General features: G+C 40.6%; 2 protein-coding genes across 5 annotated transcripts in view; one reads left to right on the forward strand and one right to left on the reverse strand.

The window, feature by feature from the left end:
• Positions 1-11,481: 11,481 nt before the first annotated feature.
• Positions 11,482-81,783, forward strand: LOC134218120 (uncharacterized). 4 transcript variants are annotated; one of them, XM_062696987.1, is made up of 17 exons: positions 35,579-35,711; positions 35,772-36,029; positions 36,090-36,283; positions 36,339-36,616; positions 36,677-36,882; positions 73,810-73,999; positions 74,077-74,259; positions 74,315-74,515; positions 74,784-74,972; positions 75,167-75,379; positions 77,069-77,275; positions 77,336-77,539; positions 77,707-77,868; positions 77,930-78,142; positions 78,932-79,150; positions 79,214-79,339; positions 80,743-81,783. In XM_062696987.1, the coding sequence occupies exons 5-17, from the start codon at positions 36,849-36,851 to the stop codon at positions 81,047-81,049; spliced, it is 2,448 nt and encodes an 815-aa protein (XP_062552971.1). In that variant the 5' UTR covers positions 35,579-35,711; positions 35,772-36,029; positions 36,090-36,283; positions 36,339-36,616; positions 36,677-36,848; the 3' UTR covers positions 81,050-81,783. The 4 variants fall into 4 exon arrangements, with proteins under 4 accessions (XP_062552970.1, XP_062552972.1, XP_062552971.1 ...); XM_062696988.1 differs by lacking the exons at positions 35,579-35,711; positions 35,772-36,029; positions 36,090-36,283; positions 36,339-36,616; positions 36,677-36,882 and adding an exon at positions 11,500-11,628 and having other exon boundaries at positions 73,815-73,999; XM_062696989.1 differs by lacking the exons at positions 35,579-35,711; positions 35,772-36,029; positions 36,090-36,283; positions 36,339-36,616; positions 36,677-36,882 and adding an exon at positions 38,997-39,176.
• Positions 81,784-106,623: 24,840 nt separating this feature from the next.
• Positions 106,624-144,179, reverse strand: part of LOC134218133 (potassium channel subfamily T member 2) — a 651,711-nt gene continuing 614,155 nt past the window's right edge. Inside the window, exons 22-27 of the mRNA XM_062697009.1 lie at positions 136,342-136,518; positions 112,537-112,742; positions 112,300-112,475; positions 112,187-112,236; positions 111,914-112,099; positions 106,624-107,712 (exon numbers count right to left, since the gene is read on the reverse strand). Of these exons, the coding sequence (XP_062552993.1) occupies positions 107,437-107,712; positions 111,914-112,099; positions 112,187-112,236; positions 112,300-112,475; positions 112,537-112,742; positions 136,342-136,518 (1,071 nt within the window). The 3' untranslated portion in view covers positions 106,624-107,436. The remainder of the gene's footprint in view (positions 107,713-111,913; positions 112,100-112,186; positions 112,237-112,299; positions 112,476-112,536; positions 112,743-136,341; positions 136,519-144,179) is intronic.

A 144,179-nucleotide genomic window follows, 5' to 3' on the forward strand; every position in this document is an offset into this window, starting at 1 on the left:
CCCGGTCTCAGCGAGAATTACCTACTCGCTGAAGAGATGTGATTTTTTATTTGTTATAAATAATCAGATGACTAATCATATTCATTCACTTCAATAATATGTACTGCAAAGCAAAAAAAAAGTCAATCCCGAGCAACGCGGGATCCGATCTGCTTGCTGACGATGATGTTTCAACAAAGTTGACTCATCGGTTCCATAGAACTGCCGCCACAGAACACACACTTCAGTTCTAATCTGCGGGGAATTCTTTCTGCTATCTGCGGTACATCTGCCATACGCGGTACATTTGCTATCTACCCCACATCGTTTTTGGTACTGGTGTTTATGGTACCCAGTTTCTGGATGGTGTACCCTAATTCAGCTGCTCGTTTTGCGCGAATGGCCCGTGCGTACCTGGTGCTAATTATCGGCAATTCAATTAGTGGATGATTTTCGAAGCATTTGTGTTTGTATAGCTATTTTATGCCGAAAAATAACAAGATGATACCTCTGAAGCATTGTAATCATTAATTAAACGATGTAAAAAGATAAAAACAAACCCTTTTGGACGCCATATTGAATGAATGATGGGTAGGCAAATTGGCTATCTCCTCCTCAGTCACCTGATACAATAAGTGTCAAAATCCATGGAAATTTGTGCCCGCGGTGGCAACAATCTTGGCAGAGGAAAATAAATAGTGTCTGTATCCAAATGTATCAAAAACGGGTAGCTTAATTTATGAAATTAGTAAATTCGGCATGTTGAAGCACACAGAAAGTTTGTTTCTATTTGTCCAGCAAATCATGCGATTCACGAACAATTCCATCCATCATTTTTTAGAAAACTTATAGAAACAAAAGAAGAAAGGATGACGTGCACGAGCTTGCTAACTCAATATCATTGTAAATATTTTAAAATCCTGTGTCTGTGTTAAGAGGCCAGCTTTCTGTAAATGTTTACTTAGAGAAATGTGGACTTGAGAACGCTTCTCGCGAATGTCTTATTCATTGCCATAGGCGTAGAAGAAATTCAAAACGGATGATGCAGACGCAGACGTGTTTTTGAATTAAAAATAATGGGGATTCATAACATCTTCTTCTTATTGGCATTACATCCCCACACTGGGATGGTCCCCAGCATGGTCTTGCTTTGAAGTAGTGCGTCTTACCGCACGCCATAACATAAATCTTCAAATTCCTAGGAAGCTCTGGCCTGGATCATGCAGAGCGCCGTGAGGTATTAATAAACACTCACAACTAAGGGAGCGTCCACAAATTACGTAACGCTTAGAGGGGGGAGGGGGGGTTTAGTGAAGTGTGACGATCCATACAAAATTTTCAGAAGCTTCATACAAAAAGTGTGACATAGGGGGGAGGGGGGTTGAAAAATACCAATTTTTGCGTTACGTAATTAATGAATCTTCCCTAAATCTTAATTTCCGAAGAGAGAACTTTTTGTTTCAGTAAATTTCTGGAATTGAATGGAATAAGAGTGATATGCTCGATTTCGTTTTAATGGCCTGTGATTCGCAATGAATCCCGGTATTCAGGAACTCTTTCGATAATCATTCTCGCTGAACTTTTTCGAATTCTTCGGATACATTGGAACTCCTTACAAAACGTTGGATCTTCGAAATAGTCTTGGAAAAAAACAGTATCCAGTATACTTTGTTACATTTTTAGTATTTTCACTACTTTTCATGTAACATATCGAGTTATTTTTTGTTCAATTAAAAACATATTTAAAGTAAAGTTTATTATTGTGGGAAATAAGAGAGTAATAGGTAGAATAAGGGGCCCTCCTTAGCCGTGCGGTAAGACGCGCGGCTACAAAGCAAGACCATGCTGAGGGTGGCTGGGTTCGATTCCCGGTGCCGGTCTAGGCAATTTTTGGATTGGAAATTGTCTCGACTTCCCTGGGCATAAAAGTATCATCGTGTTAGCCTCATGATATACGAATGCAAAAATGGTAACTTGGCTTAGAAACCTCGCAGTTAATAACTGTGGAAGTGCTTAGTGAACACTAAGCTGTGAGGCGGAAATATCCCAGTGGGGGATGTAATGCCAATAGATGCCAATGAAGAAGAAGAAGGTAGAATATAATTAAAAAAAACCCTGAATAATCCACCTAGCGGTGTTGGTGCCTTTCTCGTGCAAAAAATAAACTAAAAAATATGAGTGAGTGTTTTTTAGCGTGTTTTGCGCATAGAAAATAGTATTTTGGCCATAACTTCTGATCCCATAGTCCAATTTGGCCAATTTTCAATAGCAAACAATGGGACAGAATTCTCAGTCGAATGGAACTTGTTGCGAGCAATTCGGCCATTGCTAAGTTCCAAAAAGTGTGTCTACAAAATTTTGTACACATACACACATACACACACACACATTCACACGGGGGCAGTGGTACTTTGGTCCAAGGGCTTGACGACCCCTCCCCATGGCCACTGCGAGTTAGACTGTGGACCATCGTCCCTAACCCCTCGAATCCTAAGGCGTCAAGCGACCCGTGTCGAGGGAGGCCATTTTATTGTGGGGGTGAAATAATGTTTTAGGCCTTTGAAGGGAGCCTTGTGGGTACCTGGGCACCTCCACGTAATTGTCCTTCTTACTGCAAGAAAGTTGGCCTTATGCGTGGTGGACTTTTCCTGTTGAGCAACTCAGATTCCAAAATGGAAAAACCAAGGCCACCCTTCAATTAGTGGTAGTAGTGTAGGCGACAAACCCTTCGCAAGAGGTGGGTTGTTCAGGTCTCCGCCTAGGAGGCCAGAGGCAATAGTCGGTGCTCAGTGCTCAGCGCCAGCGTGGGTCACCTTAACCTTCCTCTCGGCTATAAAACGCCGGAAGGGGTTGGCTGACGGCCCATGGTTTGTGAAGGCGATGAACCGCAAACGCGATGGGCTTCTTTGGCCTTCGAGGTGGCGACGGAACAGCTGGACGCCATCATCGACGTTGCGTCATCGAAGCATAATATCAGCAAGGACCTCAAGAGGAGCTTGCAGAAACTTCGATGCTGGACGCCAAGCTGGGAGAGGGCGGTCGGGACGGCCAAGTGTAAACCCGTGAAATCGGTGGAGTCGAGGTCTAGCAACAGACTGAGACCCAAGGATTCGCGGGACTGGGCAAGGTCGAGTCGACCGAAGGCGTGCCAGCTGAAGACGTTTGTGGTGCCAAGTCTACCCCAGGTGACTGAGGCTCAAGGTGATTTAGGTATTGCTGACAAGTCGGGGTGACTCATCTAACGGAGCAGACACAAAAACGGGGAGATAGGTCTCCAGGGGATGAGCTCCCTGGGGCCGCTCCAAACGTGGAGGGTTACTACCCCGAACAAGGGTAGGGCTGGGGCTGAACCCCATCAGGTACCTCCAAAAACTGGGGGAGGAAGGACCTGGAAAGGTCCGTCCACTCAGGCAAGACGGTGGTAGGGTTTATGGCAGGCTGAAAGTTCTCAGCTGCACCAGACCAGGAAATAGAGGGAATGACGCCTCCTGACCATGGGCCAAGAACAAGAGGAAAAAACCGAAGACGCCAAGGGCCGAAAAGAAGGCTCCAGGTGGCGAATGAGGGTAGCAAGAAGTTCAGGGTAGGCGCCAATGCTCCAGGGCGATGCCCTAGTCATCACGGCGGACGAGGCTAAGTACTCGGATGTTTTGAAGACGATGAGGAGTGACGTCAAGCTCGGTGAACTCAAGGCGCGACGTACGTCGAATAAGACGTAGCCGACGGGCGAGATGATACCGGAGCTGAAGCAAGGGGCGCGTCGCAGGGCGCCGCTTACAAGAAGTTGGCGGAGGAGGTCCAGGCGAGACGGTCAAGGTGAGGGCACTCACGACGGAGGTGGAATTCCATGGTTAAAGACCTGGTCGAGATCACCGAAGTCAAGAGCTCGTCACGGCACTGCGGTGCGACAGTGAAGCGGAGACGCCCACCACAGCTGTTCGGCTACGGAAAGGTCCGGCAGGGACGCAGGTAGCATTGGTTTGGTTTATCTGCAGCGACGCATCTGCTGCTGCAGGTAGTTGCTAGGGAGCGTCAAGGTGGGATGGTCGGCATGCCCTGTGCGCATATTCGAGCAACCTGAAGTTTGCTTCATGCCTGGAACCGGGGCACAAGCAATGGGACCGCAAAGGTTCTGACAGAAGCAATCTCCGCCGACGCTGTGATTGAGGGACATAAGGCACAATGCTGCACGAACCTCCCAATTGTTTGACGAGTTCCAGCAAAGCTGTGAACAGCAAGACCCTCATGGGGGCCTCGATGAGCCCGGCGTTTAAGCGTGCTGCAAAATCAAATTGCAGGTAAAGCAGTTGGCTTTGCTCGGCTTCGCCTGAGTGTTTGGTGTGCACAGGTTTAGAGGAAACGAGTGAAACACGTGTTGTTCGTGTAAGCCTACCGTTTCGCGGCAGTATCGCGTGACCAGCCGCTTGCCGCTACATGTGGTCTGGACACCATACCCCGGCCAACCTTAGTTCGGAGGATGTGTAAAGACGAAGTTGGCTGAAACGTTGTTTTATCGGCTATCGCCCAATCGTCTCGGAGCTACATACAGAAGGTGGCGCGTGGACCTCAAGGATGGCTAGTTCAGGCGCAAATAAGAGGTGGTCCAAGCTGGATCGGAGTCGGCTTCATGCGGGTCATACCGGTGGTCAGCGGTTCTGTGGTCGAACTCGATCCTTTATCGAACAAGTGGGCGCCGCGCGAAGAACAACATGGTATCGTCGCTTTCGCGGCGTCGGTCAACCGGCGGGTTCTGGAGCCGCGAGGACGGAAAGGTCCTCGTCATATTAGTGGGCAGGCGTAGGCCTCGCGTCGGCAAGTCCTCCGTGTGCTGGGCGAATAGGCCCCTATCGCAGAAAGCGTCAATTTGGGGTGCACGCGGCATCATCATTCTTGATACCAGTCGTGCAGAGGGAAGCAAGCGCGAAGTCGACCCCGCCCACCTTCCGAGGACATAGGGCGTGTAAGGCCACCTTGAAAGCCGGCAATGCGCTGGCATCGATACCATGGTGTTCTTCTAAAAAACGAGTCACGATGTTCGATGCTGCAAGGACACGCAGCTAACCTCGAGGGTGCGTCTGCTGCACTGGCCCCCCTTTGAAGCATTACTTTCTGGGTTGTACCGAAGGGACGATGGGCTTGGCGGCAATAGAAACGGTTTAGCTGAATGGGATGCAGCCCTGCCTCCTCATTGGAGGTGGTCCCCAATCCCAGCACTTCCTGGTCAACCCAGGATGTCTGTTGAGCAGATTCTCCCTCCATTGTTTAGGAAGAAAAAAAAAAAATACACACAAACAGACATCACCTCAATTCGTCGAGCTGAGTCGATTGATATATAACACTATGGGTCTCCGGGCCTTCTATAAAAAGTTTATTTTTGGAGCGATCATATAGCCTTTACGTAAACTTAGTATACGAGAAAGGCAAAAATACATTCACAAAAGTAGAATAAAATATAAAATGATGAATTTCTATTTCAACAGTTTAAATAAAACATATCGCGTGATATGTCGAATTTGTTAGATAAAGTATCAGAGTGTCAGCTAGACATATTGAACTGTGACGACCTGCGTGAGAGAGAAAAAGAGTCAAGACGAGCGTCGAAATAGACCCGCTGAGTATGAGCCTAGAGCAAGATTTTTTGATGTACAGGGTATCCGACTTCGTCAGTAGATGGGAATAACCAGCGCGAGGGGGAAACATACATTTTCAGTGCAAAACGTAAACAAACGAGCATAAATTCCATACAAAAATCCAAGATGGCTGAGTTGGGGATATTGACAAGTCGGATAACCTGTACATAAAAAACGAACAGTGGGTAATGTCTGTGACATAACCGCTAAGTGGACGTAGGACTTTACTTGACCATGCCTTTAAGATACATAATATGTCCAAATTTCTCACATCAACTATTTTGGATAAATAATCGGCGTTGCATACCATTCCTTGGCAAAATCTTTCTCATCAAACCGAAACAGAAATCAACCTGCATTTGAACAAGAATCATCAAAAAAAGTAAAATTCAGGTAAGTATCTGTCCGGTCACGAAATATTAGTCTCTGAGCAGTGGCAACCTTCCCACTCAAAGGACTGCCTGAATAAAAACCACAAGTTGGCTCAGCAGGGGATGTAGACTGTATCTCAGCCCTTCCACTTTCGAAGAGCCTTCTAATCTCAAAAGAGGATAGCGACTGAATAGAGAAACATTTATTTTTAACTCTAGATCCTTGAAAAGGCTGTTTCGCTCGGCTAAGTGCAAAAAGTAAAAAACGATCTTTTCAAATAACCTTTTCTTTATACCTTATTTTGAATCTTCTCTGCTTCCCAATTCAGGCCAATCAGCTAGTGTCTGTATCCCGGCTTGTCAGCCAAAGCGTCATCATCATCAACGCGTGTCTGAGAAGGGTTTCTTCTTCTTTTTTTACGCTTGTTGCTCGCTTGGCGTCTATTTCCTAACGGGACTTTTTCGCCATAGATACAGGCCATTAATAAGCCGGGCAAGGCGAGCTAGAAATTGCAGTTCAGGTGGAAGTACATGTTCTTTCTTGAGACAACATTGTTAGTAGTAGAAGGAAGGAAACACCCGGACATGGGATTTCGGGTGATAAGATTTAGAATTGGTAACATGGGATTTAATTCATTCAGTCAATGTTCGCTTTGAAAAGGTCAGTAGTAGCAACAATGTTTATCTAGATATTTCTTGATCAATGCCAAAAAATCCAACATTTGATGTAAAAATCGATTGATAGTTTATTAATGTTTTAGCCAGTAATCGGTGTTTTTCTTTATCCAAATAAGATCATGAGAGAAGATTTGGACATCTTATGAATCTTTAAAGGCATGGTCAAGCAAAAGTCCTTCGTCCACTTCGCGGTTAAATCAGAAAACTCCATATCTACTGTTAGTTTTGGATGCATTTAATGGTAAAAAATCACGCATAAAAATTTTATCTTCCTAGAATATTGATTTGGCAATCTATGTACAATTTCATCCTGAAGGGTATTGAAAGTATCGATATTGATCTCTATTATTGGCTCTCGAAATCTGTTTGTTTTTGACATACATGCTGCATCATGTGGCTTTTTCTTCAGCTCAGTTCCCGGCTCAGCACCGATGCCGGCCGGTCTCGGCTCCGAAGTCTCTGCTGCTGCTGCCGGTATCTGCTCGCCAGCATTGCTGCTTTGTCGGGTCTGTAGGTGGACTGCTGATGTGCTGGCTAGGTTTCGATGATGATGGTCGCTTGATGGTGACGAGCCGAAAAGCGGCTCTGCGCAGACTTCATTCCTATTAAAAGTGCTGTTCAATCGATGATGCAGTTGCGTTTCGCTTTGTCCCGGTCAGAATGAAAGGAAAAGAAGCGTTGGGTGCTATTTTTATGGCTTTTCGGCAAAGACCCAGCGGCTAACATTCGCTGGTGTCTGCACCAATCAGAACGTGGTAATGGAATGATGCAAGAATTATGCGGTACCCATATTTATAGGTTTTCGTGAATTCAATGTTTCGCTTTGAAAACAGTTTAGCCTATTGAAACAAGTTTTGATATTATCGCTAATCAATATGAAAGCGCATACTTGAAAGCTGTCGATTGAGGGGTTAACTGCAGAAATCTGTTCAATTAGGGTAAAAGCCACGGACCGTTTGAAAATCTTCAACACAATAGCGTAACGCGGGCCGATTTAGAAATTTTGAAATGACAATTCGGTATAGTAAAGAGAGACGTAAGTCCTACGTCAAAATTAAAGGGGTTGTATACAAGACACGACTGCTCGACGTAAACTACGTAAACCAAGTACACTGATCCCATTATCTGATCTATAAAAGAAGAGAAGGAACCATCACACTGATGACATCTACTTACCCAGCTTTAGCAGCATGTCCCACTCTGTGAGGGGAATTTGGACCCCACTGTCTAGTTCAGCAGCTGGGCTTATCTATCATATACCCCCAGTTCAACAATTGATAATACCCTAAAAGTAGGCAATTACTAAGGATTGAATGCGCTTTGCATAGAGATGCAAGGATGCAATGAAAGAACTAAAATTTTCAATAGTTTAGCGTTGATGCTAAAAATTTCAATACTACTGGCAACTTGGTGGAGAGTTTGCGAATTGATTGATATATAAATCTTTAAAATCCATTGAAAGATAAAGGACCTATTTATGCTACAAATCTTACATGATTTCGTGACGGTCCCCAATTTTGAAATTTTCATTTTACACCCTGTATCCGAGTCTTCCCCTTAGACGTAGTTTACGTCAAAAATCTTGGTCTAGAGTGTTACCCTTCAGCTATCTTCGCTTGTTCGGAAGGTCGAAAACTTCGTATTGGAAATTAGTTTGATTCTGAATTCAGCCACTTGGTGGCGCTAGAGTATATGGAAACACAAATTGAGAACAAGGGTGTTAACGATCATTCAGTAATTTGCGTTAGATCATTTAGTAGTTTGTCAATATCAATTATTTAGAAAGTTGAATTAAACTATGCATGAGTGGATTCTATGCGCGAAGGTTTTCAGAATTTTGCCTAATGGCTCGTTATTGAATTAATTCAATAACGGAGTTAAGCAAGAAGTTGCAGTAACTCAAACTAAATGATTGGAATTTTGTTATCATTTAGTCTAAGTTACTGAAACTATAGCTATAACTCCGTTATCAGTGGAATTCAAACAACAAGCCATTAGGCAGAGTTGTAGAAAAACCTTCGCACTAGAAGTCCATCATACAACATGTTTTGAAATTCAGCTTCTAGAATGTGTTATTGATATCTTGACTGATATATTTGAACCTGTGGTAGCAAATAACAAGATTAGCTATTGTTGTAGTGTAGGGATAGAAAATGTAAAATATGATGAAAAGTTTTTTGCAAATGTTTTGATTTTCATGCTTGATCAGTTGTTGTAGTAAAGAGATAGAAAATGTAAAATATGATGAAAAGAAAAGATTTTTGCATATGTTTTGATTTTGATGCCTGATCAGTTGTTGTTATAGTGAAGAGGTAGAAAATGTAAAATATGATGAAAAGGAAAGGATTTTGCAAATGTTTTGATGTTATTGAGCCTGGAGAAATCAACTCGTGATAGCAAAAAACAAGATTTGCTATTGTTGTAGTGTAGACATAGAAAATGTAAAATATGAGGAAAGGAAAAGATTTTTGCATATGTTTTGATTTTGATGCTTGGATGTTCTTTAAAAAAAAAGTTGAATATTGTTTGGAATAAATGTAATAGAAGTACGTTATACAAAGTATATGAATAATAGGCTTTAAAATTAGTGTTGGTATGCTGTTCATTTCTTTTCAGGAAAATGCCAGTACAACAGTCGTATCAGTCGTTTGAGTAATAACCTTTTTTTGGGAAATATTAAAAACAAGTAGGTAGTATATGTTTCCACAATAATTCCAATAATTTGGAGAGAGATACATGATGGGAAATGAGGAGAGTAAGGAGTAAAGGAGGAGGGAGGAGTGGAGGAGGGAGGGAGGAGGAGGAGGAGGGAGGAGGAGGAGGAGGAGGGGTAGGAGGAGGAGGAGTAGGAGGAGTAGGAGGAGGAGGAGGAGGAGTGAGTGAGGAGGGAGGAGGAGGGAGGAGGAGGAGTGAGTGAGGAGTGAGGAGATTGAGGGAGGGAGGAGGAGGAGTGAGTGAGCAGGAGGAGGAGGAGGAGGGAGTGAGGAGGAGTGGAGGAGGTGAGGTGAGTGAGAGGAGGAGGGAGTGAGGAGTGGAGGAGTGGAGGAGGAGGAGTGGGAGGAGGGAGGAGGAGAGGAGTGAGGAGGAGTGAGTAGAGGAGTGAGTGAGGAGGGAGGGAGTGAGTGAGTGAGTGAGGAGGAGGAGGAGTGTGAGGAGAGGGAGGAGGAGTGAGAGGAGGGAGGAGGAGGAGGGAGGAGTGAGGAGTGAGTGGGAGGAGGAGGAGGGAGTGAGTGGAGTGAGCAGTGAGTTAGTGAGTGAGGGAGGAGGAGGTGGAGGAGTGAGGGAGTGAGTGGAGGAGGAGAGGAGTGGAGTGAGTGAGTGAGGAGTAGAGGAGAGTGGGAGTGGGTGGAGTTAGTGAGGTGAGTGAGTGAGGAGGAGGAGGAGTGAGTGAGTGAGTGAGTGAGTGAGTGAGTGAGTGAGTGAGTGAGTGAGTGAGTGAGTGAGTGAGTGAGTGAGTGAGAGAAACTCGAGACATAGTAGGGTATCTGTCTCATATCAATAAACAGCCATGGCAATGCGCCCATAAATGCAAATGACTGGCACACCCAATAATCAAGAAACATTTGCATAATTATGCTCGGCTCACGTAATTTTTTATTGAAAACAATTTGGAAACTTCAAAAATGGAATTATTATCACATTATTGTATTAGGCTAAAAAACATGTACCTATTTCAATAACATTCAAAAACAGTTAATCCTATGCTTGTACCTATATCAATAATACTGTTTCCAACATAAAATACGCACACTATTACTTATACACACACGTTACGATATGATTGCAGTGATGCCGAATTCTTCAATAATGTATTTGAGTTGAAATATAATTACAAAATTTCAGTTTTTTTTTTGTAGTTTTTTAACTTATCAGTTTAATTTTATGATTGTCATCGATTAGCTTTTCGATATACCTTATTTTACAAACGTAAGAGCTGAATTTCACAATGAAAGTTTTAGTTCATTCAAGCATTTTTTGAATAAAAATCTAGGTCGGCAACCCTTGAGGGTACTGCAAGCCATGTAAACAGTTTGGAATATGGACAAGGATAATTTAGACGTTGTTCGAAATAAACCTATATCAAACTATAGGAAATCGCGTTGGTTTTTTAAATATAATTATACTTATAGTGAAAATGTGATGTGCTTTATATGTTGTGAAGTGAATTTTAAAAGGATACATTTGTATTAGCTTGAAATCGGTGTGAAAACAAATGAATCTGCTAGTAGCAATCGAGCAGTGCATCAAACCATCAGTTCAGAGGTAGGGAAATGAAAATAAAAGTGTTTTATAATTTTGTTTGTAATAATTTCAGTCTTGTGAATTAAAACATTACTTAACGAAAATCTTGAATAATATTCGAAACATTCAAGAATGTGTTCCATCCATTATTGTGTACATACGATGTGAGAAATTGTAATTAAATTAATTTTTTATTTGGATAATCGACGATTGGGATTAATATACGGGCTATTATCAATATGGGAACAGATACCCTAATTAATTACCACTCCGGGTGGCTTAATGAGCTTAAGGGTGATTTTATTCAAAATGTATTTTTAAGTTTTCGTCAAAAGTTTAGCATATCAGTTAACTGTATGACAAAAAAAGCAATAATAATATGACAAGAAAATGATTTAATTCCAAAATTGCGTATTTTCATCTGGAATCGATGCGACATCCGAAAAAGATGAACAAAATAAGTCAACATTTTTCACTCCAAATTAATGGTAGATTCCTTTCGGAACTGTGTCACCACCCTAACTGCACGCACCGGATACGCCCTTGTTCATCGTAAAGTGTGATAACCATGACTGCGCAGTATGCGATTTCTTGGAGATAGTTCTCTCTGTTCCAGTGGTTTGTCGCGAGAGCACTGTTTTTTAGTCTAGCGATCGTCGTTAATGAAAGTAAGTGCGATTTTCTGGAACGGTCGATTGGATTTAAAAGTAGTAGCAGCAATTTAACAGGTATGTGCATGTATGAAATTATTATTAAGTTATAATTCGAGCACTCGCACTGTGGAAATGCATATCGTTTTTGGTTCGCATAACGATCACTCTTTTTTTGAAGACGACTTCTACTTTAATCACGTATGGATTGCAAACAATTGTCCATTGAACCACTTGTTTGGGAAACTGCAAATCACAATTATTGTGATTGTTGTGTGATAAACCGCCAGTGATCAGAAAATGCGTAATTTCCGTGATTTGAGAAACGGAGCAAAGGTTATAATATAATTTTCAAGTAACGAACTGACTGATAGAAGCAATTTCTGGCATAGTTGGTTATTCCTGCTGGTGAAAACTAATTTGATACCAAAATTTTCTTAGCTTAGAACGCAATGGTCAGGTTAAGTTATGATCAAAGTTTACGGATACTCGTCGCAATCCATTTGTTATTGGTACTATAATGGTGATTAATGATTTCTATAAATTTCGATATTCATTTGACTATATTGACATAACTATCAAAACGATGTTGGGTAGATAGCAAAAGTACCGCGTATGACAGCCGCAAACCAGTCTCCTGATTTGTATGCACGACACGAGTCTGTAGATAGCAGAAAGAATTCCCCGCAGATTAGAACTGAAGTGTGTGTTCTGTGGCGGCAGTTCTGTGGAACCGATGAGTCAACTTTGTTGAAATATTATCGTCACTGCAAGCAGATCAGACGCCGGCTCGGGATTGATTTTTTTTTGCTTTGCAGCACATATTATTGTAGTGAATGAATATGATTAGTCGTCTGATTGTTTATAACAATAAAAAAACACATCTCTTCAGTGAGTAATTCTCGCTGAGAATGGGCCACTATTTTCACGAGCTTCTCAATAAGGGTATGCGATAACACACTTTTTCCTAACGAAACGAAACGAAATTTAAAATGTTTATGTTGATTCGAATCGAAACGAAATAAAGATTTCTTTCGAGACTTCGAAACGATACCAAATATAAGTTCATTTAATTCGAAATTTTTCGAAACGAAACGAAATTTTAATTTTTTTTCCGCGGAATTTTTATTAAATTGGTTTTACATTATATAGGGGAACGGTTCGCCACTTCATCTCATAGCTCCTATTTCCATCTCATCAAAAACAAAGTAATGGAAAGCAATTTGGCTTGTTTATTATTTTTGTGATTTTTTTCAGCAGTGAGCACGCATGTTGACAAAAAGAAGCGACGAATTTGGTGCCGTATTTCTTTGTTTAGCGATGAGATGGATATATGTACAGTGAGATGGAGATCGGAACAGTTCCCCTACGCAATTCTGATTTCACTTTTTCGAAGTCGAATAACTGTTTTGCGACCAAAAGAGTTACAATAACAGAAAAGGCAATCTGTGATAAATCGCCACATTCTCGCCGCATATACCATTGGCGATAAGACAACACCCCAGCATTTGTGCCATTTTCAAAGGAATTCATCGTGGAGCGTGTACTCCCGAATCTGATCAATTTTATATCAGTTTTATATCAGTAAGAAATTGTGGGATTTTTCATATACGGATTCAAATTTCGTTTGAAACCTTAGTTCACTTAAGAATTATGTAATTATGCTGAAGCATACTTCATATTGTCTTGTGAGCGTGGACACTGACTGACTTAGTCAAAATTAGAACATGAATGCTTAAATTTATTTTTTATTTAGTGGGATACTCAATTATGTATCCACATCTACCAGGCGTATACGCAGATAGAGAATTGATATTACTAGACCAACATTTGAAAAGTGCCTATCAGCCAAAATGTATTCCTTATTATTCTTCGTCTACATATATGTATAGCGTACATTTGCTCACTAGAAGAATCCTGTGCACCTTTCTAAAATGCACGAAGATATGTATTTCCGATTGAATTTCACAGACCTATAGCCTTATATACAATCAGCTCGACAAACTGAGCTATTGTCTGTGTGTCTTTGGCATATGAGAACAGCTGTTATGGTCAGTATGAGCTGAAAGCAATCATAAGTAAAGAACTTTCAGCAATTTTAATGATCTTTCAACCCGTTCTGGATTTTTTTTGCAAATTCCATGCGAAGATCTAGAAATGCCCACAAATCTGCAATGTTCCTTACATATTGTGAAAATAGTAAAAAAAAAACATAGCTTGATTAACTGTACACATCGTAGTTGCTAATCATGATTGGCCGAAAAACAGAAAATATGCACAGCTCACCAATTAAATAATATTCTTGGGATACAAAAAAGTTATTCTTATTGTATACTTGCTTCGGAGTTTCCAATTCATTACCAATAAGGATGCTGGTCACGTGCTTATAGTCAATTTAGGATTAGGAGAGGAGAATTAGTTTAACACTCATTGTTATAAGAGACCGAGGAATGCTCTGCATCTCCGTGAGCGCTACGGGAAAGGAATCGTTGGTTAGTTGAGAAGGTAATTCATGTGAAACCCCTTGGTAAGCGACAAAATATTTATTGTAAACGAAGTTATTTTGAAAACAAGAAGACGAAAACTGTGTTTCAAATCAAACTAACGCAAGATCAATGTGTTTCGTTTAATAATCTTCTACAACACGATCGATTCTGCACTAAATAATTTTGTGCTCTTCGATGCAGACATTAGTTTTATCACTTCACGTTCTCCCACACTATTTGGCGTGATCAGCATCAACACGATCGATTGTACTTTGGTTAAACAAATCTCTGCTACGCGAGGTAGATTTTTTTCACTTCGCGTTCTCCCGGGCTAGCTGCCGTCCCATGACCAGCATCCACACGATCGTTTCCGCATTCATATGGAAGAAAGCTATAAGGTACACTGGGGGAAGTGGAAAAGGAAAAATCGATAGTGCATGTTTAAATTAGTGTAAAACCAGTTTAAATGATTCAAATGCGTTCAATCAAAATGGGCACCATTTGTGCGGTAATTCATGCCATTTTGGTCGGTTGAAATTTATGGAAATGGATTTAAAAATTAGGACTTGTTTTTCCACTTACCCTAGTGGGATGGGGTAAGTGGAAAACCCATGTTACCTCCCGCATAATGAAAAACGACATGCCATGCAGTCAAAATTACATATGTGTTATAAGATATATTGTCACTATTCACTTCATTGTTAGCATACAATTTTAAGCTTGATTCACCATACCAAGCCTACATCAACACTTACTGTTAATACATAACATGCTGTCGATGTGTGATTATATAGTTCTTGAATTGTACATCTACCAACTGATGTATGGTACATCGAAAATTTTGTTCGAAAAAACCACCAAATTTAAATGTTAATTATACTTAACCGCCCATTACTCATATGGTCGTTTTGGCCGTTTACCATCTGAGCTACTGTTGAAACAGTATATGAGACTGTCCATTTATAGTTGACTACTATTAGTGACACCATCGCAACAATACCACTTATTCTCTTCAATTATAACAGATGCGGTCTACGTATGGTCCATGATTATGCGGGCTTGACCTTCAATAGTTTTTTTTTGACGTAGAACTACGTCTGTCTTTTCTATATTGGGGTACACTTTACGATTGCAAAAAATGAAAATCGTCACGAAAATATGATAGACTTTGATCGTTAATATCTCAGCCGTTTCTCGATGGATTTTCAATTTTCTTGGACCATTCGATCAAGGAAGAGTCAACGCTTCATACTCGATGTACACTGAAGTCGTTTGTTACGCGGTTTTTTTTACAGGAATCGTTTTTTATGCGATTTTTCATTCACGCAAGTTTTCGGATTTCCGCGGTTCCTTCATACATACTTTGGGATTTACGCGGTTGTTTACGTTGTTTTAATTTACGCGGCCCATATCTTCCGCGGCCAGATCCGCCGAAGATGGGACACGGATGAAAATGATGTGCTGCTGTTTCCACGACCGCCACCACCACCGACCGAAAAAATTTTATCCGCACCACCACACCGCTGATACAGCCGTTGTCACTGGGACCGTTTCTGGACGCCCTGGTCCGCTCGCCGTGATATCCAGAATGAAAATGACGCGCGCACGCGAAACACGGAGCTTTTTATACACAGGGAAAACGAAGCAGTGGATCAAAAGGCCCGTACCTTATTGCAATCTGATGTCCGTGTTGGGGATTTATGAACGGAATTGAATTTTTCACCCGGTTTGTAAAGAAACAACATTTTCAATAGTTTAACGTTGATAATCAATAGTATCAATAGAATTGGCAAATTGCTGGAGAGTTTCTGAATCGATTGATAAGCAAATGTCGAAAATCCATCGAAAGATAAGAACGCTATTAGCGTTTGAAATCTATCCTAATGTCGTGACGGTCTCGAATTTGGAAATTTCGGTTTTACACCCTTCCCCTTAGACGTAGTTTACGTCAAAATGAATCTAGAACAGCTTCTGGGAAAATGAATGTTCCAGATCCATATTCAAACTGACAGCCCCGAACGATTTGAATCCCTGCTGATTTTACTCAAGTAAGACAAGTAAGACAAATAAGACAAATGGGTCTGTTCACAAATTACGTAACGCTTCTGGGGGAAGGGGGAAGTCCAACTTGCGTTATACTTTGATACAATAAAAGGTGAGGGAGGGGGTGGGTACTATCAAATGTTACGCATAACGCGAATAAAAATTTATTTGAGTGTCGTTTTTTTAAATCATTGATTGAACTAATTGCTGTTTATAGTTATTGTATATTGGTCATTATCGAAATCGCGTAAAAATACCAAGCGAATATTGTATTTCTCGACACCACAGTTTCGCAAAACTATGTAAATGGTTATGATCGCAAATTCTATTTTCGTTTCTATTAGCTGCATTCTTGATATCCTTGATTTTTGCGAGGATTTGAGAAATGATTCAGAGAAGGGAAAAAAAATCTGCATTTTAAATTTTCGCAGTTACGCGTTACATGCGGGAGGAAGGGGGTCAAAAACTCGGATTTTTGCGTTACGTAATTTGTGAACAGACCCTAAGACAAATAAGACAAATAAGGCAAATGAGACAAATTAGATAAATAAGACAAATAAGAACGTCATAAATTGCTCTGGATATTCTCTCAGGAATTTCTCCGGATATTCCTTCCTGAATTCTACTCAAGGAAAAACTTAGAAAATCCTCCGGATGTTATTTCAGAAATTTGTAAGGATGTTCCCTCAGAAATTCCTCCGGATATTTCTTCAGGAATTCTTCCGAATATTTTTTCAAGAATTACCCCGGATATTTCTCCAGGAATTTATCCGAATATTTCCTTAAGAATGCCACCAGACATTCCTTCAGGAATTCCTCGGTATTTTCATTCAGGAAATTCTCTCTAAATATTTCTTCTGGATACAGGATTCCTCCCGGATATTTATTTAGAAGTTATCCCGGATTTTCCTCCAGGAATTTCTCTAAATATTTCTCCAGGAATTTCTCCAAACATTCCTCCAGGAATTCCTGAAAGTATTTCTGTAGGAAGTCCTTGAAATATTCCTTCCGGATATCTTTTGAATACTCCTCCAGGAATTCATCCGTATATTTCTTCCGGAATTGATCTGGATGTTCCTCCAGGAATTCATTCAAAACAATAAAATTCTGGACGAGTATCTGGAGAATATTTGGAGAAATTTTTGGAGAAATTCCTGGAGAAATATCCGGAGGACTTTTTTGAGCTACACTTTTTGAGCTTTTTACGGCAGTTTTTTATACGTCACTTCGTTTTACGGCCCCCTTTTTACACTACACTATTGACATCCAAACGTAAGCCTAAGCCTCTTAGAAACTCAAAGAACAAAGTAGATGCTTTATATATTCATCATTTGCCTTCAACAATCTTTCCATTCCAGGTTATCCAAGAATTTCCTGGAGTCTACACGCATAACCAAGGACCTAAGGTCTACAAGCGTAACGAAAGGGCTGTTATCTCTATTTTAAAATGGTTCATGCCCTATATGATCTATTCAACCAAACTCAATATGCCTTAAGCAGCCGTTTCTATCCAGGTCATCCAAGAATTCCCTAGACTCCTCAGCCGGGGTTCCATCCCAAATATGTCCTCCGAGTATTTGTTTTCACTTGCGTCTCAAATGTAGGCATATGAGTTTTTCTAAGATCTCCAAATTGCCTTGGAGTTTGAATCAAATGGTCTACCGAATCAACAAAGTCTTTCCTGATGTCCCCAGCCGTGATAACAACCCAATTATGTCCTCCAAGTATTTGTCTTTTATTTGCGTCTCAAATCCAGACATATGGGATGTTGTAAGGTCTCCAAATTGTTCTGTAGTTTGAATCAAATGGTCTACCGAATCAACTGAGGCTTGCGTAATGTCCCTAGCCGCGGTATCAATCCAATTATGTCCTCCAAGTATTTGTATTGCGCTCGCGACTCAAATTCAGACATATGAGTTGTTCTAAGATCTTCAAATTGCTCTTGAGTTTGAATCAAATGGTCTACCGAATCATCCAAAGTTTCCATGATGTCTCCAGCCATTGTATTAAACCAATTATGTCCTCCTAATATTTGTCTTACATTTGCGTGTCAAATCCATACATATGAGATGTTGCAAGATCTCCACATTGTCCTGAAGTTTGAATTAAATGTTTTGCCGAATCAACCAAGGATTGCAGGATATCCCCAGCCGCGCTATCAACCCAATTATGTCCTCCGCTTATTTTTCTTTCAATTGCGTCTCAAATCCAGACATATGAGATGTTGTAAGATCTCCAAATCGTCCTGGAGTTTAAATCAAAAGGTCTTCCGAATCAACCAAGGGTTCCAGGATGTTACCAGCCGCGGTAACAATCAACATAAGTCCTCCGAGTATTTGTCTTTCACTTGCGTCTCGAATGGAGGCATATAAGTTGTTTCAAGATATCCAAGTTGTCCTGGAGATTGAATCAAGTGGTATACTGAATCAACCAAAGCTTCTATGATGTCAACGGCCGCGGTATCAACCCAATTATGTTCTCCGAGCATGAGTCTTTTACTTGCGTCTCTAATCTGGACATATAATATGTTGTAAGATCTCCAAATTGTTCTGGAGTTTTAATCAAATGAACTGCCGAATCAATCAAGGCCTTCATGATGTCCCCAGTCGCGGTAACGACTCGAGCAGCACAAGTTAGACAAAAATGGTTATAGCGAAGCTATTGAGGCTGTTGGATTCAAACTTCATGACGATGAACTTCGTTTCGCCTAAAATTGATTTATTCTCTGATTAGTTCTCGAGTTCAAGGATGTTACCGATCATTTAGTAATCTGCGTTCGATCATTTAGTAGTTTGTCAATAACTCATTCCAGAGGCTAAATTTCAAAATGTGTTGTATGGTGGACTTAGTGCGAAGGTTTTTCTACAACTCTCCTGAACTGGTCGATGTTCGAATTCCATTGCTAAAGGAGTTACGGTGCTAGTTGCTATACTTATACTAAATGATAACAAAATATGCATTCATTTAGTCTAAGTTACTGCAACTAGCGCAATAGCTCCGTTATTAATGAAATGGGTCTGGGTCATTTGGCATAAAGTCATTTGGCATAACGCCATTTGGCATAAGGTCATTTGGCATAAAGGCAATTTGGCATAATGGTCATTTGGCATAACGGACATTTGGCATAATTTTGAACTGTAAGAAAAGAGTGGGTCATTTGGCATAACGGACATTTGGCTTAATTTCGAGCTGTAAAAGCGAAAGGGATATTTCATGTAATGTTTAGCGCAGATAAAGTAGGTCGAGGCTGTTTTCTGATAAATTTAGATTGATGGTAGACCTTTTCCGGAAGAACGAAATAACAAAACGGCAGAATTACTTCCGAGAGAGGAATCACATCCATCAATGACTTATTCCGGCCACATGCCTACTTTTAAAAGCAGGGATTCGCCCACCATTGCTTCAATCCGAGCATGCGCCGTAAGACCAGATCAAATCCACCATTCCCTCAATCCGGGTAAGCGCCTAACTTTAAAACCTCAAGCAACATACTTGTCGTAGACGAGTTACTAAAACCAATCAAGTCACATATGAGTTATTGCAACCAAATCAATCTGAATTGTGCATTTCGGGGAAGAGATCACATCTACCATTGATTTATTCCCGACAAGCGGCTACTTATAAAGAAGGAGTCACATCTATCATTGCCATAATCCGGGCAGGGCCTACTTTTAAAGAAGGGATCACATCCACCATTGCATTGTCACAATTCAGGCCACACACCTACTTTCAAAGAAGGGATTACATCCACTATTGCTTCAATCCGGACAAGCGCCTATTTTTAAAGAACAAATCAAATCCTCCATTGCCATAATCCGTGCAAGCGCCTATTTTTAAAGAAGGGATCACATCCACCATTGCCTCAATCCGGGCAAGCACCTTCTTTTAAAGAAGGAATCACATCCACCATTGCCTCAATCCGGGCAAGCGCCTACTTTTAAAGAAGAGATCACATCCACCATTGCCTCAATCCGGGCAAGCACCTTCTTTTAAAGAAGGAATCACATCCACAATTGCCTCAATCCGGGCAAGCGCCTTCTTTTAAAGAAGGGATGTCATAATCCGGACAAGCGTCTTCTTTTAAAGAAGGGATCACATCAACCATTGTCATAATCCGGGCAAGTGCCTACTTTTAAAGAAGGGATCACATCCACCATTGCCTCAATCCGGGCAAGCACCTTCTTTTAAAGAAGGAATCACATCCACCATTGCCTCAATCCGGGCAAGCGCCTACTTTTAAAGAAGAGATCACATACACCATTGCCTCAATCCGGGCAAGCACCTTCTTTTAAAGAAGGAATCACATCCACAATTGCCTCAATCCGGGCAAGCGCCTTCTTTTAAAGAAGGGATCACATCAACCATTGTCATAATCCGGGCAAGTGCCTACTTTTAAAGAAGGGATCACATCCACCATTGCCTCAATCCGGACAAGCGCCTTCTTTTAAAGAAAAGATTACATCCACCAATGCTTCAATCCGGACAAGCGCCTATTTTCAAAGAATAAATCAAATCCTCAATTGCCATAATCCGTGCAAGCGCCTATTTGTAAAGAAGGGATCACATCCACCATTGCCTCAATCCGGGCAAGCACCTTCTTTTAAAGAAGGAATCACGTCCACCATTGTCATAATCCGGGCAAGCGCCTTCTTTTAAAGAAGGAATCACATCAACCATTGTCATAATCCGGGCAAGTGCCTACTTTTAAAGAAGGAATCACATCCACCATTGCCTCAATTTGGGAAGCGCCTTCTTTTAAAGAAGGCATCACATCCACCATTGCCTCAATTTGGGAAGCGCCTTCTTTTAAAGAAGGCATCACATCCACCATTGTCATAATCCGGGAAAGTGCCTACTTTTAAGGAAGGGATCACATCCTCCATTGCCTTAGTCAATGCAAGCGCCTACTTTTAAAGAAGGGATCACATCCACCATGGCCTTAATCCGGGCATGCGCCTACTTTTAAAGAAGGGATCACTTCAACCATTGCCTCAATCCGGACAAGCGCCTAATTTTAAAGAAGGGATCACATCATCCATTGCCATAATCCATGCAAGCGCCTACCTTTAAAGAATGGATCGGATCCACCATGACCTTAATCCGGGCAAGCACCTACTTTTAAAGAAGGGATCTCATCATTCATTGCCATAATCCGGCAACACGCCTTCTTTTAAAGAGGGGATTATATCCACCACTGCTCTAGTCCGGGCATGCGCCTACTTTTGCATTGCATTGCAAATGCATTCTTTCCACGAGAGGACAATGTCTTTTTAATATTGTTATTGATGGGTATTATATTTACTATTCCGGGGTGTTTCCCGCACCACTTAGTCACCATTTAGCAAATGCAAAGAAAAATTATGCCAAATGTCTGTTATGCCAAAAGACCCTCACTTTTGACGTTGGTTACAATTATGCCAAATGTCCGTTATGCCAAATGACCATTATGCCAAATGGCCTTTATGCCAAATGACCTTATGCCAAATGGCGTTATGCCAAATGACTTTATGCCAAATGGCCCGCTCCCTAATGAAATTCAAACAACGAACTGTTAGGCAGAGCTGTAGATAAATCTTTACACTAGAAGTCCACCATACAACACATTTTGAAATTTAGCCTCTGAAATAAGTTATTGAAAAACTACTAAATGATCTAAGGCAGATTACTAAATGATCGATAACGTCCTTGCTCGAATTATGCTGAATTTTTTTGAATCATCACAGAAACATATCTTCCCTTCCAAAACCTCCACATGCCAGATTACTTTACGCTTTCCACATTCGCTACTGTTCATCTAAACGACATTTCCGGCCATATGACCCGATTAGGAAATATTGGCAAAACCACGAATTATTTCATATTGTACTAATATTGTAAAATTGTGATCCTGTTGTGCCGAAAAACTCATATCCACTACTCTATTGCAGGACTTCATTGATGATGTCAGCACATCTTCTCGGTCGGACGCCCGTTCCACTTGGACAGCAGGAGCATCAAGTGGAACGTACTGTTCCCCCAACTTTGCGACAGTGCAAGAAATTCGTGGATGATGCACATCAGCAATACATCGAAATTCGTGGCGCAGATGCGAGTGGTTTGCCATATTCGGCAAAGTTTTGGCACGGCCATTTGTTCTGGAAACTGCACGGGGAGGAACACCTGGTGACAATCGGGTCAGATTATGTGGCCCAGGTGTCGATCGAAACCAGTGCTGAGCTGGAAAATTCAACTAATATTGGGCAAGCGCGAGCAATATTGATGAAACGATTGAAGGTCAATAGGGTTCTGCTGGACCAAACGCAAAATCAGATTGCACATTTTGCTGATTTAATAAAAACGCAGCTGAAAGATATTGGTGCTGCATGCGCAACAGAATCCAAAAGTGTAAAGTGTCTGCTGGATGTTATGAGAATAGCTGAGAAGCACTCGCATAAAATCGGATTTACATTTTGCAAGGATTTGACATCGAGTAAATTAGTTTACAGCACTAGTTTGAAGGTAGCCTTCATAATGTATGCGGCAGCGAAAAATAAACTGCGAAGTAGAAGTACTTTTCAACGAATGGCAAAGTGGTTTACTGAATGGAGCAAAAATAATAGCTTTTTGCGTGAGACGTTGGACGAAGTATTGAATCAACACAAAAATGTACTTTTGGGGCGCTGCTTGCCTTCAATCAAAAGCTTATTGGAAAATCTCGAGCCACGACGGTGCTTGTTGTTCAGAATAGCTGATATAAAGCTTTTCAGCGATTTGGAATGTACACTGGATGATACCATATGCAGTACAGTATTGCCAGTAATTGTGAATAATTTTATTGGACGGGTAGCTGCTCTTAAACCAGCTGAATTTGGTGTATCGTTACCACTGGCAAACGAGATCTTTTTTTATATATGTAAAAGCTTAACGGAGGTGGTATCGAGCCTTCAGATAGCTCTTGGCATTGAAGAAGTGGTTCAATATTCAGAAAATCGATGGGAAATTGCAGCATCAATTAAGCCTCAAAGTGTGTCTGTGATGGTGAGATGTTTAGTAAAACAACTCGAATATCTGGTTGAGGTTGCAAATCATTTCGAGCCAGGAAAACCCACTTCAAGAACTAACTACCCTTATCAGTTCCAAAACAAGGTGCTTGAAGGCACAGAATCCGACAACAGTGGGCAGCATTTGTGGCTTTGCTTAATGGATATAACAGTTATGCACATTTTTGAAAGCGATGTCAAACATATCGAACATTTTACAGAAATGTTCAACATGTTTTATAAATGTTTGACATCATCAGACTCACAGTCTGAGTCACAGGAGTCCTTCCGCATGATAACACATAACACGCTGGAATTTGTAGCCCAGGCTGAGCAATCCGGATTTAGATGCAGTGAGATCGATGGGGAGATTCTCAAAAGGCAGATTAGCTTTATGAATCAATCCTTCTCTTGTGGTAGATTCAGCTTCAATCAATATCGGGATGCAATAGATGTTTTTAAGGATTATCGAAAACTGAGTAACCAGTTATTATCTGAGCTTCCGAACAAATTAAGAGCAATATTTTTGGAGGACCAAATTGCCGAACTGCAGAAAATGATTTTAGACATCCCATTCCAAGTACTTCAAAAAAAGGTTGATCTCAAAGATGCCACGAAATTCTTCAGAGTGTATAATGAGCTGCTTCTAGGATTGGGTGATTTGTCCTTTGAGTGGTATGTGCGAATCAGTAATGCAGATATTAAAACCAAACTAATTGAGCGGAATGATATTCAATGCGTTCAAAACCGACTAAAAGAGACTGATAATGAATGTTATTTGGTTCTAAATTATGACAATTTTGCTCAAACCTGTGAAGCTGAGGGAGTACCACAGCACTATCAATTAAACATTGTATCTTCGCTATTACAAGTTGTGATCAACACATTAGAGAAGCGTAGATGGAAACGAGGAACAAATATGTTGACCGATGCAGACCAGGTAAACGTTTCGATCCATCTAATCAACTCTGTAAGAAGCTCTTTGGGATATCTAAAGGAGCAACCCGAATACATCGACTTTGATAAATATTCCGAAGAATCCATAAAACCCTTCAGCAGCGTTCTTGAAGAAAGCATTTCACCTGACAATTTTGCAAAACGAGCTGCACTGATCAAGAAATCTTTTTGGTACATTCGCAATCAGAGAGCTATTGGAATAAACGAGGCGCTGGAGTTGTTCAAACAGAAAAATTTCAATTTCAATGAAGGAATGTTACGGACGAGCTTCAAACTTTACAGTGATCACTATGAAAAACTCATGCGTGATTTCGGTGACTTGGATGATGACGCTAAAATCGAAAAAATCGTAATGGAAACTAGGGCAAGGATTAGTTCTCAGCCATGCTGGGAGTGGAGAGCAGATTTCAAAACAAAGACCATACCACACATGCTGGCCGGCTTAGCAGCGGCCTGGTCCATCTTGGTGTCAGAGGATGTCTCCAGCTCAGGACATTTCCTAAAACCACACACTATTCAAGTTATTAGCATTTTAAGATTGCTCTCCGTTGACTCCTACTCAGTCGGTGTCGAAAATCATCTGGCGGAAATTCTCACTGGCCAGGGGAAGTCGGTTGTTCTGGGCCTCATGGCGGCTGTTCTGGCGTTACTTGGCCATGATGTTGTGGTTGTTTGCTACAGCAAATATTTGGTCAGCCGCGATTCGAAAGATTTTCAGGAACTATTTGAACGATTTTCCATCGACTCGAAAATATCGTACAAAACTTTCGAAAGTATGCCATTCGAACAAATCGAGCCGCTTTCTAGAAAAGTAAAACAATATATAAGCCAATGCATAGGCATTCCATATGCAGGAAAAGGAGATGCTGTTAATAATAAGGATTTGAGTAATACAGTGCTGTTGATAGATGAAGTTGATGTTTTCTTTTCGGATACTTTCTTCGGAAACACATACGACCTTGGATTTTTCCCTCCGATTACAGGGCTCGGGATGGTACAGCAAAAGATTTGGGAACTTGCTGAAAAGAGAACAGAAAACATTGAAGATGTAATAAAGAATTATATCAACACGTCGGATCACCCTGATGTCATGCAGCTTAAAATGCTCTTAGACCGTCCGGATTCGTTTAAACTTATTCATAAGGAATTGGATGTTTGCGATGTTTTGGATTACACGAATGAGTCTTTATTTTCACTTCATTTTCAACGAATGATAGAAACAGCTCAAGATATCTATGCTAGAAAATTGGATGACGATTGGATCGCCGAGTTCAGACTCAACGCTAATGGCATAATAACGTTCAAGGACGATTTGGGCGAGTACCGTGGAAACTATTACAACGGATATAACAACATCTTCATCTATTTCAAACTTCAAAATACCAATTTTGTACAAACCATCAATGGGTTCCACAACTTTGGCTACTTGAACTTACATTTAGCATCTTTTTCTGCTGCAAAAATACCGGAAAAGTATCCTCTGATCCTTGGGGTGACGGGCACGCTGACAGGTTTGATCGCATATGAAAAGGAGATCATTGAAAATCACTACAAAATCCTGCGAACATCGATAATGCCATCGTTCTTCGGCACATCCAACCTGAAGTATAATCGACAAACTGACTTTCAATGTCTTCCGGATGAAGACAATTGGAGACTGGCCATATTTATCAAAATCAATGAAATTGTCAGTGCACAACGCTCTGTAATCGTCTTCTTTGACGAGGTATCGAATATAAACGCATTCAAAAAGGTATTTGAATCGAAGTTGGATCGATTAAACGAACTAACCATCAATACGGAGACCGGCTCCAGAGAGCGCTGTATCGCCGAGTCAGGCTTCGCCCGGACCATTACTTTGGCAACCAGTGAAATGGGGCGTGGCGTAGACTACAAGTCCTCGCTGCCGGTGGAGCAAAATGGCGGAGTCCATGTTATTCAAACCTTCTTTTTGCTAGATGAGAAAGAAGAGACGCAGATCAGAGGACGCACTGCTCGCAAAGATAACCATGGGAGCTTCGAATTGATTGTTTGTTATCCACATCTAAATGAATTAAAACTAGTTGATAAGGATGTGGGAATAGATGCCATCAACTACAATTATTTGGACAGCTCCAGAAAGAAATTGACTGCAGAGTTAGGTCAGGAAAAGGCAGCCAAGCTTGAGAAGGCAAATGCGCTACATGAGATGTCGATTCAGTTTTGCGATGGTATTTGAATATATTTGATTTGATCTTTGTATTACAATTTATAAAAACAGTTATATGATATTCCTTCAATAAAATAAATATTTCAAGACTATGCTCCACTTACTTTCAATTCACTGTGCAGAATATTCGGATCCTTATTAAAACACTCACTCTTATTTTCAACACTTAATTTATTTCCTTAAAATAATCGCACTTTTATTCCGGTACACTTCCCACGTCCGGTCAATACCGATCACAAGCACACACTCCCCGAGCATTTCTATCCTTCCACTCTCATTCTCTTTCATTCCGTTAAACGCCGCTCGTTGTCGACCGATAACCGAGGGGTTTTTCACTACATCCCCCTCAACATTTCTTGATGAAGTGCGGCACATAGTTATCGAACCATGATGGTTCCTTGCGTTTTCGACAGCCTGTCTGTTCAATTTGTCTTTCGATGATTCGCCATTCTCTGCTGCGCTAAGTTCGCCTGCACTTCCTAGTCCATGTTCTGGATCAGTCTCACCAGTGGTTGTACCTGTCTTATTATGCTGAATCCGTTTCAAATGTGCTGAATTTCTCCGAAACTCTTTTCCCGAAGCCAAAGATTTTATCGTAACGTCCGCTTCATGTTTACTTGAGACAACGAACTCTTTATTCATGAACTCCGTGCAAAGCTTATTGTCTTTCTTCATTCGTTTTGCCAATACGTACAATACGTGCCAATACGTCCTACCGTAATATTGCTTTCTTTAGCGTGTCTCCTGGTATTGCTGTACTCCCTACCTTTTTCTTTCGAAATGTGGTTGCGGTCTCTCATTTCTTCATCTTCTTTGAAAAATAATGAGATTTGGGGTAACTTGGACCGGATTCTATGTTCGAACATGAGTTCTGCCGGCGAGCGGCCTGTAGTTGCATGAGGTGTTGCACGATATGTTAATAAAAACTTTTGGAGCTAATTCCGCCAGTCCTGACCAAGTTCCTGTCCAATTTGAAGCCGTTTGAGAATCGTCCTGTTTTGCCTTTCTACTTCGGTGTTCATTTGAGGCCAATATGGTATTGCACTGACCAGTTTTATGCCCTGTGTTCTGCCGAATGTTGAGAATTATTCACATTCTTTGCTAAGTTGTGGAGCGTTTTCAGCTGTCAGACTAAGAGGTATTCCAAAACGACTGAAGATAGTAGTTAATTCCTATGCAGTAGCTTCTGCCGTTATGCTACCCATTTCACAAATCTCGAAAAATCTACTGTAATAATCTATAACTACTAATAAAAACTGACCTTCTGGCAATGGTCCCTGGAAATCAATAGCGACATCTTCCCAAGAACCTGAAGGCAAGTCTCGGCGGTTCATAGGCTTTGGAACTTTGACGTGGTGATGGTGGACATGATAGTTTGTTTGCCTCTGTGCGGTATTAAAAAGTTAATTATTTCGTGTGAAATTGTGCTTGTGCCACGGGAAAAATCTATTTAACGTGTGCCTATAGTGTTTTTAATCAGGATAAGTAGGAGATATAATATCTCTGTGACTCATTTCCATATAATTTCGTAATTTATTACTCAACACAGCATCCCGCGAAGCCATAGTACAACCTATAGTTTCGTGCGGCAAGCTGTCGTTGTCGTTTTTGCACCTTTTATTTTTGCTTGTCTCTGTGTGCTGTGTAGTGTATCGTTGCATGTTTGCATCCACTGCGGTGTGGCGACGATATGAAATGTGAAAAGTGTAAAGTGGGGATCGCTATCAACGATAACGCAGGAAGCGAAAAGTAAACGTAAGGCTCGCCCGGTTATTGTGATTAAACCTAAAGAGTCCAACCAGAGTAGTGATGCTACTCGGAAATTTTTGAACGATAAACTAGATCCAAAAACACACAAAATCAGTAACTTTAGGAACGGGAAAGACGGCTCTATTATTGCTGAGTGTGCAACAGGATACAATGTAAATGTTGTGAAAGATGGAATTCAAAGCGATCTGGGTGAAAGCTACAATGCTGTTGTTCCCACATCGGTGCCAAGGCTTAAAGTGATGGGCATGTGCGATAAATTATCCTCCGATGACTTCATCGAGATTTTAAAAAATCAAAATGAAGACATCGCTATAAATGAAGTAAAGGTTATCAGGACGTACGAAAATCCACGTTTCAAGTACAACAAATACAATGTTGTGATTGAAGTCGATAATGATACTCATAGTTGCTTGCTGACCGCGAAGAAAGTGAATATAAGGTTTGATCGGTGCCTTGTAGTTCCCGAAGTTAGTGTTCTAAGATGCTTCCAATGTGGAGAATTTGGGCACATGAGTACGGAATGCAAGAATAGTATTGCGTGTTCTAAGTGCAGTGATGGTCACAAAACATCTGATTGCACGTCAACTGCTTTGAAATGTATCAATTGTTTGAAAATGAATAAAGAACGTAAAATGAATCTGGACGTAAACCACGGAGCATTTAGTACTGAGTGTAAAGTTTATAAAAGGTTATTTGATCGTAAAAAGAGCAGCTTACGTTTCAATGAATAGCAACCAAGTTCCAGTAGAAATATGAATAATTTAGATATTTTGTATTTGAATATTGCTGGTTTGTCTACAAACTACGTTGCACTACGTAAGATTGTAGAAGATAAACGTCCACTTTTAGTATTTCTATCTGAAACTCATATTGTTAACTTAGAAGCATTTGATCAATATAGTATTCCGGGATATAGTGTTGCTGCTTGTCTATCACATTCGAGACACACCGGCGGAGTTGCTATTTATGTCAAAGAATCAGTTCAGTTCAAGCTTCAATTGAACGAAGTTTGCGATGGCAATTGGTTCTTAGGCATTGCAGTTGTACGTGGCATGAAGTTGGGTAATTACGGTATTTTATATCACTCTCCCAGTGCTAATGACCAGCATTTTTTGGAAATTTTTGAAAACTGGTTAGAGTCGTTTATGGATCCTAGTAAATTAAATGTTATTGCTGTCGATTTTAATATCAATTGGTGTGACGATTCAAATTCGAATCATTTGAAGCGATTAGTTGACTTTTTTAATTTAAAACAAAAAGTAGGGGAAAATACCTATTCTTGGCAGTCTAAGACATTCGCCAAATTGAATGATAAAAATAATGAATAATTACACTAAAACACAGGTACAGTTTAACTGGTATACATTTGTATGCTCTTTCTGTTATGATTGGTATTCACTAAATATAGCAGCTTTTACCACAAACTCAGTAAATTTAATATAAAGTAACAGGTCAACGTTTCTTCTATTGGCATAGCAATTTCTATTATCAGCAATGAGTTTGCTCCCTTTAGCAACTAGACATGGAAGTAGAAAACTGGTAATGTATTGGTGCCAAATGCTGGTTGTTTATATCCTCCAGTAGACAAATTCATTCATATTAATCGGCCGCACGCTCATCTCGCTTCACTCAATTTTGGAACAAACTTTATTGTTTATCAAAACTGGCTTAAAACAAAACATGAATTTTTAGCCTTGGCATCAATTTTATGTCATGTAGACAGATAGGCAAAAGCATTTAAACACATTGTAAAACAAATTTAACCCTTATGCGGCCAACAAAAAACAGACGTGAATGGCAGATAGGGTACCCGTGTACCCAGATATTGACATTTTCATAACTTTTACCATTTTCAACCTATTTGAATAATGTTGGCCATTTTGGAGAAGGGAACTTATATGCTTTTTGTCCGCTGCCAAGATTTACATCTTTTGTCTTTTGTAATGCCTTAGAGTCTACACGCGTAAGCAAAAGTCTATCAACCAGTTTCAAATATACAACTTGCTCTTTGCGGTCCTTACATGATATGTTTGTTTCATCAAAAAAAATCATGGTGGTTGTGTACAAGACACGACCGCTCGACGTAAACTACGTAAAACCAAATCTATACACATAAGAATTAATTTTTGTCTGTCTGCCCTTATAGATTAGGAAACGGCATGAACATTTGTATGTAGAGGTTTTTGGGAACGATAAAGATTCTTATGATGGTATTAGACCCCTCCTCTTCTGGAGGGGGGATTCCCATACAAATAAAGTACAAATTTCTGCTTTAATCGAAAATTAATCTAAAAAATAGAATCTAAATCTGCAAATTTCGAATACATCTTTTAAATATTGTAAAAAATATATAATTAATCAATTTTAGGTGAAACAAAGCTCGTCAGTTCTGGTAGTTTAGTATATTAACAATATATTCCACCTCGTAAGTCTTCATATGTTGAATAATGGGCAGCACTGTCCTATCCAGCCGCTGGAGCCACCCCATTCTTACACTACGTTTCACAGTTGAATAATAGATAATACCCTAAAAGTAGGCAATTATTTATGGTTGAAATGGGCTATGTGGGAAAGGGAATGGTTATGATTTTTTTGATGAGCTTGGAAAGTACTGAAGTTGCAAAAGGAAAACGGTCCTGTCAGCCACATAAGGGTTAAAATACTACGGTGTTACTATCACTTTTGATATAATGCATGGTCTGCGTAAAAAATATGAAGCATTTGTATTTTAACACTTTTTGCCTTTCTCGTACAACAAAGTTGTACCGAAAGGCTATCATTTCACTCCGAAAACGCACTTTTTATAGAAGCCTCTGAGACCCATAGTGTTATATACCAATCGACTCAGCTCGATGAACTGAGCAAATGTCTGTCTGTCCGTGTGTGTGTCCGTGTGTGTGTGTGCGTATGTGTGTGCACACTAAAACATTAGACAACTTTTCTAGTACTAAACGTTAACCGATTTTACCGCAGCAAGTTGCATTCGATGGAGAATGTTTTCTTTTTGTTCACTATTGAATTTCAAAACGGTTGAACTTCGCAAAAAATTGTAAATATTCAAATAGTTATCATATATGATTATTTCGGTATGAAATGCTCTCGGATGACAAGGTTATGTTCTCCCAAGACACAATTCGAAACTGACAGCATTCAGTTTTATAACAAGTTCAGTCTCAGCATCATGATGTCACATGAAAAGGCCTTTTCCATCGTACACCGGAAGAAAAAGTAGCTACACAGAAAAAAATAAACCCATAATGAGATAAAAAATACCCAATTTCAAGGTTTTATACACGGTAAAATTGGAATACTTATTTTCGGAGTACTTTTAAATCAATTTGGAGAATATTGCTCATACTTAAAAAATACGATCCTTTAAATTTATTATTACCGAGGGGCTCAAAATTTGAGTAGTTCCTCTTTTTACGAAAAATGAGTAAGATTTCCGTGAGAAAAAAAGAGATGTCAATACAATTTCACTCAGTCTCTGAGCGATTTGAAACGGGCGTGTAGTGTCATTGCCAAAATGGGATTTCACAGTTGTTCTTAATTTAATGGGATTAAAATGTCTACACTGCCAAAAATATCTATATAAGATATATGTGTCGCCGTTATAAATTTTTGCAATAGCTTCACCCTAATATAATCGATATAGAACCACACATACATTAAATAATTGCTAATTCGAGACCACACATAAAGTTTATTTGGATATATATTTTATTAGTAGTTCGCGTGAAGAATGGTTATGTGTGCGCTGATATACTACTAAAAATCCACACATATTTATTGGCAAAAATCCATATGGAAAATCTAACAGCAGTATCCACATGAAAAGAACAAAAAACAAAATTAGCATTTGTAAGGTTCCCACGCAAAGTAATGGGAGCTGTCACTTTACTTTCGGAAAAATATTCTGCTCGATTATTCCGTAAGTAAGTGACAATTTGCTCCATGCAGATCAGTTGTCAAAATTCCTCTTGGTAATGTTGAACAAAATTCCGTAACCTCTCTACTTTTTAAGTCGATACTGGCCTTAACGTATGGATTGTGAGAAGAATCCAACTTTGTTAGCGGCTATTATTCGGTTTTCTACTGAATTGATAATGATGTACGTAATGTCACTTGTTTGGAGAAATAAACTTAAAAGTAACGGTTCAATAATTAACAAAAAACCCTGCTTGCAGAACAAGATTACTTTTGACAGATATCAAATTATTTTTGATCGATGTCTTATTGGTATTGCTGGGTAGCACCAGCCATTCTTATTGGTGTGTTTCCACATATATGCTATGCGAATTCACATTGCCGTCATGTGGGAAATGCTATAATCAAAATTTATGTGTGCCACACATAATGGATATGATTGGATTTTTGTCAGTGTATGTATTAAGTGTAATATCACAAAATACAATTTCGAATTGAAATATTGTGTTTATTATACAGTAGAAGAAAAGTACAACCCCGCAATGCTTACCGTTTTTAAATAAATTGCTTTTAGAATTTTTGAGAAGAGTTCTAAAAATTTCTTCGTATGGTTTCCCGTGGAGATTTTTTCGTTTATCATCTTTCTGCTTCTTCTTCATCTTCATGCAATATCAAAGCACCAATTAGGTTTTTTAGGGGTATTGATATTATTACATATCTTGAATCTATTATAAAATCTAAGCCTAAATCCAAAATCGGGACCACTTTGCGATATGGGCGTAACTTATTTTGTAAACAAACATTGTTTTGTGGATTCCGTAGAATGCAAGCATTTTTCTCTAAAACTTATTCCCTCACTTGCTAGAGAAAAGCCTATTCTATCGGATACATACCGTGGTTTTCTCAGGAAATACTTGCTGTAGCTGGAATTCGACTTCCAGTGTTTGTTTACGCCCAAATCGCAAATCAGTCCCCAAATTTCATTAATTTTGGTGCACGGGAACTATTTTAAAATCAATTTCGAAATACCTATTAATTTCGCATATTGAACACCCCTAATTTGATTTTACTATGGGCCGAGCTGTCAACCTGTGAGATAACTGCCAAGCAGTCAAATTTTCAAAAACTTTTAAAATTGATTTTTAACATCAAATTTAGGGTTTTTGAGTGTGAAAAAAAATACTGTGGCTCAGGTAAAGGTGTTCTATCGAATGCATGTAAAAAATCAACATGATTTTCAAAATTAAAAAACCCAAATTGGTATTTTTCACCCATCTAGCTACATTTTTGTTTCTAAGAAGATGGGTGAAAAGTATACATCACTTTTGATGTATAGACTCCCTACTCACTTATGGGTAAACCACAGATAACAGATATCTCACGACGCTTAAGCGGGGCGAAGATGAATGCAACGATGCCTGTGAAAGACGCGAATGATCAGTTATTGACCGACCCAACTGACCAGCTGAAACGCTGGTTCGAGCACTTCGAACAACTTTTTCAAGTGCCAACCAGGCTATCACCACCTCGGCATGATCTGCCTAGGATCCGACGTATAACACGTGTCAATACCGAAGCTCCATCACTGCTAGAGATTCAAACAGCCATCCAAAGCATGAAATCGAATAAAGCCCCAGGGGTCGACCGCATATCAGCCGAGATGCTCAAAGCTGACCCCATGACATCCGCTCAACTACTGCATCGTTTATTTCGTAATATCTGGGACACCGCAACTTTCCCGGTCGACTGGATGCAAGGTATCTTAGTGAAGGTGCCCAAAAGGGTGACCTGACTGTATGCGATAACTGGCGAGGCATTATGTTGCTGTGTACCGTTCTCAAAGTTCTGTGCAAAATTATCCTAGCCCGGATTCAGGAGAAGATCGATGCGACTCTCCGGCGGCAGCAAGCCGGATTCCGTGCCGGAAGATCCTGTGTGGACCATATTGTCACGCTCCGCATAATTTTGGAGCAGGTTAACGAATTCCAAGAGTCCCTTTACTTGGTATTCATTGACTACGAAAAAGCTTTCGACCGTCTCAATCACGAGAATATGTGGGCGCCCTGAGACGCAAGGGGTTCCTGAGAAAATCATCGGCCTCATCGAAGCACAGTACGAGGCCTTTTCGTGTAGAGTGCTGCACAATGGTCCTGTCCGACCCTATCCGGGTCGTAGCTGGTGTGAGGCAAGGATGTATTCTATCACTGTTACTGTTCCTCATCGTAATCGATGAGATTCTGGTAGATGCGATTGACCGTGAACCAAACCGCGGGCTGTTATGGCAGCCTATAACCATGGAGCACCTAAACGACTTCGAATTGGCGGATGACGTTGCACCTCGCGCAACGGCGCTCTGATATGCAGAGTAAGCTCAACGACCTTGCCGATCGCTCCTCCTCGGCAGGTTTAGTCATCAACGTCAACAAAAACCAAATCGTTGGATGTAAACACGGTGACTCCTTCCAGTTTCACAGTAGCCGGGCAACCAGTGGAGAATGTTGAAAGCTTCCAATATCTTGGTAGCCAAATGGCGTCAGACGGCGGTACCAAGATCGACATAGGCGCACGGATCAAGAAAGCAAGGGCTGCCTTTGCGAGTTTAAGAAATATCTGGAAAACAGGCAGATAAGTGAACGCACCAAAATACGAATTTTCAACTCTAACGTGAAATCTGTGCTGTTATACGCCAGCGAAACATGGTGTGTATCAGTGGAGAACACTCAACGGCTGCAGGTGTTCATTAACAGATGCCTGCGGTATATAATTCGGGCCTGGTGGCCTCACAACTGGATCTCAAACAACGAGCTCCATCGTCGTTGTCACCAGAGGCCGATAACAACAGAAATTCGGGATCGGAAGTGGGGCTGGGTCGGCCACACTCTACGTAGGGGCGGAAACGAAATCTGTAAGCAAGCATTAGACTGGAACCCAGCGGGACATCGCAGCAGAGGCAGACCCAGAGGCTCATGGCGGCGAAGCCTCAATAAAGAAATAAAAGAAGTCGACCGAAATCTAACCTGGCAACAGGTTAAAGCGATAGCCGGGCATCGCTCAGGATGGAGATCTTTCAAGTCGGCCCTTTGCACCACCGGAGGTGTACAGGATCCATAAGTAAGTAACAGATAACAGATATTTAGGCTAGAACAAATTTTATTGAAAATCCTGTGTAAATTTTTGGATTGATATACGTTGGCCCACTACTGCCATCTACTCAACTGATTGCGGCAGTACACGCGGACGCAGCTGGTTAACAACCGTCGAACGCAGCCAATGCATTTGACAGCCGCATTTGGGCTGCGTTTTCAATAACAATGATCCTTGCGCCATCTCCAATCGATTGCCAAACGCGGTCCCAATTTAAAATACATTTGAATTAACGGTTGCGGATATTTACACACGTATCGGATACCAGCCTCAATATCTGTTATCTGTGGGTAAACGTACTTTACCCACCTTATGGGTTAGTCCACTTATTTCCAAGATGGGTGAAAAACCCACTGCACAGCAGTGTCGAATGAAAAGGCCTATTTTCATAAGTAATTAAAAAGTACTCATAAAATGAGTATTCCGATATTACCGTGTAAACAACTGGCAGCATTGATGTTTTTGTTTTTCTGCGGAGATCTGTCATCGCGTTCCGCTGGTTCCGTATCGTCAATGCAGTGCACTACCGGTGGATTCCCGTTTTATCAACACGGACAACCTAGGTGGACAACCCAAAGTCAACTTTCAACTTTACTCTGGCCTGAGGTATGAAATCCATTATTTTTATGTTTATTATAGCTAATATTTAGTATTTTTTATGACCAGAAATAACCTGAAGGAAGCTAACAATCGCACTGAATCGGCGTCAAAAGGACTGTGGATTATCCGTGCTGTGGAAGAAATTTTCAGCAAGAAAGTCATCCTCGGCCGAAAAAGCATCAGCTGCGTCATAGCCTCCTGCACGAAAAGCCTCGCCAGTCCGTAGCAACTGCTTCGAAAGTGATTTCACCTCCAGGAAGGTTGGTCGTTCTTTCGAACGCTAGACGAGCCCCAACAATTTGCGCAAATGAGAATCCGAGCAACGTGAGAGGAGCCCCGTGTTAAAAAAGTCAGTGTGAGATAAGCCGTTATCTAATATTTTAGGCGACAAGGCTACCTTCAAGGCTTTTAGCTTTTTATACGACGAGGCTGCCCGAAGAACACCGCGCCGAACACGAGCCAAAGATCAATCGTGACAATAACGGGTCGGAGCCGTATATCAGTAGGTCACTGTTACTGTGTCAAATGAGGCCTTTCTACACCGAGTCTACGTACTTCAATTTTATTTGCAAAGAAAGGTACGGTACATTATTTATTTAGCCGCGACATTTATACATTCATTCTAAACTACAGCTACGGAAAAGCCCTCCCCACCTATTATAAAAATGCGTGATGTTGCGGAAAGTAGGACTGACCTGGCCGATCGGAAGTTTCACTGCTCATCGAGAGACTCAAACCGTGAGCATGATTGCATTGTTTCCAAATGGCAAATAATATGGTCATCGGAACGGTGGATCTGATCATCAGACTGTGGTGCGTTACCGGTATAAAACTTCAGAATCTCCACCGACTGTTGACAGCCAATTCATATAGTTTTTCAGTTCGGATGGAAGAAAATGTTTATACTGCTGGTAAATTTTTGTTAAACATGTTTGTCTTCGAACGCCGTCACAAGTTTCCATTTTTTTCAGGTGATCCGGATCTTGACCTCTCTGTGGGTCTTAAGCTCAATGAATAAGTGGCCACACATCTGGCGTAACCCATGCCACTAATAGATTCGTATAGTCTGATTAGGATGGAGCAAACCGCATCTGGATTCTAAAATGCCGTCAACATAGTTTCCTTCTTTCCGTCGGCATCGTAATGCAGTACCAGCGCTCACGTCAATCAGCATCCGGTAGGGGCAGTATCACTCAAAAGTTATAGCCAATATACAATATCTTAAAATAATTTACGAGAAAGTAAGATGGGTGAATCAGTGTTGTTCTATCATTCGCTGCATGTAACTTTTTGCCTTTCTCGTATACTAAGTAGGTATACGTAAAGGCTATATGATCACTCTAAAACCAAACTTTTGATAGAAGGCTCGGAGACCCATAGTGTTATATACCAATCGATTCAGCTCGACGAATTGAGATGATGTCTGTTTGTGTGTATGTATACACAATTTTGTAGACACACTTTTTGGAACTTAGCATTGACCGAATTACTTGCAACAAGTTCCATGCGACTGAGAATCCTCCTATTGTTTGCTATTGAAAATTGGCCAGATTGAACTATGGGATCAGAAGTTATGGCCAAAATACTATTTTCTATGCGCAGAACACGCTAAAAAGCACTCACTCATATTTTTGCCTTTCTCGTATACAAAGTATATTGCCTGATTTTCTCAAAATTGCACGCGGCGAACCCTTCATGAAAGGAATCGCCGCGCTTTCTTCACCCCTTTTACTTGATTCTTATGGGTGAATAGCATTGCGGGGTATCGTTTGGCGCGACCGTACCTTTCGACAGTCATTCCCCGCGTGAAGTTTTGTGCAAGTACCCATTTGGGAATATTACAAACGCCGCGCAGTGTATCATATCCAGAAAATCTGATAATACGTAAAAGCTATATCGGCACCAACATTTCCAAAGGGCGCAACTGCTTTTGTAAACAAGAGCTTCTCACGTCGCTGGTGGGCTAATTTGAGGCCACCCACGCAATCCATCGCCATGTACCCAGTTAACACAAGATAGTATATGATGTCACATAAGATGCTAAAGTGGTGGCCATATAGGTACTCCCGTATACAATATGAACGTACATTGCCTTCACTTGAGGATCATATATTGCATCATATACGATTTTGTGTTGACTGGGTAACGAAAGAAGAGGATTCGCTGCTTCCATCAGTGGTGTTGGATCGCGTGGGTGGGCTCAGATTAACCCACCAGCGACGTGAGAAGCTCTTGTTTACAAAAGCAGTTTCGCCCTTTTGAAATGTTGATGCCGATATGTTCCATCCAAAAACGAACTTTTTATAGGAGCCTCGGAGACCCATAGTGTTATATACCGATCAATTCAGCTCGACGAATTGAGATGATGTCTGTGTGTGCGTGTGTGTGTATCTGTGTGCGCAATATAATCTCACTCATTTTTCAGGCACTTGTCCTTAACCGATTTGCTCGCAACAAGCATTCGACGCGGAAGCTTGTCCCATTGTTTCGTATTGAAAATTGGCCCAATCAGACTATTGGCTTCGGTGTTATGGCCAAAATATATTTTTTGGAATTCCTGATCATAATATCTGGTTTACAGTTCGTCTTTGAGTGATACCAACGAAATGGGTGCTTTAATGAACATCATGAAACTCAAATGGGTTGCATAATATTCATTATAGCACTCATTTGGGTGCTATAATGAAAAACCAACGTCGGAACATGACTATATTTTGCGAAATAAGCTGGTAAGTGTTCAAATAGCGTATTCTCTGCGTCGCGTAATAATTTAAATAGTTTGATGGACATGACGTCAAAAATTTTCAAAGGCAAGTACATCTATCGTTTCACGGTCTATCGAACTATACAATGTGGCGCGGTAACATGGAATCTGATTGTTCTCAGCAGCAACATAATTTATTACCAAAAATGATCATGTGGATTAAATTAGACTGTACAATTTTGGTACAGATTTATCAAATTAAAGTCCATTTTTCGACATTGCAAAAAATAGCGTGTGCAACTCGTTGCAAAACTCGATTTTTTCAGTACTCGATCGGACCTTGGGCTCAGAAGTTATGGCCAAAATACTTTTTTTCAATACCAAAAGTGCGTAGAAATTACTCACTGAAAAAACGAGAAAGGCATCATCACCGCTAGGTGGATTAATCTGGGTTTTTTTAAATAAATGCCATCGCCGGATATTTTGTTCGTATTTTTGCTAAAATCAACTCACATAGAATTGTGCGTGGTATCTCCTTAGCGTGTGTTTGATATGCTCACAAACACATTCTCTCGCTCTATTCCGAAGTGTGCTGCTGTCAAAGAAAACGAACAGTCCCAATTTTATTTAGTGAAATATAGAGCAAATATTGCTTAAATTTGCTCTTTGTGGTGATAATCAAGTGGTGATAAAGTGTAAAAAGTAGTTTACGTACTTAATTTGTCGTGTCATACGCAATTAAGAGGAGAAACAGGCGATCCAAAAAAGTAAGTAACAGTTTGCTTTTCGTGCGCTGCTTTCATTGGCAATGCAATAATGGCAAGGATTTCGTAGGTGCAAATTTGTTTCGGTGATTAACACATCAAATCTTGCTACTTTTACACAAACAACTTATTCAAATGAAAGCTTAGACTTGAAATTGTGTGATTGAATCAAAATTATGTTCATAAATAGTGTATGTTTGCTGGAAAACGCAAATATTTTTGAGGGTGCCAACAACTGTCGCACCCTGCCAATGCCGTATTCTACCCTAAATGAGTATACGCGTATTTCTCGGCACAGTAGAACTTTGATTGATCATGTTTACTCTAACTTTGATTCTGTCACTAGTGTTACGAATTGTGATTTAAAAGTAACCGATCATGAAACACTAGTCATTAGCATTACAGATGACAGTAGTAATAATAACGATTTGGTAAAACTTAAGTGCTGGAGAAAATATTCAAAACAAGCAATTACGAGCCTTATCGAAACAAACGTGGATTTTCAAGAAAATACTGGTAATTTAGATCAAAGAGCAGCTGTTATCACGAGCGTCTTAAAATCCTGTACCAATCAATTAGTTGAACAGAAATTAGTAACTTTGAATAATTCAAACAGCTGGTACAATCTAGATCTTTTACGTCTTAAACGTAAAAGAGATAAGTTGTACAAAAAATGTCGTAAAAGTAATAATGAAAATCATTGGAATAGGTACCAGGTTGCGCGGAATAAATATTCGCAATGTTAAAGCATACTCGATGCGAATATATTCAGAGGAAAATTTATCAGCATCAAAACAACAGCAAAGAGTTATGGAAAATATTAAAATCATTGTTAAAACCTAGTTCTTGTAAACCGCGATCCATAACTTTTAATGGCACATTAGAAGAGTCGGAAGAAGTAATCGCGTCTAAATTTAATGATTATTTTGTCGACAGTGTTTCAACCATTAACCGATCTATAGAGTTAGTGGATGAACCTGACGAAATAAAACAGCCAGTTAACAGTAACTTGAGATTCGAATGTTTTCACCCCATAACATTTCAAGAACTTGAAACGATTTGTTTTAATCTAGGAAAAACGGCTGGTATTGATAATGTTAATGCTAAAATTATACAAGATTGCTTTCATGTCATCGGACACAACCTGCTGGACCTGATAAATGAATCATTGCAAACTGGGCACGTGCCGCAAGTTTGGAAGGAATCCTTAGTTATTCCAATTCAAAAAGTTGCTGGAACGATTAAAGCCGAAGAGTTTCGTCCCATCAACATGTTGCACACAGTAGAGAAAATTTTAGAACTTGTTGTTAAAGGCCAGCTACTTATGTATTTAAATAGTAATAACTTGTTAATACCGGAACCCTCGGGATACCGGGAGGGTCACTCCTGCGAAACCGCTTTGAACTTGGTATTAGCTAAATGGAAAGAAAGCATAGAGCATAAAGATACGATTGTTGCTGTGTTCTTGGATCTTAAACGCGCTTTTGAGACAATTTCTAGGCCCTTATTGTTGAAAACTTTGGAGCGCTTTGGAATTTCAGGTTCTGCATACAATTGGTTTAAAAGCTATTTGTCTGACAGAACTCAACGGACTGCTTTTAATGATTCTGTATCTCGTCCCATGGAGAACACCCTAGGAGTGCCACAGGGAAGTGTATTGGGGCCCCTTTTGTTTATTATGTATATAAATGACATGCGACGGGTTTTACGTTTTTGTGATATAAACTTATTTGCAGACGATACTGTGTTATTCATTGCAGCTAGAGACTTAGAAGATGCGATTGAACGCTTGAACGACGATTTGCATTCTTTAAGTAGATGGTTGAAGTACAAACAGTTGAAATTGAATATTAGTAAAACAAAGTACATGATTATTTCGCGAAATCGTTCAATTGATAATGTCGCGGTGAAAATTGATGAAGAGACACTTGATCGCGTACGGGAAATTAAATATCTTGGCGTGATTATTGATGATAAATTGAAATTTGACCAACATATTGACAATGTCATCAAGAAAATAGCCAAGAAGTATGGAATCCTCTGTCGACTGAAAAACGAATTAAATATTGCTAGCAAAATACAGTTGTACAAATCAATCATCTCTCCTCACTTGGACTTTTGTCCTTCCATTTTGTTTTTAGCAAATCCGACACAAATATCGAGATTGCAGCGTTTGCAGAATAAGATTATGCGTTTGATTTTGAGATGTAGCAGATTCACTTCCACAACTTTTTTGTTGGATGCTTTGCAGTGGCTCTCGGTGAAGCAAAGAATTGTGTATTTGACAATGGTGTTCATTTTTAAAGTAATTAACGGATTGCTGCCTCGATATTTGTGTGATCGAAGTGAAAGAGGAAGTGACATTCATAGATATAACACTAGAAACGCGGAAGATATAAGAACACCATACTTTTTGCATGGAGCTTCACAAAATTCTTTGTTTTTTAAAGGTATCAATTATTTCAATTCGATGCCTACACATATCAAACGTGCAACGACATTATCACAGTTTAAGAGACTTTGTGTTTCACACGTAAAAGCTGCCTTTTAAGCAGCTACTTAGTTGACTTTTTATAATTCAATAAATTTTGTATCTTGACGAAGTTTGACCTACGGATTGTTTGTTTGGACAATTGTATTTTTTATTTATTGAGGCACTGATAAACTGTTTTGTTCGCCTCGATGATGATGATGGATTTTATATATATTGACGTAATTGTAATCTGACCTTTTTTTGTGTAGTCTACAAAAGTTTGAGTCTCGCGCGCGCAAAGCAGATATGGATGATTTTTAAAATTTATGTACAGACTTGCGCATTTTCAACTGTTTGAATAACTCTTCGGATTAGTAATTGGCTATCTGGTAGAGTTTTGTTCCCGTGGTTGATACCGAAACTTTTGATATCGACGGAGCGGTAACACAAGTTTTAGTTTTGTTGACGACTTAGATTATTAATTTTATTGATGCTTACGAGTGATAAACGTGGTCTTGTATAAACATGAAACGCGATTCTTGGTGGAACTTTTGAAATCTGTGCGAGAGGTATCACAAGTTTTGCATTTTAGTATAAACTCGAAGTATCACTACCGACGCTTATGAGAATCTGTAGATGAAAACAACAGTTTTTTTCTTAATTTACCTTTTTGCTGGATAGTAATGAAAAGTTATGTAATTCATATCTGTGATGGTAATCAGATCGTTTTTGTTTTTTGCAAATCTGATTAAATTGTTATTATATCATTCAATTAATTATCTTAAAGATAAATCGTCTAGCTCAAACCTTTGTAGGGGTATGTGGCGGGACCATCATCATCATCATCATCATCATCATCAACTTCAGGTATGTAGAAGATAAAAGATATAGGATAAAAAAATAATCCATTTTGGAGAGTTACCCTAAAGTAACACTAATTTGAGAAATAAAAATTAGAGTGTAAGCGAGAGTGCTATCAGTAAAAAAATCAGTTTTGAAACGGATTTAGCTGTGAACGGATGTAAGTGCGTTTCGTGGGTTCACGACAATGGCAGCAGTCGGTGGGATTTCCCCTGTTGTTTTTGTTTTGTTTTGACGGAAATTCGGTCACGATGTGCTTGCCTCATAGGAAGATGAGGCAATTGAGAAAAGTTTGTGATATACGTGTGTTTTGTGTATAGATCGGATAACTGATGTAGTTTGGTATAAATAATAAATATTGTGCACTTCCCACCTTGATCGGCTCCGCACTTCAGAAAAGAGCGAGGTCGTAAGATGCGTAAGTAGTTAGATTCCTTTGTTCTTCCGGCAAACTGATGAATCAGTGAAACGGTTTTGCGCCATCGAAAATGGTTGACGTTTTCAAATACACTGAAACCCAAAACTACCCAAAAGTGGGTTGTTTTCACTCAAAACCGCACTTTGGGCTAATAATTCAATTTTAAAGGCCAGTATAGACTTAAAAAGTAGAGGGGTTACGGAATTTTGTTCAATATTACCAAGAGGAATTTTTACTTACGGAATAATCGAGCAGAATATTTTTCCGAATGTAATGTGACAGCTCCCATTACTTTGCGTGGGAACCTTACAAATGCCAATTTTGTTTTTTGTTCTGTTCATGTGGATACTGTTGTAAGAATTTTGTTTCGATTCTTTACTTTTCCGATTCAGTGAACGGAATTCATCATGTGCTTGAGATAGAAAAAGAAATTTCTTGAATACGATACCAACCTTAAGTAAAAAGTCTTCTAGCACTGGCAGTTTATCTTATCACATACAAAAATTTGCTCAAAGCTGAGTTTAGTTTACGCAAAGTGGTTCAACTCAAAGTTGAGAATATTGAATATACTCAAATGTGGGCTGAGCGGGTCTGGTGAAGTGCGTTGCCAGTTTATTTGTTTCAACAAGGCATAGAAAAATATTTAATGATTTATACTTTAATTCCATTTTTATCGGCTTTTATATAAAAAAGTTATACAATAGAGCAAACTGAAATTTATTACTAATGATTTGAGCAGTGATTTAATTGACAAATTGGCAGAGATAAACTTGAAATAATATTAAATTAAGTAAAACATTGACATAACTGCTCGAATTACGATTTATAAAATCCGATACGATAGAAAGCTGGAATCGGCAAAACCTGAGAGTACAAATAACGGCAGCCCTGTATATGTAATATTATGCAACTCGCATCACAAGTTTCCACTATCGGAGTTCGGTTTGGTAGCGGCCTGATGACATTACTATGTGAGAAGTGGTGATACGATTGATCTTAGAGTATTTCATAGCAGCAGTCGATGCTCTTAATTGACCTTAAATAAAATAGAGAATCGACTGAGCGAATAAAAAAAAATGACGGAAAAGATCAATTGTTCCATTAATTTATTGATGTTATGAAACTCAAACGCAAAATATCAGAGAGATGATAGTGTAAATTTGTTACACAAGTTCTATAATCTACATAACGATCCAGTATCTTATTCATGAATTGAATCATTGTGATATGTTTGACTTAATAGTTTGAGCCTATGAATGAATTGGCAGTTGGTTAGCTAAAATTATACTTTTGATTTATTGCGTATAAGCCCCTTTGGGTTTCCGCGCCGGGCACTCAGCGCCAGACTCGGCGACAAGGAGATAGTGGTCAAGTTGGTACTCCTGATTTTTTGACAACTGATGTCGATTGGTTGTGTGAGTGCACCGGTGTCAAAAAATAGAGCTTTTAGCTAAGAATTTAGTTGTCAAATGCACATTTTGACAGCAATATAGATGTATGAGTGAATGAAATGTGCAAATGCTCTATCGCGGAAGCAGTCGCTGAAGACAAGTGTCAATGGTTTCAGTGACGAAAAGAAAACTTTCAATGCAAAAAGCAATATTAGAAGTGGATGCATTCGGCACAAATTCAATTCTATTGGACTTTGCTGTAGTGTCTTTAGTTTTATAATATTGTAATGATTTGATTTGATATTATGTAAAGTGTTAATGTTAGAAGAAAGGCTCAAAGCTTCAACAATTAACGAGATATGCTCTCGGACCTAGTTGGATCAAGAAAATCCAACTCTGGAGTGGGTTGGTCGGTGGCTGGATATGCCATCGGACCTAGTGGGGTCAAGAAAATCCAACTCTGGAGTGGGTTGATCAGTGGCTGGATATGCCATCGAACCTTGTTGGGTCAAGAAAATCCAACTCTGGAGTGGGTTGATCAGTGGCTGGATATGCCATCGAACCTTGTTGGGTCAAGAAAATCCAACTATGGAGTGGGTTGGTCGGTGGCTGGATATGCTATCGGACCTGGTTGCGTCAAGAAAATCCAACTCTGGAGTGGGTTGGTCGGTGACTGCCCAAGTAACCAGAAGTTCAGATTTTACTTAAATTTACTCTTAACCGAACTAATTGGTTCACTATGGTTCACATCAAGTTCCAAACATCCTTAACGGAACTTCAAAGTTCACTTTTACGCTCCCACCATACAAGAAATTACTTAAAATGAGAGCTGATTAAGCCAAAATAGCCCTTCTTATCCGAACTTCTTGTTGCTTGGGTGGATATGCCATCGAACCTGGTTGACACTAACGAAGTTAGATTAATAACAAAGAGATTCAGTGTCAAAATTAGATCAACGCGTTTGATGCCATATCGGTTGTTTCAATCGAACACAAAGTGCTTAAAACTAGGGATATTTCGTTACTTGTATGATACAGGCACTTAATTTGTCACGATTGCAAAACCAAGATCAGTACTTGAAGGTTAGAACATGTAACATCGTAGTGCAGAAAAGTAATTTGTATGTTTTCTGATTTTGATGCTTGACTGATTTTAGAGCCTAGAAAACTCTACCCACGATTGCAAAACCAAGAACAGTTCCTGAGGTTTAGAACATGTAACAACGTTGTGTAGAAAAGTTATTTGTATGTTTTCTGATTTTGATGCTTTAGTTTAGATTCTCGAAAACTCTACCCATGATTGCATAAGACGAGAGGAACATAACTATTCATCCAAAAAATTTAAAATATATATTTTTAGAGTAAAGGAGAAGGTGAATGTAGAAGATAAAAGATATAGGATAAAAAAATAATCCATTTTGGAGAGTTTCACTAAAGTAACACTAATTTGAGAAATAAAAATTAGAGTGTAAGCGAGAGTGCTGTCAGTAAAAAAATCAGTTTTGAAACGGATTTAGCTGTGAACGGATGTAAGTGCGTTTCGTGGGTTCACGACAAGGTATAACCACGACATTTCTTCACAAATCCATCAACGTCCATATCCAATTTTGGCCACCATACTGATACGTGTAAATGACTTTTCATCATTCGTGTTCCGGGGTGACCTTCATGAGCTGAAGATAGCACTTTTTCGCGCAATGAATGGTGGACAACGATACGCAGCTTCATTTATGAATAGTTCTTCTGATACATCGAAAGGGATAGGTTTCAAAGTAGATATCCTGGAAAATACATCGGCAACATTCTTTTCTCGAACATGTTTTACTGTAAACATTGAAAGCCTGCATGCGGAGGACCCACCTTTCGATTCTGGCACATGGTTTGGAACGAGATGTGAAAAGAAATTGCAAAGCTCTGCAATCCGTAATTAGATTGAAATGTTTGCCAAGGTGTCAGGCCATTAGGCCGAAAACCATTTAGCCGAAGGTCATTAGGCCAAACGATAATTAGGCCGAATTAGCAAAAATAAGCAAAAAGTGAAAAATTTCAAGTTCTTTCTCCACCATACCCCTTCTTCCCTCTTTTTTCTTGCATCTTCCTTTTTCTATCTGTCTTCTTCCTTCTTCTTTATTCCATTTCTTTCATCTTTTTTTCTTCTTCCTTCTTCCTTCTTCCTTCTTTCTTCTTCATTCTTCCTCCTTCCTTCTTTCTTCTTCCTTCTTCCTTCTTCTTCGGAGGGCCGTCGTGTCAGGGCTGTTTAACGTCCCACCTATAGATAGTGGAATGGGCTAGGAGAACCGGATGAATGCTGTCATCAGAGAAAAAGTAGAATCACTAAAATTTACCACGGCAAAGTATAGCCAACGGAATTCAAAATAATTTTAAAAATTACAAATTGATTTTTTTTTTGGAAATGGAGATTAGAAATTCAATAAACATCAAAAATAGTACCTTTTCCGGGATCAATTCGAGGAAAAAAAAAATTATCATGAACAATCAAATAAATATATGTACAATGTAGATAATAAAAAGTCTAACCCGGTGCTCAAAATTAATTTAAAATACATATGGGTCATTCCATATGAAGTGACCGAGAAAAAATGCAAACGTGCAATCGACTTTCTTAGAATTGAATGAAATTTTGACCAATTGTTTATGTATGGGTTATACCCCAAAAACCAAATTTTTTCAAGTAAAAATATACTCATTGCCAGAAAAATACGATTTTATACTTAAAACGCAAAAACAATAGAGTTGGCAACACTTCTACTCAAAACCGATATTTTTCTCAAAAAGTTTGAAGAATTCTCTTCAAAATGCATAAAAAGAAGTTATTTGTAGCTTAAAAACTGTCCAAGATATGAGTTGTTCAAAAATATGGTTTTTACAAATCGTCAAAAACGGGGGGTGCTCCCATTTGCCGAGGGGTTGTCCAATCATCAAATAAATTTGGATTTTTACATATAATCGATAGATAAACAAATCCACGAAATTTGATTAAAATCTGTGAAAGTCGATTACAAGTGGTTCGGTCACTTGGTATGGAATGACCCATATTATTTTGAAATTTTAAAATTATTTAAAGAATTGCATCCCATATCTCGCTGTGGAATTTTTGTCGTGATTCAATTTTTCCTTTTTGACATTTCTCCTAGCGTATATATAGATGAGCGAAGATAAATCCTCTGTCTCCAAACAAACTGTCAAACGTGTCTCCAAACGAGCATGACGCCAAGATTTCAATGGAAATGTTATTAATAAAGGCTGTGTCGTCATATGCGCATGTGCACGGTCAAAAAAAGCGACTCAGCCATGCTTTCGCTCATCTATAGATTCTACTATCTATAGTCCCACCTAACACCAGTACTTGGGCTTGAGCGCTTTGGGCGGCACACGGTCGCTTTGGCGGGGCCTACTTGCGGATACATGCAGCTTTTAATAGGGGTTGAACAGGGCCCACTGTCAAACCCCACCACATCCTAGGCAGGCAACACAACTCGCAGATGGCCTGGGAAGGGATCGTCAAACTCTTGTACATAGTCCCTGCTGCCCACAATACGTATTTAAGGTAAACCAAATGAAGTATAGACGTGGTGTTAGCAAACAAATAATGGTTGAACGAGCTTAGTTCCTCCACTATTGCTTCTTCTACCCTAACACATTAAAACTTTAAATTGAAACATTAAATCATTGTCCGTGCAGTATAGACGCCTGGTTATAGTGCATTGGTCACGTGCTCGGATCGTCCAGAGCGATGCGATGTATTACGTTGACTGAGCTTGAGAGTAATTCTCTCCGCTCTAATCGGTGTTGAACGGTTCTCCTCATCACTCCAGAAGGCGGTTATGACGATGATGATCGTTCGTTGAGCGTAGTTATGGTGGAGATGAGCGGTCAGTTCGTAAATACTCCCCGCATTCGGAAAACTGCGATGTCTGGTTACACGAGCTGGATCATCCTGCTGATAATCCGCCTGGAGATCGTTACCTATGGTGCAGCGATGAATGACGGAGACGGTCTTTGTATTAGATTGTAGCTTGTATTAGAGTTGCAGTTAGATTTTGCTTAGTCCTCAACAGTCATCTGTAAACAACAGGACCAGTACCTGTCAAAAGTCATAGAGACGTCACTGCGCAATGGAGTACGGTAGTAGGGATCCTATATGTATCAAGAGATTTGCGAATACTTTTCCAGACGATTTGGCAGCGCTGCTACTTTCGTAAACAAACGTTGCCAGCACTTGCCGCGGCACCAAATATTGGAGCTCGAACATCACTTTGCGTATGATATCACTGTAGTATATAAGATCAGGTTTATGAAATATTGGAAATAAAATAACCACCTGTGTTATGTTGAAATCAAACAAAGCTGCCACTTGATTAAAAATCCTTTGCAATCCTGTTATAGCACCATGCATACTATAATTCTTACTCCGGAACGGTAAACGCAGCAGAAGATTGCTGCGCAACGCTCATGGAACCGCATTTTTTTTTTTTTTAGCTAATTTTATTTGGTAATTATCTAATACATGCATTCATCTCTTAGACTAGGTGTTCCGTGTTTTAACACTATCATCCTTATTTGCTATGTTATATTTTTACTTATTATTAATACATTTCAATTGCCTCTGGCAGTTAGAATTTTTCCTCTGGTTGAATTGAACCATTTAGGAATTATGTACAATGTTTTCAACTTAAACTAATCTTAACCTATTTTATACTAAGGGTACAAGGAGTTAATCGTTGCAATAGATTGCAACGATTTTTGTCTAAAATTGGAAATTATTTTGTTGGACATTTGTTGCAATGTCTCAATATTAGAAATTCTATGAAGTTCATTGGTACTATACCACGGAGGCAACTTCAGAATCATTTTCAGAATTTTATTTTGAATCCTCTGAAGTGCCTTCTTTCTGGTATTGCAGCAACTAGTCCATATTGGCACAGCATACAACATGGCAGGTCTAAAATTTGTTTGTAAATCAAAAGTTTGTTCTTAAGACAAAGTTTTGATTTTCTGTTTATAAGTGGATATAGACACTTAATATATTTGTTACATTTGGCTTGAAGGCCTTCAATGTGATTTTTAAAAGTTAATTTTTGATCTAGCAGAAGTCCTAAATATTTAGCTTCGCTAGACCAATTAATTGGAACCCCATTCATAGTGACAATATGTCTGCTAGAAGGTTTCAAATAAGAAGCTCTCGGCTTATGTGGGAAAAATATAAGCTGAGTTTTGGAAGCATTCGGGGAAATTTTCCATTTTTGCAAGTAAGTGGAGAAAATATCCAAACTTTTTTGCAATCTACTACAAATGACACGTAGGCTTCGCCCTTTGGCTGAGAGACCTGTGTCATCTGCAAACAAAGATTTTTGACACCCTGGTGGTAAATCAGGTAAGTCAGAAGTAAAAATTTGAAAGGATGCTTTCGACTGTTGTGCTCAATTTTGTTTGACTATTATCGGCTCTTTCAGTCTTATAAAGCAGCTAAAACGTTATTGCATCTATTTTCCGACGTTTCGGTGTATATTTCACCTTCTTCAGGGATTTCTATGATTTTGATGAAAATTGAAATTAGTTGTTAACAAATATTCTTAATAATTTTAGGCTTATTGTTGTGTTTAACTTACAGAGGCTACGTTTTGTTGTGTATGTGTGTGTCCTGTCTGACATAACGTTGTCAAATAACAATGGCGTCTCACTACGGCTAATTATGAATTTGAAAATACATTAATTACAACATTATTAATTTTCAAACTACACTCACTTCATACGTCTCATTATTTTTGCACTGCACTGTGGTTTTTGAAATATTTCTTGTGGTATTTGAGCTTTATCTCATTTATCACTGTGATAAAGCTTCTTCTGATTTGATGCTCCGCGCATTCAGTGATGGCGTATCTGCTTTACAGTATTTGTGAAGTTGTTCCTCCATTGCAGGCCTTGGGAACAGCGTCCGCTCAGTTTCGTTTGTAGCCAGGTCTCAGCTTAATCGCCGCAGATACATCTGTTTCTGTTCCTTCAACGAGATCACCTTCGTCCTGTTCTCATCACAAATGACGTTCGCCTGCGATACTCAGTCTCTTGTCTGTTGAAATCCAACGATTTGAACCTGTCAACGTTCAGCCTCACAGCTGCTATGTCGGATCTGCCCGAAACGGCAGTTATCAATCCTGTCCCGCAAATTCCGCATTTGGAACAACTGCTGTTCAGTACTGTTCGATTCGATGGTTTTGTCGGCGCCGGAGTAGCATTGCTTCAAGTAGTAGTCTTTGTTATTCATTTTAAAGCTTTCATGTGAATCCGACATGATGGCGAAATGTCATAGCTGTGCTGCAATGCGTCGAGTAATTGTTTTAGTTTTTCTAGAATTCTGGAATGCGTTTTACAGACGAGATCATCTACGTATTTACGGATGAACGGTAAACGTATGGGTTTATGGGGAAAATATGGGTTTCCGTTTACCGTTCATTCGTAAATACGTAGATGATCTCGTCACAGCAATTCCCCTAGAAAAACTAAAACAATTACTCGACGCATTCAACAGCTATGACATTCATATCCAGTTCACGCATGAGCTGGAAATGAATAACAGACTACCCTACTTGGACATGCTACTCATCAGACAACAAAACCAAAGGGTAACAACTGAATGGTATTCAAAACCAATTGCGAGCGGCAGATTCCTTTGATTTCTACTCATTCCACCCTATGAGTATGAAGCTAAATGTTGCCAAAATTTCATCTGTCGAGTAAACAATCTTTCAACAAGCTTATCAGATACGGAGAAACACAAAATAATCGACGATCATCTGAAGCTGAATCACTATCCGTCAAACCTCCGGCGCCGACTGGAAAACCGCATGAATGAACGACGTCATCAAACACAGTCTAATGTCACAGAAGAGGAACGGTTGAAATATACCTACCGATCGCTGGCATACATACCGGGCCTATCGAGCAGAATCGACAAGCTGCTGAAAAAGGACTACACGAATATCAAACTCGCAAACTACAACATAAAAACAGTAAGACAAATATTCAGCAACATCAAAGATCCGACACCTCCCGGTCAACAAACAAACGTCATTTACAACATTCCATGCAAAAACTGCCCAGCCTGCTACATAGGTATGACGACAAATAAGTTAAGCACAAGGATAAGTGGACACAAAACACACTACAATACACTAGATCGTCTCACTGCAACAAACATAAACATTACAGATCCACAAATAACACTTCTGAGCCAAAAAACAGCACTACTTGAACATAGTATAGTAAACAACCACCGTTTTGACCTAACAAACGTAAAAATCATAGACCAGCACAACAAGCAATACAAACTACCGCTATTAGAGATGTGTCACATTGTAAACAACGACCACAGCATAAACAGAAGAACAGATACAGAAGGATTGAGTGCTATCTATGCAGGCATTCTCCATGCAATTAAAAACAGAACGAATAAAGCAAAACAAAATAGGCAAGATACATCACAAACACTGTCTCAAAATTGTACACAACCACCTACAATAGAAGAAGAATAACTTCACAAATACCGTAAAACAGATAGATACGCCATCACTAGTGCGCGGGCGATAAATCCAGAGAAGCTTTTATCGCGAGCAGTGTTGTAAAATGTCATTTGCATTCTTTTTCATAATTTTCCCAGAACTTTTTTCAGTTGTTAGCTATCAACTATCAAGTATGGCGAACTTATAGCGCTTAAATGTGGCTACAACTTTGTCTAACAAGAAATTGATGTAAATATGTGATCGGGGGCGTGGGAGGCAAAATGTCATTCAAATGACATTATGTCAAATGACACGTGACATTTTGGAGAGATTTCACTCTCTAGCCTCAGATGTTATATTTAGAGCTGGGTGCTGCGGATAGAGCAGCTTTTCTGCGCTCAAGCGAGTAGAGGGATATTTTGAAATCACTCCCATAAACAAAATTATTTTGCAGTTACTTGGCTGTCAAACATTTCCCGCTCTTCGAATTTCTCTTTCCACGCTGCATGAGGGCGCACAAAGGCGCTAGACTCTACATGACTTTACGATTGTTTACATACATTCATGCTCCAATAAGCTGCTGAATCTCGTGAAATTTCGTAACGAGTGCTTTTTAGTTGCATTCCTACTAATTTTCCACTCGAAATATAATGTGGGAATATTTGTTACAAAGAATAAAAAACTCAAACAAAGTTTATTTTTATTTTCTCCCCAAATAATAACAATACTTCTCAATATTAGATCAGAAACGAACATAACCACAATCTTCAATGTTTGGCTCCGGCACAATAGTAAATTTTGGCTTCAGTTTGACAACCAAATCGATTCTATCCGCACCACCCAGATATTTTCAAATGGATATAATAGAAAAACGACGCATCCCACAAAAAAGTGTTGTATGGGTGACCATCGCAAAATCAGTCAAACTTTCTAGTGAAAATATCGGAAACAATCCAAATTGAGCCCTACACTGAAAAAAATCAGTTTAAAAATTTTAAAGTCGATTTGCGAAAAAACGCCCTTTTTTATTTAAATGAAATTTTGTCTCAAGATAGGTGATTATGTTCCCTACCAACCGTCCATACATCGCAAGCTGGAAAGGAAAAAAAGTTTTTCTAACAAAAACTTTTTCTTGTCGGAATTATTTTCAGTGTATTTTCATCTGAAATTAAACCAATGAAAGCCATCGTTATAGAACCCCAAGCAAATCTATTTTTATGATACATTGTCTAATTTAGTCACTAAATATAGTTTGTTTTTAAATTAAGAGTAATATCACAGATAACAGATATTGATGCTAGAACAAATTTTATTGAAAATCCTGTGTAAACTTTTGAATTGATATACGTTGGCCCACTACTGCCATCTACTCAACTGATTGCGGCAGTACCTAAGGATGCAGCTGAATTACAGCTGTCGAACGCAGCCAATGCATTTGACAGCCGCAATCGGGCTGCGTTTTCAATAACAATGATCCTTGCTCGGATCCTTGCGCCATCTCCAATCGATTGCCAAACGCCAAGCCAAACGCGGTCCCAATTTAAAATACATTTGAATTAACGGTTGCGGATGTTTACACACGTATGAGATGCCAGCCTCAATATCTGTTATCTGTGGTAATATTAAGAAGGGGTTTATATCTTCAAAAAAAATATTATATTCCATTATTAGCTTCTTTAGTTACGACCAAAACATTGTACTCTGCCTGACTGTACAGGAATACTTAATATGAGTATATTATGTACACATATGTTAAATCCACCCTTAAAGACACTGAAAAAATCAATTCCGTCAAGAAAAATTTTTTTAGAAATTTTTTTCCTTCAAAGTGCCCAGCTTGCGATGTATGGACGGTTGGTAGGGAACATAATCACCTATCTTGAGACAAAATTTCGTCCAAATCGAAAAAGCGTTTTTTGCAAATCGACTTTTAATTTTTAAATCGATTTTTCTTAGTGTAGGGTTCAATTTTGAGTTTTTCAAAAAGTTTTATTAGAAAGTTTGACTGATTTTGCGATAGTCACCCATACAACACTTTTTTGTAGGAAGGGTCGTTTTTCGATTATATCCATTTGAAAAAATCAGTAAAAACAAGTTTGACCCTTTTCAAAAGATAGCCTGAATCAAATCTAATCTAATCTAATCTAATCTCATACTTGCGTAGCCAATACTTGAAAGCATCCTGGAAAATGACGGTTTCTGAATTCCGTCATTTTTCTTTTCATATGGCCAGGCCAACTGCACAGTATCTACCGCAGGGATGATTCCTAGATATTGAGCGACTTCGGGAATATCAAAGTCACTCGATAACTTGGAATCGAGGGGAAAGGAAGAAAGCGTGGACCTCCCGTACCAAACGCTTTCAATAATATAGATACCTAATATATAATAAAAATCGTGTGCATATTTATGTATGATGTATATAAGTTTGTTTATGTGTGTATATATGTATGTGTGTATATGAGTGTGTATGTGGGTTTATATGTGTAGTGAATGTGTGTGTGTGCTTTTGTGTGGGTGCGTGCGTATTTAAATAAATTTACAGTTTATCAAAACCTTACCTCTGCTCAAAAATTCTGACGCCGAACCAAGAGCCAACACGCACTGAACTAATTAACTTTATTACCGGTCGCGCAATGCAAAACACAAAATTTCGGCAAATCGCGCGATCGTTCTGCTGTCCGAAACAGGAGCCAACACGCACTGAACTAATTAACTTTATTACCGGCCGCGCAATGCAAAACACAAAATTTCGGCAAATCGCGCGATCGTTCTGCTGTCCGAAACAAGAGCCAACACGCATTCAAAAAAAAAAAGATAGCCTGAATCAAATTTGAATAAACTAAGTATGCACTTTTCTTTTAACTGCACTTCTTAAATATTGACCAATAAATTTACAAAAAGTCAACTTAAACAATCAGAACACTTGCAAGTTCCCAAAAAGTTCTATTTTGGCTTTACGCATTTTATTACATTTCCCGCATAACTTTTCAAAAGGACCTAAGTAAATTTTTTCATGAATTCTCGCTTAACTTTTCAAAAAGACGTAAGTAACATTTTTTTTCATGAATTAATTTGAATACTGCAATCAATATTGTGATTCTCGAGATATTATAGCATTTTGCTCATTCACCTCTGCCTCGCTTAGTTGTGCGCCGCTAAGGTATTGTGTCATATTATGGTATTTTACTCAATTTAAGTGTAGAATATTACATCACAAATTAAACATAATTGCACTTTTTGATAAGAAAATTATTTTGAGCTTTTTGTGGAAGTTATTTGAAATAAGACGAGTTTAAATAATCCATTATTATTGTATCTGACAGATGCTTTTCGACTCAGCGCTGTCTTCAGTGTCTTGTATTGACCTGACTCGACAAGTCGAGTCAAGTACAAGACACTGAAGACGGCCTTGCTGTTGAGGTCGAAATACGTATCTGTCAGGATACAATTAAGTGGTGGAATTCAATGGGATTGTTTAAACTCGTCTTATGACAGGTGATAATTGCACTACTAATATCCACTTAAACAATATCCCGAACGCAACACAGGCGAAAGAAAAGCAAAAAACTACTAAACCTCGAACAATTTCACTTAAAAATATCTTTTCGTAAAGGGACGACAATAGAGTAGAGTGGGGCAAGAGTGCGCGTGGGGTAAGAGTACGTTTTCGATTTTTGGAAGTAATAAAAAAAGATAAACTAGCAGCACTGCATCAGTTTGACAGGTATTCTGGCCAACTATTATCATGTGTAATTGTAAACGATTTGAATAAACGACAAGGGAGATATGGAGTTAAATAACTTTTTGGTCATTCTGCTAAAAATAATTGGATTTCCGCAACTAGTATTTCATTACCATATATACGTTCAATCAGGTGAACATTATACCATTTCGATAACCTATTGTATAGAGTACTTTATGGTACAGAACACCAATCCGGTTGGTTTTCCAAGAAGTCAAAACCATTACTTGAATAATTTTTGAGGCTGTGGGGTAAAAGTACGCAGGAACCAGTGGGGCAAGAGTACGCATATGAATCTTCAAGTTATGATGTCAAACCCGTATCTCCGGCCGAAATAAAACTTATTCCAAAGCGTAAAGATCCACAACTAAGAAAAAAGGGACAGAATTTGTAATTATCACAAGTTTTTAGGATAAGTTGAAGTAATTCGGTGTTAGAAAGGACTTAGCGAACAAAGCACTGAAGCGAAATAATGAAATTGTATTAGGACTTGTTGTACACCTAAACATAGTACGAAAACACAATTTCTTCTGAATAATAATTTCATTTAATCAAAAGAAACATTCATAAATTACGCAACGTTTTGCTGGGAGGGGTTGTGAGATGTGTGACGATCCATATAATTTTTAGAGGATTCATACAAATAGTGTAAGATAGGAGGGGGGGGGTGATGAAATAGCCAAATTTTACGTAACGTGATTGGTGGACTTTCTTTAAGGAAAATGCCTTTGTATACGCCACGCGAAACCTGATATATATTTTTACCCCTGTAGATTTTGTATATATAAAAAACAATGGTTTTTCGTATGAAAGTGCACATTTTAGGACCCCCTCACCCTTTAAAAGTTACGTAATCTTTAAACATTCCCTAATATATGCTCATTAAACATCAATTAAATGTTGTTAACTCTTATTTGTGTTAATATATACTTAAAGCACATGATTGGATAAATGCGTACTCTTACCCCACCCGATGCGCACTTTTACCCCACCGGTGGGGTAAGAGTGCGTTTTTCACTTGTCTTGCCAAAAGGGTTCTACTAAAACGAATCTTAATAATTTCAATATTTTTTTCACTGGGTAACATAAAGGAAGAGTATACGAATCATCGACACTGATTTGATATGCAGAAGCTTGCTTCATAAGGGCCACATGATCGATTGAAAACTAAGTGCGTACTCTTGCCCCACTCTACTCTATGCTACATACCTTACAAGCGAATGTGGAAAAGCTTACCGAAAGCTCACATCTATTTGACATTGGTTTATTTACTTTTTGCATGGCGCACAACTCGGCGCATGGGACCCGGCGCGTAACTGGTGAGCCAGTATGCTAATTTTAGAAAAGAATCGCAATAGCTTTCATGTTGTTCTGTTGATTGCAGTACTCAAATTAATTCATGAAAAAAATGTTACTTAGGTCCTTTTGATAAATTATGCGAGATCTATAGTACAGCAGAAAGTCCATTGCTGATAAACGTTCATTTCGAACAATACACCGCAGATTGCTGGTTAATTTTTTTTTGACATACACTCTGTCTCGCTCAAACCAACAGCGAATAATCTAGCGACTACTTTAACGAACTATTTAAGGAACAGCTACTTTAACCGACCGTGTCCATTTAGCAAGTACGGTGTTGAACATAATCTGGAGATTAAAATAACACTTAATAAAGTTTAAAAAAAACTTAGCAAGTAACCGCACAATATTGAGTAAAACAAATTAAGGGTGTAGCATTTCTGCATGCGGTGAATGAATTTCGCACCGTGTATATAACTGACAGCATGAATGTTTGTGTTGCTTCTTTCGTGCTTTATAGACTAACGCAAAATGAACTCCCCCAAGAAATTATGACGTTTGAGCGGGTCGCATAATGAACGCAAAATGAACTTTTGTTCGAGAAGACGACCCGCTCTAATGTCAAAATCCGTCGGGTGAGTGAATTCGATGAACCCCTGCATAAGTCTATTAGGTTCTGCAGCGTCTGTATCTAACCTCAAACTGATGACTGATTAGTAGTACTTCGCGTTGGACTCGGGGGCAGCCAACCAATCACGAACTCGAACCTTGTCGGAGTCAGTGGAAAGTACTACTGAACTGTCAAAAAAGTTCATTCGACGAGGACCTAATTCATTCGTGACGTCATGCTGCAGAACCTAATTAGGTTCTGCAGCATGACGTCACGAATGAATTCGGTCCTCGTCAAATGAACTTTTTTGACAGTTCAGTAGTACTATCCACTGACTCCGACGAGGACTCCGACAAGATTCGACTTCGTGATTGGTTGGCTGCCCCCGAGTCCAACGCGAAGTACTACTAATCTGTCATCAGTTTGAGGTTACGTACGGACGCTGCAGAACCTAATTGATGATGCTAACCTCTCAAGCAAAGTTTTCCAAAGCTTCAAATGTGGAACACGAAAACTAATGGACGAACACACACGCGCTAGAGACCCGAAGCCGATGACTTCATCCGCTCGCCTCAACACAGCTGTAAAAGTTTCGTCGTTGGAAATAAAAATCGCATATCTACGTACATGCTTTCTCGTGCGCTCGTTACGTTTGCTGCCATTTTGTTTCATGCTTTGGAAGGAAAGAAGAGGCGTGTCATTAAGGCTAACTGCTTTTTGGTTTGGGTGGTTTGGTTGGTTTGGGTGGAATGATGGTGTAGTTTGGGCATATGGGTGATTAACGTTCGTTTTCATACACCTCCTTATTTCCATATTATGCGGCTTTTTTTTCATTTATATTTATGTGAATTGTTGGTTTCATTTTCACAAATTACTTACTTATGGATCCTGTACACCTCCGGTGGTGCAAAGGGCCGACTTGAAAGATCTTCATCCTGAGCGATGCCCGGCTATCGCTTTAACCTGTTGCCAGGTTAGATTTTGGTCGACTTCTTTTATTTCTTTACTGAGGTTTCGCCGCCATGAGCCTCTGAGTCTGCCTCTGCTGCGATGTCCCGCTGGGTTCCAGTCTAATGCTTGCTTACAGATTTCGTTTCCGCCCTTACGTAGAGTGTGGCCGACCCAGCCCCACTTCCGATCCCGAATTTCTGTTGCTATCGGCCTCTGGTGACAACGACGATGGAGCTCGTTGTTTGAGATCCAGTTGTGAGGCCACCAGGCCCGAATTATATACCGCAGGCATCTGTTAATGAACACCTGCAGCCGTTGAGTGTTCTCCACTGATACACACCATGTTTCGCTAGCGTATAACAGCACAGATTTCACGTTAGAGTTGAAAATTCGTATTTTGGTGCGTTCACTTATCTGCCTGTTTTTCCAGATATTTCTTAAACTCGCAAAGGCAGCCCTTGCTTTCTTGATCCGTGCGCCTATGTCGACCTATGGTACCGCCGTCTGACGCCATGTGGCTACCAAGATATTGTAAGGTTTCAACATTCTCTACTGGTTGCCCGGCTACTGTGAAACTGGAAGGGGTCACCGTGTTTACATCCAACGATTTGGTTTTGTTGACGTTGATGACTAAACCTGCCGAGGAGGAGCGATCGGCAAGGTCGTTGAGCTTACTCTGCATATCAGAGCGCCGTTGCGCGAGTAGTGCAACGTCATCCGCCAATTCGAAGTCGTTTAGGTGCTCCATGGTTATAGGCTGCCATAACAGCCCGCGGTTTGGTTCACGGTCAATCGCATCTACCAGAATCACATCGATTACGATGAGGAACAGTAACGGTGATAGAATACATCCTTGCCTCACACCAGCTACGACCCGAATAGGGTCGGACAGGACCCCATTGTGCAGCACTCTACACGAAAAGGCCTCGTACTGTGCTTCGATGAGGCCGATGATTTTCTCAGGAACCCCCTTGCGTCTCAGGGCGCCCCACATATTCTCGTGATTGAGACGGTCGAAAGCTTTTTCATAGTCAATGAATACCAAGTAAAGGGACTCTTGGAATTCGTTGACCTGCTCCAAAATGATGCGGAGCGTGACAATATGGTCCACACAGGATCTTCCGGCACGGAATCCGGCTTGCTGCCGCCGGAGAGTCGCATCGATCTTCTCCTGAATCCGGGCTAGGATAATTTTGCACAGAACTTTGAGAACGGTACACAGCAACATAATGCCTCGCCAGTTATCGCATACAGTCAGGTCACCCTTTTTGGGCACCTTCACTAAGATACCTTGCATCCAGTCGACCGGGAAAGTTGCGGTGTCCCAGATATTACGAAATAAATGATGCAGTAGTTGTGCGGATGTCATGGGGTCAGCTTTGAGCATCTCGGCTGATATGCGGTCGACCCCTGGGGCTTTATTCGATTTCATGCTTTGGATGGCTGTTTGAATCTCTAGCAGTGATGGAGCTTCGGTATTGACACGTGTTATACGTCGGATCCTAGGCAGATCATGCCGAGGTGGTGATGGCCTGGTTGGCACTTTTCACAAATTTGGTTGGTTTTCACAAATGTACTTGAACAATTATTACACAAAGGGGCAAAATCAATGTATGACATACAACTATGTAGTATTATTGAACTTTAATATTACATTGGTGAAAAAACACTACGTGGGAATCAGGAAAGTTGGAAACATATCGAATTTTAATCCATATGTATTTTTCAAAACGCGCCGTTGCGCTAATCATTGTATTTACTATCGCTAATCATTGTACTACCGCACGATCGCATATTTGTAACATATGCATTTTTTCCTTTCTCGTACAACAAAGTTGTACCGAAAGGCTATATGATTGCTAAAAAAACTTGATAGAAGGCCCGGAGACCCATAGTGTTATATACCGATCGACTCAGCTCGACAAACTGAGGTGACGTCTGTTTTTTTTGTGTATGTGTGTGTGTATGTGTACAAATTTTGTAGGCACACATTTTGTAGGCAACAAGTTGCATTCGACGGGGAATTGTTTGCTATTGGAAATGGGCCCGATCATTGCTTTTCGGAATTATTGAAAAAACATTGTTTTTCCCCAAAGGTCCCCCTTGAAAATTCAAAGAACAATTTTTTTTTTAATGGTGGCAAGGCAAAAATATTAAAAATGATCGAAAAAATGTGATCTATTCCCCCAAAGAGCTTTTTTGACCTTTTTAAAGTGATTTTTTCAATATATTTTATAATGCACGAGAAAGGCATCATCACTGCTAGGTGGATTAATCTGGGTTTTTTAATTTCATTTTGCAAATCTCGCCAAATAACTTTCAACGCGGGATCGCGAGTTCTTTGGTATTGCCTTCGCCTCACATTTTTAAGACGGATCAGTAGCTGAAGATCGTCGTCAATAATAATGGAGTTGAATTTAATTTCACATTTATGAATTGCAATGCTTCTGGCTTCGACAATTTAATTTGTCAAAGATACGAGAGCATTATCAATATCACTTTTGGTATCGAGAGGAATATCAACATCAAAATTCCTATCGATATACGTTTTATATAAATCCCAATCAGCCCTATGATAATTGAAAGTAGAGCTGATTGGATTAAAAATGGCTTCTTGTGAGATTTCAAATGTCACAGGAAGGTGATCAGAGTCAAAGTCAGCATGAGTTACCAATTGGCCACACAGCTGACTTGAATCCGTTAAAACTAAATCAATTGTAGAAGGATTTCGACTGGAAGAAAAACAAGTTGGGCCATTGGGATATTGAATAGTATAATATCCCGCAGAACAATCTTCAAATAAAATGTTGCCGTTGGAATTGCTTTGAGCATTATTCCATGAACGGTGTTTGGCATTGAAGTCACCAATTACAAAGAATTTTGATTTGTTGCGAGTCAGAATTTGAAGATCAGCTTTCAACAAATTCTTTTGCTGCCCATTGCATTGAAAAGGCAAGTAGGCTGCAATGAAGGAAAATTGACCAAAATTTGTTTCAACAGAAACTCCCAAGGTTTCAAAAACTTTGGTTTCAAACGAAGAAAATAATTTGTGTTTGATACGTCTATTAATGACAATGGCGACCCCACCACAGGCGCTGTCAAGACGATCATTTCTGTAGATAAAATAATTTGGATCTCGTTTAATGGAGAGTCCTGGTTTTAAATAGGTTTCAGTTATAATGGCAATATGCACATTATGAACTGTTAGGAAGTTGAATAATTCATCTTCCTTACCCTTTAGAGAGCGGGCATTCCAATTTAGAACTTTCACACAATTATTTAGATCCATTGAAACGGAGTCCGATAACAATGTTTTGTGTGTACTTGAGACCAACCGTAACAGCTTCAGGAATGGTATTTTCTTTGAACATTGCATCAATCATGTGATGCAATTGTTCAGTTAAAAAATCAAAATCGGAAGCAGTCATGCTACCTGAATCGGCAACATGACCGTTATTTTCCGTTGGGACATGGGTATAAACCTCATTTTGAGAAGAGAAATTTTGTCTACCAGCAGCAGCGATGTTTGCATACGTAGGTACATTCGAAAAATTGGAATTTACTGAAGTGCTTGCTACCCGTTGACGAGCGGCAAAATTTGTTTGTGAATTGTGGTGGGTATGAATTGCTCGACCGGTAACCGGTTTCGAAATTTGAGCGTTTGAAAAATTTCTACCCGTCGAATCTGGGATCCGATTGGAATTTCCCGTCATCAATTTTGCACGGGAATTCAAAATTTTTGCGTGAAGGGCATTCCCAGAAATTGGATTTATGATTGCCCCCACAATTTGCACATTTAAATTTATTGGAATCTTCTCTCACAGGACATGCGTCCTTGGCGTGAGAGGTTCCACCACAAATCATGCATTTAGCATCCATGTGACAATGTTTGGTTCCATGACCCCACTTTTGGCACTTACGGCACTGGGTGGGGTTTGGAAATTTCCCCAGGCCTGCGGAAATGTTCCCATGTAACACGGACATGGGACATAATACAGGCCTTTTCCAAACTTTTCATATTATTTAGTTCACTTTTGTTAAAATGAACTAAATAAAATTCTTGAGAAATGCCCCTCTGGGAAGTACCAGGGTGGGATTTCTTTTTCATCTTAATTACTTGGACTGGTGAAAATCCAAGTAATTGAGAAATTTCAATTTTAATCTCATCCAGTGATTTATCATCACTGGGGAGACCTTTCAAGACGACTTTGAACAATCGCTCAGTTTTGTCGTCGTATGTGAAGAATTTATGGCGCTTCTCAGTTAAATACTGAAGAAGACGTTTGCGAAAAAAAGGATCCCGGCAAAACGCGGCAGTCACCCTTCCTAGCAATCTGAAATGAAACCTTGATCCCTGAAGGTTACTCAAAATCTCATTCCGGAAGCCAGAAAACTCGGCAACAGATACCACAATTGGCGGAATCCTTTGCTTTTTCGCATGAATCGAATCACCTGGGCTAGAGGTAGATTCGATTTGCTCAATTCCATCATTAATCAAATCGAACTGATTGCTCAGTTCGATTGGAGAAGAATTATTTCCGATATTAGAGTTAGAAGGAATATCTGAATTCTCCAGCTTCCTTCTATTTTTTCCGCGCTTTGGCAGGACGGTCTTGAAACCTTGTTTCTTTGAAGGAAGTGGAGAATTCAGAGACTCTTCCTCTTGTTTTTATTAATGCTCATGGCTGAGCGTGGAGACGTGACCTTCTAAGAGGTTTTTTTCCCAGAACGGTGTCCCTGCAGGATTACCACCGCTTGTCGGAATTTTACTTCCGCAAACGGGTCCAACGTAAAACGAAGGCACGGGTCCTTGCAAAGATCGTAACGGGATCAGTGGGTACAAATAGCGCTAAGAAGCACCGTTGAAATTAAAATAGCTTCGGGTAGTATTAAAAACTTCCTTCCGCAAAGAGAGAAAGAACCGCACAGCACGAAAGCACGATGCGGTCTGATGGAACCGCATTAATGTTCACTTGACCCAAAGCGGCTGTGCAATCCACACGACTTTGCAATAAATCTGCAACGAACATTGCCCTAGCGGTGTTCCTTCTTACGTGTAGAGGTTCCAATCGAATTAAACGACAGCGGCTTTCGTAACTAGGCAGTTCAATTCAAACGGATTCATCCACGGTAGCCGACGAAGTGCAAAGCGCAGGAAGCGTCGCTGTATGGATTCGATTCTCTCATCTCCGTTGTTATAGTTGGGACTCCAAACTTCCGAATAATATTCCAGGGTAGACCGACACAGAGAACAGTACAGTGATTTAAGGCAATAAATATCGGTGAAATTCTTTGCTATCCTGAAAATGAATCCCAGCGTCTGAGAAGCCTTACTAACAGCGTAGGAAACATGCTGCTTGAACGTGAGTTCTGCATCCAAAATTACTCCCAAATCCTTCACATGATGTACACGATCTATCTCTGCTTCCTGCAAGCGATAGTTGGAGCGTATAGGATTCTTTTTCTGTGAAAATTAAACTATCGAGCATTTCTTCGGGTTTACATCCATCCGATTGATGTAGCACCAATCGTCGAAAGTTTGAAACTGCTGCTGTAGGCGATAACAGTCGTTGATAGAGCAGATTTCCAGATATATTTTTAGATCGTCTGCAAAGGACAATCGTGGAGTTCTCAACACTAAATGTACATCGTTGACGTAGAGCAAAAATATGACTGGTCCCAAATGACTTCCTTGTGGGATTCCAGATGTAGAGGTGAAAGAAGGTCCAAAAGTATCTCCTATGGCAACCTTAGGGCCGATGCCCACGTAGCGGATTTTCAACGCCACGTGCACGCAGCGTTAAAATAACGCTGGTGTGCATCGGCGTGGTGACGCTGCGTTACCGCTTTTTCCCGGTGCATACCTGCGTCTTTTTGACGCCACGTGCACTCTGCGTTGAAATGACGCTACGTGGGCATCGAGCCTTAAGCTCTCGCCCCGAAAGGTAGGAGCGGAACCATTGCAGCAAACCACCGTTGACTCCAAACCTTTCCAGTTTTGCTATTGCAATTTTGTGATTCACCTTATCGAAGGCGCCATACAAATCGGTGTAAACGACGTCAGTTTGTGTGCGTTTTACCATACTCTCCGTGATGTATGAAGTTAAGCACAGCAAATTAGATGTAGTGGAACGTCCTTGAAAAAATCCATGTTGGTCGTCACATAGAGATTGCTTGCAGTGAGCCTGTAGGGGTTCCATAACCACCAACTCAAATAGCTTGGAGACGGCACACAGGGATGTAATTCCACGATAGTTGTTGACGTCACGTTTATCACCTTTTTTGTGCACTGGGAACATATGAGCAGTCTTCCAGCAGGAAGGAAACACCCCGTGGGAAATGGACGCACGAAAGATACGGAGAAGAGGAACCATCAGATCATCGACGTGTCTTTTCAATTGAAGGAAATCCATCAGGTCCCGGATAGAGAGATGATTTCAGCCGAGAAGCTGCTCCCGATATCATCGTTTCATCGACATCAATAGCACCGATTGCTTGACCCATGAGTGGAACGTTACTTATTGCGAGCTCAATTTCGTAATCACTAAGCTCCTCGTTAGAAAATACCTTAGCAAACTTATCCGAGAAAAACGAACAGATTTCCAGAGTGTTATTTGCTGTAGATCCATCAAATACCATGGACGACGGCAATCCAGATTCTTTACGCTGATCTTTGACATACTTCCAGAAACGTTTCGCATGTGATTTTAGGTTCCGTTGAATATTTTGCTGATATCGAGAATAGCAACCCTGACTGGCTCGCTTGTAGTCGTGATTGAGCTTAACATAGTAGTTTCTCAGCGAAACAGTTCGATGCTGAGTGAATTTGCGTAGAGCCGCTCGCTTCAGAGATTTCATTCTTCTCAGTGTAAGTGTTTGCCAAGGGGGCCGTTCTTTGTATCAGGTATCAGAACGTCGGCTCAGGAGGCACGTTCCCCTCAATTTGGAAGATTTGTGCCATCGCCTTCACTAGCCTTTCTCATCATTTACCTGACGGAAAAGGAAGTGGAAAGTGGAAAGGAAGAGGAAGTGAAGTTGGAAAGGAGAATGGAACAGGTTTCAGGAGAAGGAGGATACAATCAATAATACATACTTACGATGCATTTTGTAAAACGTAATGAAACGCGAAGCATAAAATATACTGAATAAGTCACACAATGCGAATGCATATCTCGCTTAACTTTTCAAAAGGACCTAAGTAACATTTTTTTCATGAATTAAATTGAATAGCGCAATCAACAAAAAAACATGTAAGCTTTTGATTGCAGTACTCAAATTAATTCATGAAAAAAATGTTACTTAGGACCTTTTGAAAAGTTAAGCGAGATATGATATACCATTTATAGGAAAGCCAATTATGTAGACTTACACGCATTAAGCTATTAACTAAAGAGAGGTGTCACACAAAAACACTGAGGACGTAACAATGGACGAACGTCAAAGGCGAAACACAGAGAGCACTGTCAAAAACGCATAATGCGAATCCATATAGGTGACAAATTGTTGAAAACTATGTAATACACATATTCATAACCCCACTTTTATTTAACCTCACGTTGAGATTGAACAAGAGTAGCCGAAGCCGAACGTTAGGGACGAGACACAGAGTACACTGTAAAAAACGCCTATTGCGAATCCATATAGGTGACGACACAAAGTACATTGTATAAAAACGCATGATGCGAATCCATATAGGTGACAATTTGTTGAAAACTAAGTAAAACACATTCTTCTTAGTGCAAGTGTTTGGCAAGGGGGCCGTTCTTTGTATCGCTTGATCGTTTGGGAATGTATTGATCGATAACGTATGCTAAAACGTTGGAGAACGGTCGTGCAGCATTTTCTATGTTTCCGAGGTCCAGAATAGCTTCCCAGTCGAGAGAAGATAGAAACTGGCTGATACGGCGATGGTCAGCTTCACGAAAATTATGGCAGAAGCAAACAGGTGAGACATCTGTTAATACTGCAGTCAATTGAAACAACAAGCGCTGGATGATGCGCCACCCGTTTCACCAGAGGGGATGGAGCTAGATCTCCGATTGTAGACTTGGTTGCAAAACACAAATCCAGGTAGAGATTATTTTGGCGATTGGCGATAGAATTGAACTGAAATAGCGTTGTTGAGCTGTAGCAGTCTAGAAGCTTCACCGCTCCAGAGTGAAGAACGGAATTGTCGGTATCCGGGAACAGGAATCCGTTAGGAGAAGTTTTCCACGAAACGGTAGCTTGGTTGAAGTCACCCAAAACTATAATTTCGTCGACTGAATTAGCCTCCTCGAGAATTTGAAATATACAGTTGCAGTGTGTTTCTATGTACTCGATATCACGAGTCCGATCAGGGGGAATGTAAATCGCGCAAATAAACAATTGGCGATCGCGCAACTCGATTGCAGTCCAGGTCTGCTCAAGACACTTCCAAGACACATTTTCAACTGATTTCGCCTTCAAACTAGATCTAACTGCAATTAAAACTCCTCCACCAGTTGACTTACGACTATTCTCATGATTTCGGTCACATCACATCGGTCACATCCGCAGTTCCGAACACCTGACTAGAGAGCGTAGCCTCAGTGAGCCAAGTCTCCACCAGAGCAATCACATTGTAGCTCTGATCAGAAACTGCAAGCCGATAGGGGAACAGGTGGTAAAATGAACACGTTAAGGACTTGCGCTGAATTCAATCATAAAACGAGGATAACTTGCTAGTTTTACCACTTGGTTCAGCAATTTAACTCATATTCTTATTGCACTGAACATTTTTTCGCTAATAAACATTGTTTTATATAGTTTTTTATCGAAATAAAAAACATCGAAATTTCGTATGTACAAAAATAGTGTGGGTAAAATGAACACTGCCTGGTGCTAAAATGAACATCGCTTCTTAAACCCTTTTGAAACATTTAATTTTATTTGTTTTACTCTGGCACTGTATATACAACTAATTAAGATTACGAGAGCCTTTTGAAAAATCTGGTATAACTTTTGAAAAGCACTTAATTATCAAAATAATAAAAAGAAGGAAAAAAGTTTTGAAATATCAATTATTTTTCAATTAAATTTACATATTCAAAGTTTTTTCTTGGTTATTTGATATGGTTTGTTTCTTGAACTTCCGCTTCACAATCACTTTAACTTTTACCATAAATTTGTGAAAGTTTTATACAAGTGTTCATTTTACCCCCATACGTGCCTTGTGATAAATAACTCTTCCTCTAACTATGCAAACCAATAATTTTACTATTTACCCCTGCAACATCTTTGTGAAGGTTGTCCTATTTGCCGCTGTGGTTGGAACCGGTTTAAATCAATGTTATTATGAATTAATTGAGAATTAAAGGTTGCGGAAAAATGGTGAAAAATTACATCAGACCCTATTTTTACGGCCTCGTTTGATATTTTGGATAGTAATAGCTATTCGTTCGGTCTAAAAACCAAAATATTAGCTCAGGTACCTTATTTTATTTCGAGGAAAACGTGTGCATGATTAACATACGCCTAAATAGTGTTTTAATATAAATATAACCAACTGTTCATTTTACCACCTCTTCCCCTACTCCTCGATGGTTGAATTGATGCCACCAACGTTTTGGTAGTACAAAATCAATCAGCTATTTCCTCGTTGATCGGTACTGGAATTTGAAAGGCTTTCAGGCAGAGTAGAGTTGGTCGGCAGATTATACTTGCCTGAAGGGCGTTTGCGGAAAGCCCCTTCACCTAACTCATACTCAGGACCGGGACGACTATTTGCCGCTGGCTGCAGGGGCTCGACTGAGATGAGTGGGCTAGGGGTTTCCTCAAGGCTGTTTGTAACTGTGCGTCCCAGTTATGTTGAAGATATTGGCAGGGGCTGATGTGTCTGCCCAGTTGAAGTTGTGCGTGGCAGTCCGAGCGGCTCCTGACCAGATTCAAACAAGCTGAGAGCAGGTGTGCGTCCCGGTATCCAGAATAAGGGCGAAGCATGACGGATATTTGAAGAGGATGATTATTCGGGAATGGCATTTGTGATGCATCTTGATTGATGTGTCGTAGAATGATTGCGTCTCGGGATCCGAAAAACGGTCGTTGGATATTGATGGTCATAGTTTAATAGACGTTCAGTTTTGTCAGCGGTAATAAAACTGGAGCAGCTGGAACTTTTAGAAGAATTAAAAGAAGCGCGCATACTTGCCTGGGAGCAGTTGTCGGGAGATCCCATCACCAACCACGACCGAAGAGCCAGGACGACTCGGATGACTGGAAATTTCGGCGAGCTCGACTTGTTCGGGTGGCTCAAGGACTCCCTCAGTACGGTTGGCAATGCGTCCTGGATGTGTGCAGCGTCGGCTATAGGCGATAGTAGGGTCTTCTATGGGATGATGCTACGCAGAAACTAGTTTGAAGCTACAGCGGGCGATGGTGAAGGTTGACAGTGGGAGGTCTCCGAAATTTTTTTGAACCATAGTCTTCAAACTCTGGGAACATAATTGCTTCTGGCCACGTTAAGGTATCGAGAGCATCGTTCTTCGAGGCTGGATCGAGTCCAACTTTGAACGAGATGAATGACATATTACTGGCATCAACTCCATTTGCAACTAGTTTTACGACTTCTGGATCATAAGTCCCAAATTCGCTTTCATCATTTCGGAGATCGCTTCGTTCGTTACATCAGGTCTAATGCGAGACAAGTAGAGCCAAAATTGGTTTGCTGGTTTGACACTGACGGGTACAGAGATAACGTGAAAACTGAGCTGCTTTGAACAGGATCGACACTCAGAAATGGGCTTAAACGAGTCTAGTTCGCGTGGTCGTTTAGTACCACGTGCAGGTTCATTGATCAGCGGCCATCGATCTCTTTTTTATCTCCGTCTGCAATCTGATTTGGATTGGATTTGGATTGGATTGGATTGGATTTGGATTGGATTTTGATTGGATTTTGATTGGATTTGGATTGGATTTGGATTGGATTTGGATTGGATTTGGATTGGATTTGGATTGGATTTGGATTGGATTTGGATTGGATTGGATTGGGTTTGGATTGGGTTTGGATTGGGTTTGGATTGGGTTTGGATGGGGTTTGGATTGGTTTGGTTGGTTTTGGATTGGTTTGGATTGGTTTGGTTGGTTTGGATTGGTTTGGATTGGTTTGGTTGGTTTGGATTGGTTTGGATTGGTTTGGATTGGTTTGGTTGGTTTGGTTGGTTTGGATTGGTTTGGATTGGTTTGGATTGGTTTGGATTGGTTTGGATTGGTTTGGTTGGTTTGGATTGGTTTGGATTGGTTTGGATTGGTTTGGATTGGTTTGGATTGGTTTGGATTGGTTTGGTTGGTTTGGATTGGTTGGATTGGTTTGGATTGGTTTGGATTGGTTTGGATTGGTTTGGATTGGTTTGGATTGGTTTGGATTGGTTTGGATTGGTTTGGATTGGTTTGGATTGGTTTGGATTGGTTTGGATTGGTTTGGATTGGTTTGGATTGGATTGGTTTGGATTGGTTTGGATTGGTTTGGATTGGTTTGGATTGGTTTGGATTGGTTTGGTTGGTTTGGTTGGTTTGGATTGGTTTGGATTGGTTTGGATTGGTTTGGATTGGTTTGGATTGGTTTGGATTGGTTTGGATTGGTTTGGATTGGTTTGGATTGGTTTGGATTGGTTTGGTTGGTTTGGATTGGTTTGGATTGGTTTGGATTGGTTTGGATTGGTTTGGTTGGTTTGGTTGGTTTGGATTGGTTTGGATTGGTTTGGATTGGTTTGGATTGGTTTGGATTGGTTTGGATTGGTTTGGATTGGTTTGGTTGGTTTGGATTGGTTTGGATTGGTTTGGATTGGTTTGGATTGGTTTGGATTGGTTTGGATTTGGATTGGTTTGGGATTGGTTTGGATTGGTTTGGATTGGATTTGGTTGGTTTGGTTGGTTTGGATTGGTTTGGATTGGATTTGGATTGGTTTGGATTGGTTTGGATTGGTTTGGATTGGTTTGGATTGGTTTGGATTGGTTGGATTGGTTTGATTGGTTTGGTTGGTTTGGATTGGTTTGGTTGGTTTGGATTGGTTTGGATTGGTTTGGATTGGTTTGGATTGGTTTGGTTGGTTTGGATTGGTTTGGTTGGTTTGGATTGGTTTGGATTGGTTTGGATTGGTTTGGATTGGTTTGGATTGGTTTGGATTGGTTTGGTTGGTTTGGATTGGTTTGGATTGGTTTGGATTGGTTTGGATTGGTTTGGATTGGTTTGGTTGGTTTGGATTGGTTTGGTTGGTTTGGATTGGTTTGGTTGGTTTGGATTGGTTTGGATTGGTTTGGTTGGTTTGGATTGGTTTGGATTGGTTTGGATTGGTTTGGATTGGTTTGGATTGGTTTGGATTGGTTTGGATTGGTTTGGATTGGTTTGGATTGGTTGGATTGGTTTGGATTGGTTTGGATTGGTTTGGATTGGTTTGGATTGGTTTGGTTGGTTGGATTGGTTTGGATTGGTTTGGATTGGTTTGGATTGGTTTGGATTGGTTTGGATTGGATTTGGTTGGTTTGATTGGTTTGGATTGGTTTGGTTGGTTTGGATTGGTTTGGATTGGTTTGGTTGGTTTGGATTGGTTTGGATTGGTTTGGATTGGTTTGGATTGGTTTGGATTGGTTTGGATTGGTTTGGATTGGTTTGGATTGGTTTGGATTGGTTTGGATTGGTTTGGATTGGTTGGATTGGTTTGGATTGGTTTGGATTGGTTGGTTTGGTTGGTTTGGATTGGTTTGGATTGGTTTGGTTGGTTTGGATTGGTTTGGATTGGTTTGGATTGGTTTGGTTGGTTTGGTTGGTTTGGATTGGTTTGGATTGGTTTGGATTGGTTTGGTTGGTTTGGATTGGTTTGGATTGGTTTGGATTGGTTTGGATTGGTTTGGTTGGTTTGGATTGGTTTGGATTGGTTTGGATTGGTTTGGATTGGTTTGGATTGGTTTGGATTGGTTTGGATTGGTTTGGATTGGTTTGGATTGGTTTGGTTGGTTTGGATTGGTTTGGTTGGTTTGGATTGGTTTGGATTGGTTTGGTTGGTTTGGTTGGTTTGGATTGGTTTGGTTGGTTTGGATTGGTTTGGATTGGTTTGGATTGGTTTGGATTGGTTTGGATTGGTTTGGTTGGTTTGGATTGGTTGGATTGGTTTGGATTGGTTTGGATTGGTTGGATTGGTTTGGATTGGTTTGGTTTGGATTTGGTTGGTTTGGATTGGATTTGGTTGGTTTGGATTGGTTTGGATTGGTTTGGTTGGTTTGGATTGGTTTGGATTGGTTTGGATTGGTTTGGATTGGATTTGGTTGGTTTGGATTGGTTTGGTTGGTTTGGATTGGTTTGGATTGGTTTGGATTGGTTTGGTTGGTTTGGATTGGTTTGGATTGGTTTGGATTGGTTTGGATTGGTTTGGATTGGTTTGGATTGATTTGGATTGATTTGGATTGGATTTGGATTGGATTTGGATTGGATTTGGATTGGATTTGGATTGGATTTGGATTGGATTTGGATTGGATTTGGATTGGATTTGGATTGGATTTGGATTGGGATTGGATTTGGATTGGATTTGGATTGGATTTGGATTGGATTTGGATTGTGTTTGGATTCGATTTGTATTGGATCGGATTTGGATTTTACTTGGATTCGATTTGGATCGGATTAAGATTGAATATGGATTGAATTTGGATTAGATTTGGATTGGATTTAGATTGGATTTGTATTGAATTTGTATTGGATTTGGATTGAGTTTGGATTGGATTTGGATTGGAATTGTATTGGATTTAGATTGGATTCGGATTGGTTATGGATTGGATTCTGATAGGATTTGGATTGTATTTGTATTGGATCTGGATTGGATTTGGATAGGATATGGATTGGATTTGGATTGGATTTAGTTTGGATTTAAATTGAATCTGGATTGCATATGGATTGGATTCCGAAAGGATTTGGATTGAATTGGATTTGGATTGGTTTTGGATTGGATTTCGATTTTGGATTTGGCTTGTGTTTGGATTGGATTAGGATTGGATTGGATTTGGATTTTACTTGGATTCGGTTTGGATCGGATTTGGATTGAATATGGATTGAATTTGGATTAGATTTGGTTTTAATTTAGATTGTATTTGTTTTGAATTTGTATTGGATTTGGATTGAGTTTGGATTGGATTTGGATTGGAATTATATTGACATTGGATTGGTTGTGAATATGGTTTGGATTGGATTTAATTTGAATTTGAATTGAATGGATTGGATTTGAATTGAGTTAGAATTGGATTTTGAATGGATCAACATGGCATAGCAACAAAATCAATGTTTGTTTCTTATATGACTACAGAGTAGAGGAGGGGAAGAATGTAGTATATAAGATCAGGTTTATGAAATATTGGAAATAAAATAACCACTTGTGTTATTAACAATTATTCAATTTCGAATTAGAATATACCTCTTTGTAGTGTATCTCTTTCAAGCGTGTAGCGCGCTACCTTAGACTTCAAGATATTTTGACTCTAGCCTCCATGGAAACAGTTCGGAATAAGAGTGTCAAAACAGAGTGAGATTCAGTTTGCTGAGTATTGTTAAGACGAACGGTCGAGACTAGATATCTCGTCTGGGTCACGACAGGCACCTTTCGGTTTTGTTATCTATCGTCCAACAATGCATTATCAATAAAGTAAAAGTGCAATACAAATGAACATAATACCATTCATAAACTAGACTACTTCTACTTGCCATTGTAAAACAAATTGTTTATTCGACAAAAATTGGGCTGAAACTCACGAAAGCAACGTCCGTTTGCTAGAACTCCACTATTGGCGATTTGGCGTTGTATGAAGCAGAATGTTGCGCATTCGAAAAATTAGTACGGGAAATGATAGAAAGAAAACTAAAAAAAAATTCTCAAAAATTCTATAAGCAAATTAATTAAAAACGGTTATCATACAAAAGCAAATAAAGAGATCCAAAAACTGAAAAGCTGATTTAGAAAACCCTTGTGCATATTCATGGAATTACAATGACAACGAAACGAAATACAACGCTCAAATCAGATACGATTATAGGACATCGCGATTAGGAACCCTTACTTAGTCCAAACTATGAAAATATGAAAATTAGATATAGATACGTATTGACTAAATCACACCATTACTAGAAATAAGTTTATAAAGAACCCTTGGCAGCCCATGCATGCAGGGCTCTATATAACCTTGAATATTATTCCTCACCAGTATGGGCCATGGCACGCCTAGAGCGGGACTGTAGTTACGCCTATGGAAACAGGCACGTAAATAGATTCCATTAAGTTATCGTCTTCTTCCATTTGTGATAGGCATGTAAGCAAAAAAAAAAACGCGATGATATGCAGTTATTAATTCTTTGAATTTTAAATTATCATGTTGCAGGGTGCGTCATAATGCAGTTCAATCGAGATAATGCTGCCACAAGGAGAAAGCAGGGACAGAAACGAATTCACAACACCATCAAAGGAGATGAGCAGTCCTTGGGGCGAGAGAATGATTCATCGAGTTGGCTACAAGTCCAGGAGGTGAATGCAGAAAATAGCGCTGTCCCAACTCAATGCTACGAAACAATGTGAGATGTGAAACCGCTCGAAGTTTTGACTAAAAATGACCATTTTCCAATTTTATTACTATTCAATTTATTTGTAGATTAAATAATGTCTGTACACCGAATTCCCAAAATGATTTAAAAGATACTCCGTACATTAGTAAGAGGCTTCGAGAAAATGACATCGTCGTGAATCCTACAGAAACTTTGATCGAGGACGAAAATAGCACAAGTGTGCCAACTAATGAAATCCAAGGAACATCAGAAAAGGAATATAGCGTTGTGTAGGTTGCTGGAAAAATATTATAAATATAGAAAATTTAACATATTTCCCAACAGTTTAGCTAATGAATCTAAGCATGGAATTCAGCATGATCGTAATAATGTTCGAACAAGCAGTAACAAGGCAACGAGTATCCAAGAAGTGATGAAGGAGTCACCAAATCTCTCGCCTTGTGAAGACCGTGAATCAACGAGTGAGCTAAACCCGGATGAACCTATTGATCCGAATGCAAAAGTCTTTTCTTCAGACCGGTGCGCGTGAGTAACCCTCATTTCTGTATATAGGGGTAATGACGGCTTTGGCAGGTTTTGTTCTATTATTGGCAGGGGGGTTTTTTATGACTGATTATGCTCAAATTTGGCCCAAATATTCTTTGCATATCAAAGAATATTGTGGCCAAATTTCATAAAATTCGGTCGACAAAAACCCCCCTGCCAATAATAGAGCAAAACCTGCCAAAGCCGTCTGTTCCCCTATGTAAAGTTTTCGAGCTGCATAGAAATGAAAATTATTTTTCTATTTCAGAGTATCTGAAGATTTTGACTTCAAAGTTCAATTTAATCGACACAATCTCACAACAATGAATAAAATGATTTCATCGAAGAAGCAATTGGATATTGTTCAAATGCCGGAAACGCCCCGAACTAGAACCTCTCCTCATGAAGAGGATAATAACGCTGAAAAAGATTCGTTTCCAAATTGCAAAACCACGACGTAAGTAAGAAGTTCATCTCTGAATCCCGCCAAAAAAGTGTTTCACTTAATTTCAAGGCAAACTGAACGTTCCGAATTTACAACAGATAGCTTTTTACACAAGACACAAGCATTCGAGAGAAAAATATTCCAATCCTTTGGACCAAAATATTTCAAATCTTTTGGACCATAGTTAACAGTATTCGCTTCCATAGGTCCAAAGAGGTGCTTGAATGCCAAGTGGAGTTCAACCGGAACGACTCGTCAACACGAAGTGAAACGCATAGACAAAAGGAGTTCGAAGAAGCAAAGCTCCCAGTTCTTTTGCTGCCGGAGAAGCAAGAAACAATCCGTTCTTTGGCAACTCAACAGCAAGAAATCGACACACAGATAGAGAAAACATTGGAAACAACCCTTCCAGATGCTGGGTAAGTTAAAAGTTTGACTCAACAAAACGCTCCTTAAAGTTTAGTTTTGTGTATGATGCCACAGTGTATCACATCTAGAGGTGTGCGCCGCCACGCCACGCCGCGACGTTGTTCTCCGCTGCGTCGTTAATGGCTGCTTTGACTGTATTCCAGCAGTCCTCTAGATGGGCCCCATCGAGCTCACCCTCTTCCGGCAACGCTGCCTCGAGATACTGCGCGTATGCAGTGGCGACATCAGGTTGCGTCAGTCGCTCTAGGTCGTACCGTGGCGGTAGTCGATACCGAACATGGTTGATGGCGGATAGTTTTGGGTGCAGTTTCACCATCACCAGATAGTGGTCAGAGTCGATGTTAGCGCCACGATATGTCCTGACGTCGATAGTGTCGGAGAAGTGCCGTCCATCAATCAGAACGTGGTCGATTTGTGATTCTGTCTGCAGTGGTGATCTCCAGGTGTACCGATACGGGAGGCTGTGTTGGAAGTAGGTGCTTCGAATGGCCATATTCTTGGAGGCAGCGAAATCAATTAGTCGTAGGACGTTTTCGTTCGTCAGCCGGTGATCGCTGAACTTCCCAATAGTCGGTCTAAACTTCTCCTCTTGGCCAACCTGAGCGTTCAAATCTCCTATGATGATTTTGACGTCGTGCGTCCTTATCATCATCCGGAGTGTGGGCTATGGACGTTGATTATGCTGAAGTTGAAGAACCGGCCTTTGATCCTCAACCTGCACTTCTTCTCATTGATCGGCCACTACCCGATCACGCTCCTTTGCATATCGTTCATCACTATGAAAGCTGTTCCCAGCTCGTGTGTGTTGCCGCAGCTCTGGTAGATGGTATGATTATGTACCTCTAAACGTTCGCACCATTGATCCCTTCCAATAAACCTCCTGCAGCGCTACGATGCCGAATCCACGGTCTTTGAGCACATCGGCGAGTATGCGTGTGCTCCCGATGAAGTTGGGAGATTTGCAGTTCCACGAACCGAGTTTCCAATCGCTAGTCCCTTTTCGTCGCAGTGGTCTTCGCCGATGGTTCCGATCCGTACTCTCTTGTTGATTGTTCGTTGCATATGTTTTTTTAAAGGCTAGCTTGCAGAGCCTGACACCAAACCTCCTAAATCAACGGAGGACCATGCCTCCTTGTTTCCGGTGGACCATGGTGCACAGTTTCACTTAGAATCCTTCGCTGGCACTCGGACGATGATCAGCCGCCCCTAACATGGAGAACAGACGCTGCCGTGAGCTATGGTATACGATGCCCAGTATTCATGCATTAGTCTCGTAATTTTACGCCACAAAAGTCAAAATTAAGCCATTCACTTATTAGGGACGATTTGTTCCACAAAACATTTTCAATGGATTTGACAATATCTACGGATTTTCGAAACTGAAATATGTGCACAGTAACGAATGTCATCAAATTCCGTTTCTAGAAACTACTCAGTCATATATCGTTAATTTGTTGATATTTTTCGGTGAAAACTAAACACACACTTTGCATAATTTTGCATAACGTTTCGGCCTACTGCTTTTCAGCCATCATCAGATTTGCAATTGATCAAACGTTCACCACCAGTGTGAATTTCAAACGAAAAATATCAACAAATTAACGATATAAAAGTTCACGGTGACCCAAACCCTACCAAGTAACTACTCAGTCATACTTGTCATTTGCATGTCATTGTAGATCAAAAAATGGACTTGACAGTGAGCTCCAATTCAACCGCGATAATTCGTCAACAAGAGGGAAACAGGGAATTAAAGCGTCATCTCCCGTTGATCAGTCCCAAACCGAAATTCAGTTGATTCTACAATCGATTGAATCTCCAAATTTACTCCAAAATCAAAAGAATAATCTTGTGGATGCTCAGACCATTTATCCAGAAGCTGATGAGTAAGTATTCTTTGTTCTCTCTTTCATATATTTATAAGCACAACGAGTTTTCAATTTTAGAAAAACACAAGATAATGACAGATTAGTTCAGTTCAACCGACATAACGCTTCAACTGTAAGCAAAATGCGTCAACAAAAGGAAAACAACGGTCCTTCAACTGGAAAAATAAGATGTTCAACGATTATTTCTCTAGGCAATGTGCCAACTAAAGCCGAGAACGAATTTTCTAACGAGAAGTTGTATTCGACTTCCAGTAACCCTGAGTAAGTTAGTAATAAGGTCCTTTAAGAGCAGCCATCCCTTCACTACTAAGCTGTTTTCTAACTAAATGAAAATAAAAGTGTAATGGAGTGTTGCATAGGACGGTCTACTTTTTCTTCTAGTATTCATATTCAAAGAAACAATGTTATCATGTTGTACCACATTGCAGGAGAACTGATGATAATAAAAGACAACTTCTACCCAGCTGTGATGCTTCCCGTACGATGGGTACACAGAAGCAAATCAGCGCTGATGTTAACGAATTCGTGCAAAAGTCGGATTGTGAGTCCCATGCTTATGTAGAGCAAGTTCCTCTCACTCGCATTGTTAGGTAAGATAAATCATTCTCCTCTTTTTTAAACTAATAGTTAATAGAAGGTTTCCAACTATAGAGAATCGCATGAGTTCGACCACCAAGCTCAGTTTAATCGCGAGAATCCCTTTACCGTAGAAAAACGGCTTAAACGAGCAGAGCACCATACGGCGGATATTACAGCTCCGCAAGTCATGCATGCTCAACAACGATGTCAACAAGATGTCACAAAGCATATGCCGAATCCTTCAGAAGCTCATATACAACCGGCAGCAGAACCCTTAGCTAAAATGTAAGTAATAACCGTCCGAAGCAGCTAACATTAAGTACGGTTGAACGTTTCTCAAAAAATCATTAATACACAATAGCTAGTGATTTAAAAGTTTTATAATAGTGCACGAGTGATAAAACAAGATTTATTTTTCCCTTATTAAATCAAGTTCTGGAACAAGCTCTAGATGACCGCTTCGTCTAACAGCAAGAAAAGGATTGCTTCGAAAAGTAACATCCAGATATGTTTCGTGAAAACTTAAGAGTTTCCTCGAACATTCCTGTGAAAAATCAAAACGACCAGACGTCCCGGCCAAAATCTATGGGAAATGCACTTCTGGAGGATTCATGTTCAAGCCAGTGACGCAATCCAGATAGGCGTCCCGCGTTTCGCATAAAAATTCATAAAAATTGAAAAATAATTCCTTTAAGAGTTCTAACTAATTTACAGTAGAAAATAAATACCCTCCCATTGAAAACAATTCCTTAGCTCAAGACACTAGATAAAAATGACATTTCTCGAAGGACTCGAATGCATAACTTGCTGGGCTCAAATCCCACTGAGAAGCCCGATTTTCTTTTCATTGCAACAATTACACTCAATTTATGCGTATTAATATAACTGAATTCCAAATTGTTTGATTTTAGTGCTGCGTGTGAACTTTTTCACAACATCCAATACCCCCTAAAGAGTACCGAATCGCTGGGGTATTGTGATATATGATGTACGATAGAACACTGTCTGAATAGTTGGAAGTCCGAAACGTAACTGACCACGAACGCTCGGCTCGTATATTATTTTAACTTTCAGATATCATTCGATACCACAGTTTACTCAGAAGGATGGTATGCAACACACCCGTGACAACTTATCGACCAGGAAGAAACAGAATATGCGAGAAAACTGTGGTGCGATTACACCACTGACGGATCCTATCAGTATGCCTAAAGCATCGCATTCAACAATTGCTTCCCAACTTCCGCTGAACGACACGGATAAGTTATTTTCAACCAAGTCTGGAACCCTCTTGTATGTATAGTTAGTTAGAAACGGTTCATTATCACCTTCATGATGCTTTTTGTTTTTGTTCAGAACAAAGAACAAGCTGGTTCATGGCGCTACTCTTGCCAACAGAATTCAACAGCCCTCCGATAGTCAGACGAATCGCTCTGAGGCATGCGGAACTACTAGTCGGACTACTTCTACGACCTCCAGAAGGTAAGCCGCCTGCATTAGAATGTCTGTAAATGATCCCTTATTAGTCTTCTGAATGGTACAAAAACAAATAACAGATGAAAAACATCCATAGACGAGCCAGCCTAGGCCTGAAAGTCTCCTTAATAAAGATACAAAAAAAAAAACAGATTTATCCAACTAGCGGTGATGGAGCCTTTCTCGTGCGTTATGAAATAGTATTTTTGCCATAACTTTTGAGCTTACAGTCAGATATGGCCAATTTTCAATAGGAAACAATGGGAAAGGATTCCGCATCGAATTCAATGTGTTAAAGATTTGTGCTAAAAAAATGAGTGAAAAAATTTTACGCGCCCGGTTTTGGTATGAAAAAAACTATTTTGGCCATATCTCCGAAGCCCATAGTCCGATCCGGCCATTTTTCAATAGGAAACAATCGGACAGGATTCTATTCTAAGGAGTATTTCAGCTTCTGGAGGAATGGTCTTATTGGTGGTGTTCAGAATGGCTTTACTATTGAACGACGGTGTTACTATTTGGTTCCTTGAAACTGCAACTGCTTTCAATTTGTTGTATTTCTTGGATGTTTGTTTCTGTTTCAGGCCATGCTCTTCTGGCTCACTGTATCGACCACAGATACAACTATTAGACGACACAAATTGTTGACCAGACATTCAAGAAAAACATTCTCCCAATTCTTGAGATGATCCACATAAGTAATGACAATAATAGTATTAACAAACGCACAGACACGGACAGTTTAAGTACCACATAACAACGAATAGAAACATATAGTGACGGCTTTCCGAAGTGATTAAAATATTACAAATCTCAACTGTAACATTTAACGATAAAAAAAATCAGGTATAACTATTTACGCTTTTTACATATTTAAACAGCAGTGCGAAGTACAAAATTAGGACAACTCGAAGTCAGATTTAAACTACAATGATCACTATCATCTAGAATAAAGTGACCAGAAATTTCTTGGGCCAATCCGGGACATCTTAACCTTACACCCTATACATTTTGAAAGCATCCAGCATGATGTTAATAACTCGATTTAATAGAAATCGTTTGCCGTTTGAAAAAGGGCCATTTGACCGAAAATTACAGTTGGCCAAACATGACATTTGGTCGAACAAGTAATTTGGCAGAAAAGGCCATTTGGTCGAAAATGTTGTTTTCCTTTCGTCCGTATGTTTAAGCCGTTTTCGGCATTTTCTGAAATCTTTGCAGAATTAAGCTTGCACCAACTGTTGCACATTTTCTGGTATTCAATTTTCCAGTTTTTGGAGCTAACTCAAGTCCTCACGATTCAGATCATTGTCTTTCTGAAAATACAATGTAACACTGCAATTACTCTGTTACATTTTCTAATTTCTTTATAATCTTTGTATCTACTTTTACGATGATTTCTCAAACAGAGTCCAGAGGCTACCCAACCCACCTACGCGGAGAAGCGATTGTTTATCCACTTCCAATCAAACTGGAATACAACCAAGGCTGGGTCAACATCAATCCAACGAGGTTACTAGACCAACTTCTGACAAGCTTTATTATGGAAATAGTTCATCGAAGATTCCACATACAAAAACTCGGCGTGTTTCTTCAAGGTTCAGTTCTTCACAGTATGTAGAGGAGAATTTCGTTAGAGAGCAGCAAGTACCTGAGATGGAATCTAAAATCAGAAGGTTATGTAACTACTTTACACACTTTTTTAAAAACAATTAGAATTTATGAATAATCATATTAACCGTTCAGTACACGTGCGGTTCTGGAACGCTCTTGCAGGCTCGCTCGCGTTGTGTACCGCTAGCGATGTTTTTTTGCTAGTGTTGTACAAAATACAAAAGCGCACCTGCTCGAGTGTAAATACCAACGTTAGCATTCACGCCATAGAGCCATGTTAAGCACCGCATAACTCCATATGTACAATTTCGTGAAACATGTTATAATTTGCCGATATTTACATGGCCCATCTAATATTTTTACTATAGTTCACGAAAGAAAAAAAAACAATCACTGGGTCTCTTTGTTAGATCTAGTGTGATATTTAGTTAAACCATGCATGTTTTACACAACTGTGCAGAAATATCGAATTGGGACAAAGGATAGGTGTGCAAAAATTAATTGTAAATTGACTCAAAAGTAGTCCAGTTACATTCTGTACATAGAAGAGTGCAGTCCTAATGTTAAATCAATGTTAAGTAGTTAGAGTAGTGTATTAACAGAAATGAATGTTTTTCATTAAAAAAAACTCTTTCGTTTGTTACCGAACGGTAACAATTAGTTAATTTAGTAGATGGTGTGGAAAAGTAGGGCATATAATTGTATAGCTAGATTTTCAAACGGTCATTTCAAAAGGTGGGTGTGATTCGTGTAGTCCAAAACAAAACGCACAAAGTGAATATGGGAGCTTTCGTTATGGAAACGTGATACAGAGAAAGCACAAAAAAAACGGATGGAAGCCTAATGTCAGTCGCTTGTTATCGGCCGTCAAAGGTACACTATGGTACCTTCACCGGTCTATATGCCGCGAGTAGTTCATCGGCTGTCGAAGCAATTTTGCCTTAATCTTCCGTTCTACATTGGCCACCATTCTATGGTGGCTCTACCAGTTACCGATCGACGAATCTTGGTAGCACGATTTCACCGATCACCGCAACATCTGCCGTTTACTCGCCGGCTGCGCCATCGTACACCGCAATACAAAACGCTCGGAGCACTACCTGCTACCGCAATCCACGCCATGCGAACTGAAGTAGGGTTAAGATCGCATTGGTCGCTAACACAACGTCTACTAACACAACACAACACGACGTCGCCAGAATCAACCGGCTGTGCAAATGAAGCAACACCTCAATCACCCCCCCCCCTTTGGAAAGTCACAGAACGTCACCAAACTACCCATATGACAACACAGCAATAAAAATTAAGGTAAATCTATTTCATTAGTAAATTTCAGGTTTCTCACTTTTATGATAATCTTTATTGTGATAATGGTTTATTTGAAATTAAGTTTCTTTCGACAATATCATTCTTCATTCATTCATTTCATTTATTTAGTCTACATCTAAACAGATAACACTGAATCAACAATTTGACGCCACAATACACGGTTTGAGGACGCATCTCTCCATCCTCGAATACGCCCCACGCTCGCCAAGTCGTTCTGCACCTGGTCTGCCCATCTCGCTCGCTGCGCTCCACGTCGTATCGTACCTGCCGGATCGGAAGCGAACACCATCTTTGCAGGGTTGCTGTCCGGCATTCTTGCAACATGCCCTCCCCATCGTACCCTTCCGGCTTTAGCTACCTTCTGGATACTGGGTTCGCCGTAGAGCTGGGCGAGCTCATGGTTCATTCTTCGCCGCCACACACCGTCTTCTTGCACACCGCCAAAGATGGTCCTAAGCACCCGTCTCTCGAATACTCCGAGTGCTTGCAAGTCCTCCTCGAGCATTGTCCATGTTTCATGTCCGTAGAGGACAACCGGTCTTATAAGCGTCTTGTACATGACACATTTGGTGCGGTGGCGAATCTTTTTCGACCGCAGTTTCTTCTGGAGCCCGTAGTAGGCCCAACTTCCACAGATGATGCGCCTTCGTATTTCACGACTAACGTTGCTGTCAGCCGTTAGCAAGGATCCGAGGTAGACGAATTCCTCGACCACCTCGAAGGTATCCCCGTCTATCGTAACACTGCTTCCCAGGCAGGCCCTATCGCGCTCGGTTCCGCCCACAAGCATGTACTTTGTCTTTGACGCATTCACCACCAGTCCAACTTTTGTTGCTTCACGTTTCAGGCGGGTGTACAGTTCTGCCACCTTTGCAAGTGTTCGGCCGACAATGTCCATGTCATCCGCGAAGCAAATAAATTGACTGGATCTGTTGAAAATCGTACCCCGGCTGTTACACCCGGCTCTCCGCATGACACCTACTAGCGCAATTTTGAACAACAGGCACGAAAGTCCATCACCTTGTCTTAGTCCCCGGCGCGATTCGAACGAACTGGAGTGTTCACCCGAAATCTTCACACAGTTTTGTACACCAGCGGTTCTCAACCTGGGGTACATGTACCCCTGGGGGTACCTTCGCTGGCCCTAGGGGGTACCTAGGAAAAAAATTGCGTAATGGCGGACGTTTTACAATTCCAATCAAAACCCAAGTAACATTTCAAGTTTTATTCTGCTCTAGAGATGGTTTTCAAGATCAATTTATAGGATCTAACAATAAAACCCAATATTACACGACAACCTTTTGATTACCACTATAAGTGTAAGATATGACGAAGTGGCCCTCTCTAGATAACCACTTTAAACCTGTTATAAGAGTATTTAGAAATCCTTTTTAAACCACCCGCAAAAAAGGGAATTTGGCTGCGGCAGCTGTCAGAAATCTTGCTTTAAAAAAAAAGGAAAACAAAACTTTGCAGAAAAATAATAACAACATAAAATGTTGATGAAAATTATTATGATAAAAAATATTATTTTCGGATTGTTTTACAATGTGCTTCCATCGGAATGATGTGCGCGTTCAATTTCATGGTGAAAACTAGGAAAAAAGTAAGATTGAACACCAAGCGCTCTCAAAATAATGTAGTTTTGGCCATTATATTTATAATAATTTGAGCAGCAATATCCCTAATTTCCCTTGAATATATTGATATTTCTCCCTAATATATTTCTAATGAAAATCAATGATCAAAAAAGGGTTTTACGCGGTGAAAACATTACCTAATCATGCATGTCAGTGATAAATTTTACCGACTTGAAAATGCTTCTTCATTTTCAATATGGCCATCATAAATTTCGATTAGAAAAATGTTGCTCTTATTAAACACCTTTATAAACTCTTTGCAATGCAAATATTCTTATTGGGGTTACTCATTTCACCACATTACGACCAAAAATTTTGGTTTTGATCGAGCTGTGGAAATAGGATTTATCACACTCTCCATCACAACTGTAGAGTCGCTCATAAGGTCAATAAGCTTTTGACGTTTGAAGCTTTTTCAGCATATTTATGAGAGGTTTATTGATAGCAATAAGATCGACAATAAAACTAAGCAACTAGCTATGGTGATTGCTATTATAAATCCGCTATAAGAATTAAATAAACCCAAGAAGCATGGAAATTGTTACTTGGGAACTCATTGGTACAGTTTTGATAATTGTGTATTTTTATTTCAAAAGATTATATTGTACATACAAATATGCAATGCTATCAATAAATTCCAATTGGATTCTGCCTTCTACAACCAGCACAATGTATGAAAGGCTGCGGATCAAAAGATCGAACGTGCAAAACGTCGAATGAACAAAATGATTTTTTTTCACTAGTGCTCGGTTGCTTCGTTGCAAGAGGATTAGAAGCACCCTTCTACGCATCTCGGAAGCCTTCTTCCAAGCAGCTCGAAGGCCTCCTTTCAAGAGGCTCGGAATCCTCCTGGGCACTTCAGAAGCCTCCTTTCAAGTGGATAGGTTGCCTTCTTTCAAGAGGCTCGTAAGCTTCATTTCAAGAGGCTCGTAAGCCTCCTTTCAAGAGGCTCGGAAGCCTCCTTTTGAGAGGCTCGGAAGCCTCCTTTTAAGAGGCTTGGAAGTCTCCTTTTAAGAGGCTCGGAAGCCTCCTCTCAAGAAGCTCGGAAGGCTTTTTTTAAGAGGCTCGGAAGCCCCCTTTCAAGGGGCTCGGAAGCCTCTTTTCAAGAGGTTCGGAAGCCTCCTTTTAAGAAGCTCGGAAGCCTCCTTTCAAGAGGCTCGGAAGTCTACTTTCAAGTGGTTCGGAAGCCTCCATTCAAGAGGCTCGGAATTCTTCTTTTAAGAGGCTTGGAAGCGTCCTTTTAAGATGCAAAGGAAGACTCCTTTTGAGTGGCTCGAAATCCGCCTTCAAGAGGCTCGGAAGTCTCTCTACAAGAGGCTCAAAAGCCTCTAATTAAGAGGCGCGGAAGCCTACTTTGAAGAAATTTAAAAGCTGAAAGGAGCTTCCTTTCAAAGGGCTCGGAATTATTCTTCAAGAGGATTGGAAGCCTTATTTCGAGAGGGGGTACCTCAACTAATGCAAAAAATCGAAGGGGTACCTCTCAAGAAAAAGGTTGAGAACCGCTGTTGTACACCATCCACCGTTGCTTTGATCAGTCTGGTAAGCTTCCCAGGGAAGCTGTTCTCGTCCATAATTTTCCATAGCTCTACGCGGTCTATACTGTCGTATGCCGCCTTGAAATCAACGAACAGATGGTGCGTTGGGACCTGGTATTCACGGCATTTTTGAAGGATTTGCCGTACAGTAAAGATCTGGTCCGTTGTCGAGCGGCCGTCAACGAAGCCGGCTTGATAACTTCCCACGAACTCGTTCACTAATGGTGACAGACGACGGAAAATGATCTGGGGTATCACTTTGTAGGCGGCATTAAGGATGGCGATCGCTCGAAAGTTCTCACACTCCAGTTTGTCGCCTTTCTTGTAGATGGGGCATATAACCCCTTCCTTCCACTCCTCCGGTAGCTGTTCGGTTTCCCAGATTCTGACTATCAGTTTGTGCAGGCAAGTGGCCAGCTTTTCCGGGCCCATCTTGATGAGCTCAGCTCCGATACCATCCTTACCAGCTGCTTTATTGGTCTTTGGCTGTTGAATGGCATCCTTAACTTCCCTCAAAGTGGGGGCTGGTTGGCTTCCATCGTCCGCTGAACTGACGTACTTTTCTCCTCCGCTGCCTTGACTTTCACTGCCTGTACTCTCAGCGCCATTCAGATGTTCCTCGTAGTGCTGCTTCCACCTTTCGATCACCGCACGTTCGTCCATCAAGATGCTCCCATCCTTATCCCGGCACATTTCGGCTCGCAGCACGAAGCCTTTGCGGGATGCGTTGAGCTTCTGGTAGAACTTGCGTGTTTCTTGAGAACGGCACAGCTGTTCCATCTCCTCGCACTCCGCTTCTTTCAGGCGGCGTTTCTTCTCCTGAAAAAGGCGGGTCTGCTGTCTCCGCTTCCGTGTATAACGTTCCACGTTCTGCCGGGTACCTTGCTGCAGTGCGACCGCCCGCGCTGCGTCCTTCTCCTCCAGAATCTGTCTGCACTCTTCGTCGAACCAATCGTTCCGTCGACTTCGACCCATATACCCGACGTTGTTCTCCGCTGCGTCGTTAATGGCTGCTTTTACTGTATTCCAGCAGTCCTCAAGAGGGGCCCCATTGAGCTCACCCTCTTCCGGCAACGCTGCCTCGAGATGCTGCGCGTATGCAGTAGCAACATCAGGTTGCTTCAGTCGCTCTAAATCGTACCGCGGCGGTCGTCGGTACCGAACATTGTTGATGGCGGATAGTTCTGGGTGCAGTTTAAACATCACCAGATAGTGTTCAGAGTCGATGTTAGCGCCACGATATGTCCTGACGTCGATAATGTCGGAGAAGTGCCGTCCATCAATCAGAACGTGGTCGATTTGTGATTCCGTCTGCAGTGGTGATCTCCAGGTGTATCGATACGGGAGGCTGTGTTGGAAGTAGGTGCTGCGTATGGCCATATTCTTGGAGGCGGCGAAATCAATTAGTCGTAGGCCGTTTTCGTTCGTCAGCCGGTGAGCGCTGAACTTTCTACGGTCTAAACTCCTCCTCTTGGCCAACCTGAGCGTTCAAATCTCCTATGATGACTTTGACGTCGTGGCTTGGGCAGCTGTCGTACTCACGTTCCAGCTGCGCGTAGAATGCGTCCTTATCATCATCAGTGCTTCCGGAGTGTGGGCTATGGACGTTGATTATGCTGATGTTGAAGAACCGGCCTTTGATCCTCAACCTGCACATTCTTTCATTGATCGGCCACCACCCGATCACGCGCCTTTGCATATCGCCCATCACTATGAAAGCTGTTCCCAGCTCGTGTGTGTTGCCGCAGCTCTGGTAGATAGTATGATTACCTCTAAACGTTCGCACCATTGATCCCTTCCAACAAACCTCCTGCAGCGCTACGATGCCGAATCCACGGTCCTTGAGCACATCGGCGAGTATGCGTGTGCTCCCGATGAAATTGAGAGATTTACAGTTCCACGAACCGAGTTTCCAATCGCTAGTCCCTTTTCGTCGTAGTGGTCTTCGCCGATGGTTCCGGTCCGTACTCTCTTGTTGATTGTTCGTTGCGTGAGTTTTTTTTTGGCTGGCTTGCAGGGCCTGACACCAAACCCCCTAAATTTCCGGTGGACCATGGTGCACAGTTTCACTTAGAGTCCCTCGCTGGCACTCGGACGATGATCAGCCGCCCCTAACATGGAGAACAGACGCTGTTGTGAGCCGATCCTGACATGGAGAACAGACGCTCAATAAGATTTGCACCTCCGGAGAGAAGCAAACCCCGGCCAGTACCGCGGGGATGTAGGGATAGGAGTTGCTGGGTAACAGGCTAAGGACCGCGAGATGGGGTTGCCGAGATTGCCGTGCCATCATTCTTCAACAGCCCTGTATTGTAAAAATCAGATAAAAATCTTTAACAGCCCTGTATTGACACATCATCCAGTTTCTCTTAAAAAAAAATAGAAGTAGAAACCGTAAAATATAGAAGATAAAAGAACTTACATGAATAAGGCAACATCGAAACCACGATCGAAACAATTTTCTCTCTCTCTCTCTCTCTCTCTCTCTCTCTCTCTCTCTCTCTCTCTCTCTCTCTCTCTCTCTCTCTCTCTCTCTCTCTCTCTCTCTCTCTCTCTCTCTCTCTCTCTCTCTCTCTCTCTCTCTCTCTCTCTCTCTCTCTCTCTCTCTCTCTCTCTCTCTCTCTCTCTCTCTCTCTCTCTCTCTCTCTCTCTCTCTCTCTCTCTCTCTCTCTCTCTCTCTCTCTCTCTCTCTCTCTCTCTCTCTCTCTCTCTCTCTCTCTCTCTCTCTCTCTCTCTCTCTCTCTCTCTCTCTCTCTCTCTCTCTCTCTCTCTCTCTCTCTCTCTCTCTCTCTCTCTCTCTCTCTCTCTCTCTCTCTCTCTCTCTCTCTCTCTCTCTCTCTCTCTCTCTCTCTCTCTCTCTCTCTCTCTCTCTCTCTCTCTCTCTCTCTCTCTCTCTCTCTCTCTCTCTCTCTCTCTCTCTCTCTCTCTCTCTCTCTCTCTCTCTCTCTCTCTCTCTCTCTCTCTCTCTCTCTCTCTCTCTCTCTCTCTCTCTCTCTCTCTCTCTCTCTCTCTCTCTCTCTCTCTCTCTCTCTCTCTCTCTCTCTCTCTCTCTCTCTCTCTCTCTCTCTCTCTCTCTCTCTCTCTCTCTCTCTCTCTCTCTCTCTCTCTCTCTCTCTCTCTCTCTCTCTCTCTCTCTCTCTCTCTCTCTCTCTCTCTCTCTCTCTCTCTCTCTCTCTCTCTCTCTCTCTCTCTCTCTCTCTCTCTCTCTCTCTCTCTCTCTCTCTCTCTCTCTCTCTCTCTCTCTCTCTCTCTCTCTCTCTCTCTCTCTCTCTCTCTCTCTCTCTCTCTCTCTCTCTCTCTCTCTCTCTCTCTCTCTCTCTCTCTCTCTCTCTCCTCTCTCTCTCTCTCTCTCTCTCTCTCTCTCTCTCTCTCTCTCTCTCTCTCTCTCTCTCTCTCTCTCTCTCTCTCTCTCTCTCTCTCTCTCTCTCTCTCTCTCTCTACTGCTCTTTACACCACTAAGTACCGGAAAGCTGAGTACTAATTTGCACTAACAACAACATCTTGATTATTATATCTTCACTACAAATAAAATGTACAATGTGATAGGGCGGAAGGAAGATAGGAAGAGGTTCAAGAGAAGGCACTGTGATCCACCCACCACGAGTTTGCATCGGTGGTTGGAGGTGGTAGAAGAATTTGTATACTTGAGCTCACTGGTGACTGCCGAAAATGAAAATGCTTGTGGAGGACCAACGCGCACTTGGAGTTTTTGTTACGAAAGTGCTGCGTACCATCTATGGCGGGGTGCAGATGTCGGACGGTACGTGGAGGAGGCGAATGAACCACGAGTTGCATGAGCTGCTGGAAGAACCATCCATCATTCACACCGCGAAAATCGGACGACAGCGATGGGCCGGGTGCGTAGCCAGAATGTCGGACAGTAACCCGGTGAAAATGGTTTTCGACAACGTTCCGACGGGCACAAGAAGGCGAGGTGTACCACAGCGGGCAAAATGGAACGATCAGGTGGAAGATGACCTCCCTAGACTGCGTGGTTGGCAACGTGTAGCCATCAGAAGACTTTTATATACCGCACAGGCCACTTCGGCCTTAGTCTGAATAAATAATATAATAATGATTTCGTTGACCAGTATGATAGTATGATATGAGCAAACGTGAAATCAAAATGATAAATAGATATTAATTTTGATTTGTGGCGGTGATATTCCTATACGGAACCCAAACATAAGCGCACATAAATTGTTCATAAGAATCCTAAAATAATAAGATTTATCGTTTATTTCCTTTTGTTCAGATTGCCCTGAAAAGAAAACGGTTTACCATTACCTCGACCGCATCGTTCAGTTCTGCTTGAAGTCGATTCCATTTTGACAGTACGAATTCGCTAGGTCATGTTTTAGAAGGATGAATATGTTTGCAGTTTGTTTGTATTTGAATGTGATCTTCCTTAATTGAAGTAATCTTGAATATAATGAACTATTCTACTAATTAATCGACTCTCATGAATGTATCATCTGTGTAGTAGCATATGAGCGGTGATAATTTGATCGGAATAGCAAAAAGAACTAATAATTGAATTTGTTAAATTTACAAAACTAATATTCTGTCTATTTTTTTCGTTCTTCAAATACTGTCGAATTATGTGTGTTTCTTCATTTGTGTTAGTGTCATTTCTAAGGCCTTTTATAGTTTCTTTGTTTCCTTCGAGTTTTACTTTTATTTCAACAGTGTTCTCTGACTTCCGTTAACGGCGCTAGGTTGTCTACTAATGCTACTGAATTGGAAAAGAGTACCGTTTCTAAGAGCCATCGGGATGGGTCGCACTAAAGCTATTTACTTCTATGGATGTTTTTGTTTTGTTCTGGCTTGTGACATGTTCTAACGTCATATTTTTCAATGTGGTTCGAAGAAATAGGACCGAACTCGCTCCCATTGTTAATCTCTACCACTACTAATGTTAATGTAAAGCGTTTACAGTATACCAAAGCGTTTGTTTTGTTTTTCTTTTTGTGAGTTTATAGTTCCTACAACGATTATAAATTTTTGTTAGAAAAAGTTGAACTAAAATAGTATTACTGATAGGCTTTTTCGACTGTTTTGCAGTCGTAGTACAAAATTCTACATCACTATTAACAGTGTTGGAAATCTTCCAACTATCTGAGACCCTAAGAATGTATGTCTTTCTTAAAAAACATGGGGGGAATCTGAACTTGAGAGTAATCAAACATTGGAGTAGGGTCAGAAGTGAGCGGGCATTCAGAGAGCAGTCAAGTAGAGATCTGAACAACGAACAGTCTGACTTTTTTTTGTTATTGTGGTTTTTTTTTTGCAAACTACAAACACGTGGTAGCAATAAATTTTCTGAAAATATTTTAACAATCATCAAACGCTTTGCGCGATTCTCTACTCACTTCTGAGTCGTTTTTGCTGTCATAACTGACATAACTCGAAGGAGGCCATGGGAAAGGTCAACTATTTTATATTTTATCATTATAAACAGTCACGAATTTATAAAACAAGATGCTACATTGGACCACTTGGTAGGTTTTCTTTTACTTCGTTTGTTATTTGCACTTGGTTTGATATATATGTGGTAAAAGAACTGGAGAGGATATTCATTCCTAAGTAAGCTGATTTTTATATCTACATTTTTTGTCTGACGTGGACAGCTTGATTTCCTAGCTATGTACATACATACAGTCTAAAGATGGCACCATGTGTGACAGAACGGATGTTTTTACGAATTAAGAAGGAATAGAAAGGCCAAATTTGTACAGGAAGGTTTAAAAGCCAATCCTCAAACTCATGGAGCCGAAATAATGCAAGCTAAAGAAAAGTATTAAGCATTTTTAGTGGAATGTCTTCACTTACTAAGCAACAATTAGGGTTTAATAGCGCTCTAGCGAGTTACTCTTCAAGTGTGCTATAAAACTACAATACATCTGTCGATGTGACTTCGGAGCTCCCATTAGATGAGTTTAGTACTATTCCATTTAAATCCACCATGTTGTAATCTTTACAGATACGTACTTTGGCTTGGCTGTCTTCAGTGTCTCATCGAAAGCGGAATCGAATACGTGATGGAACGTACACACGGTCAAGCAGTTTGATCAACATTGACTCCACCTCTCGTTTATTCAAACAGTCATTAAGTTTTACCAACAGCGGCACGAACAATCAATTTATTAGACCAACAATATCACACACGATCAACCGAAGCGCCAACTTGAGCACCAACCATCAAAAAATATATGGGGGTTTGTGCAACTTCACTACAAATGCTCAAACATGTTCGGCGAACCTTGACTCCACCCCCGACAACTCAAACCAAAATCAAACCGTTTAAATTTTTTCCAACCGAGCCGCCAACTGTCAAATGGTTGTTCGAACAACTTCACACACGTTCAAACAAAGCAGCAACCAAAGCGTTTTCTTGGGGGCGGAGTCAATGTTCGTCAAACTGCTTGACTGGTGTGTACGCTGCATGACACTGAAGACGGCCGTACAGTTGAGCTCAAAATTCGTTTCTGTAAAAATTACAACGTGGTGGAAATTAAATGGAACATTTCTAAACTTGTCTTATGACAACGTAGGATTACAATGATATGGAAATGGTAACATCATCTTCCAAACTTTGACGTAGGGGAAATAAATAGATGTAATAAACTATAGAGGAAGATTGTCGCTGTTCGCGATGGCGAATATGGCGCAACTCAACCTAGCATCGCTCCGCATTTCAACCCTGTATAGCAATCAAGTTCTCTTTTATTTCCCTTTCCTTTCCCATCCCATCCTAAAGCAAAATCCACACACACCAACGCCGAGTAGGCCGCGGGTGTACAGTCAGCTATGACCACCAACTTTTTTTTTGCTTGCGTCGTAAAAGTACAGTACCGATAGAGCGAGGCCGCTGATTGGTGGGCCAATCAAATTTGCCGAATACATTTTTTTCCACCTGCGGCAACTATAAAAGAAAGTGTTAAACAGAATTTCTTGTCATTTAGTAATCGTAATCTGCACAGTGAAATAAAGTATAAAACGAAACCTGGTCTGGATCATCATTTCAAGCTGATAGCCCTGAGGATTGCGGCAGCCGCTGCACGTCTGGTCGCTAAAAGGATTTTGCCGCAATTTGGTTCTGTTGCTTCCCGTTCCCGCTTTGTCTGCAGCAACCGATTTCCTCCGAGGGATTTGTCCGCTGCTCAGTAAACCCTCTGCTGGTGTGATTTTCGCGGATGTTCCGCTGGAACTAACGAATGCCACAATTTCTCGCTGCATTCCCCCTTGAAAGAATTATCGGTCATAGTTCTTATCGGAATTGACCACGAAGGTCGAAGAGCTAGTTAGTCCTGTTTGAGTTTTTATAGCAGAAGGGTTTCTGAGTTCGGCATTGTTGATGCTGGGGATCAATCGGTTGACTGCTCCGTTGCTGCGAAAAGTTTGTGTTGGCGTGTGTAGCCAACAGTCGCTGTCGTCACTGGCGAAACATCTTTTGCTGAGGGAAAATGTCAGCGAAGGAAAATTCAGTACGTTTTGACAGATAGGTATCCAACATGTTTGGGAACGATAACAAAAGGAAACAGCAGCGACAATCGTCCTCTATAGTTTATTACCTCTATTGGGAAATATGTATAAAATGCGCCACCAACTAGCAGTAAATCTCCAAACTATGAGGCAGAAAAATAATTAACATTTGCAATTTCAGAAAAATATATTAAGCTCGTTTAGTGGAATGTATTAAACCGTCTAAGACGAATTAAGTACTGTCCATTTAATTCCACCAGTTAATTTTCGTTATCTTTGCAGATACGTATTTCGACCACAATTGTGTGGTCGTCTTCAGTGTCTTGTACTTGACTCGACTTGGCTCAAGTCGAGTCAAGTACAAGACACTGAAGACGACCACACAATTGTGGTCGAAATACGTATCTGCAAAGATAACGAAAATTAACTGGTGGAATTAAATGGACAGTACTTAATTCGTCTTAGACGGTTTATTTGCAATTTGTTTGAGGGCACAAAATGAGGGCTAGCCTTTTTGCAATTTCAGTTTTTAATACAGTTTTCTAAACTTCTTCACTTGCAAATATAGAAAATATTTGGAAAATAAATTGATCATATGATAGTATTTTCGTTAGCATGTAAGCGTGTTATTGGGGGGAATCTAGAACGCACTCTCACAGACAGTGTGGTAGTTGGGAGTGAGTGCTAGTAATGGACCCCTTGCGTATAATAGACCTTCTGAACAAAACCCTAAATTAAACGCTGGAATCGACGATTTTTTTCAAACTTCCGTTGGATGGAGCTGCTTTATGTATCAGGACAGCAGTTCCATACATTTGTTATGGGCGGGGAAGCAGGAATTTAGTAATATTAACTAATGTGTTTTATTGTGCGGCTTTCTCAGTCTAAATTAGTCAAAACGATTAGTTTTGTTTTGCCCGACGTTTCGGCCTGTATTTTTGACCTTTTTCAAGGGTGAGAAAGCCAGTTTTATATTAACTAATTTGTAAATGTAAATACACTGAAGAGTCCATTACTAGCACACAAGGGGAGGGGGTCCATAATAGGCACAAGGAACATGTGGGAATGCAACATGTAAATCAAATGGGGGAACCCAAAATACGTATATGAACAAACTCGACGTTGCGTATTATGGACCCGGGGGTGGCCATAATAGGCATGCTAGCTACATCATTTCAAAATGCTTGCTTTAAAAGTAAAAATGAATGTTATGGCTAGTACATAAAGTACATAAAGTACGAAAAACGTTGCTGATACCTGTTGCACGCTATGTTTAAAGGCAACTATCATGCAAAGTAAATGCACCTCGGATGTTAAGCCGTTAGATCATAATTTTCGACCTCTAGTTTAAGGATCTGTGTTGATTGAAATATTTCATCGGTGAAAAATTTACTTTTTTACCATTTAAGGGATATTTTTAACCTAAACATCTATCCTGATTTTTTTTTTATTTTTTTTTTGAAGCAGGTTATATAAAATCCAGACACCACATTTTTTTTCTAACGCTTCAAGGAAAATTTTCATATGAAAACAATTTTCATATGATGAAAGTAGCAGAAGTTATACTAGAAATACTGTTGACACCGAACATATATTTCATTTTTCGATAGCGAGTTCTTGTGTAACTGCATATCTTATACGTGTCTATTAAAAAACAGCAACCCTGCACCGTCCACTTGTTACCATAGAAACTGAATATAACGCTGGGCAGCTCAAAAAAGATGCTCGATTATATTGCAATTGTGTTCATAATCATCTTCTGGAAGGAGGAGACTATGACACAATTTTAGACAAAACTCCTCCGCTACATTAATAGCTGGTGGGGTTGGTCTACCAAATTTTCGGCCCTGTAGCTAAGAAAACATCAAGACAAATCTGAAGTCTGGATGTCAGAGATCAACGCAACCCATCAAGCTCAACTTGGTTTCACTGGGCGTTACTGCCGAAGTCTTTTAGTTAAACGGGTTGAAATGAAAATAAATCAATGATTATTATACGGTATTGGAGAGTCTTTTTTTTTTTTTTTTTTTTTTACAAGGGAGAATGCATTTACACACTAACCCAGTACACGTGCATTGTAGTTGCCAAACTACCACACGGAAGTGTACTGGAGTGTCGGACTCGACCATACCGGTAATACCGACTAAACTCCCTTGGGCTCCACCATCGTTTCCCCCAGGAACTACCTCGCAGTACTACTTCTGGGGGGACGGCAGTACTAAGCGTACTCACTCATTATCGCTCACACAGGCACTCGTCCCACGCGAGACTGACTCGCACCCCATTCACTCCATTTGAGTCTTACTTGGATGCTCTCCCGGACGCTCCGCTGCCATGCCTCGAGGTGTCAATAGCGGTAACTGCCTGAGCCTACAGATATTGCGCTACGACACTCTGCCTCAGCACGAGCAGATCAATCACACCACTGCCGAAGCAGACCATACGCTACCCTGCCGAAGCAGGGACACTCCCCATGCACCACATGTGCACAACTGTAGGTGTGTGGGTACAACCCACTGCTACCCTGCCGCCGAAGCAGCTTCTCCAAAGACCATTCGCTCCATGTGACCCTTTTTCAGGTGCTCACTCTAACACTCCACTGCAATGCCTCGAGGTGTCGATGGGATACCTCGACTCCTGCCTCAGCATGTGCAGTCCATACTCAGACTTCTGCTGCGCTTTGAGGTGACAATAGCGGCGGAGACACGCTATGACACTCCTGCCTCAGCACAACCAGATCACTCACTCCCTGCCGAAGCAGCTCACGCGCTACCCTACCGAAGTAGGTACACTCCACAACTTATTCTAACACTCCACTGCCATGCCTCGAGGTGTCGATAGCGGTAGCAACGCTACGACACTCTTACCTTAGCATGTGCAGTCCATACTCAGACTTCTGCTGCGCGTTGAGGCGGCGATAGCGGCGGCGACTCGCTATGACACTCCTGCCTCAGCACAAACAGATCACTCACTCCTGCCAAAGCAGCTCACGCACTACCCTACCGAAGTAGGGACACTCCACATGCCAGTTGGCACTCCCTCCCTGGGCTTGTGCTTTGAAGCGGCACACAGTCGCTTTGATAGAGTCCGCTTACGGGCACTTGTGGTTTTTTGGGAGGGAGTTTAGCAGAGCCCACTGCTAAATCCCACCACGCCCTAGGCAGTTCTCCCTGACTCGCAGACAGCTGGGGAGGGGTCGTCAAGCCCTTGGACATGGTCCCTGCTGCCCCCGGTACTGGAGAGTCTACCACAGATTGATTGTGTTGATTGATTGCTGTTTTAGTGTAACATTGTTGGACTTCTACTCAGACGCCATACGAGCTTTTTGTGACAGTTGAATATCGACCGGACTACCAATCATCGAAGAATTTCTTATTTTTAAATTCCATGTTCTTGAATTTTGTGAGCGCCAGAGATATCCTACACAGTTGGCAAAAAAATCTTCTCTTTTATTTCTCACAATTGTTAACAATCAAATTAAATTCATCCAGTGAGTGCAACTAATTTGGATGGATATTTGAGTTTTCCAAGTTTTGTCACTTCAATCTGTCAAAATAATACACCCTGGGGACGCGCCAGTGGTCACACAATGCAGACGTCCATTGAGGATCAAATCAAGTTTCAAATAAAGAACATGAATACCACTTTGAACTAGACTTCAATTTGCCACCAAAGTCTTTGAAACATCATTCAAAAAATCCTAAATAATTCAAAGAAAAATCACATGGTTATTGATATACGTTAAGTCGTCAAACATTTAGGATGAGTACAAAATTGAGAAAATGTAAATCGTGTAAAAACAGAATCCAGCATGTCATCAACCACTCTGACATATGCCGCCTCGGAGCTTAGTGAGAAGGCGAGAAATTTTCGTAGACCAGACCGGGAATCGAACCCAGCCACTTTCAACTTGGTCTTGCAGTGTAGCAGTGCATCTTACCGCACGGCTCAGGAAGGCTCCAGATCTATTCATAATAAACCTTAAGAACATTTAAAACTGGCAGTAATTTTAATATAACTTCTACTATTTTCATCATATGAAAAATGTTTTTATATGAAAATGTTTTAAAGCATCAGGAAAAACAAATAGTAGTTGGATTTTATAAACTTATTTCAAAAAATTAAAAAAAAACAGAAAATGTTTTAGGGTTAAAAATGATACCTTAAATAGTAAAAAAGCCAAATTTTCACCGATAAAATATTTTAATCGACACAGATTCTTAAACTCGGTCGAAAACTATGATCTAACGGCTTAACATTCGAGGTGCATTCACTTTGAAAATAGTTGCCCTTAAACATAGCGTGTGTTGCATGTCATCTGGTGCAGTAGAATTAAAATTTATCGAGAGGCTCGCTCTAGCGAAGCGACTGAAGTAAATTCCATTTGTTTATTAATCGTAAGCAAAATGGCTTCTAATATAAACCAAGGCCCTTTCGTATGTATAGCTAGGTTAAACGACTTCGTCAGTAGATGGGAGTAACCAGCGCGGGGAGGGGGGGGGGGGTGTTATTAATTTTCAGTGCAAAACGTAAACAAACGAGCATAAATTCCATACAAATATCCAAGATGATTAAGTTGGGGATATTAGGCTATCCATGAGGACATTCAGCGATGGGACTGACAATCGAAATCAAAACAAAGTGTGAATGCAGTGGAACGGAACTCACTTCTGATGTAAACCGCGCTTAAAATTTTCCTTTGAATTGTTCTGTCAGTCCGGTCAGAATCTGTCAAAAAATCAAGGTAAACAAAAATCGTCAGCTGATCGCAGCTGTCTTATGGGTTGCCTTATTGACAAATCAGAACACCCCCCAATAAGTGCATTCTGATATAAACAGCAACCCATCTTTATCTTTCGTATGGTCCAATGCACCGAGTTCATCATTGACGTTTGAGACGGGCGCTGTTTACTAAGAATGAATACTTTTTCATTCATCGAGTTCATGCAAGTGTTCATTTTTAGTAAACAGCGCCCGTCTCAAACGTCATTGTGTTCATTCGGTGCATTGGACCATGTTCGAATTCAACAATCACTCGTCCCAAGTGGGCTAAAAAATTCTCGCTTAACTTTTCAAAAGGACCTAAGTAACATTTTGTTCATGAATTCTCGGGTACTTATTCAAAAGGACGTATGTGATTTTGTAAACAAAGACTCAAACGTCGATTTGTCCAATCTGATGGCACTCCCACGCAAACCATCAGCACGGACAGGTAGGGGAAGCCTTCGGCTATCTGTTGGTGGTATTAGTTTGCGTGGGAGTGCCATCAGATTGGACAAATCGGCGTTTGAATCTTTGTTTACAAAATCACATACGTCCTTTTGAATAAGTACCCGAGAATTAATTTGAATAGCGCAATCAACAGAAAAACATGAAAGCTTTTAATTGCAGTTCTCAAATTAATTCATGAAAAAAATGTTACCTAGGTCCTTTTGAAATCTTAATGCTAAATGTTCAATGTTATCAGGTGGATAATTATTATCCACCTGATAGGGACAATCTGGGAGCTGCGGATAGAGTCGAAACGAATGTCAAAAAATCTCCAAAGCAAGCTGTCAAAAAGTATCCATCCCATCGAGAGAGTTTGTGAGCATTCTGATCGCAGCCGAGAGAGTACACGTGTAAATCAACTCATACTAATTATAGTTGATTTCTAACAAAACTCAGTTATTTGTTGTCATTTCAAACCTATCGAAGAATTTCAATAAGTGAACAGCATGATTTAATTTTACGATCGGCACAATAATTTATACAATGTAGTAAATCAACGAAATCTTTGAAATTATTTTTTTAAAGATAAACATAATAATAATTCGATGTGAGAAAATCCACGCTACGATTGCGCTACGCTACATTGAACACTGAGAGGAAATTTTCGGGTTTCAAGCAAAATATCTTGAAAATTCGAATCGATCGAGTCCGCAGCTCTCAGGGGACAATGTGTCAACATTTTGTCCATTTCGCACGAGACTTTCCAGGTTGGAATGAGATATTGTGGCTGGACATTCATCGTCGTTTTTTGCTGTTTGGCGTCAAAACCAAAAGTAAGCAAGCTGGCTGGTGGAATAATTCAAGACAAAATTTTCAAAACGACTTATCTGCTTTTGTAAACAAAGATTCAAACGACGATTTGACGAATCTGATAGCTCTCCCACGCAAACCAACACCATCAATAGGTAGGTGAAGGATTCCGCTGCCTGTTGATGGTGTTGGTTTGCGTGGGAGAGCTATCAGATTCGTCAAATCGTCGTTTGAATCTTTGTTTACAAAAGCAGGTAAGTCGTTTTGAAATTTTTGTCTTGAATTTTGGTTTGAAATGCAATATATAAAGAGTTATAACGATAAATGTGCTCAACCGTAGCATATTCCGCCAAGGTTCGAGCCGTACCTAGGTTGTTATTTAAAAATTATCACTAAAAAGGCCGCATTAGTTGCCGCAAAATTGAGAAAAAAACAAACAAACACCGAATCTGTTTCTATGATATCTCTTCCTATAAAAATGAGCAATATGAGGTGACTTGCGGTGGCACTCCAATCTCTTTGTGGTTGAAACATAAAAATCATCAACTTAAGATTAGTAGTCGTGAGAAACTTGACTACCAACACATACCAATCTACAAGGCAGACAAAAATAACCACTTGTTTTGTTAACATCCGACTACCGTAAACATTGCATCAATGTGAACGATTTTAGTCTGAGTTGTACGCAGGATTACTCAATACGGTTTAACTATGACATAAACTAACGAAATGTGTCCGAAAATCAACAGATTAGCTTTGATTTACGTTGATATTTATGTTTTATTTTTTCATGATGCTAGCTGTTTATGTTTACATATCGTGACATTGTTGCCAGCTGTTCAAACACACCAATAGCATAATTGAAATTTACTGCGTTTTCTTTTTAATTTTTCAAGACGTTTCAAAGTAGAATAATAAAGATATAATTATAACATTAATAGATAACAGGTTGGAGAGAAATTTATTATTTTTTCGATATTTTACATGTTTTCACTATGATTTCACAGAATTTCATGTTGACATCACTGCCTGCTGCGATAGGTAATGATCAATGACTGCTTGCATACGACGCCGCCGACGACGAGCAACCGACGACGTCGCTGGCATGCGCGGTGGGAAGAGGAAATTTTTTCACTTAGCTTTATTTTCATTGAATCGACGCCAAATGTGCACTAAATGATTCGATTATTTTGACAATAAGTAGGTTTAGGTTCAAACTTAGTTCTGATACTTTTTCTTGTGAAATAGTGGTCAGGTTTGGTTTTTCATAATAAAACTAATGTGATCGGTGCTATTCACAGTGCGGAGGTGGGTAATTGTAAGATTGTGTTGGTGAACGGCAGGGTAGCCATTCTGAATGACACCGTAAAGCAACGTACACACCAGTCAAGCAGTTGACGAACATTGACTCCGCCCCCAAGAAAACGCTTCAGTTGCTGCTTTGTTGGAACGTGTGTGAAGTTGTTCGAACAACCATTTGACAGTTGGCGGCTCGGTTGGAAAAAATTAAAACGGTTTGATTTTGGTTTGAGTTGTCGGGGGTGGAGTCAAGGTTCGCCGAACATGTTTGAGCATTTGTAATGGAACGTACACACGGTCAAGCAGTTTGACCAACATTGACTCCACCTCTCGTTTATTCAAACATCCATCAAGTTTTACCAACAGCGGTACGAACAATCAATTTATTCGACCAACAATATCACACACGAACGACCGAAGCAACAACTTGAGCACCAATCATCAAAAAATATATGAGGGTTTGTGCAACTTTACTACAAATGCTCAAACATGTTCGGCGAACCTTGACTCCACCCCCGACAACTCAAACCAAAATCAAACCGTTTTAATTTTTTCCAACCAGGTCGCCAACTGTCGAATGGTTGTTCGAACAACTTCACACGTTCCAACAAAGCAGCAACCGAAGCGTTTTCTTGGGGGCGGAGTCAATGTTCGTCAAATTGCTTGACTGGTGTGTACGTTGCATAATGAAGTTGCACAAACCCTCATATATCTTTTGATGGTTGGTGCTCAAGTTGTTGCTTCGGTCGTTCGTGTGTGATAATGTTGGTCGAATAAATTGATTGTTCGTGCCGCTGTTGGTAAAACTTGATGGATGTTTGAATAAACGGGAGGTAGAGTCAATGTTGGTCAAACTGCTTGACCGTGTGTACGTTCCATAAGAGGTTCTTTTTTCATAACAATGTATGAAATAATATACATCCACCACTTCGAAATTCATTGTTTTGAAATTAGAGCAAAAACTATTTGAGTTTTGATTCAAATGGCGAATAAATGAAAGGTAAGAACATTGGTTTGTAAAAAAAATTAATGCAGCAAGGCAAAATAGTTGTAACACACAGTAACTCTCTTCGAAATGCTGTCATACATATTTTAAACAATCAGAAGCGAGAAAACCCAGCGGGTTGCTAATAAATATAGATGTAAATATGTTGGCCAAAACGTCAGACGATCTAAACAAAATGTAGGGCAACTTCATCTAAAACTAATTTCCAAAATTTGTTATGACTTCAGAAGGCTTGTATGATGGTATTAAATCCAATCACTCACAGACAAAATTTAAAAGTCCAAGTGGATATAAAATACCAAAGACATTTAACCACGTATAATTTAAATGGCCCAAAAGTTCAAAATAAGCTCAAACATCGACATTTTTGCAAAACAAAAATGCATAAAACTTTTATGTTCTCTTACGATAAAGAGTAAAGCTGTATATTTTACTTTTGGTCGGTATAAATAAATATGTACAATTACAATGTATTATTACTTCTTAGAACTTGTTTACTCTACTTATTTGATAATATTTATCACAATCACTATTGTTGAGAAAATTCTAAAGTGATAATCGACCTCAAAAACCAATTTAAAAGAATATATATGACTAGTAAATTTTATTTTACTCATCCTCAACATTGCCGTTTTCTCTTCATATTCACATCACATCAGCATAGAATTTTTACAAAGCAATATTCTAACCTATTCTAACCTTTCACTTGTTCGTCATTTTGATAATAATTCGAGCAGTACTTGCTCGAATTCAAAACAATATATGAATCTCAAAGTATACTGTGGTATATAGTGGATGTTTATTATTCTAACTGTGAAAAAAGGACATTGATCAACATTGATTATGTTTATAGTAAGAAATTTCATAGAAACAGATTTGATGTGTGCTCAATTTTGCGGCATCTTAAAGGCCCTTTTAAGCAGTAATTTTCTAATAAATATACAACGGAGAAAATTTACAAACTTTTTGTACTCGCATTCGTTACAGAATGAAAAACACTATTGAAATATAATAATTCAAACCTTGAGATAAAATGTGTTCCCTTTTAAATTGTTAATACATTCATCTAATCCAAGGTGTATGCTCAATTTTGCGATCCATGTCCATGAATGCTGTTTTTTCTTCATTCAAAATTTTATAAAATTTTTCTTTTTCTCCAAAACAATAACAAAAAGCTACACGAAAAAGAAATTCACTTTTTTGGTAGCGGTTGTATGGCAGTTTTATGAACAACTTTGACCTTGCTTTGAAGACGTTCTGAAGAGTGCACATTAATGGTCGGATTCGTCAAATTTCATGATATAAATCGATAACTCGAAAACCATCGAAAACTAAAGTTTTGACGTCTCCAGAAGAAATAATCTACAAGAAAAGATCTTTTTTTGGTGTAAGTTGCCATCAGGGTGACAATTTTTTTAAATGTATTTTTTTTATCTTTTGAGTTAGGAAATCATATTATTCAAAGTTGTAGAGAATTTAATTCTAAGCATTTTTCTTAATAAACATAATAAACATAGCTGGTGTTTCATGACAAAATTACTCAATTTAGATAGGGTGGTCCCGAAAAAAATCTTGCTAATATTTGTTACTAGCTGCAGTAAAATGCTCAAAAAATCACCTTTTCGTGAAAATTTTTTTTGTGCAATAAAAATCCTATTCGACTAAATGCTGATGTCATATTAGAAATTTGGGAGACAGCACTCGTCGATAGAAAATCCTTCCGCACGCGATGGCATATGAGCAAATCAAACCACCTTCCTTTTGCCAGTGGAGATTTATCAGCTTCCACACTGATATTCTTCCCTCCCCCTTCATACGGGAGCTTGGCAGAAGGAAGGTCGTGTGATATGTGCCATCACAAATATTGCCCTCCGCTCGCTTTCAAATCGACTTCTATAAAAACATTCTTCATGCCTGCCGTATTCTAACGGAACTATCAATTCTATACTTTCGCCTCTAATTCTATCATGAACATGTGCGTCTAAGTTTGGAAGATGATATTAGCATTTCCGTATCACTGGTTCTACGGTTTATACGACGAACAAATCTTTATATTCTGCTTCCATTTTCGTCAACATAATTTAGAATTGGTGTTGCTGAATTGGTTTAATTTAATGACGAGCGTCAGTACTTCAGGAATATTAATTTTTTTCACACATGAATTCTCTTGGTGAATAATGGTGAATGCAATGTGCGGGGAACAGTCCCAGGTCTTTTCCGGTAGTTGTTCCTCTCGTTGGGATTAAAGTTGCCGATTCCTCTGTGATTTAAAGATGATCAACTTCCCCTATGAAGACAGCTACATGCACCATGTTTTCAACATCAGTATTGTCATTGATTACGAGAGAGCAGAATTTGAGGCAGGTGGCTTTTCCTAGTAACGTAGTTTTCAAATCTTCTGCAAGAACTTTTACACACCGTGTTCTGAGGCAAACTAATGCTACTGAACGAGATTTTTTCCAACGATGCCGACAATAGCCGATATGCATTCTTTAACCTTCTGTCTGTGCTCAAAAAAGCTTACGTTGTCTGTGCTCTGGGGTCAAATTGACACCAAATTGAAATTGCTATAACTTTTTTCATGAATTCATTATTTTAGACTACTCAAGATATTCCGATATATAGAATTCTCCTCAGTGTAAATACTCTTTTATCGCACAAATTTAGAATTTGTTAAAATGGCATATTGATCAAAGGTCGTCTAGTGGGAATGAACTGTCTTGTGATGGAAGTAATAATTAGGAATTTTACAAATAGGCAGCAAATTGGTTAATCTTTGGTTACACATGTCGAAAATTCAAAATTGGCAAAACATTAAAAAAATTATAGTAATTTCAATTTGGGGTCAATTTGACCCCAGAGCACAGACAACGTAAGTTTTTTGAAAAAAGTACATTGTAGCGCATATTTCCAAGATTTTTCAAGCAAATTTGCAGATCTCGGCGAGTTTTACCAAACTACCAAAAATTAGGAGAATCGGTTGAAAACTAAAAAAAATGGCAGCCACTCAAAGTGGCCTGGGGTCATATTGACCCCAGAGCACAGACAAAAGGTTAACAAGTTCTTCGCCCTAGAACAGTTTCATTCGTTTTTCCAGGATTTCACTAACAGCAAAACTGGCCCGTACTGCATTTTCCGGCATCATGTTTGCCACAGTAGTGTTACTTCGATAATCCACTGTTCCACTAAAAAATTGAATCAATAATTAAATTAATTAAATGAGCACCTTATTTTTTAAACTTCCTAAACATTTATTATCTTCCTAGTCCAGGGTAAATATCGTATTTCGTAGAATGTTTGTTTTTGTAATGTCGTTTCAGATCATATTCCTTCAACACAGCATTACTTTCGGAACAAATTAAGCAATCCGACTTTCCTTTGTTCAACATAACAACGCGGAGTTCCACATTAACCTTCCGTTTCACATAAAATAAGGGGCTCGATCAACAGATTTTTTTTTTCAAATCAGTGATATCCTACAGTATTTATGAATAAATTATAAAAAGGAAGCTTCTCGAGCTACATAGATATACTTGTGGGCCGATTATGAAGTATTTTCTACCACGGTGTGCGGGCCACAAAAAATAGAGCCGAGGGCCGCATCCGGCCCGCGGGCCGTACGTTGGGCAGCCCTGATCTAGCTTCTGCTAGGAGAGAATGTGAAGGGCGGTTCACACAGAGTTCAATGCACTTGAAAGTAACATCTCCAGCATCCCAAATAACAAAACTACTGTTATGATGCACTTGAAACACACTTGATAAGAAATGCACGTGCGTTGGTGCGTTCAACAATAGGCGAAGAAATTGACAGATACGTATTTAGACCTCAACAGTAAGGCCGTCTTCAGTGTCTCGTACTTGGCTCGACTTAGTCGAGTCTTAGTATTGCCGTGCGGTAAGACGCGCGGCTACAAAGCAAGACCATGCTGAGGGTGGCTGGGTTCCATTCCCGGTGCCGGTCTAGGCAATTTTCGGGTTGGAAATTGTCTCGTCTTCCCTGGGCATAAAAGTATCATCGTGTTAGCCTCATGATATACGAATGCAAAAATGGTAACTTGGCTTAGAAACCTCGCAGTTAATAACTGTGGAAGTGCTTAATGAACACTAAGCTGCGAGGCGGCTCTGTCCCAGTGTGGGGATGTAATGCCAATAATAAGAAGAAGTAAAACCATACAGTTTTAAAGAAGTTATATGGTGACATTTTCGAGATCCTTTGTACTGAACACAAGAGCAAAATATAACTATATGGTATCCTTTGGAAGAAAGTGTTCTTGTTCAAGAAGTTGTCAAAAGAAACCACTGGATGATGTATTTGGAGCGTTTCTTAAAACCATTATAGGAGAATATACCATTGAGGTAGTACGAACAAGACGAAAACTATGATAAAACCATAAAGATTATGCAACGCCTTGATTGAGATCTGTATTTAAACTTGAATAAATACAAATAGAATTAAAAATGTTGTTGGGGATACAATGTCTGATACTCAGACATGGCTATATCGGGCACTTTTCCCAACGTTTTGCATTTTATTTACATTTGTTTTCGTCGGACATGATGCCGTGTTGGATGTTTGGTAGTAGCATACACTTGCAGCGGCATAAATCCTTACGCTTCTGTAATAACGAACAGCAATTGTTGCACAAGAAACGTGAAGGTTCCGAACAACATTTTCAGATTTCAATAAGACAAAAATAACAAATTGTTATCTGACAATTGCAATCTAATAAACCCTTAGTTTTCTTTTGGTCGAGCTTTTGACACAACATGAAACCAGTTATGATTTTTATAAATACAATACTTTGTACTGGATCTATTTAAGAACTTATAGTTTCAGGATTTGAAATCCGACTGCTTTGTAGTAGAAATATTAATTTCAATTAAAGTGTTGTAGATAATTCCTAACCCTTGAGGTCTCGCACCGTAGTAAAACTAGCAAAAAAAGTTCGCTTGCTGTACACAGTGGAGGCGGGACTGTATGAGTGATTCAGGACTAAGCGAGTCCCAAAAGGTTTAATTCTATCATAACTTGCACTTCTAGCATCCGTCCTATTCATAAAATATTTTGTCAGATTGAAACCGTTTTTGGTAGTTTAATGCCGTTTTTACCGGCAGCGTTCGTGCCTATTTCTTATTCTAGTGTTCCTATGAAAGATGTTAGCTTTATCAGAGGTGAGCCAGCCAAGGGCTGGAAGCCTCTCAAATAAAGACAATTCAATTCAATGTTAACTTCATTCAGGAAGTTTGATGATTTCAGCTCCATGACGCCTAAGCCTCACGAATAATTGCGCGATTTTCTTGTAAAATGAAGCAAACAGAATGTCTGTGCTCGGAATTGTAAAAAATAATCAGAATCAACTATTTTCATAACGATTTACGAAGAGTTTCAAATAACGATAGTTTAATATCTACTTTCCCAACAAAAAGTATACATCAACAAAAACAATTTAGGCCTAAAATTAAATTCCAAACAACTATTCCTTCGAAACATGCTGTTTCCTGTTTCTCCCAACACATGCGCCTTCTGGATCCTAAATCCTAGAGATTTTCCACCGCTCACTTTTGATCAATGCTGACACCTGGCGCAAACGCTTCTCATTCTGGATCCCTACGGACTCGTTCATTGATCACGCACGCTGTGGAATATTCATAGTTGTGAATCGTCCTGACATGGTTCTTGGTTTGCTTCGTTCGAACTATTTACAGTGCTTCTGTCGCAGCCGGAGGTCACTTTTGTCGTTTTTCCTCGGTAGCCCATCGGTAGGGCCGTCGTCTGCTTGATTGTTCCCTAGGGATGTGCTTTGAATTATGTTGTCTTCTATCACTTGTTTTTTTGCTAATGTTAAATCACATTCATTGAATGTCACCAGTTTCAAACCGTCTTACGTCGATTTTCGCCTCTTGGTTCCTGATCTACTGTGGTTGAGAAATCGTGACTTCTCGTATTATGTGGGGTGCTTGCAAGTGTTGATGGAGCGTGTTGTGCTAACCGATAGCAGCCAGCCTGTTGTGCTCGAAGCTATCTGCCTGGTTGGAGAGTTGGAAAGGTGATCAGTTCGTTCATGGGTCCTGCTAGAATCTTCGGCTGCTGCTGCTACGGGTTTGAGGCTACTTCTATATCCACTTATTGTTCCGCACCGCCGAGCGGAGCCTACGGCCCCACATTAAGTTATATCATACTATCGTTCCGTGCAAATGGTGTGGTTGCTGCTGCTGACCGCTTGAGGAGGACTCGTTCTGCATGCTGGACAGGTTTGAGCTGGATCCGCCGATGTTGCCGCCGCTTCCGTTGCCTCCACCGGCATTCGATGAGTCAACAATTGAGCTTAAACCAAGCGTAGACCCGCCCATGGTCCCGGATGCACCAAGGCTGGAGGGGTTTATGCCACCGCCGCTACCCATCGGCACCGGGACACCAATCACTGGGAGCGGTTCTTCCGGTGGAGTTACCTATGAGGAAAATAACAAAAAATTAGAATTGTAAAACATTGGTCAGCACTTCAAGCTTAATGGTTCCACTTCTTGAGGATTTTGAGGTGTAGTGTGATAAACAATTGATTTAAATATTTTGCAATTGCTGGCTCCATCCTCCGAAACTTTTTCGACAATTCCTCCGGAAGTTCCTCCAGGAATTACTCCAACAATTCCTACGGAAGTTCCTCCAGGAACGCCTCCGAAAAATCCTCCGGGAATTCCTCCGGAAGATCCTCCTGGAATTCCTCCGGAAGTTCCTCCGGAAGTTCCTCCAGGAATTCCTCCGGAAGTTCCTCCAGGAATTCCTCCGGAAGTTCCTCCAGGAATTCCTCCGGAAGTTCCTCCAGGAATTCCTCCGGAAGTTCCTCCAGGAATTCCTCCGGAAGTTCCTCCAGGAATTCCTCCGGAAGTTCCTCCAGGAATTCCTCCGGAAGTTCCTCCAGGAATTCCTCCGGAAGTTCCTCCAGGAATTCCTCGGAAGTTCCTCCAGGAATTCCTCCGGAAGTTCCTCCAGAATTCCTCCGGAAGTTCCTCCAGGAATTCCTCGGAAGTTCCTCCAGAAATTCCTCCGAAGTTCCTCCAGGAATTCCTCCGGAAGTTCCTCCAGGAATTCCTCGGAAGTTCCTCCAGGAATTCCTCCGGAAGTTCCTCCAGGAATTCCTCCGGAAGTTCCTCCAGGAATTCCTCGGAAGTTCCTCCAGGAATTCCTCCAGGAAGTTCCTCCAGGAATTCCTCCGGAAGTTCCTCCAGGAATTCTTACGGAAGTTCCTCCAGGAATTCCTTCGGAAGTTCCTCCAGGAATTCCTCGAAAGTTCCTCCAGGAATTCCGCCGGAAGTTCCTCCAGGAATTCCTCGGAAGTTCCTCCAGGAATTCCTCGGAAGTTCCTCCAGGAATTCCTCCGGAAGTTCCTCCAGGAATTCCTCCGGAAGTTCCTCCAGGAATTCCTCCAGGAAGTTCCTCCAGGAATTCCTCCGGAAGTTCCTCCAGGAATTCCTCCGGAAGTTCCTCCAGGAATTCCTCCGGAAGTTCCTCCAGGAATTCCTCCGGAAGTTCCTCCAGGAATTCCTCGGAAGTTCCTCCAGGAATTCCTCCGGAAGTTCCTCCAGGAATTCCTCCGGAAGTTCCTCCAGGAATTCCTCGGAAGTTCCTCCAGGAATTCCTCGGAAGTTCCTCCAGGAATTCCTCCGGAAGTTCCTCCAGGAATTCCTCCGGAAGTTCCTCCAGGAATTCCTCCGGAAGTTCCTCCAGGAATTCCTCCGGAAGTTCCTCCAGGAATTCCTCGGAAGTTCCTCCAGGAATTCCTCCGGAAGTTCCTCCAGGAATTCCTCCGGAAGTTCCTCCAGGAATTCCTCGGAAGTTCCTCCAGGAATTCCTCCGGAAGTTCCTCCAGGAATTCCTCCGGAAGTTCCTCCAGGAATTCCTCCGGAAGCTCCTCCAGGAATTCCTCCGGAGGTTCCTCAGGAATTTCTCCGGGAGTTCCACCAGGAATTCCTCCGGAGGCTCCTCCAGGAATTCCTCCGGAGGCTCCTCCAGGAATTCCTCCGGAGGTTCCTCCAGGAATTCCTCGGAAGTTGCTCCAGGAATTCCTCCGGAAGTTCCTCCAGGAATTCCTCCGGAAGTTCCTCCAGGAATTCCTCCGGAAGTTCCTCCAGGAATTCCTCCGGAAGTTCCTCCAGGAATTCCTCCGGAAGTTCCTCCAGGAATTCCTCCGGAACTTCCGAAGGAATTCCTCCGGAAGTTCCTCCAGGAATTCCTCCGGAAGTTCCTCCAGGAATTCCTCCGGAAGTTCCTCCAGGAATTCCTCCGGAAGTTCCTCCAGGAATTCCTCCGGAAGTTCCTCCAGGAATTCCTCCGGAAGTTCCTCCAGGAATTCCTCCGGAAGTTCCTCCAGGAATTCCTCCAGAAGTTCCTCCAGGAATTCCTCCGGAAGTTCCTCCAGGAATTCCTCCGGAAGTTCCTCCAGGAATTCCTCCGGAAGTTCCTTCAGGAATTCCTCCGGAAGTTCCTCCAGGAATTCCTCCGGAAGTTCCTCCAGAATTCCTCCGGAAGTTCCTCCAGGAATTCCTCCGGAAGTTCCTCCAGGAATTCCTCCGGAAGTTCCTCCAGGAATTCCTCCGGAAGTTCCTCCAGGAATTCCTCCGGAAGTTCCTCCAGGAATTCCTCCGGAAGTTCCTCCAGGAATTCCTCCGGAAGTTCCTCCAGGAATTCCTCCGGAAGTTCCTCCAGCAATTCCTCCGGAAGTTCTTCCACGAATTCCTCCGGAAGCTCCTTCAGAATTTCCTTAAGGAATTCCTCCAGGAATTCCTCCAGAAAGTTCCTCAAGGAATTCCTCCAGGAAGTTCCTCAAGGAATTCCTCCAGGAAGTTCCTCAAGGAATTCCTTCTCAAGTTCCTCTTGGAATTCCTCCAGGAATTTCCTACAGGAAGTTCCTCCAGGAAGTTTCTCAATCAAGTTTCTTCAGGAAGCTCCTCCAGTAAGTAGGGAAGGAAGCTCCTCCAGGAAGTTCCTCCAGGAAGTTTCTCCAGGAAGTTCCTCCAGGAAGTTCCTCCAGGAAGTTCCTCTAGGAAGTTCCTCCAGGAAGTTCCTCCAGGAAGTTTCTCCAGGAAGTTTCTCCAGGAAGTCCCTCCAGGAAGTTCCTCCAGGAATTCACCATTCGCCTAGGAAGTTTCTCCAGGAAGTTCCTCCAGGAAATTCCTCAAGGAATTTCTCTACGAAGTTCCTTCAGGAATTCCTCAAGGAAGTTTTTTCAGGAATTCCTCTAGGAGGTTCCTTCAGGATTTTTTCAGGAATTTCTCCAGGAACTCTCCAGATTTTCCCTAGATATTCCTTAAAAATTTCATCTGCGAATTCATCTGCCTATTCCAGAAATATCTTGAGGAATTTTTCCGAAATATTCTTCAAGAACTTCTTCGAAATTCCTCCAAGAATATCCCTCGAAATTCTTCTGGAAATTATTCAAGAAATTCCCCAATAGATTCTTCTGGAATACTCCTAGAAATTCATCGAAAAACCCTTCATGATGCTCCTCAAGCTATTCTGCAGAAAATTCTATCTGGAACTGCTCCAGGAATCCCTTTTTTCAGGTAGAATTTCCGACAAAAAATTTAAAGGGGATTCGCGAAGGAGTTCTCAAACTATTTCCTGAAGGATTTTCATGGTTTGAATAGCTAAAGTAGTTTTTTAATATCGGGTAGAGTTTTCAATGGACTTCCTGGAGAAATTATCGAAGGGATTCCTAGAAGAGAATCTGAATAAAAAATAGAAAGTATTGTTGAATTTCCTAACAAATTTCAAATAAAATTTTGAAATAATTCTACACTGGAATACCAAACAAATTTTAGTAGGAATTCCAAAGAGCGTTCTAGGTGATAGATTCCTCAAGGAAAGAAAGCTCTCAGACTGTGCACTTTGAGGTTTTAAAGCAACTCTCATGTTCCATCCATTGGTTGCCTGTGCAAATACGATTGTTCTGGTCAATCACGGAGTAGTAACTACGAATTGTACGGCCGTCAAGCTTAACGAGATTTAATGCTGCAAAATTGTGAGTGGATAATTGCCATATGAACTTGACTGAAAATGTGTATTTACGACAGGAAATATTACTCAAGACAATGACTAGCAATTTACAATAGATCTGGGACTAAAATTCACAGTTAAGAAAAAGAAAAAAATACGAAGTCCATTAACCTACTGTATTTAATACCCATCGGCGTGGTAAAAAATTTCGGCCACGTGGCACGGCGGCGCACAGGTCTAATTGTAACGTGCTATAAAATAATATCTTCAAAGGAATGTTTGAACAAAAATTTACATTTTGCATTTTTTTTTGTTAAAAATAATTCGATTTTAATGGAACTAGAGCCACTGGACGCAGAATTTTTTCTAGTTTTATGTCCTTATCCCAAAAAACATAAATCATGATAAAAATTCATGTCAAAAATAGAAACAAGTTGAACTAAAATATATTCTTAACATACCTCCGGGGAACCCGGAAGATCTCCAATGCGTGTGAACCGCCCCAGATAAGGACAGATAAGATAAGGACAGAAAACTAAAAGAATTTTAGCTTCCGATGGTTTTGGTTTCATACAAATCGGACTATTTGGGGCAACGTTATTCTAATTTGAGTCTCGTCAGTATGTTGCCTGCCCCAACCTTTTCGTCTAACCCCCGTACCTCCAATCCTATGCTTCCGTTGAGCGCGATCTTGATCGGGTTGCTATGATTGGTGGCCTGCATTAGCGTCGCGAAGTGGCTTATGCCGATTTCCTCCAGGGACGATTTCCGCCGACCGGTGTTGCCGATGTTCGGGAGACCCTGCCGCAAAGAGTTGGACCGCCGCAGCAGGATGTCACTGTCGATCTGTGGAGACAGAAACTGAATGGATTGAGCGGCTTCTGCTAGCGTCACATCCAAAGCGGCCGCTCTGCTGCGTCCGGGCGTGCTTACCCTGAGGGAATTGCTTCGTCCCCTCATCTGTCCCATTGCATTAGGACTATCTGGAAGAGACAAAGAATTCGATTTTGTTGTGACCAGCGGGGGAGCACGTTGCGTTACGTAACCTGACATCGGCTGAGGGCCACCTATGGTGTTCAGTCCGATGCCCGATCCACGCCGGGAACCAGCCGCCGCCGCTGCCAGATTGATATTGGAGCAGAAAGATATGTTGGACTTGCGGCGCGAGTTGTGCCGTTCGAACGTTTTCTGGGCGGAGAATGGCGATGGTCGCACGAGGTATCTGCGGAGACGGAAAGAACTGCTATCAATCTGGTATTGGACGAACACGCCCCGTAACTCACATTATGTCACCCTCCTCTAGTTTCAAGTCGCAGGAAGGATTGATGATCACGTAGGAGAGGTGGTTCCGCTTCTCACTCACATCATCATAGTCAATACTGGGCAGGTTGAGCGATTCCATGCGACTTCGCACCAGGTTGGCAATCTCCGCCCGTTCGATTTGCTGCATGTGATTGTCGCGCGCCTCGTCGGCCATATTGATTGAGTACTGTGCGTTCAAATGTTCAGTGTTTTGTCGCACAGTATTCACATATACACACATACACAGATAAACATGATGTTATTGTTTTGTTGGAAAATGGGAAGAGCACAATGCGATAGACAAACACATATCCAGCGAATGCATAGTTTGGACAGGAGGATAGTTGGACAGATCAAACAACGAACACGGTAAAAGAGAAAGAAAAGAGAGAAAAAATCGATTAGTATGATTATCGCACCGATCCACATCAGCAAGAAGGGGATGCATCTCAGCGAGAGTCGGGAGGGCGTTCGGAACAACTAAGAGTTCACGTTTGCGGGGGATGTTTGGTGCACTTGACACTGATGTTGTTGATTAGAAACTGGTAGCAGTCAGTACACATAGCATCTGCGTTTGTTACAATTGCATTTGATTTTTTTTTCGCAATCTGGCTGACACAAAACGCTCACATAACAAGAATGCATCAACTGCACGCACACACCTAGCTCTATTTCTGTCGAACAAAGACACTAGTGATGCACTAACGAACGAAACAGTAACTGATTGCACAGTGCATATTTTGTTCAGTGTATGGGGTGAGTATGTGCTGATTGGGATCAGAATGAATCATTTGTTTGGTAGGGTATATGTTCGTGTGTGTGGTTTTGTTGTGATTGTCATTCACTTCAACCAATTGATAGCTAGCAATTCTAACTCGTACTTCCATGAAAATGTAAAAATCAGCTCATTCCAAGCCTCCATGCTTTTGTTCAAACTATGAGAAGGAAGTATGAAAAATGCAGCATAACACTAAAACTATGACTCCGTGATGCCAACGGAGGCACCATTTGTCTCTACTGTACAGGAAATTGGATGAAATTACCGAAGAGTAAAAAAACAATTGTTGTTAATTTGGCTTTTTCGTTTTTTTTAATCGTCGAATTGATGATGAATGAATAAAAGAGACAATTTCTTTTTTCTCATAATAATTATTATATAATTAAAATAAATCGAAAGCAAAATATCTGTTTAGCTAAACGCGACCAGATCACAACGCACTCAGCAAGAGTTTCTGTCTCACTCTCTATCTATTGTTTATGCCTGGCGCAGTATTGGTAGTAGTGGTGTGTTTGCGAATAATAATACAGATATATTGGCTTGATACTTACCCGCGGGGTGGATTGTATTATCTGAGTTTAGTCTGTTGGGTCGTTTGCAATGCAATCACCTTGATAGGTCTTGTGGTTGAGTGACTTGTGACTTAGATAGGAGAGTAGTGTGGCAAGTGAAAGACCGGTCTCAATGGTATTACAGTTTGAATGAAGTAAATAACCAACCACTGCTCCAATACTAGCATTTGTCAATAAATATCAATGACTCCGTAAAATTTGATTCTAGGTATAGGAATAGAATCGAAAAACATTCGAAAACGACTGAAAATTTAAAAAATCGGTATATTTTATCTTATAACTGCTGTATCTCAGAAACGGTAGCATTCAGAAAAAAATGATGTACACCTTTTCCATTGAAAACTTGACGCACTTTCATAAAATCGGTTCAATAAAAACGTAAAAATAATATTTCCACTATTTTAGAAAAAAAAAACTTGTTTTAAAAAAATATAACTATTTTGTCCATAATTTCTCCATTATGACTTATAGTGCAAAAAAAATATGTATACTATCTGCTACAACATATCAAACAATAAAAAATATTGAAAAAAATGTTTTTAAGAAAATCGACTTTTAAGTTTCATTTTCAATGTTTAAACATTTTTTTTTTCACAATGTATATTTTTTTCACATAGCCCCATTGATTACTTAAAACTTTGCCCAAGACACAGCGCCGTAGCGTGGGGTTGGCCGGGTTGGCCCCCGCCAAGGGCGCCAGTCCTCAGGGGGCGCCGGAATCAAGAATTACGGTATGGGAAACAGAACAATTTGATTCGTTACATGGCCAAATAATAACAAACCGACCATAAAGTCTAAAGGTCTATGGCGGAGATATTTCAAGAAATCAAATCTCGCGTGATTTTTGAAAACGTCTAAGTCCAAATGAGAGACTCTCTTTTATTACGCTCTCCTTTGGTAATATCTAGGCTAGTTTAAAATTTGTTACAATATTTTCACCTCAGCACACTAGACAAAGCTATTTTCTTCAGATCGGTGCAGGAAAATCCAATGTAAATGTTAGTATGGCTCTGTAATAATCGAAAGAGAAAGTAAACAAAGAGAGCCTATTTTTTGGACTTACAACGTTTTCAAAAATCACGCGAGAAATCTTTCTTCTATCTCAAATAAACAAGTCGTCCTTTCGGTTTCTCTGAGCCTTTCGAAACCGTCTACAAGGGACTAAGAAAAAGTCTAGAAAGCTTATATTCAAAAAGTTATTTGAAAATTGTAGATCGGATTGTTACCATTTTCGGGCACAATTACTGCCACAGTTGTTGACCAAAATTGTAAAAGACCTTTTACGCTAATGACTTATATCGGGTTGGGGTAAGGGTAAGGATGGTGTAGATTTAAGACAAATTTGCTCATTTCATTCAGAAAAACTTCATTTAGTCCGAAAAATTATCATCATGGACGCATTTGACCTGGCGGCATTACGATAAGCAGCGATAATGTGTCTTGATTGAATGACTACTTTGATTATCATTTATCAAATTATATAGATTAACAAAATTTATCCACAGCACCACGGCATACAAAAAACAAGACAGGCTCAGCACGCATGTAAACATTCAGTTTGAATGCAAACATGTGACGTAAATTCTATCTTAGCACAAGCTGAACCGAGACGATGCTCCACGGTCTCAGCATGCTTACTTTTGTACTCCAACATGTGGCGATAAAATACGCGTCACTCTGGAAGTGTAATTTTTCTTACGAGCCTACCTTGTTGTCTGTATACCGTGCACAACACATACAACATGACCGGGGTTCATCCAAAACACACCAAGCACCAGCGAAAAGTTACCGATTTTTCTGCTCAAACTTTCATTTATCAGATTTAATTGATCGCAAATCGTATTGGATATCCCTCAACCCCATAACTGAGGATATCCTACTGCAAATGTATGCTTAAATTGATATGAAACAATTTCCGTTGTCCTTGAACGAACAAAATATCACAAGTCAGTCGAAAAGCCGCTTGGTGCGGTTTGGCTGAACCCCGACCACATGTGCCAAGCATTCATAGCCTCATTTCACCACATGGCCCTCCTGCTTCCGATGTCGATTCCGACCACTTCAAAGTTGGATGTTATTGACCCAACTTCCATATCCAAACCACTGACAGACCCATTTTTATGTTGTATCTTTCTTGATCCGAAATCCGATAGCGATTTCGATCATCGATTGATCCACTTTAGATTTGGATTTTCTTGTTCCAACCATTTGACATTAGTATATGATTTGTCACGATTTTCAAATCTCTTTGCTTTGCTATGTACTTGCAAGTACGTCAGTTTCTTCCACTAAGAGCAAGAAACAGCCGTTAGGACACTATGAGCTGTAAATAAGTAACTTTCAGCAATTTTAATGATCTTTCAGCATGGATGTTCTAACAGATTCCATACGAGGATTCAGAAATGCCCACGACTCTACCAAGTTCCTAACATATCTCACCATACTTTGCAAATTAGTGTAAAAGCTCACAACAGTCAAAAACTTTCCAGTGACATTCCGCCTAATATACTGCTTGTTATATGAAGCATCTTCAATCCACTAAACTTTTTAATCTTACTGTTCTACAAGATGAGCCAATTGTGAAATATTGCACATTTTTCCTTAGTAAGAGAGGGGCGCAAAAAAAGAATTCGCCAAGGGCGCCGGGAGTCCACGCTACGGCTCTGCCAAGACATCAAAACGATCGGACAAGCCGTTTTCAAGTTAAATTTTTTTGACAGTGTTCAAGGTGATTTTGCTTGGGCCCTTGTCTAAAGTGACCAGATAAATTTTGTGTGAGCGCGGGACACAAATAAAGTTCATAGTTAAATATGTTTTAGAAATGCACTCAAAGCAAATCTATCATTTTTTTCAGAACTTATTTAGTACTAAGGCTTAGTTTGTTAACTGTTCGATAAACGGTTATACATTTTAGATGTCAACGCTTTCTTCAAACGTTGAACGTACAGCGCATAGCAGCAGTTATTGAGTTTCACATCGTTTTGAAGTTTGGCGGTCCTCTGTCTGATAACTGCAAAACTGTTGCAACTACCGAATTGCAGTTAGAAAGTATTGCAGTTAAATAACTTTCAGCTGTTGAACGTCTAGTGTATAGAAATTTGTTAGAATATTATTTTTAATAAAGATATAAGCAATGGTATCGTATCTTGAAAATTATTTTCTGAATAACCTAAATAATTCTTTCTAAATTACCTAACAAAAGTATTGTGATTAAGAATTAATTAGATCATATTTTTTAAAGTCTATTCAAGTTGAAGCTTCCACTTTCAGGAATAGAAAATTTTCCCGAAATGTGAGGCTACCTTGAACACAATATTCATTTTTTGGAGCATTTTTTGCATCAAGTTATTCAACGTAACTGTCGGATCTATTACTACCAACATTCAATATTAACAATCTAATGGTCGTCTTCCAACTGGGGTAAGTTTTCCGCAAGATTTTGGTCCGCATAAAATTAATATGGAGTGGGATTTTGGACGTTCTGTCTAAATCTAGTTCTGTTCTCACCTAGCAGGAAATACATGGAAGCAAAATCTACTTACAAGATTTCCAGGGTATAAGGCCAGTATTGGTAGAGTCATGTTCAAATCTCAATCATCGAAGCCTCATGTGCGATCTAGCTCGCTTTCGATCTGTTTTTCACACAGAATCGCATCGTTTCGCCCATTTGCCGAAAAATGATTTTCCTCCAAAAAGCGTTAAAACCCAATATAAGAGTATTTAATGTTGGTATGGTTTTAGTAACCATTTTTTTAGGGAAAGAAAGTTAATTTGATGAAAACATCGTAGAAGAACACGTTGAAATCATGCAATGATGCAAATTGCAAGTCGAATCATGAACGATTTTCTGGGCAATGAGTCGGGTGGGGTTTGAGTCGCGCTTGATTTGAATCCTGAATGAGATTTAAAAATTTGACACTGCTATTATAAGGCTTGAGTAAAACAAACTATAGAGATATTTTTTTCTGAGTCACAGAAGCATATTTTAATCTTGACTTTTATGATCCATACGATTGTCTTACAAAACGTTTGCTTTTGTCAAAAATATATATTTTACAAATCATATAATTTCTTTGAAAATACTAAGAAATGTGATTTCGCGGGACGCTTTTCAGCGCGGAACAAATAGGACGTCTGGTCACATTGCCCTTGTCAAAAGTTAGGCTAGAGTCAAAATGGCAAACCAATGATGAAAATTATGTTTTTTGATCACAAAGAATGTTTATGCGAAATTTAAGAGAAATCAAAAAATACAAAATTGAAATCTCGAAAAAAATCATGATTTCACAGAGAATTGCTCCTTAGTAGAATTTACTGGTAAATGAAAAAAATCACACAGTATTTTATTGACAAAAACTTAGAAGCTGGGCATTGCGGGAATGGGCTCGATGAGTGGAAGCCAGAAATCAGTGTTTGGCGCCATTTCAGAATTAAAGACGGCTCACGGCGCCGTAAAAAACTAATCGGCTTGCAGCCATATGAAAATTGAACAATTATGCAGCATTTGCTTTTCATTTCCTAGAAATCGAGGAATCGAAATCATTGGATGGTGACCTACTCCCAACACACATGACAGCATGCGAATGGTTTCGATTCATCGATTTCTAGGAAATGAGAAGAAATGCTGCATATTTGTTCAATTTTCATATGGCTGTACGCCGATTTTTCCGGAGGAATTCCTTTTAGGAACGACGGAGGAACTTCTCAAGGAATTTCTTGGATGGAATCCGGACGAATTGCTTTGTAGAACTTCCGGAGGAATGCCTTTGAGGATCTTCCGGAGAAATTACTTTAAGGAGCTTCCGGAGGAATTCCATTCTGGACCTTCCGAAGGAATCACTTCGAGGAGCTTCCGGAAGAATTCCTTCGAGGAACTTCCGGACGAATTTCTTTGAGGAACACCCGGAGGAAATTTTGGAGGAAGTCCCGGAAGAATTTGTAGAGAAACTGCCTAAGGAATTTGTTTAAGAACATTCGGAGAAATTCCTGGATGAACTCATTGAGGAATTTCTGGAAGAACTTCCAAAGGATTTCTTGGAAGAACTTCGGGAGGATATCCTGGAGGAAATTTGGGAGGATTTCCTGGAGGAACTTCCAGAGGAGTTCCTAGAGGAGCTTCCGGAAGAATTCGTAGAAAAACTTCCAGAGAAATTCCTGGAGGAACTCCCCGAGGAATTCCTGGAGAAACTTCCACAGGAGTTCCTGGAGGAGCTTCCGGAGGAAATCCTTTGAGGAACTTCCGGAGAAATTCATTTGAGGAACTCCCGGAGGAATTCTTTTGAGGTACTTTCAAAGGAATTGTTTGAGGAACTTCTTGGAATGGTTTCCGGTCGATGGTACAGAAATCATTGTTTGTGGTATAATTTTCGGTAAAATTTTCAATTTTTTTTTTTGCAGTTGCAAAATCGGATCACAACTGTATTAAAAGGGTTTTCGGTCGTTTGGCGATTTCCGTCTTCTATTCATCGAACCCATTCCAGCAATACCCATGCTATATGGAGTTTGATACTCTGCAAAAAAATCAATCCCTCATCCGTAACATTATTCTAAGTGTTTTCCATTAGACTTAGAAAATTTTCAGCTGGGACCCGAAAATTTTAATTCCTCATTATTGTCCATTAAAAGCAGAGGAAATAATTTTTGAACACAGGGCATGTTTTTCGTTACGCTATTTGCATGAATATTCATAAATTAGTTTCTGTGATCTTTATCGGATTTAAACGGATATCCTGCCAATTTTGATAAATCTTGGTGAAACTTCGAAAGGAATTCCTGAAGCAGTGTAATTCAGGATTTTTTATTCGTAAATTCCTTTAATAATTTCTTCAGAAATACCTTTAGGAATTCTTTCCTTCAGTAAAATCATTCAAAATACCTGAATTCTATCCGATAATTTGTTGAAGAACTCTTCCATAAATTTACTGTACTGAACTACTGAACAAAGGAATAGTTTCTGATGAGATTCCTAAAGGAATTTCCGATGAAATACTTGAAGGACTTTCCGAAGGAATTCTATAATTAATTCTCGAAGAAATGTCGGAAAGAACTTATAAAAGCATTTCCAACAACATGTTTGAAAGAATTTTTATGGATTTTTTAAAAATGCTTTTCTAGCGTATTTTTTTATCTTGAAGGTAAGTTCATCATGCCAATTTTCGATGGAATTTGCAACAGAATAAGGACTATTCAGTTTATTGAGAGGACACTTTTACATGACGATATAAAACAGAGAGATTGGTCAATTTTGATGGAGTTTGCTTTATCGTATACTAGCAGACCCGGCGAACTTCATTTCGCCTAAAACTGATTTATTCTCCAATTAGTTCTCGAGTTATGCAGAAATTTCTGTTTCATTTGTATGGATGATCCCCTTTCCAGAAAGGGGAGGGGTTTCGAACTACCACAGAAAAATATCTTCCCTTCCTAAACCTTCACATTCGAGATTTAGTTCCATTTGCTTGATAAATTCCCAAGTTGTGAAGAAATTTTTGTTTCATTTGTATGGGAGCCCCCCTTTCCAAAGGGGGAGGGGTCTCGAACCATTCTAAGAACCTTTCCCGGCCCCAAAAACCTCTGCATACAAATTTTCACGCCGATCGGTTCAGTAGTTTCGGAGTCTATAAGGTTCAGACAGACAGAAATTCATTTTTATGTATATAGAAGAAGATTAATTTTAAAACACTGTCAATCAACTGTAATTTTTGAAAAAAAAAGATAAAATAGTTTAAATAAATGGCGCTTTTGTCAAACCTTCTCGAAACATAACTTTTCCTAAGTTTTTTTTATAAAAAAAACGTAAATCGGCATACCAACAAAATTATCAAGAAGATAGGAAAGAAACACACTGTGAAATGTGAGTAGTGAGACGTCTCACTTCTCACTTCACTCTACTCACTTTTTACAGTGAGAATTGAGAATTAAGGATTGAGAAGTGAGAAGCCTCACTTCTCATTCCTCATTTGTCACTTCTCACTGTGAAAAATAAGAAGTGAGAAGTGAGTAGTGAGACGTCTCACTTCTCACATCGCACTACTCACTTTTCACAGTGAGAAGTGGGACGTTTCACTATTCACACCTCATTTTCCACTTTTCAAATGGCCTATTCGGCTAAATATTCTATTCAGCCAACTGTCCTATTCGGTTAAATGTGCAATTCGGCCAAATGTCCTATTCGGCCAAATGTCCTATTCGGCCAAATGCCCTATTCGGGCAAATGTCTTATTTGGCCAAATGTCCTATTCGGCCAAATGTCCTATTTGGTTGAATGTTCTATTCGGCCTAATTTCCTATTCGGCCAAATCTGTGGGCTTCGTGGCCTTGCGGTTAGCGACGTCAATCGCCAAGCGCAAGTGCTATGGAGTGTGGGTTCGATTCCCTCCCTGGTAAGGAGAAAACTTTTCGTGATCGAAAAATTCTCCACTGGTCCATTGGGTGTTATGTTATGTTATGCTAGGTGTTAAGTGTTCAGCCTGTACGACCTCTGGTCGAAGACGATGTTCCTGTCTTTTTTTAAATCTCAAATGTCCTATTCGGCCAAATGGCTTTCGACCTAATGGTCTATCGACCTGATGGTATATTCGGCCAAACAACTTTCGGCCTAGTGGCCTTTGGCCAAATGGAATTGGGCTGAACGGCATTCCCGGCCCTTCCCAGTAATTTTTAAACAAAATTTCTAAAGAAATTCGAATTTTCGATACCTAAAGAAATTTCCTAAGGAATACCGGAAGAATCCCCTGAGCAAATTTTGAAGGGATTTCCGAAAGAATTTCCAAATTATTTTCCACAGGTGGTTCTAAAGCAGTTTCAGAAGGTATTTCCGAAGAAAATTCTATAGGAAATCGTAAATGTGAATGATTTAAAGAAATTTCGAAATAATTCCAAGAGGTAGTTTTGAATTCTAAAGAAACTCTCAATTTTCGAAGCATAAACCGGAGGAATTGAAAAATAAATTTTAAGATTCACCTTCGAAGTTGTTTCCGGAGAAATTTCTGGAGGAATCTGAAGCAAATGTTGTAGCAACGTCCAAAAAAATTGTTGGAGAACTCGCAGAATGTTGAAAGATCCTTCAGGAGTCCTTTCATAAATCCTTCAGGAATTCGTTCAGAAATTCCACAGGAATATCTTAAAGCTTTGTTCTAAAATTTGGGAAGGAATTCCTGGGAGAATTTCTTAAAGTATTCCTCAAGATGTTGCCGAAGGAATTCTTGCAAGAATTTCCGTAGGCCCTAAAATTTTTTTTAAAGGAAATTTGGGAAAGAATTCGATGTGGAAGTATTGAACTGATTTCTGATGAAAATTCCGAAGGTTTTCCTGGAAGAATTACTGGATTCTTTCCCGGAGGAAGGGGATGGAGTACGTGGAGTAATGTTCAAAGGAATTTTCGAAGGATTTTTAAAATTAAATAATGGTAAAATTTTCCAACTGGAATTTGGCCTGTTTTTCAACTTAGTATTCTACTAATATTAACTCAGTTATTAATTGAAAGCTATCTATGGCCGCCATTGCATGAGTATGTATCTGGTATGGCAAGTACAATGGATACACTATGCCCAGGGTGTCGAGAATGTTTCCCACCAGAAAACATCCTAGACCGGACCGAGAATCGAACTCCCCATCTCCGGATTGGCTATCCTACGCCTTTGCTCGGAAGGCTACTAAACACTTCTATTGAGAGATTTTTTTAATATTCCTTTAGTAAAATCTTTAACGAATTTGTTTCGAAAATTCCTTCGTGAGTGCAGTCGGAAGTTAAAAAAAAATGATTTGGATATTTCTCCCGGCATTCAATTAAAAATTCCTGCAGGAATTCCCTCATTATTTTTTTGGGGCTCCTTTAGAAATATTCTTTATGATTGGTCGGAGTTCTGCCAAAACGCACCATGCGGTTTATTGACCGACTTGTGATATTTTGATCGTAAAAGTAAAACGGAAATCATTTGATATCAATTCATCTACACATTTGTTGGAGGATATCCTTAGTTATGGGATAATGGGAAAACCTCAAGTCGTGTAGACCTTACTACTTACTTAGTTTCTTGGATTGCAATGAACTTATAACATGAACGCATTCTATCCTTTGTATTACACTAAAACATACGGGCCCAAGCTCTAGGAGGTTCTCGAAGAACTTTGAATACTTGAATGTGATGATAAACTATTTATTATATGTCAACACATCAACATGCTTCGCAGCCTTTATGAATACGCTGGAAATGCTTTCAGGTAAGCTGTCAGATCTGAGATCCTAACTCCATGAAATAAGGACATCTGTTCAGATATAAGCTCTGTGACAGTATAATGCTGAAACAGGGATATCTGAGGTATAATTATATTGAATAGAGCAAACATACAGCATGATTTTATTATTTACATCACAGAAACTTGAAACTATGACCTGGTACATATCTGTTACAGAGTTTTGCATTCAATGATGAATTCTGTCGTGACTAATTTTCATAATATTTTATTGGTAGGGGAACTGTTCCAATCTCCATCTCACTGTACATATATCCATCTCATCGCTAAACAAAGAAATACGGCACCAATTTCGTCGCTTCTTTTTGTCAACATGCGTGCTCACTGCTGAAAAAAATCACAAAAATAATAAACAAACTAAATTCCTTCCCATTGCTTTGTTTTTGATGGGATGAAAATAGATGAAGTGGCGAACCGTTCCCCTATATAAAAGTCCAAAAATTCACAAATCTCGTTTGATACACCCCTAAAGCTTCATGGATTTGGATGAAAATTTGCCTGAAGACTTCTTTCAATTTTCAAGGAAAATTTTCCGAATTTCGACGAAGCATTTCCCGTACTGTTTTCAGAAAATCTCTCAAATAGCCATAACAAATTTTCGTTGTGTTCACGAAGAATCAATCAATTCCCACAGGAAATTTCCCATATTTTCTCGGGAATTTCCCGCACGAAAAACTTTCAATCATTTTGGAAAAATATTTCGTGTTTCCTAGAGTTTTTCTTAACAGAACTTTTCGGATGTTTTAATTTTTTTCATGTGAACATTCTCAAATTTTCACGTAAAATATCATGAATTTCCCAATATCACATGAGAAATCTCCTAAATTTCCGAATAAAAGCAAATACTCCAGAATGTCCACGGAAAACTTCCCGAACTTCTTTCCACATGTCCAAGTAGGAAGGCTTCAAACTTTCACGAGAAATTAATTTCCTCCAGAATTTGCACGAAAAACTAAACCGTGGAAAAATCAGCTGCAGTTTCATATACATAAACACCACAATGGCTAGCGGGAAAAGCTGACGGATGAAGTTTCAAACTGTAACTGCATGACTAGCATTGGGACCGGCCTGACGGTGGTAAGAGTTCTGTTCGATGGGGTGCCAATGAGATTTTGCGGATATCTTTTTACAGGGAGAACATTTTATGATCGCAGGGAGCAGCTCAGGCAACAGCGCACGTGCATTGCATGGTTTGACGCATCGGGAATATTTTTAGGTGATTGAATGTGTACATGATGGGAATTATGAATTGCAGGATACTGGGGAGAAGCGAAGACTGTGTTGAACATATTTAGTGTCGAAAAAAATGTCTTTGGTGAAGCTTTCACAGTTATTTTCCACAAGAAACACTTGTGTTGTACCAGAGCGGACAGATGCACCCTATGTTTTGCATGGCGCCGCTGTCTGATAACATTCACACGATTTTATTTGTCTTGTCATCTTCTGGGCAGTGTTTCAATAAACTTGGTATTTCGTATATATGAGGTTCGGAATATTTTTAGTTCTCTAATAAAATTTCTGAATCGAAGGCTTAGTTGTAGTTTACCACAATAGATTATATATGAAAAACGGCTTCAATGACGAGAGTGTAGTGAAGTTCGAGGTCGAAAATTGGAGAAGCTCAATCAGATCTCCAAATCATCTCTTGTTAAGTCCGTAATTTCATTACTTTTGGAGATTTATTATTTTTTATGTCAACCAGCTTTGAAAAATTATTCATCACATAAACATACAAGCATATGGAGACGCATGGTGCTTTGAAGTTACATTCGTTTACAACTCGATAGTTCAGGTATTTGATAGAAGTTAATTAATTGTACTTTGTTATGCGTATGAGATTGTCTGCTACAATTTGACCCCTTGTCAAGTTACTGTTTTATTAACCTTTTGTCTGTTCTCTGGAATCAATATGACCCCAGTAGTAGTAGGTAAAACTTGCCGAAGATCTGTCCGATATGTGCAAATTCACTTAGAAAAATCTTGAAAATAACCGCTACAGTCTAAATTTATCAAAAAAAAACTTACGTTGTCTGTGCTCTGGGGTCATATTGACCCCAAATTGAAATTGTTATAACCTTTGATTGTTTGGTCAATTCCGGTTTTTTTTATGGATCGAAAGATAAATTAGTCATATTTTAGGACGTTACCTAAGATGTACTATAGGTGGGCGGGTAGCTTGCAGGGAGGGGTTTTCGTAAAAAGAACAGAGATTTTTGGTGCTTATTTTAGTTATATCTAAAAATCCTACCCATTTTAAGCTGGATACCTTTTCAAAAAGGTTTTGCAGGAAGGCATGTGTTTTCATATGAGGCACTGATTAGTTTAGATTCTGACCGCTAGGTGGTGGTATGTATGCAACCATTATTTTAGACTGCCATACAAAATATGCTTAGGTTTTTCAAGTAAACCCTGAAATTAAGGCCTTTTGATCAACGTGCGTAACCAAAGGCCAGCAAGTCTGTTCAAATATGGTAGATACTCTTAGTGATACTAAGATTAAAATGCGTTCACAGTATTTGTTCTCACTTCGCGTTCGGGATACAGTGGTATATCAACACGCGCAAATTACCTCAAGGGAGTAATTACTTTTTGTAGTGTTTCCTTGGATCTAGAATCCCTCGTCGGTAGTGTAACATCGACGTCAAACACCAATCGTCTCAAGGACACCAAAGATTTTGTGAAAGTGATTTTAGTGTAAATTCGGTAGTGCAAACATCACGCGGTTTCGTCGCTGTGCTTCATAATACCCACACGCTCACAGTCTCGATATTAGCTTAGCTTAGCTTTAACTGACACATATCTATGGTTGCTACTCCGTGATTGACCAGAATCAGTGAAATTACACAAAGAATCAACTGAATGATTGACTGGGATTGTTGACAAGCATTCTCAGTGTGCAAGTGTCAGTGACTCTAAAATTCAAATGATCAATAACGGCGCCGGCCACGTCCTTGTAGTCAGTTAGGAAGAAGGTAGGAATATTAGTAGGTGGTTTTTGCTATTTGAAGACCGTGTTTACCTCTGCGTCTCCGCAAAAACCACAGGAAGGATTATCAGTTAATTGGTAGGCATCGTTGGATCTGGATTTACTCTGATAAGCGATACGACCGTGCCATTCTTTATACACAGTGATTTCACCTAGCCATGAATCGGGCGCGAAAAGTAGTACAAACTAACTACCGGCCTACCAGGCGCGCAATGCCGAACACAATATTTCTGCCGATCGCTCGATCGTTCTGCTGTCCGCAACAAGAGAAATCCCGCACTCCCCACACGCTCACAGTCTCGATATTAGAAACAAAGTGTAGTGCGCCGAGGGCTAGATAGTGCCAAACAAACAGCAGAAACAGTAACGTCGTAGTTTCGTACTTTTTCTACTGCGAAGGCTGAAAGTCTTGAAAAGTTACTGGTTGCACCAGATAAATGTCTAGCAACTCTCCTGGCCCTCACGAGGGCACGGCAGAAATGACATCTAAAATGAATGTACCGGAGTGGATGCTTGGCCCTAACGAATTGGGTCAGGTGATGGTGCTTGTTTTACGCCGCAAACTAAACGATACCAGACTCTTTCATAGTGGGTAGGTCTATCGAACAAGAAATCAGTGTTTAGGAAGCCAGAACAATCAAAGCATCCCGAGAAGGCCGATGATCGCGCTACATCCTTCGGACTAGCTCTCAACGCATTGTGCACAAATTACCAAAATAACGAAGCTAATAGATGGCACCAAAATCGAGATTATTCCCCACCCTACTCTTAACACGGTGCAGGGAATAGTATCGATCGAGTATGTACCTCAAAAAGACCAACCTTTCATCTCTCCACCATCTAAGCGACGAGACAACCGCAAAATCGACAAGCAGGAATATGACGTCAATACTATCTACACCTTGATTCTCCAAGCGCGAGGCCTTCCACGCCGACTCTGACCAGAAACGTTCCGGAAAATTCCGATGATCCTCTGGCGGCAGTCGGCGTGGGCAGCCCGCTTCTACGGGCAAGTGTTCTTTCAAGTATTACACCCAATAAACAATTACGTACCACCACATTTCCGATTAATTCAAGGCTAATCGCTCCACTCCACATGAAAAGCAACAACATTATCGCGCCTACCGGCGTGTCTCGACGAGGAGAGCGAGAGCGGGGTCAGATCGGACGAGGCAAGCCACCAATGCCGTGCATCATTCCCTTCCTCCTGGAATCCAGTCGACAAGTACATTCACGAACATTTTTCTTTACAATTTATAAACGCAAACTAGAGTCGAACTGCTACCACATACTTTGCAAAGAAGATCCTTCACCTTTTCAGACCTTGGAACATGCAAAACACCACATCACCAAATCATCACAACTCGTTTCACCGAGCGCGAGGTTTCCCACGTCAACCCTGATCAGAGATGTTCCAGTCTAATTTGATGAGCCTCTGGCGGCAGTCGACGTGGGTTGCCCAGAATTCCGGGCAGGTATTCAAATACCTTTCTTACCAGTGAAACGTCCAAACCCCACCCCTTTTATTCAACACTTCAGGATATGACAAATGTTCTACAGTGAATATCAGCGAAACGGCAAGCGGAGAGAAACCACTGTTCTCAGCATATTGTTCATCGCCCAGCCATCTAAAGGATCTGGAGTCTAATCACGACTCTCATGAACCTACCACTCCATCGGAAGCATCGAAAGCTTCAACAGAATCTGATTTAGCGACACAACAGACCTCGTCATTTGCAGTTCAATGGAACTCCGCTCTCACAAAAATGAGCTTCAAATTTTGATCGCAAAACATCAACCAACTGTAATATGCTTGCAAGAAACGAATGCCGATAGTAGCCGATTACAACCTGACTTTATAGGACAAAACTTTCATCTACTGCTCAGCCGTTGCTCAATGCACGGTAGGCAAGGAGCCGGACCAGCAATTAAGAATGGAACACTCTACAAGCAAATTCACTTCAAAACGAACGTCCAAGGAGTAGCAGTCCAGTTACATACATACACTAGCAACAATGACGGTTGCTTCTATCTACCTGCCTCCGAAAGATAAAAATGCTACCGAGATGTTAGGTAAGCTTTTGGAAAAGCTACCGAAACCAATCCTTATACTAGGTGATCTTAACGCTCACCACATTGCTTGGGGGAGTAATACCACCAACTCAGCATCAGAATCTTAAAAAAGGGGTGAAGCTATCCTGGATTTAGCTGTGCACCATGACATGGTTTTCCTCATGGTTTTCCTCAACATACTCGCATTGATCCCTCCACTGGAGTATCACAAGCTCCCGATGTATCATTATGCTCGGTTTCTCATGTTATTCTGTCTGTTACACTCTTTCTTGTAGCTATGCAGCCTATTTTCGACGAAATCCCAATTGATGCAGAAATTCTATTATATGTACGATCAGCAAAACATTAAGGAGAACAGTTGAACCAGTCGTGAAATGGGTCACCGGGGCAGGATTTACAATAGCTCCAACAAAATCTATATTACTCCTTGCATGCTTGATATAACACCGTTAACGGGGGCGGACCTTCAAAATGAACCGGACTCCTATTCCTCGAGTGAAAACTTTCAGAGTTTTGGGAATATGATTGCAAGATCAATTAATTAAAACTTCTCAGCTGTTAAACTATCCTATCGATCACGTTTCCGTCTTCTGCAGATACTGGGAAACCAACTCAAAAGAAGCAATAGAATCATTCTACTAAAAATAGGTTTCGCCTTAGTTGTATCGAAACTTTTTTTTCAGTTTGGGCATCACGGGCTCTAATATTGAAGCGATGGAACAAAATCTAGGTCCCACCTACAACGAAGGAATCCGAAAAGCCTTTGGTGTATTTCCAGTCTTGTCTCTTCCGTTATGGCTGAAGCCGGATGCCTACCATTCCGATTAGCACTTATTGAACGTCTAGGCCAGTTGTCTGTTCGACTTTTGGAAAAAAAAATACAGCGTTGAATATCCTGTATTATCGAGAGCAAGATCACTTCTAATGGACGCAACCAAGTGGACCTTCGGAGATGTGTGCAAATATGTGAGAACTTCAGACAGAGCATGGTATGCAAAGCCCCCAAAAATCGACAATAACCTTAAGCGCAGTATCAAAGTTAGAGCTAGTAAAAACACCGTACTACCAAAATTCAACGAACTTGCCGCAACGCGCTACAAAACTCACGAGCAAATATACACTGATTGCTCCAAAGATAACAGCAGAACTGGGGCGGGTATAGCTACTCCCAACAACAAACTAGCCCATGACTTAAGGCAGTGGTTCTCAACCTTTTTCTTGAGAGGTACCTTCGAACTTTCGCGTATATTGAGGTACCCTTTATTTTTTCGCTGTAAATGAAAATAGGCGTAATTCATAAAATATATGAAAAACGGACCGGAAAACTAACGAGATATATGACTCTCCAAGAGGATGTCTGGAATTTTCGTTGCTCCGTCAACGAGTATTCATAAAACTTCCTACAAGACTTTAAGGATTTTTGGAGGCTTCCGAGCCTGAAGGTAGGATTCCGAGTCTCTTGATAGGAGGCTTCCGAGCCACGTAAAAGGAGGCTTTTGAGCCTCTTGAAAGGAAGCCTCCGAAATTTTTGAAAGAAGGCTTCCGAGCCTTTTAAAAGGAGGCTTCCGAGCCTCTTGAAAGGAGACTTCCGAGCCTCTTGAAAGGAGGCTTCCGAGCCTCTTGAAAGGAGGCTTCCGAGCCTCTTGAAAAGAGGCTTCCGAGCCTCTTGAAAGGAGGCTTCCGAGTCTCTTGAAAGGAGGCTTCCGAGCCTCTTGAAAGGAGGCTTCCGAGCCTCTTGAAAGGAGGCTTCCGGAGCCTCTTGAAGGAGGCTTCCTGAGGCCTCTTGAAGGAGGCTTCCGAGGCCTCTTGAAAGGAGGCTTCTGAGCCTCTTGAAAGGAGGCTTCTGAGCCTCTTGAAAGGAGGCTTCTGAGCCTCTTGAAAGGAGGCTTCTGAGCCTCTTGAAAGGAGGCTTCTGAGCCTCTTGAAAGGAGGCTCTGAGCCTCTTGAAAGGGAGGCTTCCGGAGCCTCTTGAAAGGAGGCTTCCTGAGCCTCTTGAAAGGAGGCTTCCAAGAGCCTCTTGAAAGGAGGGCTGAGCCTCTTGAAGGAGGCTTGAGGCCTCTTGAAGGAGGCTTCCAGGCCTCTTGAAAGGAGGCTTCTGAGGCCTCTTGAAAGGAGGCTTGAGCCTCTTGAAAGGAGGCTTCTGAGCCTCTTGAAAGGAGGCTCTGAGCCTCTTGAAAGGAGGCTTCTGGGCCTCTTGAAAGGAGGCTTCCTGAGCCTCTTGAAAGGAGGCTTCCGAGCCTCTTGAAGGAGGCTTCCAGGTCTCTTGAAAGGAGGCTTCCTGAGGCCTCTTGAAAGGGGCTTCCAGGCCTCTTGGAGGAGGCTCTGAGCCTCTTGGAAGGAGGCTTCGGGCCTCTTGAAAGGAGACTTCCGAGCCTCTTGAAAGGAGGCTTCCGAGCCTCTTGAAAGGAGGCTTCCGAGCCTCTTGAAAGGAGGCTTCCGAGCCTCTTGAAAGGAGGCTTCCGAGCCTCTTGAAAGGAGGTTTCCGAGCCTCTTGAAAGGAGGCTTCCGAACCTCTTGAAAGAAGGCTTCCGAGCCTCTTGAAAGGAGGCTTCCGCCCTAGCAGCACACATGTTTCACATAGGTTGGTGCAACTCATATATGACCAGATTCAGTCACAATGAAGTTGCTGTAACCAGTTTCGTCTGATTTGTGCTGCTCGGGCGAGCCTCTTGAAAGGAGGCTTCCGAGCCTCTTGAAAGGAGGCTTCCGAGCCTCTTGAAAGGAGGCTTCCGAGCCTCTTGAAAGGAGGCTTCCGAGCCTCTTGAAAGGAGGCTTCCGGGCCTCTTGAAAGGAGGCCTGAGCCTCTTGAAAGGAGGCTCTGAGCCTCTTGAAAGGAGGCTTCCAGGCCTCTTGAAAGGAGGCTTCCAGGCCTCTTGAAAGGAGGCTTCCAGGCCTCTTGAAAGGAGGCTTCCGAGCCTCTTGAAGGAGGCTTCCAGGCCTCTTGAAAGGAGGCTTGAGCCTCTTGAAGGAGGCTCCAGGCCTCTTGAAAGGAGGCTCCCGAGCCTCTTGAAGGAGGCTCCTGAGCCTCTTGAAGGAGGCTCCCGGGCCTCTTGAAAGGAGGCTCCTGAGCCTCTTGAAAGGAGGCTCCTGAGGCCTCTTGAAAGGGAGGCTCCCTGAGCCTCTTGAAGGAGGCTCCCGAGGCCTCTTGAAGGAGGCTCCTGAACCTCTTGAAAGGAGGCTCCCGAGCCTCTTGAAAGGAGGCTCCCGAGCCTCTTGAAAGGAGGCTCCCGAGCCTCTTGAAAGGAGGCTCCCTTTTGAAAGGAGGCTTCCAAGAGCCTCTTGAAAGGAGGCTTCCAAGAGCCTCTTGAAAGGAGGCTTCCAAGAGCCTCTTGAAAGGAGGCTTCCAAGAGCCTCTTGAAAGGAGGCTTCCAAGAGCCTCTTGAAAGGAGGCTTCCAAGAGCCTCTTGAAAGGAGGCTTCCAAGAGCCTCCTTGGAAGGAGGCTTCCAAGAGCCTCCTTGGAAGGAGGCTTCCAAGAGCCTCCTTGGAAGGAGGCTTCCAAGAGCCTCCTTGGAAGGAGGCTTCCAAGAGCCTCCTTGGAAGGAGGCTTCCAAGAGCCTCCTTGGAAGGAGGCTTCCAAGAGCCTCTTGGAAGGAGGCTTCCGAGCCTCTTGGAAGGAGGCTTCCGAGCCTCTTGGAAGGAGGCTTCCAAGAGCCTCTTGGAAGGAGGCTTCCAAGAGCCCTCTTGAAGGAGGCTTCCAGAGCCTCTTGAAGGAGGCTTCAAAGCCTCTTGAAAGGAGGCTTCCAAAGCCTCTTGAAAGGGAGGCTTCCAAAAGCCTCTTGAAAGGAGGCTTCCAAAGCCCTCTTGAAGGAGGCTTCCAAAGCCTCTTGAAAGGAGGCTTCAAAGCCTCTTGAAAGGAGGCTTCCAAGAGCCTCTTGAAAGGAGGCTTCCAAAAGCCTCTTGAAAGGAGGCTTCCAAAAGCCTCTTGAAAGGAGGCTTCCAAAAGCCTCTTGAAAGGAGGCTTCCAAAAGCCTCTTGAAAGGAGGCTTCCAAGAGCCTCTTGAAAGGAGGCTTCCAAGAGCCTCTTGAAAGGAGGCTTCCAAGAGCCTCTTGAAAGGAGGCTTCCAAGAGCCTCTTGAAAGGAGGCTTCCAAGAGCCTCTTGAAAGGAGGCTTCCAAGAGCCTCTTGAAACACCTAGAAGGAGGCTTCCAGGCTGCCTGCAACGAAGCTACAAAGCTTTTCGGTAAAGTCCTTCATGTCTCTCAAATAGAGGCTTTCAAACCTTTAAATCCTATTCAGTTCCGAAGCATATTTTTATCGTATTAATAAACATTTTGTCTTAATCAGGTAGATTATATTGAAGTTACAAAGTTTTAGAATAAATAAATATCGAAACTTTATCAATGAGTTTTTATTGCAATTGCGATACATCCGCCATTACGCATTGTTGTGCGAGGTACCCCCAGGGGTACATGTACCCCAGGTTGAGAACCGCTGACATAAGGGATTCGCAATAATTTTGATATCACTAAGAGCGTCTAGAAGACCTTCACTCCAGGGATTTATTGAATGGCCAAGAACATATACTGTGAACATATTTTATTCTTTATATCACTAAGAGCATGTAGCGTAACATGAAACAGACTGGCTGATCTTCGTTTACGTGTGTAGGCCCAAAGGACTCAACATCAGGGAATTCTTGAATGACCAAGAACATATACAGTGAACACATTCTGTCCATAGTAATACTAAGAGTATGTACCATATTTGAAACAGGCTGACTGATCTTCGATTGCGTGTGTAGACCCAAAGGCCTTAACTCCAGGGATTTCTCGGATAGCCGAGAACATATACTGTAAACGCATTTAAATCTAGGTATCACTAAGAGTATCTACGATATTTGGTTACACTTTTAGATTCAACGACCTTAACTCCAGAGATTTGTTGGATTGTCGATTCTAAACTAATCAATGCCTCATATCAAAGCGGCATTTCTACATAAGGCTGAAAACTCATAAGTCTAAACACGGAAGGCTACAAAGCTAGAAAGACTAAAATAAAGAAAGGCTAAAACACGATTTTGACACAAATTTTCTTTTTTTTTTTCAGTACAGCACTAAAAATTTGTGGGTGGCATATAAAGGAACAAGACTTTATTAATTGTTTTTGATTCTTGCATTTGGTTTTTGATTCTTGCCAAGATTAGTTCTATATTTTTTATTCTTCCTACTTTCTTCTTTTCACCCTTCTTTCTTTTTTATTCTTTGTTCATCCGCCTTCCCTTCATATTCTTTCTTCTTCCCTCTTTTTTCTTCGTCATTCCTTCTTCTATTATCTTTATACCTTTATTCCTCTTTTCTTCCTTTGTCTCTCTTTATTCTATCATCTTCCAACTTTCTTTTTTCTTGGTCCTTCTTCATTTTCTGCCATCCTTTTTCCTTATCTCTTTTTCCATTTTTCTTCAGTCTTCTTTCTTCCTCCTTCCTTCTTCTTTCTCCTTTCTTCTATCTTCCTCCTTTTGTGTTCTTTCTTTCTATCTTCTACTTTCTGTCTCCCGTCTATCTTCTTCTTTCTTCCTTGTTCCTTCTTTCTTTTTTCATTTTTCCTTCTTCTTCTTTATTCTTTTTCTTTCTTTTTCATTCATCCTTTTTCCTTCCACCTTATTCCTTTTTCTTTCTTCCTTCTACCTTCCTTCTTTCCTCTCTCTCCTTTCATCCTTCTTTCTTTATTTCTTCCTTCTTTCTTTCTTTTTTTTATTTCTTTCTTCTTGTTTCATCCTCCCTTCAACTTTCTTCCTACTTTATTCCTTAACCTTTCTTTCTTCTTGCTTTTTCCTTCTTCCTTCTTTCTTGTTTCTTCATTCTTATTTTCTACTGTTTTCTTCTTTCTGCTCCCTTTTTCCTTTTTCTATATTCTTTATTTATTTTCTTCCTACTTCATTTTTCTTTTTTCTTTTTCCTTCTTCCGTCTTCCAACTACCTTCTTCGTTATTTCTTCCTTTTGCCCTGTTCCTTCTTCTTTATTCCTTCTTTCAACTTTTTTCTTCCTTGTTCTGTCTTCCTTCTTTCTTCCCTGCTCATTCTTATTTCTTCTTTCTTACTTATTCTTTCTTCCACATTTTTCCTACTACTTCCTTTCTTCCTTCTTCTTTCTTTTTTCATCCGTTTTCTTTGCCTTTTCTTTCTGATTTTTTATCTCCTTTTATTTCTTGTTCCTTGCTCATTGCTCCTTATTTTCTCTTTCTTATTCTTTTTATTTTTTTTTTATTTTTGATTTTTCATTTGAATCATTTTTTATTTCTTTATTCTTTATTTTTTTATTCTTTATTTTATATTATTTATTCCTTATTGTTTATTTCTCACTCTTTATTTTTGGTTCTTTATTCTACATTCTCTGTATTCAATTCCTTATTCTTTATACTTTATTTATTATTTACTATTCAAGCGTTCAACTTGTACTCCATCGTACGTTTTGGATTCATTGTATCCCACCAATTTCAGCCTTACGAAACATTTTAGTCTTCTAAAGCTTTACAGACTTTTGATACTTTCAGCCTTTTGAGATTTTCAGCCTTTCGAGATTTCAGCCTTTAGAGTTCAGCCTTATGAGTATTCAGCCTTGTATTCCAGCCTTCCGTAGGACACCCATCAAAGCACATGCCTTCCTGCATAACCTTTTTGAAAAGGTCCAGTTCAAAATTGGTAGGATTTTCAGATATATCTAAAATAAGTAAAAAATTAACTGTTTTTGTACCCTTTTTTACGAAAACCTTTCTTTAGAAGGTCCCTGCTCACCTAAGGTAAATCTCAGGTAACGTTATAAAAAATGATTAATTTTTCTTTCGATCCATCCCAAAAAAAAGGTCGCAATAGCCACCAAAAGGCGTATTTTACTTTTAAAAAGACGAGTTCGTACAACTTCATTTAATTCCACCACTGTCAGTACTTGACTCAACTTGGCAAACGCTAACGGACGTATTATAATATTATCTAATACTTTCTAGAATATGTAAAAAATGTAGAATTGAAAATGAAGGTATGATAAAGAAATCATTTTTAAGGGGTTGTCAGCATAACATGTGACAAATCTCCAAAAGTTACGGAATTACGAACTTGGCGTTTTTGACAAAGTATTGCGATTCTCTTCTAAAATTAGCAGACTGGCTCACCGGTTACGCGCCGGATCCCATGCGCCGAGTTGTGCGCCATGCAAAAAGTAAATAAACCAATGTCAAACCGATGCGAGCTTTCGGTGAGCTTTTCCACATTCGCTTCTAAGGTATGCAGCATATTGTCGTCCCTTTACGGAAAGATATTCTTCAGTGGAATTGTTCGAGTTTTAGTAGTTTTTTGCTTTTCTTTCGCCTCTGTTGAGTTTGTTATATTGGTTAAGTGGATCTTAGTGGTGAAATTGTGCTTAATTTGTTATGTAATATTCTACACTTGAGTTGTGTAAGTACCACAATATGATAAAATACCTTAACGGCGCATAACTAAGCGAGGCAGAGGTGAAAGAGCAAAATGCTATAATATCTCGAGAATCACAATACTTCAGCAGAGCTTTTGCTACAACTTTTGTGAAGACCCTAACCTTATATGTTGAAAAGTAGACAAATAAGCTGAATACACCAAGAGAAGCGTAATAACTTACTGCTAAAATGTCTCGAAGACACCATTACGCTGAATTGATTATTAAAGAACTATTCAATATACGCACCAAATAACCCGATTTTGGTCAATGTGCATTGTAGACATACGGAACTGTTTCCCTGCAGGATATGGTTTAAGGCTCCCCCAAATCTAAGCGATTTCATCGCCGCGACGGCGACAACTAGTCGCCGCGATTCCATCGTTGGTCGCTGCAGGCAATGTTTGATAAACGCTTCCATACCAACGGCGACAGAATCGCTGTCGCCAAGCGATAGAATCGCGTCGCGACAGTCGCGTCGCGTGTGTTTGGGGGCACCTTTATTTTTGATAGCGCTGATGATGTGTCCAGTTCAATGATGGATGACGACACAAGCAAGGTGTCAATGACGATGTGTTCTCACAGGATGAATATGTGGGGACGGTAAGGAAGGTGTGTCGATTGCAGGGGCATATTTTGGGACGTGTGTTTGATGTTTTTTTTGCATAGAGAAACAAAGGGGATACCATAGACGTAGACTAGGAGTGGCACACTTACGCTCGATCCCCGGCGGGCGGTACATCCCCCGAGACAGGATGACGACTTTCGCATCGATGTCGGAGGCGGCCGGTACGTGACGCCACGGAGGTTGGCTTCCGCAACGCCCTTGATCGGAGCGCCGGACGCCGAAGTGCTGCTGGCGGTCGCCGTCGTGGTCACCACTTCCTCTTCGTACTGGACCCAGTTTTTGATGATCATAGCCGATTCGATGATGAGTGGGTGTTGGATGTTAAGTCGTTTCATGTTTTTTTAAGATTTTTGATTTGATGTGTTTGCCAGGTTTGGGTTTGTTTTTTTTTAGTAATTTAGCCGGTTATGTAACGGAACGAACAAACGGGCATGCGAGTTCAAGCGAGCGTTATCAATGATGCGAAGATGAATCAGATATTAGTACCCATACCAATCATAATTGAAAACAAAACTTGTCTCAGTGTATTGAACCGAATATCATACTGGAAACAAAAGCAACATAAACAAAACCAAAATCGTTTGGTTGATTTACCGTGAGTAATTTGGATCTATGAAAGTAATGAAAATGCATGATCTACTATGACCGGTGGAATAAATTCGAAACTCAAACTGATTTATGCACTGAAACAAAATTGTTCCAGAAACCATGTGCTTTATCAATCGACAAAAAGCCAAAGCAACAGATCAACTCGAATAACTTAAAATGTGTATAACCTAGCGTTAAATGTTGCTTAAGCTTTTCAATTATTTTGTTTTCTTTGTTTCATTGTAAAAAATTACACACTATACCCAGAGGAAATAAGATAAGTAATTAACATGATCATGCGACGGATGGATGTTTGAGAAAAATAACGCTACCGTATGGAAAAGGAAGCCTGAATTCGTCAAATGAAATAAAAGCTAAGGCACCCAATACAGGGGAATGGAAATGGAAAAATAAACTCAAACGAAAACGTCTAGTCCTTCACCAACACACTAGGATAAGGGTCTAAAGAAATTCTACGACTAGCACGGAACATAAACCATCGGGAAACAAACTGATCACCAAACTAGATTCGTACAAGGTGGGTACAAAGTCGGGGTTATGTATAAGAGGGAAATTTCTAAACTGTTAAGAGTAGTAGTTTTAAACTGTTGATAGCCACGTAAAAGGTTTGAACCAAAATGACTCACTGTGTGCGTGTGCGATCAAATAATTCGTCCATGATGAGCCTATATGAAGCCTATATAGAGAAAGATTTCAGATGCGCCAGAGTTTACGCTTGCGCAACTACCGGACGCTTTCTCTACTCGAACCACGAACCATTAAACGTAAAATGACAGCCGAACTTATTGATAATCATGAACAACTGGGAAAACTGAAGAAAAAGATTGTTTACGTTTTCGGGGGGGCAATAAAATAATTGGAAATCTCGATACGAGAAGATGGGGCGACTGCCGATTTGGTTACTTTGGGCCACATTAAAGAGTAAGGATGAGACGATAGGATATCGAAGCTACGATGTGAAGGTTTATCGTTCAAGTTTAGGAGGTTGGAGTATCAACAACGATTTATCTTTGCAGTTACACAATTAGAAAAGAAAAAGTTATATAGCATTGTCCAGGCGTAGAATGTGTTGCGAATTTAAATTATAACTATGAGCAATATTAATGTTCACAGGTGCTACATTGTAGAATTGTTAAACAAAAGTTTTCGGGAACGAATACCTCAGATGACTAATACCATGATTTCTTTTTATGATTTTTTATTTATTGCTTTCTGAGGCACCTCTAACAATACCTATTTCTGATAGCAATCTGGATAAGGGTTTCAAAAGAAAAACATGAGTATCACTAGTGTCCAATCTACGAAGTACACCGTAACTATGCTATGCTATGCTATGCTATGCTTAGGTTGATCGATAAATTTGCGGCTTTCAATCGCCTCGCCACTTCTCGAAGACTGCAAAGATGGGCCTCGAATGTGTCGTTTACAATGACAATATCGTCCAGATAAACGAACACATTCGGTTCCAGTTCACCAAAGCCTAGCACCTCGTCCATCAGTCGAGACAGACTAGCCGGACTATTCACTAAGCCAAAAGGCAATCTGGTGAACTGGAACAGTCCTCTCCCCACCACCGAGAAGGCCGTATATTTGCGTGAGTCGACGTCCAGCGGAATCTGCAAAAAAGCTTTGTCAGATCTATCGTCGTCATGTATTTACTGGCACCCAGTCGACTCAGAATACGGTCTTGGTGGGGGAGAGGATAGGCATCCCTTTGAGTTCGTTCATTCAAGCGACGGGCATCTAGGCACAATCGGACCTCACCCGATGGCTTAGCCACTGGCACAGTGCTCAGAGACCAGTCGCTTTTACTTTTCTCGATCACTTTTTGTGATAAGAGTTTATCAATCTCCTGATTAATTCTCCTTTGCATCTCCGGAGAAGTGGGGTATGGGTTGATTCGAATTGACGGGGAGCGCCTATATTCTTCTTTTAGCTCAATTTTATGTGTAATTAAAGGCGTGACGTCGAGGGTCTCACCATCGATCGCCACCTTAAAAAGCGTTTTGACTTCGTCAAGTTGAGCTCTTTGCTCATCTGTGAGTTCGTGAGAAGATTCTCCAGCATCGCTAATTTCGGTGCTCTCAACCTCGTCAATTCCAACCTGCCCATCTTCTCCTAGCAAAGTTGGTCGTATCTGAAATGCTCTTCAGAAATCTCCGAAGCCTAAAATTAGTCTTCGTCGTAGTTCTGGAGCTATTAGTGTGGGTATGATTCGGGTCTGATTGTTGAAACTAATAGGTAGATGGACTAGACCTCTCACAGGGACGTTCTTTCCCTCCACAGTTTTTACTGAAGCAAGTGTGGGGTACATTTTTAAATTTAACGATTTTATTAGCTTCTCGGAGCCGGTACCCAGCACCGATCGCTGAGCTCCACTATCTAGAAGCCCTAAGATTTCCATTCCAAGAATGTTTACCTTAGCGAAAGGCCTGCCATCTCCACGCATATGAACGAAAATTTCATCCACATCTGGTTCAGAGTTATAATCGGTGATTGAAATTGGCTTATATCCATAGGAAGTGAGATCTTTGGAAAGTTGGTTTACTGTTAGAGGGTTTTGGTGCATTGAATCAACTTGCCTCCTCAAGCTGACCTTTTGATGTTTTTTTGGCACACCGGGCATGCACTAGTAAAAACGTCAAGAAAACCACAAATATGACAAAATTTACGCTTTGGCTCGGAGCATTCAACATAATGATGTCCATGGGTTCGACAGTTGTAGCATGTTCCTATGGGTGGTCGTCGATACTGCTCCACTAAAGCTTGCATTGTACCGGCTGACGAACCTTCCATAGGACTCATGTTCTCAACAACCTCTTTCTTCCCTCTCTCCTTTCCCACTTTTCCAGTCTGATCTCCATTCCACAGGAAACTGAAATTTTCATCAATTTTCCTGCCATACCTTTTCAATTTACTTAAGGATCTAATTCCAGAACCGGTTAGAGCGTTTTTGTAATCATGACGCATGTTACGCCAGATTAAGTCAAATTTCCTTCTTTCCGATAACTGTCTTGTCATCGACTGGAAAGTTTTTCGCATGTCATGGAAATAGTCTGCAAATCTTTCACCTCGGTTTTGGCGACGATTGGTTGCCTGAATTTCGAGTTGGAAGTCGAGATCTGGAGGAAGGATCTCTCTATTCAACTCCTTTTTCAACTCTGACCAATTTCGAAAATCTTTATTTTCCACGCCATCGATGTACCAATCTTTGGCACGACCGGTGAACAAATGCAACGCTGATCGATACAATTCCCGATCTGAAATATCTTCAGACCGACAACGCATTTTCACTTCCTTCAAAAATTCAGACAGTTTCCGCCCCTCATCCTTTCCATCATACTTGAGCCTCCATTCGGCTACAGGTATCCTTTTAATTGCCTTTCTTGTTTTCTTATGCTTCTTCTTCGACCTCTTCTTTCCCCTACTTTCTTCTTCCGATGAGTTCATAGAGCTACTAGAACTCGAAAATTCTGTACTCTGAGAGGAATCCGACGAGAGAGTTTTTTCGGACGAAGTGGAGCTTACGTGTTTCTTCTTTTTCTTTCTTATGTCCTTTCTACTGTTTTTCATTTTTCCTTTCATTCTGATGTATTTCTTCTTTGAAATCATTGAGCTCTCACTTTCTTCAATGGCGCTTTCCATTGAGTGTTCAGTTTCTCTATGAAACTCAACTTTGTTTCCACTCTTACTATTTCCAGCAGTACTGGAAGCTACGGTATTTGAACCGATTTTTATTTTATTCTTATTAATTGTTTCCTGACTTTCGTATTCTGAGTTTGAATGAGGCGTATCTTTTGTGCCTTCTGTACATCCAGAGAAAACAACCTCTGATTGATTCATATTTTCGTTTAATTCAGTTAGTAGACGTTCTAGATTTTGTTTCCTCTTTATTCGATTTCCCATTTCTTTCAAATTTTCCTGTTCTTTTCTGATTTCTTGTTCCCTTTTTAGTCTTTGCTGCTCAGACGTATGAACAACGAAATCTTTGAACGCAGCAATCAAATACTCGAATTCCTTCTCTTTTCCTGGTTCGTATTCGTTCAGCTTTCCCAAAATTTCCTCTGTCCTTTTTCTTGATAATTCCATTTCACTTTTCTTCTGAGCTAAAACGATCATCGCTCCTCCACTTGTCTGATCTAACTCTCCCCCATCATCCCCACCTTCGAGAGTAGCAACCGTATCATTCAAGGTTGCGATCTCGGTGCGAACCTCATCTAAAACTTCTGTTAGTTTCTCTCCTAGCGGCCTAATCTTGCTTGTGTCGGTTTTTGAGTTCGATGATGGAAAATGAGTTGCAATAATCTCGTCTATTTGGTTTTCGATTTCATTTATTTCTGCTAAAAATTTACGAGCATCTATTGCTCTCGCTAACTGTCCAATTCGTACGCGGTAGTGTACAACACGGGTTTTCAATTTTTCCCTCTGCCTAGCATCAGCCTTAGGGTTCTCGAAAATTCCACGGATAACTTGTATTCGTGATCTTATAATGCTAATTTCTTCCTTTGCCGTTCTCCACGTTCTAGCAAATGCTGTAGCGTTAATCCCTACACTCCTTTCTTCCTTCATCCTATCTTTCAATTTGCGCCGTTTGACACTCTCATGGTCATCAAAGTGAAATAACAAATTCCTAATCAAAAGCTCATGTTCCACCTCGTCTATGGCGAGATGAGACACTTCCATGTGTCGGTATGCCGATTGCAAATCCATTTCTTCAAAATTCAACACAGCCACACTGTCTGATGTACAGCTCGTATTTTTATTTAACCGAGAGAGGTAGCGTTCGTGAAAATTGCTTATTCTATGATATTGTTGAGTCAAGACCCATTAATGAAAAAAAATTAAATTAAAAAATTCTAGAATTTGTTCGCGCGCACCTATTTAGCACACTTTGCTTCAAATTAAATATTCTAAACGACGTTCGCGCACTAGTAGAAGCGCAGCTCTAGCTGTGATTTCTGCAGAAAGTGTGTTTCGCACTACACAGATCAGATACCCTACCTATTCACCAACCCAAGCACCTGATAAGGGGGCAGCAGGGACCATGTCCAAGGGCTTGACGACCCCTCCCCAGCTGTCTGCGAGTCAGGGAGAACTGCCTAGGGCGTGGTGGGATTTAGCAGTGGGCTCTGCTAAAATCCCTCCCAAAAAACCACAAGTGCCCGTAAGCGGACTCTATCAAAGCGACTGTGTGCCGCTTCAAAAGCACAAGCCCAGGGAGGGAGTGCCAACTGGCATGTGGAGTGTCCCTACTTCGGTAGGGTAGTGCGTGAGCTGCTTTGGCAGGGAGTGAGTGATCTGTTTGTGCTGAGGCAGGAGTGTCATAGCGAGTCGCCGCCGCTATGGCAGCCTCGAAGCGCAGCAGAAGTCTGAGTATGGACTGCACATGCTAAGGTAAGAGTGTCGTAGCGTTGCTACCGCTATCGACACCTCGAGGCATGGCAGTGGAGTGTTAGAATAAGTTGTGGAGTGTACCTACTTCGGTAGGGTAGCGCGTGAGCTGCTTCGGCAGGGAGTGAGTGATCTGGTTGTGCTGAGGCAGGAGTGTCATGGCGTGTCCCCGCCGCTATTGTCACCTCAAAGCGCAGCAGAAGTCTGAGTATGGACTGCACATGCTGAGGCAGGAGTCGAGGTATCCCATCGACACCTCGAGGCATTGCAGTGGAGTGTTAGAGTGAGCACCTGAAAAGGGTCACATGGAGCGAATGGTCTTTGGAGAAGCTGCTTCGGCGGCAGGGTAGCAGTGGGTTGTACCCACACACCTACAGTTGTGCACATGTGGTGCATGGGGAGTGTCCCTGCTTCGGCAGGGTAGCGTATGGTCTGCTTCGGCAGTGGTGTGATTGATCTGCTCGTGCTGAGGCAGAGTGTCGTAGCGCAATATCTGTAGGCCCAGGCAGTTACCGCTATTGACACCTCGAGGCATGGCAGCGGAGCGTCCGGGAGAGCATCCAAGTAAGACTCAAATGGAGTGAATGGGGTGCGAGTCAGTCTCGCGTGGGACGAGTGCCTGTGTGAGCGATAATGAGTGAGTACGCTTAGTACTGCCGTCCCCCCAGAAGTAGTACTGCGAGGTAGTTCCTGGGGGAAACGATGGTGGAGCCCAAGGGAGTTTAGTCGGTATTACCGGTATGGTCGAGTCCGACACTCCAGTACACTTCCGTGTGGTAGTTTGGCAACTACAATGCACGTGTACTGGGTTAGTGTGTAAATGCATTCTCCCTTGTAAAAAAAAAAAAAAAAAAAAAAAAAAAGCACCTGATAAGCTATTTTTGATAAATTAGGTAGTTCTACAATCTTTCGCACTCCCTTTGAACTTCTGATCAGTTTCGCTTCTCTTTTAGCTGGGCGCCAATTATTATCGCGGGGACTCTCACTACGGGGACCTAACCAAAGCGGACGCTGGGGACGAGACCTCACAGGCCTTGCCACCAGGGGTTCCCAAACTCTTTTTTCAGGGTCGGCTCTTTGCGCTGATCAGAAGTTCAAACACTCAGTTTTTTTTCACTTTTAGTTTTAGATTTTTTTATTGAACTTACTTTTAGTGTAGGTGTGTAAGTGTATGCTGGGCCGGCCGGCGATGGTAGGGGTTTCTGGGCAAATCTGGGCGTTGTGGCGTAATCGGAATCGTGGAATCGCATGCGCTTGGGGGCGTCCGATATCGCGCGGGATGTCAATCACGGTATCTTTCTCTCGTGGGTCGTAGCACAGGGATAGGGCAGACCTCGCTACAGGATATCGTCACACGTGCTTGACGAACCGACAGGGTCACGGGATTGGAGCCTATTCTCCGAGGCTATGAGTTGGCGGTGGCACTGGCAACGTGGTCACACACTGGCTCAGGGTCTAAGCCAACACTTAATGGGTCCTAGGAGGAATTCGGGGAGGTCTTAGGGTTGCACTTATTTATTCACCGTGAATAAAGGTTACCTGGCTCAAATTTTCCTTTATCTGTGATAGAATTATTTTCCACTATTATGCCACTCAAAATTTGGTAATGGCTTTCACTTTAAAATGGAATTCAACTTTTTATAACTACTGTTAAATTCACACGTTCTTGATTGATCAAAGTCTCCAGTGGAAAAGGCGGATTAGATCCAGGTTCAATCGTGGCAAACCCCTTTTCTACCTCCCCTCCATTTCCTCACCCCTCCTAAATATCCTTTTTCCCCTCCTTTGGGTCCATTCGTTATTCCCGGCATGTTCCATCCACCCACCCCTTGTATGTGTGTTTCGTGTTATGTGCGTTACAATTTCATTTGTTATTCAAATTAACAGTTGGATTTAGGGAGTTGTGTGCTTATAGTTTTTCTTACTA

Source organism: Armigeres subalbatus, chromosome 2 (assembly GCF_024139115.2).
Source record: "Armigeres subalbatus isolate Guangzhou_Male chromosome 2, GZ_Asu_2, whole genome shotgun sequence".
Lineage (NCBI taxonomy): Eukaryota > Metazoa > Arthropoda > Insecta > Diptera > Culicidae > Armigeres > Armigeres subalbatus.

Excerpts from the sequence above, each read along its gene's own strand:
- LOC134218120 (XM_062696986.1), top strand. The coding sequence starts at position 22,017 with ATGATGTCAGCACATCTTCTCGGTCGGACGCCCGTTCCACTTGGACAG.